Below are 144,179 nucleotides of genomic sequence, written 5' to 3'. Positions count from 1 at the left end.
GTTTTTGGATGTTTGAGAAGGGGCAAATCGAGACACGGTTTCATATTTACTTTCATAAACTCTATATAAAGAGAAAAAACTCATTAGTCACCTTATTTTTAAAAGTTTCAACATCATCTTCCAAATTCATGTTACTATAATAAATATCAATTAATAAAAAAGTGCCATCATATTTTTGCCTAGGATCTAAAATAGAAGCAAAAATATAAATCATAGGAATATTAGTGTAATATTTAAGCCATTTTTCCTCCATAGATGGAAGATATCCATGATATTCATATTGTAATCGATGTTTGGCAAAAAGTTGTGCAAGTAAACATGCATTGCTAAGAAAAGAATGGGAACAAGGATTATATACAGAAGAAAAACAATGTGTCATACTATATAGTAATTGTAAAAAATTCATATATTTTTCACAATTAGCCCAATCATCTTCTAGTAAAGCACATTGTGGAAATTTCATATTATAAAAAAGTGTTAAATCAACCTTGTACTCGATTGCCCGACTCGACATTTCATAGGTGGAGTTCCACCTAGTTGGACAATCCGGTGCTATTTTTATAGTCTTTCTCCTTTGTTTCTTGCAAAAAACTTTCCATTCTTGATATCTCAAGTTAGAGCTATTAATAGACATAATAACATTCCTTAATTTGTGATAAAATGGACCAATTGCTTGTGTTCCATCCTTCACACACAAGTTAAGAACATGACAAATGCATCTAATATGAAGTGCTTCTCCATCTAATACTAAATCGGTCAATTGGGGTTTAACCAAATTCGCACTATATGTCATAGAAGTTGCATTATCGAAAGTCATAGACATATTTTATCCCTAAGACTATATGCATCAATGGCTTCCATTAAATGATGAGAAATGTTAAGACCGGTATGAGGGTATTCAAGCATTTTAAAATGAATGATGCGTTTTTGTAACAACCAATCATTATCCAACCAATGACAAGTAACACATAAATAGTGAAGTCCGTATCCACTATCCCATGCATCGACAGTTAAAGAAACTCTACTAGGAAGATTAGCCAATTCATTTACTAATTTCAATTTATACTCTTGATAATTCTTCATGGCAGCAGATCGAACGGTTTTTCGGGAGATTTTTTTGTGTTTGGGTTGTAGTGCTCGGTTAATGTAGTTGTTAAAGGCATCATTTTCGGCGAAAAGAAAAGGTTGTTCGGCATGTACAATCATTCTCCCAAGTTCATCCCTATCTCTCTCATAACTATAAGTGAAGCCTTGTAGATGGAAATGAGAAATTTTGGGTTGGGTTGGATCATTAGATGGTCCACCACATCTTTTTGAATGTCTACTAAGGTGTCCCGTCCCTCCCTTGGTATCGGCCGAGAAAATTTTACTACAAGTCCTACACCGGGCTTTGGTTCCATTTTTACTCAATTGATAATGTGCCCAAACTTCACTCTTTCGGTTGGTTTGAGCAAATTCCTCTTCGGTACACCACTCTAATATGTTAGGATTTTGGGTGTTAGGCATTTAGGTGGATTGTACACTCGACCCGGAGGCTTGTGTTTGGCTACCTTGGTTACTAGGAATAGAAAATTCATGTTGTGATCCGTATAAATGAGGTGAGAAATGGGTTTGTTGAAATCCCGAAATAGTCCAAGGAGCCATATCATCCATTTGTTCTTGCCCTCCCGTGGTTTGGGGATGAAAGAAAGGGTGGAAGTGTTTGGAAAGGGCATGTTAGGGGAGTGAAAGGGCATGTTAGGGGAGGGAAAGGTGTTAGGGGAGGCATTGAAGTGTTTGGGTTTGGTGATTCCCTACGTTTTGACTTGGCTTTTCTAGAGGAGGAGGAAGTGTTCGGGTTTGATGCCATGATATTTAATAATAATAACAACAACAATAATAATACAAATAACAAATTAACAATAACAATAATAATAACAATTGACAACAATAATAATAACGATAGCTATAAGAATTAGTAAGTAGTTTTTATATAAATGAAGTTTTCAAATATAATTATAATAATAGTAGATTATTTAGGTCAATGAGATCCCAGGTAGGAGAGGTTAGGAATGACGTTGTCCAGAGCCCAAGTCCCGCCTTAGACAGATTTCACTAACAAATTAAATTATCCACAATAAAAATAGAAAGTAGTTTTTATATAATTAAGTTGTTCCAACTTCCAAGAAAACAATAACAACAATAATAACAACAACAACAACAACAATAACAACAATAACAAATTAAAATAAAGTTGAGTTAGATCTTACAATGACGCTTCAATTGCTTTCCCAAATTTATAATTTCCCGAGTGTAAATATAAGAATTTTATATATATATATATATATATATATATATATATATATATATATATATATATATATATATATATATATATAATTTTGGTAGTAGACTAATAAAAGTAAAAATGTAAAATTTATAAGAGAGTAGGAATTTTTTTTTCTTTGCACAAAAGAGAAAGAGAGTAAGATTGTAGGAATTAGAGAATAAGAAAATTAGAGAATAAGAGAGAAGAGATGAGTTGATGAATTGTGAAAATTTTGGAGGAAGAAATGAGGTATTTATAGGGATTTTGGGTGGGAAAAATAGCCGTTTTATAGCCGTTTTATAGCTGTTGGAAAACGGCTACTTCCAACGGCTAGGCACGGGCTGTGCCGTGCCGGCGTGCCGGCCCACGTGCCGAGTCTCGTGCCGCCCGCCGTGCCCGTGCCGTTTTCCAAATTTTGTGTTCACGGCACGGCCCACGGCCCACTGGTGGGCCGCCGTGCCGGTGGTCGTGCCGGGCCCGTGCCCACCTTTATTTATACATTATTAAGCTGCTAAAAAACTGACTTTTAGTTCCTACAAGAATATATGCATATTTAATACAAAACTAGTGTGCGGCTCAGATGATGCACCTGGTTTTACTGTGAATATCAATAAATATTATGTGAGCTATAAAATATAAACTATATAATTTCTTTCTTGAAAAAAATAAACTATATAATTTTAGAAAAGTGAACAATAATAACTATGAAACTAAATAAGTGCTCTCAAATCGATATTTTATACATAATATTCATTATATTTATAATTGAATATGAAACATAATCAAAAGATAGTATAGATAGGTCTTGTGTTTAAACCTTGTGATAAACATTTTTATTGCCATTAAAACATGTTTATAATACTAGATGAATGATGATGTGGCACATCAATAACATAATACTAAACAGACACCATAATACTCAAACAAACATCAGGAATGACACGTGTCAATTCTTGGTGCTGTTTTTTCCCTCCAACTTTAAAAAAAAAAAAATTCAATTTTTTTTTAAATATTCATTGATTGATTATATACAAGATTTTCCATATATTTCTTCAAAAAAAGAGTATTTACCATATATTTACCAAATTAGAAAATCATTGACTAACATTATACATTTATACATATATATTTAGGTCACTTGGATACTGCAATTTTTTATTATTTTTATAAATGCAATGTCTCCTATGTAATTAAGGATTTTTTTTTTTTTTGTGTGAAATAATTAAGGAAAATATAGTAAACAAAATATTTTAACAATTGCAATTGATTCACTTATACATACGAATTATATTACAATAAGACCTACAAAAGTGTATCAAATTAAAAATTTCAATTTAGAACCTATATCATTGTCTTCTCATTTTGGTAATCATATTCAATCTGTATACAATTAAATAGAATACTTGTACATATCTTCAATAATATACTAGGTAAATTTGTATATATACTATTAGATAAGGTGATTAAAATTTTCCTAAAAAAAGGTAATTAGAATAATATTATTATCATTCTTTTCTTAAACTTTATTTTTTGGCTATAGAATTCATTTCATTAAAAAAATTATTTTGATAACATATATGAAGTATAAAAACACGAAGGTTAATTACTTTGATGTCTTTGGTATTGAATATAGATTAAATTTAAGTTATTTGGTTAAAAATATTTTTTTTTGTTAATACATCATAATAAACAAATATAATTCGATATAAGATTTAAGATAACCGTGCATGGGACGGGACTTTAGCTAGTAATACATGGAAAAGGTGATGTGACATACATCTAATACATGTGAGGGATGCCACGTGATACATACTCTGTTTTAGAAATATTTTTTAATATATAAAGTATAGATATAAATTGTAAGCTGCACATTCAACCTCTTAATCCTTCTCAACTTTCTCAATTTAAGATCTTTTCACATAATAATATTGTTATTAAATTTAATGTATGAATTTTTCTCATTTGACCCTATATCTAGTGAGAAGTTTCTTAAAATAAAAAACTATACATATGCAACTCTTTTGAAATAAATATACATATATGTTGAGCTCATTGTTCATTTCTTTTTTAATGGAAAGATCGAAGTATTCTTTTGATAAAAACGGAATTAACATCGTGTTTTGTGTGTGGCCAGCAAAAACGAGTAACCCCTGACCAGGTAACCCCTGATCGACCGATTAACCCCTAATCAAGTAACCCATGAATGAGTAACCCCTGACTGACCGAGTAACCTTTGACCAAGTAACCCTTGACTGACCGAGTAACCCTTGACCAATCAAGTAACCCTTGGCCGGCCAAGTACCCCTGACCAAGTAACCCCGACCATTCTTTCAAAAAAAAAAATGTGGCTGGCCACACCGTGTGGCCAACCACATATGAAAGTTTGTGCGGAATTTAAAATTAAAAACATATTCATGTGATATTTTATTTGATTAGTCTCGGACTTTCAGTGTGTGATTTCACATATTCAACTTTTTAAAAAATACATATTTAAAGATATTATACAAAGTGCTTTGTAATCCCCCATATTTTCAACCTAATTAAAGTATATTTATTTATTTATTTTTATACAAATATTTTAATTTTAATTTTATAGTATGAATTATTTGATGTAAAAGTAATAAGATTTTTATTACTAGTAAGCTAAATTATTAAGTTTTAGTCTAAATTATAATCCCCTTTAAAGTTTATATTAGCCCAATATTTAAATCTTACTCAAGCCCAAACCAATCCTACTCCTACTTGGATTAGGAAAGTTAAGCCATGCCCTTACAAAAATATAAAACCCCAAAAACCCATATTTTCCCTCACTTTCTTCCTCCTCTTTTACGTGAAACAGAGAAAGAAAGAAGAAAAAAAAAACTCCTCCTCCTTGCTGCCGCTGCTTCTGCCGCTAACAGCCCCACTCGTCGCCGCCCAGCCACCCAACCACCCAGCACACCACCAGTCCGCCCTTCTTCCTCCTTTCTTCTCTTTTTCTTTTTTTTCTTTTGTTTTGATTAATTCAAGTTTCAATCTCTAATAGGCTTTGTTTCTAATTTATATTATTATGGTTTGATTATGTATATAATTTGCAAAAGATTATGAATTTTGATATGTTTAAATTATAGTATAAAAATTTCAGATTTATGTATGTATAAAATTTAGGGCTTAAATATAATTTTTTTTTTTTAATGTTTTAGGTCTTGAAAACGTACTAATCAAGTTACCAAATCATACTATGTTTAAATTACATTAAAGTATAATTATTTTGATCATTTATAAATTTTCATTGTTAAAGTTTCAATTTTTATGAACAAGTTGTGTTAATTTCATATTTTTATGCTTCTAATCTTATAAAATAATGATTGTGGGTATTTCATGATTAAAAAGCCTTGAACTTTAAATTCTAATCTCAAGAATACATTTTCAGATTTTATACTTTTTATTTTGAAGCCTTTAATTGCATTGAATTGGTACTTTTGGGTTTTTAACATACTAAATTACTATATAATGATTATTTCAAGTATACATGTTTATGGGGTTGTTTTATAATTTTAAACTAACATTTCAGATTATGTTCTTCATTTTAAAGTTGCTGAAATTTTATAATTAATGCTATATTTTTATGATTTTAGCACATAAACTTATAGTGAACTATTAAATTATTAACTTTGACTATTGGGAGTAATTTAAAAGCATTATTTTGATGGTTTAAGAGGTTTTAAAGTAGTTTGGTATTTGTAGACACCCAAATGTGTCTCCCCAAAACCAAACCCAGTGATGAATATCTTTCACGTCATTTGATTATCGAACGAAGTGAAAGTGTGAAAAGTCTAGTGATGCGGTTGTTTTTATTAAAATATCTCTCTTTCTGTTTTTAAAAATATTTCTTTTTATACTCTATTTATGAAAATAGCCCGTCCAATTTAGTTTGGTCCATGATATGGTCCAATAATAGTGTAGTTGGATCAGGCTCGAAAAGAGCTTTCCAACTATATATTATAAGCCCAATTCCGATGAATAATGAGAAAGTTGTGGTCAAAATACTAAATTGGGCTCGAAATGAATTTTATATGTGGCCCAATGATCTAGAGGAGGGCCTATTAATTATTATTCTTAAAGTTATTAGGATTGATTTTTAAACTTCTAGAATATCTAGAAGATTCTTTTAAATTCTAATGGAATTAGGATTGATAATTATTATTTTAAAGAGTTTTATTTGGAATAAAATAAATGTTTTATGATAAACCTGATTTTAATTTGATAAACGCAGAATTTGCTGCTTAATCATATTAAGAAGAGGCTTTCGCGTGCAAAGCGCGTCTTATTTCTGTCTCAGTTCAAGACGACAAGACTGTCGCTTGGCGTTAATAGCTGTCGCTTGGCGCTAGTGCCTGTCGTCTGGCGCTAACTCGTGTCATTCGCGACAGGAGGTATTTTATTCCGAATGGGATTTGATTTGTTTTTTATTTGTTTTCGGACTATTTTTCTATAAATAGGGGTCGTATCTCCCGTTTTTATTCATTGACAACCATCTAATTCTATTCTCTCTCTCTAAAAGCTAGAAGCTTTCTCTCTCTTTTTCTAAACTTCCCTCATACAAAATTCTGCATTCATAAGTTCTAGACACACCTAGCCAAGTTCGAAGTTGAATTCGCCCTAGACGTGAAAGGTTGATAATTTCTGAGGGTTTGGTCCCAAATCTCTATTTCAATTATTTGATTTATTTGATTGATTTATTATTTTCCTTGAAGTTACTAACGTGTATATTTTGTTATTAGAAAGAGATACGAGGCATCCAAGTAAGTAATTTAATTGTTATTATTTTGATATAGAAATCATGCTTTGATTGTTTTGATTCCTAGTATCATGTTAGGATGTCTTTATGATTCCTAGTATCATGTTTAGGGTAATAATTAATATTTCTAATATCATGCATGTTTCTATGATGCTTCTTATTCTTTCCTAATATCATGTTAGTATCATGTTAGAATTAAAGATTTGATCTTTATTGTTTAGTGACATGCTAGGGTTTGTTATTAATCTTGTTAGTATCATGCCTAGGACCTTGCTATTATTATGCTTTATTGAGATTATTAAGATGATGATTATTTTATGTTGCTTGATATTTTTATTGCTTGATCACGCCTTTTATGCATGATTAAAGTGAATTTGTACTTGTAATCACGCTTAATAAGATAATTAATAATCTTGTTTAGGTTAGTATGATTATAATTCAAGTAATCGCCAATAATAGATTTGCTTGTGCATTATATTCAACCAACATAGATTAAACAGGTTTAGGGTTAATCTATTGATTGTATGTTAGTCAACAAGCGTACATGAATATGAGAAGAATAAAGTAGAGGCCTAGTTAGGGTAGGTTCAATCTCTTTAGGTTGTATTTGTATTTTCATCCCCGAATATCCAGTCATGGTTCCAGACCACTATGGAGTTAGCAATCTCATGGATCGTGAAGGGGTGTAAACCGTTCACGAGTGTGAAGGTTACACCCCTTCACGATCACAGATATCGCTAACTCCATAGTGGTCTGGAACCATGAATGGATATTCGGGAATGAAGGTACGAATCCAACCTAAAAGAGATTGAACCCGCTCTAAATAGGCCTTTACTTTGTTCTTCTCATATTAATGTGTGCTTTCCGATCAACATACATACGTTAGGTTAGCCCTAAACCTGTTTAATCTATATTGGTTGATTATTAATGCACAAATAAATCTATTATTGGCGATCACTTGAATTAAAATCATATTATCCTAAGCCAAATTATTAATTATCTTATTAGGCGTGATTACAAGTACAAATTCCCTTTAAACCTGCAAGAAAGGGTGTGATCAAGCAATAACAATAATATCATAGCAAACAACATAATATTATTAATATTGACACAACAAATCATCATCATCATAATAATATCTTCAAAGTATAAGAAAATATTAGCAAGATCCTAGGCATGATACTAACATGATTAATAACAAATCCTAGCATGTCACTAAGCAATAAAAATCAAAGCTTCATCCCTAACATGATACTAGCAACAACATGATGATATTAGAAGTATTAATTAAGCATCCTAACATAATACTAGAAATCATAAATAAACATCCTAACATGATACTAGGAATTAATATAAAATTCTAAGCATGATTTCTATATCAAAGGAATAATTAAGATAATAGATCTACTCACTTTGGTGCCTCGTATCTCTTTCTATCAAAACAATACACACGTTAGTAACTTCAATAAAAGATATTAAATCAAACAATTAATAATTGAAATAGGGATTTGGGACCAAACCCTCATAATTATCAACCTTTTACGTCTAGGGCGAAGGCAACTTCGAGCTTGGTTATGTGTGTCTAAATCTCGTGATGGATGTATGACGTATTTTCAAAAGGCTAGGCTTATAAATCAAGAGAGAGAGAATAAATAAGCTTTAGCTTAAAGAGAGAAGAGAGATGATGATTGTTGGTGAATTCAAAACGGGGAAAATCGACCCTATTTATAGAGAAAAACGACCAAAAACGATCAGATTTGAGTCAGAATTTGACTCGGAGTAAAACCTGCTCTATCGCGACGTGACAGTGTCATCGCGATGCGATGGCTCAATTGCACATTGTAGACATCTACTTTTGGCCTTCTGTCCTGACAGGAAGTGCAATGACGATAAATAAAACCATTTTCGTGTTGGATCAAAGTGAAGAATACTTATGGAGAACTGGTTAAGCCACAAAACACAAAAGACTAGCCCAAATTAAAGATAAAAGCCAAAACAAAGGTCTAATTAACTAAAACCGATCATAATTAGGCTTAAGCCCATGCTTAAAACCCAATAATGACGGATTTAGGAGCGCCTAGGTTAAATTTTAGTGTTGCCGGAAAAAAAGCCGAGCGCATCTCAAACAGTCGGGCTGGGCTGCCGCGCGCAGCTAATTCAGTTGCGCGCGACACCCAGCGCAACCTCCAGAGTTGTGCTGTGGAAGATTCAGAATTACACGAAAAATATAAAATCGAATCTTACCATAAAGCCGCGCGCAAGACAATTAGTTGCGCTGCCCATAGTAGCGCAACCTAATCACTTGCGCTGGGATGCCGCGCGCAACTCATCCTGTTGCGCGCAACACCTGCTGCGGTAGAATGCTCGTAACCCTAAACCTAATCATTCCCTATAAATAAGAGCTTAAACCGAGGCTTAAACAGACAGAAAATAACCTAAAAAATTCTGGCGAAATACTTGTGAACTTGTGCAACCTAGCCCCTCTTGTCCTAAACACTCACCCCTTTTGATATTTTGTTACTACGGTGGAGGTTCCCCAACAAGAAGGAGTCCATAAGTATTCTAAACGGAGATCTAGCAAAGAGAAGTGGTAAATTTCCGAGCACTTAGTTAAATCACATTTATTTTCTTGTTTAAAAGAACCTTAATTAATTAATTAGTGTTGTTTGATCACCTTTAAAATAATTAATTAATCAATTCCACATAGTATCTTGCGTTAAATAAAGATTAGAATTGAATTAAATAATTGTTGGTTGATCACTTCAGCCAAGGCGAATATTGTTTATTTTCTTGTCCTTTTCACGAATTTGATTAGATAAAGAATAACGACATTACGATGTAATTCCTACGTGAATTGGTACGTGTAAATAAAATTAACTAATATAGTTTTAGGTATCGCGTTGCATATATTGCTTGGTGATGAAATTGTAAAAAAGGAAGAGCTAGTAGAGGCCGCACTAGGGCTAGGATAACGATTCCCCTCTAAAGGGAACGTTATTTTAGTACCCTCGCTCCCGAACTCATTTCTGGTTTATAGACCAATTTGGGCATGGGTAAACTTATGATTCGTGCTAATTATTCCATGAACTCCACATGGAAGAAAGGCATGAACGAGGTTTATGAGTTTTTCCTACAACTCATTGGCGACTCCTTACTTGTTTCTTACAAAAAAGCGTAATGATAGAATCAATTCTAATTCAAGGTCCCCCAAACAGTCAGTAATTCAAATCCTACTGCACCCTAACAAGTGTAAAGTCCTAGGCTATTAAAGGGCCATGGACATTTAAGGAGAGGACCCCTTACGATGGGAACCCCCTCCTTACAGTGGCGACTCCACTGGGGACTTAGAGGTTACATGATTAATTCGTAGTTATGGTCCAAGGTTTCCAACACTAGGTTGCCTACGGGTTGTAACGAGAATTAACTTGGATAATCTCTAGTTAGGGAGCGAGACTTGAACGCATAATATCTTCCTTTTGCACAAGAGTAAAAACCTAACAAGCAACATTGCATCATGCATAAGCATAGCACACTTAAACCATTGGGGATTGGCTCATTGACTAGGGGTCGCCAACACTAGGCTTCTATCCCGAAATCAATAACAATCATCCCACCCATATTGCCAACAAAATGTTGGGAGGGCGATGCCATGAGTCAACACGTTGAGTGATTGATTTGTGCGTCATTTCTTAAGATATTGTACCTTTGGACACCCAAGCCTTTTTTTGACCTTAGAGAGGCATTGCGTGAATCTTGACTTATGGCATGCTTATGTGATTATGTGACTATATGAAACGTGTTAGGATAGTCTTCTTTTTTTTCTTTTTAGTTTGGTCTAGGTTCCCAATTACGAAGTTGTCTCTTCGTGATTTAGAGTCATATTCAAAGGATAGCAAAAAAAAAAAAAAAAAAAAAAAAAAAAAAAAAAAAAAAAAAAAAAAAAAAAAAACAAAAAAAAATGCTCGAATTAAAAAAAAATCCTACGAGCAGGTGGCGCGCGCAACTCAGTGAGTTGCGCGACCCCCCAGCGCAAGAGATTTCGTTGCGCGCGACAGTCGCGCGCAATTGAGTCACTTGCGCGCGCCCACTGAACGAGTCAATTTTGATTTCTCAAAAAACAAATTGACTTGTCCGAACAATATCTTCATTGAAGAATTGTTAAGGGTGATGTTATCCGTTTGAATATATTTTGTGTCTTTTTTTTTTCTCCCTTTTTAAACAAGTGCATCGATTTACTTATCCTTTTGTACTCCTTTAGGGCCGGTTTCCAAGCTTGGGAAAGAGGACTCCTGGGCACTCGCATTCTATGTTTACCACCCAAAGATCAACCCCTTTCAAACCACTTTTCTTCAACAACTAATCCTAGTCCAACAACAATGCCAACCATCAAAGAACTTCAACAAGAGATTCTTCGTTTGAGAGAGGAAAAGGCTCAAGAGGCCGAGGAGAGAAGAATTAAGAAAATGGAAAAGGCTGAAAAGAAAAATGCTGAAACCTTAGCCTTGCAAGAAAAGATGGAACAATTATCCATCAAAGAAAAGTCATTGGAGAAGCTAGTTCTTCGTTCTACAATGGGGAACAAGTACTTTGACGCAGAGAAGTTTGCTCCTCCCCCAGGACTTGCTTTACGGGAAAAGTTCGTAGCTACGGACTTGCCAATATTTAAGGTGACCAATAATCCACAAAATCATTTAATGTGTTTTACTGGCACTATGACATTAAAGGGAGTTGATCCTAAGCTTTATGCTTTGACTTTCTCTTTATCCCTAGACCCAACCGCGAGAGAGTGGTACTATAGGCTAGATCCAAAATTCAAGGCAACATGGGAAGATGTAGTTTCGGCTTTCATTACCCAATATGAGAGTAACGTAGAGTTTAAGTCAACTTTACGTGAACTCGAGATGCTTAAGCAAGGCGACGATGAAGGTTTCCTTGCTTTTTATGGTAGATGGCGAGAAAAGGCGGCCCACCTTGCCCGAAGGTCGCCTGAACTCGAGTTAGTACAAAAATTCATTGACAACTGTCATGAAAAGTACAACAAACATCTACGTTACCTTGGTTTAGACACTTTTCAAAAGGTCTATTTTGTGGCTACTAGGATTGAAGATGATCTTGCTAAAGAAAAAGCAAACAAACCTCATCATCATCATCAACCTAAGAATAACTACAAGAAGGGAAATGATAATGCATCATCCTTTATTGACATATTTGCGACTTCCACGCAATACAATAACACAAATCGATATAATGATCCTAGAAAAAGATAGACAAAAGAAAGAAAATTTACTCCATTTCCTGTAAGCTATAAAGAATTGTTAGAAAAATTAAATGAAAAAGGCTTACTTGCGCCAACAGGGCCAACACCACCCACTCCACCAGAAAGAAGATTTCCTCAATGGGATGGTAATGCTTATTGTGCTTATCATAGAGGCGTTGGACATGATACTGAACGTTGCTATGTCTTAAAGCACAAAATACAAGATTTAGTAGACGATGGGAGAATTCCCACGCCTAAACCTAACAATAATGCATCCCCTTAGGGGTGTTTCATATCAATGAGGACCATATGGGAAGTGATATGTTCAATCCTTTGGACTATATCACAACTATAGGAGAACCTCTATCCACAATACTCATAGGGGCAACTAATGAAGTATGTGGACTATGGGACGACGACTTTCAAGACTTATATGTCTCTAAGTATGCCGCCGTCCCACCTCCATCTTGTTTACAAAATGAAACAAATGGAGCGCTTGATTGGGATCATTTCTTGGGGAAGTCGCAAGATTTATCGAATCTCTCCTTGGATGAACAATGACATCAAGCACAACTCATGGAACATCTTGAAACGGAGGCACATCCAAAGCCTCTAGAAGAAAGTTGGTTTGTGAGTCCTACAACTAACCCAAATGAGATAGATCATTTAACTCGTTCTGGGCGAGTCTACCAAGCACCACCACCAAATGGATCTTCGACCACACAAAATGAAACTCAAGGTCAAGTACAAAATCCAATACCACCTCCACTTGAGGTGGAAGATCCATTGGTCAAACAACTTCGCCAATCCAAGGCGAATGTTAGCATTTGGGAACTCCTAAGTACTTCTAAAGAACATAGGAATTCTCTCATGAACGCTCTAACGGCTTTGTCTGTAAGCACAGACACAACCCCTCAGGATCTCGTTAACTTGCTTAATAGCGAGAAATCCGATAAATCAATCATTTTCACTAATGATGATTTGCCTTCAAAAGACACTATCCACAACAATGCATTATACTTAACCGTGGGATGCAAGGGATACAATATCCCTCTAACTTTGGTAGACAATGGGTCAGCTGTAAACGTATGCCCATTACGAACGGCAAAATACTTAGGCCTAAATCCAGAAAAAGATTTTCAATCAACAACACAAAGCATTAGGGCCTATGACAATTCGAGAAGGTCGGTGTGTGGAACTGTTAAGCTACTAATTACCACAGGCCCAATTCAAAAGATGGTTGAATTCCATGTTATGGACATAAAACCTACATTCAACCTTTTACTTGGACGTCCTTGGATACATGAGCTTGGTACAATACCATCCTCACTGCATCAAATGATTAGGTTGAACTATCAAGGGCTTCCTATGACTATACAGCTTCTCCACTCAAAATAGAAATAAATGATCAATCACTCTTAGAAATAAACCATGATAATGATGAAGTGGACATGTGGGGATTCGCCGCGGAGCCAATCTACACAATTGAAATGGAAGAAGACTTTGAAGAACCATTCAAGCTTGATCCATATTCCACTCGGATAGTAAACAACATCTTACTCAAGAGTAGTTACTTTCCTGGGATGCCTTTGGGAATAGGAATGAAGAAATCTCTCTTACTTCCTATCCCAAAGAAAAGCTTCTCCTTTGGATTGGGATATAAACCAACCAAAGAAGAATTGGAGTCTCAAGATGCAAAAAACAAAGCACGTAGAGACAATAATAAGAAAGGGATAATCACTTTACTCCCGTCCTATCAACAAACCCTTAATGGGCAATTCATTAGGGAGGGAGAAGATTACCCATGCTACGAATTTCCAGAACCCTTAGTTCTGGAAGGAATCAAGAAGCCTGGATTTGAAATATTTCATGATTGCTACTTCTTGGATGACGATCTTAATATCGTTAAATCAAAACACCCAACTCTGGGGTGCTATGATGGGCAAGCATTTAACTTGCTATTTGGACTAAAGCAAAATCATGTCGCTACAATGACCAACCAAAACCCCATTCAAGATGAAGCTTTTGACCCAACCTCGTTGATCACCCTTTCAAATGAAACTTTTGAGCATGGATGGAGGAAATCTTTCAAATGGACCAATCACAAAGGCGATAAGCTGAAAATTGTCACAGGTTAAGGGAAGATGTTTGAAGAATCGGACGATGAATCTATTATAGACTCTAGGGAAGCTGAAAATCTAGGCCTTGTGGCCATTACTGAGTCTTTATTTTCTAGTTATAAGGACGAAGATCCCAAAAATGATTCTTCTCTTGATGTACCCTCTTTTGATTTTAATAATATGAGCTCTATTTCCGAGTATATGCCTTCTCTTGAATCTTTCGAATGCTATAACAATCAATCTAATGAAGATAATAACATTAATAAATTGGTTGAACTAATGAATGAACGAGAACAAAAGAACCCTATCGTTGAAGAAACTGAAATAGTTAATATAGGAACAAACGAAAATAAAAGAGAAGTCAAAATTGGCTTAACTTTAAGTCCGGAAGAGCGATCGACCCTCATATCGACGCTCAAAGAATTCGAAGACGTGTTTGCTTGGTCATACAAGGACATGCCTAGAATAGATAGGGAAATTGCGAAACATACCATTCCCTTGAACCCTACCTCTAAACCAGTAAAACAAAAACTTCGACGAATGAAACCTGATGTCGCATTAAAAATAAAGAAAGAAGTACAAAAACAGTTGGACGCAGGTTTTATTCGCGTATGTAATTACCCAGAATGGGTAGCGAACATCGTCCCAATCCCTAAAAAAGGATGGACGAGTTCGCATGTGTGTCGAATTTAGGGACCTTAATAAAGCTAGCCCTAAAGACGATTTTCCTCTACCACATATTGATATATTGGTAGATAACACGGCTGAACATGCGATGTTATCCTTTATGGATGGATACGCAGGTTATAACCAAATTTTAATGGCAAAAGAAGACAAAGAAAATACATGCATTATTACCCCTTGGGGTACGTATTGCTACACAGTCATGCCATTTGGTTTAAAAAATGCAGGAGCTACGTACCAAAGAACGGCTACGACTCTCTTGCATGATATGATGGATAAAGAAATAGAAGTGTATGTGGATGATATGATCGTAAGTCCAAAGATAGAATGGGACATATAAAATCTTTACGCAAAATTTTCACTCGCATAAAAGAATACAAAATGCGATTGAATCCACAAAAATGCGCCTCCGGAGTAACTTCTAGCAAGTTACTCGGATACGTAGTAAGCACATGTGGCATCGAGATCGATCCCTCTAAAATAAAGGCAATTGTTGACATGCCTCCCCCTCAAACAAAAAAAGAAATCAGGGGATTCCTTGGCAAACTACAATACATTAGTCGATTTATCAACAAATTGACTATGACTTGTGAGCCAATATTTAAAAAATTGAAAAAAGAGAAGAAACATGAATGGGACGATCAATGCCAAAAGGCCTTTGAGAAAATCAAAGATTATCTCAAAAGTCCACCAATTTTAGCACCACCAGTACCCAAACTACCTCTTAGGCTATACATTACAGTTACAGACACAGCCACAGGTGCCATGTTAGCACAAGAGGTAGAAAAAGTCGAGCGTGCAATATATTACATAAGTAAAAAATTCATCCAATATGAAACAAAATATAGCACCTTGGAAAAGACAAGCCTAGCATTAGTGTGGGCAACTAAAAAATTACGACATTATATGCTACCACACACTACTCATGTGATTTCTCAACAAAACCCGATAAAGTATTTGTTTGAACAACCACCTATACAAGGAAGGATATCTAAGTGGTTGGTGATGTTGGCAGAATTTGAGTTAAAATATATTCCTAAAAAATCAATGAAAAGAAAAGTAATTTCCGACTTTCTGGCACAACATCCAATTCAAACAAGTCGTGCAGAAACTACTCATCTTCCGGATGAAGAGATTCTCATGACACAAGATGACAAATGGGTAATGTACTTCGACGGTGCGTCCAATAAAAAAGGATGTGGCGTAGGAGTGTTACTCATAAGTCCAGAGGGAGCACATACTCCAATCTCTGTTAAACTAGACTTTGAGGTTACCAATAATGTCGCAGAATGTGAAGCGTGCATTATTGGATTAGAAGCAGCAGCTAGCATAGGTGTGCAAAAATTAGAGGTGTATGGAGATTCTAGTTTGATTATAAATCATATACTAAAAAAAATGGAAAATAAAGAACTCCACAATGATATTATACCAAGCACACCTAGAGCAACTCATCGAGTATTTTGAACATATTGATTTTAAATATCTCCCAAGGGATGACAATCAATTTGCCAATGCGCTAGCAAAATTAGCCTCAATGATCAACATTCCAGATCACTTAAATATGATGTCATTATGCGTTGATAGAAGAGAAGAACCAGCGTATTGCAACACAATAGAGGAAATAAATGACATCGAAGGAGACAGTCCCTGGTATGATCATATCCTCCAATATATTACCCATGGCACATATCCCAAAAATACTTCATCGAAGGACCAACGAGCCTTACGAACACTTGCGGCCCAATATGGTCTATTAAATGGTCAATTATGCAAAAAAGGACCTACTGGTCAAATTTTATAATGTATAGACCAACCGGAAGCCACACGCCTTATGGAAAATACTCACAAAGGTGTTTGTGGACCTCACATGAATGGTAAAATGCTTTCAAAAATAATTTCACGACAAGGGTACTATTGGTCCACTATGGAACATGATTGCATACAATATGTTAAAAAATGTCCAGAGTGCCAAATGTTCGCTAATTTACGACACCTTCCACCATTCGAACTATACAATCTCACTTCCCCTTGGCCTTTTTCAACTTGGGGAATTGACATAATTGGAAAAATCCCTCCAACAGGAGCAGGAGGGCACGAGTACGTATTAGTAGCCATCGATTACTTCACTAAGTGGATTGAGGCTGCTTCTTACATGAATATCACTTCTAAACATGTCGCAAAGTTTCTCAAACGAAACATATTTTGTAGATATGGAGTTCCACATGAACTAATTAGTGATCAGGGATCTCAATTCAAAGCTGAAGTCGAGACCCTCTAAACTCGTTATAAAGTAAAATATCATCACTCATCCCCATACAGACCTCAAATGAATGGAGCTGTAGAGCCAGCAAATAAAAATATAACAGTCATCATTAAGAAAATGGCAGAAAATTATAAAGACTGGCTGAATAAACTACACTTCGCATTATGGGGTTATAGAACGTCTATACGAACATCAATAGGAGTAACTCCATACTCCTTAGTTTTCGGCATGGACGCAGTTCAACCAGTCGAACTGGAAATACCGTCCCTACGCATCGTACTTGAAAGTAAGCTACCGGAAGCTGAATGGGTAAGAGCAAGGTATGAAGAACTTTTATTCCTCGATGAACGACGATTAAGAGCTTTGCATCATGTACAAGTCTACCAAAGGCGCATTGTGCCTCATTTCAATAAAAGAGTCAAACCTAGAAATATAAAAGAAGGTGACTTTGTACTAAAGGAGGTTAGGGGTCCACCAACCGATCCAAGAGGGAAATTCAAACCCAATTGGATAGGTCCTTACCGCATAATTGAAATCCTATCAGGAGGAGCCGTCAGATTAATGGATATCGGAGGAGATGAAATTCGCTAATTAATAAACATTGATCGACTTAAGAAATATTACATATGAAATTCGGATAAACTCGTTCACTCATACAACCAATTTTAATTAGCATTCAATGGAAAGATTCTAAGTGTTATGCATTTTACCGAATAACACGATAAAATACATAACACTTGGGGGGGTAATTTAGAAATAATAAACCGTTCTAACCGTTCTAAGTGTCCAAATAATAAACCATTCTAAGTGTTTAAATTTTTTTTCGAACATCACGAAAAAATCTTCACACTTGGGCGGTAATAATACAGAATTTTTTTAAAAAAAAATAAAAAATAAAAAAATTTCGAGACATTCGTAGCACAGGTGTCGCGCGCAACTGAATTAGTTGTGTGCGGATGTCACGCGCAACAGATTTCGTTGCGCACGACAGGCTCGCGCAACTACAGATGTTGCGTGCGCCACTTGATGATGAACTGCGAACCCGATTTTTTTTTACGTTTGAATGAAGTTGCGACTTCTACTTGCGGAAAAAAGAGGGTGTTTCTTAAATATAACATATACTCGGAAAATAAAATTAAACTTTGATTTAATTCTTTTTAAACAAGGTTTGATCAATTTTTCATTTAATTTCTACCTAAGAGATTAAAGAAAAATAAAAAAATACATAATAAAAAAAAACATTAGAACTACGCAAAGACCTGATTTCGTAATGTGAATACGTAGGCAATCTTTATGATTCGGTCATATCAAAATATAAAAATATAAAGCTCATTTTATTTCATTCAAATTTCAAAGAAAAGAGAGACATTGTTGAACTAGATTGTAAACGAAAAAAAAAAATATAGTAGTGATTACACTTTATTCAATTTAAAACTAATGGCGAAACTTTGTAACACTCTAAGGTTTTACTATGTCCTCAATTGTCACGCACGATGGAGGAGTAGTTTCCATCGCAGTATTTTCAGAAACCTTAGAGCTTTCTCCTACGCTCTTCTTCTTGACCTATACATTGTTCTTCAATTTGGGAATTGGGGTCTTTTCAACCTTTTTTCCCTTTTCCGAAGATTTCGTTAGAGTCCTTTTTCGAGTTTTTTGCGAAGGTTCCTTGATTATCACACCTCGTTGTGCAGGTTTGGAGGGAGCTTTCCTTTTTGTTTCCTTAGAACGCGCCTTAGGAGATGAGAAGTCTAATTTTCTTCTCACCCCTTTGTTTTGGCCACTAGGAGGAGTAGTGGTGGCCGAATGCATCAAGGGCTTAGGTTGATTTCGAGTCGTGATGGCTTGATATTGAGATCGAGCCTTGTTTAATTCGCCCTTATTCGCCGCATTCATCCAAGCTTTGTAAAAGGAAGATAATGCAATACTCGCAGTAGGATTTTGTACTACCCATCTAGGAAGACTTGACCAATACTCCATCCAACGAAAAATTCGCTCGGGTCTAAAAATCACATCTTTAGGGGCATCACAATCTTACGGGGGAATAATTTGTTTCATCCCGTATTGTCTCATTACCTTGCAAGGAAAAATATAAGTAGTACTAGATAGGCCTAAAAGCCTAATCTAAGGGCAATAGAGACTATCCCCAACCATACTATTTATGTTCCACCAAGGAATCACAAAATGTATGTTAGGAACCCCATGACAGAAAAACGACGTCAATTCCTCTTCGTTCTTATGCTTATAAAGGATTCAACGTCCAGGGAATGTCCTTACTCCATTAGCCTCAAGGTTTTATGGCTGATCAACAATTCGCAAATGCTCCATGAGCCAAATCTAAAAAAAAAAAAAAAAATCAGTTTGCGACTTTTACACAAGCAGGTGGCGCGCGCATCAAAACCAGTTGCGCGCGCCATCCGCGCACAGCATAGAAGATTGCGCTGGTCATGCCAGCGCAACTTCGTAACTTGCGCTGATAAACAACGAAAAAAAACGTACGTGTAATAGGAGTGGACTTCCCGTGAAACCGTTTTCGTTAGGGTCTCCTCTAAGGCAATTCAAACATAGAACGGTTTCCGCCAAAGCCAATGGAGCTGGTGAATGACATCCCTCTATTTGCTCTACTATGGACACCATGGAATAATCTCCGTATTCTTTGCCTGTCCTAAGTAAACAATTAACATCAAGACAATAACATAAAGCACGGATTTTAAAGCGTTGTTTAGTCATGTTGTCACGGGGGGGCGACAAAATGTTCAATAAATTGAATCAAGTTCACGCCTTCTTCAGTTCCAATGTTGGTCATATCATTGTCGGACAAGCGAAAAAATCTTTGGAATATAGGTTTGGGATCCGACAAGGTAGGCGAATAAGTCACAGGGAGAGTATTTGTAGGGAAACCTAGCAAGGCCTCAAACTCACCGGGTAGAGGGACAATTTCGTCCCCTTAAACAAGAAAAGATGGTGGTTAGAGTTCCAATGGTTGACTGCGGCATGAAGAAAATCAAAGTTAACCACTAGTTGCATATAATTCAATAGAGGGTCTAGGTGGAAAATTTTGAAAGCTAGTTGTCCTCGGTTGAAAGGGAAGTGACCCATTGCTTCAAACGTTATTCAAAGGTCTTCACCATTATTCAAAAAAAAAGAGAGAATGAGAATTTAGAGAGATTAATTCTTTTTAGTTTCTTATATTACTAAGCGAATGAACGCGAGATGATCAAAAGCCTAAATGAAACCACGTTTAAATAGACCCAAGAAGGGCAAATTTTCGACAAATTCGGCTTAAAAGAAAGTTCACCAACAGGTGGCGCGCGCAACTCACGCAGTTGCGCGCGTCTCCCCTATCACGGCATATGAGTTGGGTTTATTTCCGTATTTTGGCTAACATAATGACGGAATCTTCACGAAATCTTAAGACGAATCATACGCTTGCCTTTTAAACCTTTGTGTCCCTTTTCTTGCCTACTTTCTTATTTTCTTTTTTATTATTTTCCTACTTCCTTATTTTCTTTTTTATTTTTTTCTTATTTTCTTTTTTCTCTTTTTTTCTTCTTTTTTGTTTTCTTTTCGCCTTCCTTTTTTCAAGTTGTGGTTATTTTTTCGAGGGGGGTAAGTCGGGAACCCTTTCCCTCCCTCGAAATTTTTTTGCTTTTAATAATAAAAATAATAATAATGTACACATGGAAACAAAAAATATAATAATGATGACATATATACAAATGTGTCATATGTACAACAATGCAAAAAAAGATATATATATATATATATATATATATATATATATATATATATATATATACACATTTGTTTCCTAAAATAAATAACAAATATGTGTACAAAAAGAATCAGGGTGCTCGGCGACTACTAGACGGTTGAAAAGAAAAGAAATAAAACTTACCGCGATCATCCGATGATCACGGCATGATAAAGTCACGAGGGCTCTCCGATAAGCAGCTCGGAAAGCACGTAAAGTCCTCACCATGCCGTTCACGGTTTCCCGCGGAACCTGTTCCAAGAATACAAGAACAGTTAGTAAACAAATGTATATGAAACAAAAAATAAATAGAAATGTTTAAGTACATATACACAAAAGACATACCGACTCAACCGTCTCAGGTACAAACAATATCCTCTCATCATCCTCCGCTGCTGGAAGGGTCTCACGAATTACCGATTCAACAACATCGGTATACGTGATCTCCGCTGTAGGAGGCACCCAACTACCTAGCTCGACCCGCTAAAATATACATGACAAAAAACGATAAAAAGGTCAAAGTTCCGAAAAATAAATAGAAACAAGGAAAAGAGAGAGTTAGAGTGCTAACCGGAACAAAAGCCGGAAAAAGAGTCAGCCTGGATGCTATAAAAGCCGGATAAGAAACCTCCGGCAGCACCAGCTGCTGCACTGGATAACCAAGGATTGCCTGAGCTCGATCCTATGTAGACAGCAAGTCCAGAAGTAACATCCGGATCGGAGGATCCGTAGGAACCAAAGGCTCCTCGGATGAAAGCTGCCAGAGAACACGCTCGCCTAAAAACCAAGCGCCTGTCCTCTGGAGCACCGAGAGTCCCGGATGAAAAATCGTCAGAAAATAAATAAAATCAAAGAATGCACATGTAGTTGGAATACACACCAACGCACGAGTCGCTGAAAGGATCCTCTGGCGAAAATCGCCGGCATAAGTGGCTCGTCTCTTCTTAATCGCGACCAATCGATGGCCGATAGGAAAACGAGCAGCCCCAAGCACCCTGGGGGCTAAGAAAGGCAGGTATGAGTATCCCCAAGCCTGAAACCGAGAAAAGATAAGCCTAAAGGAAAAAAGCGAAAGTAATAACCGAAATAAGCTTAAAACATGTACCTCAAGGATATGACCATGCCACGTAAGGGAGATCCGAGGCACCTCAGTAGCTGCCGCAGAATCCATCAACCGGGTCGCCTTGCCCATAGCTGTAAGCATACGGGCATACGACACCTCCGCCCAACTCAGGTCACCTACTTGCCCCAAATCGCTGAGGCAAATAAGTAACCCAATAGCGAAACGCTCTCCTCGATCACTCAAGATGGTGACGGAAAGAACGTGAGCAATGTATATCCGAGCGAGCTGCTCAGGTGTACACTGTCGATCAAGCTCGTCAGCCGATAACTCGTTGGTAAGAACCGAGTACGGATAAGACTGCGCGTACACGTGAAGGGCCGACGCAAGACGGTCCCCCACAAGGTCGCGCAGTCTCTCGTCTGACCCCTTAACAAACTCTATAACTACGGGTTCGCCTCCGAAAGGAAAACCTGTAATCATAGAGAAATCGAAAGGGGTAACCGTCATCTCTCCCCATGGAAAATGAAAAGTGTTGGTGGAATCCCACCAAAACTCCAGCAATTCACGGAGGAAAGCTGACGATGCAGGCTCACTCGATAAATCCCGAAGAGCCGCCAGCTGGGAATCAATCCCGGAAAGTGCTACAATCTCCTTTGCCACCTCGGGCAAACTCTCAAAACGGGCTCGCAGGTCACCAAAGCCGTATAAACTGTAGACACCCATTTGTGTCTCCCCAAAACCAAACCCAGTGATGAATGCCTTTCACGTCGAACAATAATCGAATAAGGTGAAAGTGGTTGAAAGTCAAGTGTTGCGGTTAGTTTTATTAAAATTCTCTTCTCCCTGTTTTTGAAAATAACTCTATTTGAGAATAGCCAAATCAGTTTAGTTTGGTTAATAATTAAGGTCCAATAATAGTGTAGTTGGATGGGGCTCGAAAAGACCTTTCCAACGATATATTATAAGCCCAATTCCGATGAATATTGAGGAAGTTATGGCCAAAATACTAAACTGGGCCCGGTTAATTATTTACATACGGCCCAATGATCTAGAGGAGGGCCCAATGTTAATTATTATTCCTAAAATCATTAGGATTAATTATAATTTTCTAGAAGTTTCTAGAAGGTTCTTTTTAATTCTAATATTATTAGATTTAATAATTATTTGTTTTAAATAGACTTTTATTTGGAGTAAAACATTATTTTATTATCTTAAAAAGTACGTATTTTATCTTCTGTACGGATTCCGTAGATCAAGTTGATTAAAGATCGGATTCTGTGTGAAGAAAACGCGCTAATACAAGTTGTCGCCAAATGACAAGTCTGTCGCCACGCGACAGACCCTGTCGCCTCGCGACAGAGTCGATTCCTGGCGACAGCGTGTAGTTTTATTCCTTATCAAATTCTGTAATTTTCCGGACTATTTTCATTATAAATAGGGTCCCGAACTTCTGTTTTCAGATCATCAAGGATCAACTTTCATCAACAATCTATCAATTCTCTCTATTCTCTCTCTAAGCAATATAGCTTATTCTTTCTCTCTATTTCTAAACCACCTTTTTACAAACAATATTCCGCATTCACAAGATCTTGAAACACCTAGCCAAGTTCGAAGTTGCCTCCGCCCTAGACGTGAAAGGTTGATAATTTCTGAGGGTTTGGTCCAAAACTAGTCAAAACTTTATTTAATTTGATTTTAATTTAATTATTTAATTGTTCTTTGTTATTTTCATTGAAGTTTACTAACTCGTGTATTTTGTTATTAGAAAGAGGTACGAGGCTTCAAAGTAAGTAGATTAGCTTACTCCCTATTTTATTAACAATATAGAAAGCAAGCTTACTATTGTTTTAATTCCTAGTATCATGTTAGGATGTTATTTTATGCTTTCTAGTATCATGTTTAGGATGCCTTTACTCTTTCTAATATCATGTTAGTACCATGTTGAGTTTAAAGCTTTGATCTTTATTGTTTAGTGACATGCTAGGATTTGTTATTAATCTTGTTAGTATCATGCCTAGGATCTTGCTATTATTTTCAAGCTTTATTATGCCTTATCATGTTATTGTCATTATTATTGTTTTATTGATTTATTATGTTGCTTGATTTATTTTTTATTGTTATTGCTTGATCACACCTTTTATGATCGTTAAAGGGAATTTGTACTTGAAATCACGCTTAATAAGATAATTAATAATTGGGTTTAGGCTAATGTGATTTTAACTCAAGTGATCGCCAATAATAGTTTTATTTGTGCATTAATATTCAACCAACATAGATAAACAGGTTAGGTTCAATATAATGTTTGTATGTTATTCGAAAAGCGCGCATGAATACGAGCAGAACAAAGTAGAGGCCTATTTTATAGGGCGGGTCCTTTCTTTTGTAGATTGGATTCGTACCCTCATCCCCGGACCCTGTTTGGTTCAAGACCTTACGGAGTTGACGGTCCTTTGGATTGTCTTTTGGGTTTACAAGTTCCTAAAACTTGTTGGCGACTCTTTTGCTCTCTTTTCTTTCCCTTTGGAACGCCACCGTACTTTAGTGTATGATCACAGTGGGGTTCAAGTTTGGGGTTATCATAATGCTTGAAATATTCCCTACAGTTTTTGGCGACTCCACTGGGGAGGATTTCTATTTATATTCCTGAAATTTATTTTGGCAATTATTTAGAATGAGCGGATGAGACTCGAAAAATTCTAAGTATTTCATGTGCGTGATTTGATTAACATTATTGTCATATGCATTAAAAGGTTCTCATAGGAGAGCCCCATGAGTCAATACCTAGGAATTTTCCACGTAGGAAATTTGAGAAATATCTTTCATGACTAGAATCGAAAAGATGATGCGAAATCTGGAAAATTCTAAGAACACAGAAACTTGCCAAGGCATGTAGGAACTAGCGTCTAGAAAACAGGGCTTGTCGCCCATAAAAAGTTTCTGTCGCTTGGCGACAGAGGCTTTTTTGCGGCGACAGTCCCTGTAGTCTGGCGCCAAGTTCTTCCAATACCGAGCCAGGGGTCTGCCTTCTTGCTTTGACCATTTCTAGCATTGTTGGCTTGATTTTACATATTGATTGAGTCCTTTTCTCACTTTTCTGAACCCATATGTGTTCTACATATGGATATAACCCTCTGGGGGTTCCTGCTTCACCTGCCCAATGGAATAATCCACTATCATGTGCAAAGTTCAAATTTGGGTACGTGCAAAGTTTGTGAATCCACCAAACCATGGAGTCGAGTTCGATTTCATCACGAACTCGCGGGGTCCCGTCCATTCGCTCCAACCCTCACGGTAGGCTTGTGTGCAATGCATATGGATTCATAACCATGGACCTTTTTTACTTAACCCATATCCTTGAACTTTAGAGAACTAGAGCCATGGTTAGGTTGCAAACTCAATGCATCATATTGTGACTATGTGAACTACTTGTGCATCCTTGCTTGTGCATATTATATATGTGTTAACCGTTTGTTTGACTTGTTGTTAAGACTAAATAAACTAACCAATGACTAAAGGACTTTGTTTAATTAATTAATTAATTTGAACTAATAAATAAGCCTAAAATCGAGTCATAGTTCCTTTAAGTCAACCCGGATTTTTATTCCCGTATACTGCACATGCGTCAACTTGTTTTGGTCATATCTGGAGTTCTAGGAAGAACCACGAGTCTTACAACCTATGGATCTGTAGCCCCGAGTTTTATCTTTAATTTGGCGTTGGTTTCGTCCCAATCAGAGTCACAGATCAAAAGTTATGACTAAAATACTACAGCCTGTCCAGTTTAATGCATATACGCGAAGTCTTAACTTTAGTCTTTGCTTGAGTCTAGTCACATAGTCTAGCCACATGGTCATGACACAAGTCTTAACATGTCACCTACACTCATTAGTCTTAGCACACACTTTGTATATGTCATCATGACCATGTCTTAGGTTCATGTATGAGTCGATTTTTCCGTCATTTAAGTTAGGGTCCATTCTATTCCTATTTCTTCCATATGTCTTCATCTACATCTTCTTCCTACTCTCCACATACCTTCCTTCCATATTTTTCCATCTACATCATCTTCCCACCACATTCTTTCTCCACACATATCATTCCCTTCATTCTTTCATAATCTTTTCCCATCTATTGCATGTTGAATAAAGCTTGAGTCAAAATAATTGGTATAAAACTTATCCCTAATTTCCCTTTCTACAGTACTTGGTCAAGGAGAGAAGGGCGATTAATAAAGGACAACACTTTCATTCAAGTAGCACTTTTTGACAAACCCATCGGTAGGAAAAGGAAAGCTAAGAAGATAATGGCTAGTCAAGAAGAGCTTAATGAAGTCAAGGGACAGGTAGCCAACTTGGCTGAGACATTGCAAAACTTATCTCTGCAAATAAGTGACCCTGCGAGACAAAAACAAATGGACCTAATCCAGGAAAGCTTGGGCAAGCTGTCCAACGACTTTAGATTCCAAGGGATTAGCTCACAAGGGGTCTCGGTGGATAAGGACCTTCTCCCGCAGAAGTTCAATCCCAATGACATCCCTAAATTTAAGCCTATGGATAACCCTTACTTTCATTTAAGAGCATTTGAAACTATAATGAGTATTAAGGGGATAGACAAGAAAGCCTTTCATTCTCTATTTTCTTTGTCTTTAGAAGCTATATGTCAACAATGGTACTTTTCTCTTGATAAAGAGAAGACCTCCAATTGGGAAGAAATAAACAATGCTTTCATCAATAGATATAAATGTAACATTCAAGTTGAAACTGACCATAGACAGCTTGAGATGCTAAGACAAAAAGAAAATGAAAGTTTCACTTCCTTTTTCAACAAGTGGAGGGAAACTTCCGCTAATATGATTGAAGTCCCTACTGAGAAGGAGTCTGTGAGGTTGTTTATCAAGAATTTACAAGAGAAGTATTCGAAGCATTTGAGATATCAACACAACTTGAACACTTTCAAGGCAGTCTACGACATAGGCATTGAGATTGAAGATGACCTTGCAAAACAAAAAGCTACTAACAATAGTAACCACAGTGGCTGGAAAGGAAAGAAGAACGACAATCCTTCTTCTTCTGAAAACACCCACTCTAGTAACAATGTTAGTACCTTTGACCTCAATGAAGTCTTAGCCATGAATAACCAAGAATCTAAGAAAGAATTAAGGAAAGAATTCACTCCTATTGGGATGAGCTATGATGTTGCCTTCGATCGACTCCATACTAAGGGGCTCATTACTCCCATTGGACCTATTCAAGATCCCGCACCTGAAAAGAGATTGCCTAGTTGGAATCCAGATGCACATTGTAAGTACCATCAAGGTAAGGGTCATACTACTGAGAGCTGTTGGAAGCTAAAGGAGGCCATCCAATATTTGATCGACAATAACAATCTTCCTATACCTCCAGTCGGCAAGAAGACCGGGTGATGATAAAGCACAAGACAAGAGGCGAGCTTCAACGACAAGATTTCGTGACCTCTTTTTTCTATTTCTTTTTTTTCCCTTCCCCAATAAAGTCTAGCATAGGCACCTTTCATTTTTCCCTAGTTTTTACTTTGTAGGACTTTCACTTACTTTTTTCCTTTTAATAAAATGAGCATTTTATTTTCTTGCATATGATCATTGCATTGCATTATTCAAAAAAAAATAAAATAAAAAATAAAAAAATCCATGTCGAATTAAGCACAAGGTATACCCATGATTAGAGGCACCTCTTGTAGCCATATCATATCTCTTACCCTTCAAATATATAATCCCTTTCTTGATAAATCACTTTGAGCCTCGTCTAACGATAGACCTTTTTTTTCTTCAACCCACATCTACTTAACCTTGGGATGGGATGGTGTGTAACTTATGCAATTTACAAATATGAAAGCTTGAGTGATCTCAAAAGAATAAAATAAAAAAATATATAAAAATAATAAAAGTGTACAAAAGTGCAAGTGTTCCAATGTCTTTGATATAAAAATATCTTTGATAAGAACATGTCTCAGATTGCGTTTCTTATCGAGTGCTCGGTACCGTGCCTGAGAAACATGAATGCCAAGTGAGTGATAGACCGCATGATCGGGATTGCCCACACTTATAAAAAAAATGCGAATATGAAAAAATGCAAAAGCAAAAAAAGAAGAGCAAAAAAAAAAAAAAGAGAGAGCTCAAAAATGAGAAACCTCAAGCATAAAAATACAAAGATTCAAAAGCAAGGTTGCACACCTTGGGGGCTTATCTAGGGTCTTGAGCCTTTATCCCCTTCTTCTCTAACCTTTAGCCTAACCACGTTACAACCCTTAAAAAGACCTTTTTGAGGTATACATACTTGTGCGAGGTTCGGCTAGAGCTACGTTTGGCCTGATTCCTAACGGATACGTAGGCAACCTCACATTGAGGTGCGGCCATAATAAAAATGCATTCATTTTCACATTCACACACTTACACCATGATCATATCAAGGGATTTCCAATGCTCATCCCTATTTACTTAGAGCTAGACTTGGGGGCTTGATCCTTACATCATTAGCCTACCTAGCCTAAGAGTCATCGTTATTTGACTCTTATCAAATAATACTTTTCCATACACTTAGCCTTTGTAGCCTAACTTTAGTGTCACTTTCACACACTGCACAGATACATGACTAAATAGACTTCCAATTAGGAACCCTTTGTCATGAAGTCTTAACATAATGTTGAAGCATGCTTTGTCATATCAACATCACTCATCACTTATAATCATCATTGTATCAAAGTATGAAGTACTTAGCCTCCGCGCCTAAGTTACCTTAATACTTTCATAATCAAGTCAACTAAGATAGTTTAGGAGGAATTAATCCTTGCACCTTGAGGGATAGTATCAAATGCATATACTTGATCAAGCTCATTCAACATGCACCATCAAACACTTCGATTCTTTTTCGCGTCTTTCTTTTTCGGGAGAAAGTCGGTACCCTCCACAAAAATGACGGAAAATTTTTGCTTTTTTGCATTTTCAAGTCGCACTTTACACACGAGTCATGCACATTGAGTCATGTCGTGTCATATCACATCGAGTGGAGTCTAGCTAACACATGTGTCAAACGCTTTGAGTTGAGTCATGTCAAATCAATGAGTCAAGCAATACTAAACCTTAGGTCAACCTTAAGATAATAAATGATGATCAAAGTCCTATAGTCTGAAATATAGATGCAGGTACATTCCAGCGAGCAAGAATATTTCCGGATTTTTTCGAAAAAACCGCGAATATAGATGTATGAAACTTTTCCAAGGCAATGAACAGCAGCAGCAGCAGTAGAAATGGAAAAGGAATCTGTCGCCAAACGACAGGTTTGTCGCCTGGCGACAGAACGATATTGCGGCGACAGAAGGTTCTGGCATGCGCCAGTGCAGCGACAGAATGTGTGGCCCCATATTGGATTATGCGGACCTTTTACAGAAATTTCGGGTTCCTTGGTACGCCAGTTAGCCCCTCTAAGCAATTTGACATGATTTAGTAATCGGCTCGATTACAATCAACAATAAGTGATCGACCTGACAAAAGATCGTCTCACTTAGCTTAAAGCGCCTAAGCATTGGCTCATCGCAAGCACCGGAGTAACGGTTCACAACGATTTCCTAGGATGGAAGAAGATTTTAAGATTCGAGATGACGAAGCCTTCAACAGGGGGCTTTAAGATTAAAAAGAGTCTATTACTTGGATTTGAGAAGGACAGTTTGAGATGAAGCGACCTTCAATAGCTTTCACTATGATTGGGGAGGTTATTATTTGAGAAGAACGATTCAAGATGAAGCGGTCTTTGATAGCTTTCGCTAAGATTGTGAAGGTTATCACTTGATTTGAGAAGATAGCACGAGATGAGCAATCTTCGACAACACCCGCTAAGATTGTGGAAGTTGTCACCAAGATTTGAAAAGATAGCACGAGATGGGCGATCTTCGACAATGTCCGCTAAGATTGTGGAAGTTGTCACTTATATTTGAGAAGAGCGGTTCGTGATGAGGTGGTCTTCGACAACATTCGCTAAGATTGTGGAGGTTGTCACCTAGATTTGAGAAGAGCGGTTCATGATGAGGCGGTCTTCGACAATGCCCGCTAAGATTGTGGAAGTTGTCACCTATATTTAAGAAAAGCGGTTCGTGATGAGGCGGTCTTCGACGACATTCGCTAAGATTGGGAAGGTTGTCACCATGATTTAAGGAAAAGCTCGAGATGTAGCAGCAATGATAGACAGTGTTCCCTAGGATGTGGAGTGTTGTCTCAAAATTTGAAGATGGCGAAGCAAGGTCAACTTCGACGGTCCCTCAAGGTAAAGAAGAGATTGTCTATAGCGGCGACGTACTGCCGTGGCGACGTACGGCCACAACCCTGGAGATGACGACATACAGTTATTTTCGATGATGTTCCCGAAATACTGTGGAGGATTGTCACCAAGAATATTGAAGACGATGACATATGGTTATCTTTAACGATGGCGTTCACGAGGCACTGTGGAGGTTGTCACAAACAACAAATGAAGCAACAACAAAATGGTTACTTTCAGAGACGTGTGCTCGACGGTGCAAGATACGCGTTTCTTAACTCCCTTATCTGTTTAACTAATGATTAGTTTGCAGGTATCGGCGTTATAAGAATGATTTGGAATCGCAGAACATTCTGAATCATTCTCCGTCCCTATCGCTACTTTGACTTTTGTTTTCGAAACCTAAGTTTCTCCAAACTCAGTCAAAGTGGGGGCTTCTGTAGACACCCATTTGTGTCTCCCCAAAACCAAACCCAGTGATGAATGCCTTTCACGTCGAACAATAATCGAATAAGGTGAAAGTGGTTGAAAGTCAAGTGTTGCGGTTAGTTTTATTAAAATTCTCTTCTCTCTGTTTTTGAAAATAACTCTATTTGAGAATAGCCAAATCAGTTTAGTTTGGTTCATAATTAAGGTCCAATAATAGTGTAGTTGGATGGAGCTCGAAAAGACCTTTCCAACGATATATTATAAGCCCAATTGCGATGAATATTGAGGAAGTTATGGCCAAAATACTAAACTGGGCCCGGTTAATTATTTACATACGGCCCAATGATCTAGAGGAGGGCCAATGTTAATTATTATTCCTAAAATCATTAGGATTAATTATAATTTTCTAGAAGTTTCTAGAAGATTCTTTTTAATTCTAATATTATTAGATTTAATAATTATTTGTTTTAAATAGACTTTTATTTGGAGTAAAACATTATTTTATTATCTTAAAAAGTACGTATTTTATCTTCTATACGGATTCCGTGGATCAAGTTGATTAAAGATCGGATTCTGTGTGAAGAAAACGCGCTAATACAAGTTGTCGCCAAACGACAAGTCTGTCGCCACGCGACAGACCCTGTCGCGTCGCGACAGAGTCGATTCCTGGCGACAGCGTGTAGTTTTATTCCTTATCAAATTCTGTATTTTTCCGGACTATTTTCATTATAAATAGGGTCCCGAACTTCTGTTTTCAGATCATCAAGGATCAACTTTCATCAACAATCTATCAATTCTCTCTATTCTCTCTCTAAGCAATATAGCTTATTCTTTCTCTCTATTTCTAAACCACCTTTTTACAAACAATATTCCGCATTCACAAGATCTTGAAACACCTAGCCAAGTTCGAAGTTGCCTTCGCCCTAGACGTGAAAGGTTGATAATTTCTGAGGGTTTGGTCCAAAACTAGTCAAAACTTTATTTAATTTGATTTTAATTTAATTATTTAATTGTTCTTTGTTATTTTCATTGAAGTTTACTAACTCGTGTATTTTGTTATTAGAAAGAGGTATGAGGCTTCAAAGTAAGTAGATTAGCTTACTCCCTATTTTATTAACAATGTAGAAAGCATGCTTACTATTGTTTTAATTCCTAGTATCATGTTAGGATGTTATTTTATGCTTTCTAGTATCATGTTTAGGATGCCTTTACTCTTTCTAATATCATGTTAGTACCATGTTGGGTTTAAAGCTTTGATCTTTATTGTTTAGTGACATGCTAGGATTTGTTATTAATCTTGTTAGTATCATGCCTAGGATCTTGCTATTATTTTCAAGCTTTATTATGCCTTATCATGTTATTGTCATTATTATTGTTTTATTGATTTATTATGTTGCTTGATTTATTTTTTATTGTTATTGCTTGATCACACCTTTTATGATCGTTAAAGGGAATTTGTACTTGAAATCACGCTTAATAAGATAATTAATAATTGGGTTTAGGCTAATGTGATTTTAACTCAAGTGATCGCCAATAATAGTTTTATTTGTGCATTAATATTCAACCAACATAGATAAACAGGTTAGGTTCAATATAATGTTTGTATGTTATTCGAAAAGCGCGCATGAATACGAGCAGAACAAAGTAGAGGCCTATTTTATAGGGTGGGTCCTTTCTTTTGTAGATTGGATTCGTACCCTCATCCCCGGACCCTGTTTGGTTCAAGACCTTATGGAGTTGACGGTCCTTTGGATTGTCTTTTGGGTTTACAAGTTCCTAAAACTTGTTGGCGACTCTTTTGCTCTCTTTTCTTTCCCTTTGGAACGACACCGTACTTTAGTGTATGATCACAGTGGGGTTCAAGTTTGGGGTTATCATAATGCTTGAAATATTCCCTACATAAACGCATGCTAGGCTCACTCTAAATAAAAGAATAAAAAAAACGGTTACGGTTTAAAAAGGAGAAACAAAGGAAAAGAGAAAGAAACAAAGGCGCGAAAAACTCACGATGCCTCGCCACCCTCTAATCGAAACATGATGGTCTGGGTCCCAGTTGGGAGGAGCCTCTTAAACCACATCCTCCTGGCGACGTCGATCGGCTGCGACGCGTCGCTCTCGAACCTCCTCTCAAGGACGGGTCACCCTCTTCCGAGGGCGAACCGCCTCATCCGGACCACCTAGGATCTCCTTAGCATCGACAAATGGAGGCGAGTCCATGCTATGATGGATAAAGTTTCTTTAATTAGTTTACTTTATTTCCTAAACTAAACTAATATACGTATTCTAAACCCATTTCGGCAGCATAACGGCTGCCGATAGGGAAAAACACAAAAATCGAATGCCACCCATACTTGGGGGATACGATACCTGCAGTTACACTCAGTAAATGGGGGCTTCTAACACCCACAAAGGCCATCCTATACCAGTTTCAACTAAGTATTCAAGGGATTGTATTCCAAAAACTCAAATAATTAACTACTTCTAGACGAATAACAGTAATATAAACACAATTATCGTCTACCAAACAATCTTGAAGTTCGAATATGGCAAAAATAGGCTAAGTATACACTTCGCGCAAATTTTTCGGATTCAAAATTTTCAAAATATTAATTATGGAAGCAAAACTAGTTCCAATACTACAATTGCTGCATAATTGACAAGTATAACCAAAATGAGCAAACAAAATAACAGAAAATCAAACCAAATTCGAGTAGAATTGCAAAAAACGCACTCACACGAAGAAATGCTCATACAAGGTTCAATACTTAACCATTTTTCATGAAATTTGTTGCAAAACACTCCTCAAACATAGTATAACAACATGGAACAAACAATTTCAAGAATAATGGATCGAATCGAAAACCCCCAAATTCGAAATTTAGGGTTCAACGGTTCGAAAATCGTCCCAATTAAGCCTAAATTAAACGAAAAATAACAGAAAACTTACATTGGATTATGGCAAATATGGATTAAGGACGAAATTTGCTTCCTTTAGCTTCAAAAATCGCATGAAACCGAGCTCTTTAGAGAGAGAAAGAGGCGAAAATAGATAAAGGAAGGAGAGAGAAAGCGAAATGAAAAATCGCGTTTTGCGATTTTCTTTTTGCTGAACTGAGTGTCGCGCGCAACTGAATCAGTTGCGCGTGACAGACCAGTGCAACTCAGAAAGATGCGCGCGCCTGGCCAGCGCGACCCACTGAGTTGCGCGCGGATAATGATCACTAAAATGACCGGAATCTTGATTTTGATCCATTTGATCATTTTTTAACGGTTTTTGCTCGTTATTAGACGTAATGGCGCGCAAATTATCAAAATCTTTTTAAATTGCTTTGCATATTGTAGTTTGTTTTCTCCTTTGTTAGTTTTTTGTATCATTCTTGCATGCACACGTGCTTTGTGCCTTCCCCAAGCATACGTTTTGAACGTTTTTCGTAAGAGTGCCTTAAGACGTTCCGTGGTGGTGCTTTACGTAAAGGCATGAACGAGATTTATGAGTTTTTCCTAAAACTCATTGGCGACTCCCTACTTGTTTCTTACAAAAAAGCTTAATGATAGAATCAATTCTAATTCAAGGTCCCCCAAACAATCAGGAATTCAAATCCTACTGCACCCTAACAAGTATAAAGTCCTAGGCTTTTAAAGGGCCATGGGCATTTAAGGAGAGGACCCCTTAAGATGGGAACCCCCTCCTTACACACAGCGATAAGCCTATCGTGGTGCAATAGAAACTGTACGATAAAATTCGTACGGAGTCCTTCTTCCAATTGAATTGGGTTAAGTAGAGTCTGTACTTATCTTTTATTAAATCAGATTTAATCCTTTTAAAACACTTGTTTAATTCCAAATAGAATTCTTTATCTTTTCAAAATCAATAATAATTATAATTATCAATCCTAATCCCTTTAGAACTTAAAATAACCTTCTAGATAATTCTAGAAGATTAAGACAAATCCTAATAATTTTAGGAATGCAATTATAATTAATGTACCCTCCACATGATCATTGGGCTCGCATATAAATCCCGGTTTAGGCCCAGTTTAGTATTTTGGCCATAACTTCCTCGTTATAACTCGAAATTGGGCTTATGATATATTGTTGGAAAGCTCTTTTCAAGCCCCATCCAACTACACAATAATTATGGACCTAACTAAACTGGATTGGACGTTTCTTATAAATAGGATACAAAATGAATGATTTTCGAAATATGAAATGAACTATTTTTATTAAAACATTTTAGAAAACAGAAGAAATTCACGAGACTCTTCCACATTTCACCTCGTTCAATATTCAATGACGTGAAAATTACTCATCACTGGATTTGGTTTTTGGGGAGACACAATCAGGTGTCTACAGGATTACATGACCGTAATTAACATTCAAGCCAAAAAGTTTACACTAAAATTTTATCAACCATCCGGGCATCGCCCGGGCACAAAACTAGTAACTAATATATAAAGCTAAACTTTTAGTCAGGCCACGAGACAACGACACTTGACATTTTAACTTTTCGCCAAGTGTCACACCACGTAGACAACAATTAATTATTAGTATAACACGTAGGATAAAAACGTTGGACAGATTTCAATAGATTTTGTAAGATAAAAACGTTAATTTAGAGTTTTATTTTCAATAAAATTTGGATAGATTTTTAGGATAAAATTGCCGGTTCAGAGTTTAATTTTCGATAAAATACCAATATTTTAGGGTGAGAACCACCCTTTATGTGAGAACCAATACCAGCCATTAGATTATATGAAATTCAACAGCTGAGATTAAAATTAAAAAAATGCCTAATAACCACTGTCTGCTTCAACTTTCTCATTTATTCTCTCTACACAACGAAGCTCCACAATTATCAATGGCGATTGATTAATCAATTTGAAGGCTTGACAATTTCGATTTCATCTTCTTCTTCACAAGTGCGAATAACTTCGATTAAAGAATTTGACGGCTCGATAATTATCAAGGTTTGTTCATCTTTTAAATTTGATTTTACTACTCTGAAAATTTTGAATTGCATCAATTATTAAGGTTTCATCAATTATTGAAAATTTTCGATTTTCATGAATACAACGAAAAACTTGATAGTGATTCTAATGATCTCATATTAAACTTATCATCAAAAATTAAGAAATAATATTCGATTTTAGTAATCGAGAATTTTCGATTGTTCAGATAATTTTTGATTCTATTGCATTGATAATTTTGGATTCTACTGTTACGATGATCTTTGAATTGCATGTTAATTTTGAATTTTTGTTAAGATTTTCATATTCATGTCGTGAAATTTCCAATTTAATACTCTCTTATGCTATTATGTTATTTATGTCCTTATTTGCAATCAAATTTAAAATGAGCAAATAAATTTAAAATGAGCAAACCTAAATATGTGTTATAATATAAAAAAAAAATAATGAGCAAACATAATTAAAATGAGCAATTTGAACATTCAACGATCTCAATGGTGCTATGAATGGTGTGTTGATTGCCTCAGGCTTTGTCAAGTTGTGTGAGGAATATTGTAATACCTCGTATTTTCATACATATTTTATTTAAAATAAGTATTTTGTGAAGTATTTAAATAATTTGAAATGTTTTATTTATGGTATTTTAATTATTTTATTTTAAATAAGTTGGAAATATTTTATAAAAGGAAAGTTATTTAATTAATTATTTTATTTAATTTGGGGTTTAATTTAGGAAAGTTTTATTTTAGTAAGGTTTTATTAGGAAAGGGATTAGGAAAGAGTAAAAAGGGAAAGTTTAGGTAAGAAGGGTTTCTAGAGAAAGGGGTATAAATATTCAACACTTGGGGCAAATTAAAAATGAAATGTGAAAGACTTTATGGTATTTATGGTATCTTTTGTGCATTTACACAATGCTCTACCCGTTGAGCTAGTAGGCTAATGTATTCAAGACACCAACAACAACAAAAATTATTTAAAAATGAAATGTGAAAGACTTACATTATATTTTCTTCAAACCTAAATCCCACTTTTGCAAACCCATGCCTCATCATTGCAACTCCACGATGCAAATGATCATCATCTGAAGACTTCTAGGGAATATTAAGCACAACATACTCCATATACTTGATCTCTTTCGACAAAACGACACTTTGAATAGTTCCTTCACCAACCATAAAACATGAAAATGTGCTTAAAACATCAAATTAAAATAAGAATGAGCAAATAGTTAGTTACTCATTTGTCAAATGAGCCAATACTTAATTGCTAATTTAACAAATGAGCAAACACTTAGTTGCTCATTTGTTAAATGAGCAAACACTTAGTTTCTCATTTGTTAAATGAGCAAACGGTTAGTTGCTCATTTGTCAAATGAGCAAACATTTCTTTAATCAACAAGCATTTCTTTGCTCATTTGTGAAATGAGCAACCATTAGTTTGCTCATTTGTCAAATGAGCAAATAATTAGTTACTCATTTGTAAAATAAGCAAACAATTCTTTGATCATTTGGGAAATGAGCAATCAATTTTTTGCTCATTTAGCAAATGAGCAAATAGTTAGTTGCTCATTTGTCAAATGAGCAAATACTTAGTTGCTAATTCAACAAATGACTGCAACTCCAAACAAATTATACATTTCATCAAATATGCTATACAAAATGAAAAACATGATATTTCATAAATGAGAAACAAAACCTAAAATGAGCAAGTTTTATCCAAACAATAACTAATATACTGATCAAGAAACATAAAATGATCAAATAAGAAAACACATACACTTTCCTTTCCAAAGGTACAACCGTGGAATCTTTAGCATTGGTAGAATCAATAGCATTAGTAGAATCCATACCAACTGAAGAATCCATAGCACTGAACATTTCTACAATTTAAAAAAAAATGAAAAAATGTAAGCTAACTAAAACAAAGGAAAAATAAAACATTATATTTCTTCAAACCTTAATCCCACTTTGGCAAGAATATATGTTTCCATATGTCTCATCATTGCAACTGTGACATGTCGAGATGATCAAGGCTAAGACAAAAGTGTCATGCCGGCAGCAGCAGTCCAAAACAGCCTTGTGAAGCTGGGTGTGCAACAGTTGTTCTGGACTAACTCAATCTAGACTAAGGTAGTAACTCTAATAAGAAAACAATGATAAAAGAAGTCAAAGAAGGAAAACAAAGATAAAAAGAAGTCAAATGAGCATAATGAATTTGCTCATTTAGTTTCTGTTTATTCATTTTATAATCAAATTAGAAAAAAAAAATCAGTAAATTTGAATGAACAAACAATCAGACAATTTATTATTCAACACACTGTTAACATGTTAAAATAAATGGACATATAGAGTCAGAAAAGTTGATTAATCAGTTTACCTATTGTTGTGTACTTATATAGCAAGTGTAGTTGAACCAACTTTAGACACAAAAACATAACTATTTTACTTGTAGATGCACTAACTAATTTGAAATGAGCAAGCTGACATAAAATGAACAAACTAAATTCAAATAAGCAAAATGAAATAAAATGAGCTAAATTTGAGCTGAGACAGTGATGTTCATCTCTAGAAAAAAAGTGGACCACTATGAGTTCATGTATGTGTATAGGTATCATGTTACTAAGACATGTTTATATTAGCAATAATGTATGAAAGGATAATAAAAATCAAACATAGAAATATGGAAGTGAATAGAGGAAACGATAAATCGGATGGTGAGGTAGTAAAAGTGATAATAAAAGTCAAGTCCGAAAATCTTAGCTCTCAAGTTTGGTAACAAAGTCATAGTTATAACTCTAGCAAAAGTGCATACTCCCTAAAGTGCTCTCAGTAGTAGGACGAAACCTTGGAACTGGTGCACCAGCAGGTCTAGGAAAAGAGCCACTTCCAAGAAGATCATCATGTTCATGGGGGCTCTGCCATGACCTCCTTGCCTGACTTCTACAACACCTTCCAAATATTATAAAAGAAGAGAATCGGTATTTAGTCTAACTCATCAAAATTACTTCAACAAACTCTTAAGAAACGCCCAAATAATCCTACTTCTGTAACAGTACCATTTTATCTAAAACAAACCTTTTTTTAATAATCAGAATGTATTAAATTCCTTCGACGATATAAAATCCACATAACTTGAATTTCTCAACTCCTCAAAAACATCAAAGTAAAATTTTACACCAACTCAAGACACACCAATGGCATTTCATTTGAAATGTTTAGGAATCATCATAGGCCATTCATGTCAAATTAAAATGAGCAAATTAAAATAAAATGAGCTAATTAAAATGAGTAAATTAAAATAAAATGAACACCATTCATCAAAGTTCATACATCATTTGCAAAAATGAAATACATTGATTGTAATCACCGTAGTTTACTTCTAAAGTTTCATAATACAAATGAAATACAAAATACAATTCTTCAATTGCTCAATTACAGTGAAAAAAAAAATCGAAAAAATCAATAAATTGATTGTGTTGACAGATAAAAACGCTACAAAATAAAAATCAATAAATTGTTACTTACATTCTTCGTTCATAGGTAAGAATTGGAGATTTTGCTTCGTCGTTGGGAGCTCGTGTTGAATCCATTTAGCATTTCACGATTTCTAAGGTTTAAAATGAAATTAAAAAAAAATTTAAGCTAACAATATATAAAGATTGAAGCCAAAAATCGAATAATAAGTAATTATTACAGACCTAACAAAATAGTTGAAGATTCAAGCTGAAAATTGATGATATTGAGGCATTACAATCGAAGAACTATGGGAGAGAAGAGAGAGAAAGGGAAAAGCTAGATCAATTTCTAGAGAGAGGGAAAGAGAAATAGCAGCAACAATTTTAGAGAGAGAAAGTGCTAGAATAATTTTATAAAGTTTCTTATATACAACTTATAAAGTTCTTTTATTTACAAAAAGTGCCATTACTTTGACTAGGTAGAGTTTGGAGCGTTAAATCTAATTTGATCTAGTGGTTGTAAGTTGTTCTCACTTATGATGGGTTCTCATATAAGGGAAGGGTTCTCACATGATCCCATTTCTATATATATAAAGGGGAGGGTTTTCCCCAAAATTTTAGAGAGCCACCTAGGATTTTGATTTTTAAAAAATTATTAGAGTGCCATGTAGGATTAGTATTTTAGAGTGTTACGTATAGGATTATGCCACGTAGGATTGTTATTTTAAAGCGTTACGTATAGGATTATGCCACGTAGGATAGTTATTTTAATGCGCCACATAAGGTTAAATTTAAAATATTAAATTTATTATAAAAATAAAATACTATCTTTTTAAATTGAAAATTTTATCTAAGAGAAAAGAAACAGTTTATTTTATTTCGTATACATAAAAAAATACTATTAAACTTAAAAAAAATGAAATTCATATTCAATTGATATTTAAAAAAAAAAATTGATTAGAAAAAAAAATAATGAAAATATGACAAGTGATTATAAAAAATTATTTTATAAAAATATACTAATATAAAAAAAATGAAATCACGTTCAATTATATAAAGGGGAGTTTTTCCCCAAGATTTTAGAGAGCCGCCTAGGATTTTGATCTTAAAAAATTATTAGAGCGCCATGTAGGATTAGTATTTTTAGAGTGTTACATATAGGATTATGCCACGTAGGATTGTTATTTTAAAGCGCCATGTAAGATTAAAATTAAAAATTTAAATTTATTATAAAAATAAAATACTATCTTTTTAAATTGGAAATTTTATCTAAGTTAAAAGAAACAATTTATTTTATTTCGTATACATAAAAAAAATACTATTAAACTTAAAAAAATGAAAATCACGTTCAATTGATATTTAAAAAAAATGGATTAGATAAAAAAAATAATGAAAATATGACAAGAGATTATAATAAAATATTTTATAAAAATATACTAATAAAAAAATAAAATCACGTTCAATTAAAAAAAATATCAGTTTTCTCTAAAAAAAACAGTTTTGGATTAGATAAAAAAAAATAAGAAAAAAATCATTGAAATTAAAAGTATATCCTTTCTCTTTTTCTAGCAAAAAAAAAAATGTTCATCATTTATCATTTATTCAATGAATTGATTTCATCTTATGATTTGTTATTATTATAAATAGTCATTAATTCCAATTAAATAAGAGATTTGTAATTTCTTTTAAAATTAAATAATTCAAATGCCATAAGTAAAATTTGCGAATGAGATTTTATAGTTGAAATTAATTAAATATAAAATATTATCTTTTGATATTAGAAATTTCATCTAAATATATAATGAGTTAGAGAAATTCACAATTTATTTTAAATAAATAAAATTAAAATATTAAATGATAATATGATAGAGTACAACGAATAAATAAAGTAACAAATTTTATCACAAACTTACAAAAAAACTATTAGTTGTAAAAAAATACAAACAAACCGTGCATCGCACGGGTTTCATCTAGTTAATTTATATAACCCAATTAAAAAAATTAAATTATATCTTTCAAAGTTTTTCAATAATTATTATCTTAATAATTTATTATTTATATATCAGGATATTTGTGTTAAAGAGCACTCCAAAATAAATCAATTATGATATAATTTAAAAATTATAGCCCACGGCTTTTTGAGCGGTAGTAATATATTATTTATTTTACAAGTATGATTGTTATGTGATTATTAATATGAGTAGAAAATTCAAATAACTTAGTATTTTTCTCATATATAGTGTATATTTTTATAACATATATTGCACTCAATCTAGGAGTACTCAATTGTTATAACCATAAAATTAAATTACTCATCCGATTAAGAACATTTTAAACAACAAATTTTTCAAACGTGGATAGATTTACACATTAGTGATAATGCCTTCTATAAAATAATTACTTCTTTATAATTATTTTCTAAGTAGCCAATTAATGTAAGGAATTATAAAACATAAAGATATATTGTAATACCCCTCATGATTGCTTTAAAGGGATTTAATATACTACTCATACTAACACGATGCACCTTCCTTTTAGGGAGCTCATATGCTAAGATACTTCTCAATTAAGCGTGCTAATGCGCCGGAAAGACTTGTGTTGGTCTGTGAGGATAATTATTGGCCCTTGATGCGCATTTCATGACAATAGGCCCCTCCCTAATTTTTTTGGGTTCGGGGTGTTACATATATATATTGCAGAGGAACCCGGGGCATCGCCCGGGGTACGTATTAGTATACTATATATATGCAACGAAATTCATACCTTTTCTCAATATTTTCGCCTAGAAAAAGATATTCCAATGACTTTGAATGAGAATAATTCATCTTCGAGCCAACAGAATTTTAATTCAAAAAAATCCCAAAAAAAAGGCCTATCAAGAAAAGAAACAAACAGCTGAAAAGAAGGTGGTTAAACCACTTAAGGAAAGCACCAATATTCCCATATATCCGATTGCCAAAAGCCCAGCTACTATTGTGCAAGGAAAGGAAAATATTGGAGCAGCTGTCAAAGGCACACAAGAGGCAAGTTTAGAAGAAAACCTTGAGCCATCACAAGCCACACGAAGCTAGCACTGAAAGTTTCCCCAATGTCACACATGTCTCAAACTCCCTCACCTATCAAGGTGACAATCCCACCAGAGAAAATTTTGTGTGTTGGCCACCTCATGGATCAACCATACATAGCAGAGATGTGCCCCCTACTCCATATAATGGAGATGCAAATGGAGTCAATGCTACCACCAACTTCGAACCCCTCCGGAGTTGGTGATCACGGCATGGATCCCCAATGAATTTCAGCGTTTACTGAAGATGCTCAGGCTAGCATATGTATCCTCTTTCCCCTCTATACCAGTTGATATGGAAGGTAGTATACCAAATTTAAATCTGGATTCTCTACCTATTACTTGTATGGTGTGGAATGTGCAAGGTGCTGGAACTAGGAACTTCATCACAGTTCTCAAAGATTTGGTTCAAATTCATCAACCTAATGTGCTTACGTTAGTGGAAACGCACATGGGAGGTGAGGAAGCAGTAATGATAGCTTCGATTCTTGGTTATGATGGGCACTCAAGGGTTGATGCCTTGGGTTTTAGTGGCGGAATACGGGTTTACTGGAAGTTGAATCTAGTAAATGTGAGCCCGATCTTGAAACACAATTAACACATCACAATGGAGATTTCTCGTGTAGGAGCCATGCCATGGTACTTTTTTGCAATTTATGCTAGCCCGGATCCAATGAAGAGGAAAGAACTATGGGAGGAGCTCAAGAATTTTGCCATGAGTCATGATAAACCCTGGCTCATAGCTGGTGATTTTAATGACACTAGATTCCCTTCGGAAAGAAATAAGTCATGTCATAAAACTAATAGAAGAGCAGTGATATTCAACAATTGGGTTGAGGACATGGACCTATTGGAAGTTGAATTCTCTGGTGCTTCACACACTTGGGCTAGAGGCAAATCACTTGAAACTCAGCAAAGTGCAAGGTTAGACAAAGCCTTGTGTAATGAGCAATGGGCTTTAAGGTTTAATCTGGCATCGATGAGACACCTTACAGCAGTTCACTCGGACCATTGTCCCATTTTTATCTCCCCAAATGGCTTCGCACCTTTGCAAGCCATCCACCGACCATTTCGATTTCAAGCTACATGGCTAACACATGAGAATTTAAAAAATTCATTGAAGAAAAATGGGACGGTGAAGGAGAATTAATGTCGTCTCTAGCTAAACTCTTGACCGATCTCCAGAATTGGAATCGAGATATCTTTGGAAATATATTCAAGCAAAAGAGATCCTATCTTGCACGTATTGCTGGAGTGCAAAAAAAACTTGCAATCAAACCGATCGAGGCCTTATCAAATTAGAGGCTAAATTGAGAAAAAAAATCTTGATGAAATTCTTGAAAAGGAAGAGCTGCTATGGTACCAAAAGTCACACATAGAGTGGCTAAAAAATGGTGATCAAAATACATCTTTTTTCCACCTTAGCACTATAGTGAGAAGATGGAAAAATAAGGTGGTTGCGCTAAAAAGAGAAGATGACCAGTGGTTGCACGATAAAGTTGAAATTCGTAATCAGGTCGTGTCATATTTATCAAAGCTTTTCGAGGAGGAGGGTGAACCTGATTTCTTTGACCTACCCCTAGATATATTCCCCGAGCTGCCAATGTAAGTTCGAGGTAGAGGCGGTTGTGAAGGAGATGGGTGCAATGAAAGCACCAAGACCAGAAGGTTATCAAGCCCTCTTCTACTAGAAAAATTGGGACCTCATAGCAAACACTGTATACAAAACTATCATGCCTATCCTTGAGGGAAAGGGACTGCCGAGTAATATGAATGAAACTTTTATTACCCTCATTCCTAAGGTCGACAATCCTGAGTTTACTTCTCAATATCGGCCCATTGGGTTGTGTAATGTGGCATACAAAATTGTCACGAAAGTTATTGTGAATCAATTGAAACCCGTGCTTCCCCAGCTTATATCAAACGCCCAAGCTAGCTTTGTTCCGGGGTGTCAAATCACAGACAACATTGTGATAGTTCAAGAGGTCATTCATACAATGAAAAGAAAGCAAGGTGAAAAGGGTTTTATGGCCATCAAAATTGACTTTGAGAAGGCATACGATAGACTTCGTTGGTCTTTCATTCAAGAAACGATGGTGCAAATGAATCTCCCTATTTTTATGATTGAAAGTATCATGGAATGCATCACTTCGGCTTCTCTACAATTGCTTTGGAATGGAGAACCTTCACCAAGTTTCAAGCCTTCAAGAGGAATTAGACAAGGAGATCCACTTTCTCCACATTTGTTTATTATGTGCATGGAGCGCTTTTATCAAACAATTGAAGAGTCAATAATCCAGAAGAAATGGAAGCCAATTAGAGCAAGTCAAGATGATCCTATGCTTTCCAACCTCATCTTTGCGGATGACATTATACTTTTTGCGGAGGCAAGTGTAGATCAAGCGGAAATTATTCATGATTATCTAAGGAGATTTTGTGATGCCTCAGAAAGTTTCACTTGTGAAATCAAGGGTGTATTTTTCGAAAAATATTGACATTGCTTCGCAGGAAAGCATTAGTGCTGAACTTAGAATGGAGGTTACGGAGGATCTTGGTATGTACCTAGGAATGCCCACATTGACAAGCCGGGTGACAAAAGAGACTTTTCAACATTTGTGTGAAAAGATTAATCGAAAATTATCGGGATGGAAGTCCAAACATCTCTCGTTGGCATGTAGAATTACATTAACCACAGCCACCCTTTCGACAATGGCAATGTATTCGATGCAAACGACCAAAATTCCAAGGGCTACTTGTGAAGCTATTGATAAGAAAACTCGTCAATTCATTTGGGGGGGAAGTGATTAACAAAGGAAGGTGCACTTAATCTCTTGGGAAATGCTACAAAAATCGAAAGATCAAGGAGGTATTGGCATCCATTCGGCGAAGCAAGCAAATGCAGCTTTTCTCACGAAGCTTGGATGGAGAGTGCTTTCAGAACCTAATGCTCTTTGGGCTAGGGTGTTGCAAGCAAAATATTGCAAGGGTTGTTGCGATGTTGATATGTTTGAGCCTAAGGTGGGTATGTCGAATGTATGGAGTGGTATAACCGAGAATGCTAAGTGGTTGGGCAAAGGCTTACGGACTGTAGTTGGTAATGGTGCTAAGACCTTGTTTTGGGACCACAAATGGTGTACGGATCAGCCCCTTAGCGACTTGGTTACGCAGCCCATCCTAGACGAGCTAGCTGGTGCGACAGTACAAGAAGTGTGGGAGGATAAAGTTGGATGGAGATGGAATGTTTTCAGCCCCTTTCTTGATTCGATTACACTGAAAAAAATTCAAAATCATGAAGTAAGACTCAATTCAAGTTTAAGGGACTTAGTGTATTGGAAGGAGGGAAGCAAAGGGAAATTCACAATTCGCTCTCTAACAAGCATAATGCGGCATGAAACTGACACCATAGATGATGAGTGTTGGGATGTAGTTTGGCACGCTCTAGTTCAGCAAAGAATACGAGCCTTTCTTTGGCTCGCTTGCCACGATCGAATTCTTGGAAACTTAAATCGATTCAAAAGAAAATTAACGGATGACCCCAAATGTTTTATTTGTGGTGCTCATGAAGAAAGTACTTTGCACATCCTCCGCGATTGTCCTGCAGCAAGAGTCGTATGGAGAAAAACTCTCACTTCCTCGATAGCTCAACAATTTTATCAAGGGAACATCAAAGAGTGGATCACCATTAACATGAAGGATCCAGACATGTATGATGAGGAAAGCTGGGTTACATATTTTGGTGTAACTGTTTGGTGGATATGGAGATGGAGAAACTGTTTTGTGTTTAATAGGAGGGATGAAATGCCCCTTGACTTTTGTGCTTTTCTCCAGGTTCAATATGAGAAAGCCAGAAGAGCGTTGAGAAGCGTGATTGAAGAAGATTAGGGAGGTAAAAAACAGAGGAGTGAAACCTTTGTCACTTGGAGGGCTCCAGATTATGGCTGGTACTCTCTGAATTGCGATGGGGCTGTGAAAGGTTGTCCAGGACCAGCTGGTGGTAGTGCAATTATTAGAGATTATAAAGGTACTCTCATCTCGACCTTTCGCTCAAATTTTGGGTATTGCACAACATATAGGGTTGAAGTTATGGCACTTACAAGAGGCTTGGAAATAGCTCAAAACCTCCAGATTACAAAGTTGGAAGTGCAGCTTGATAACCTTGCGTGTGTGCAAGCATTACATAAGCAAGAAGTCCCAAGGAAGAAAATATTCATGACATTCTCTATTGTCAGAAGCTCTTAAATGATTCGAGATGGCAAGTAAAGGTGGCTCATGTGTATCGCGAAGGGAATAAAGCGGCGGATTGGTTGGCCAACCGCGGAGTTGTTCAAAACTCTCAATTAGATTTCATTAATAATGTTCCGGTAGAACTTGATCGTATTTTAGAGGAGTATAATAGGGGTGTGGCTTTACCACGCTTTGTCCCTCCGTAGGTAGTTTTTTGTTTGTTAGTTTTTCTATTTTTGCTTTGTTTTTATTTCCCTTTGGACTTGTTCCTCTCTCGAATAAAAAAAATTAAAATAAAATAAAAAAAATCATAGCTTATCCATTGGACACTTATTTTCTTTCCGTTGATGCCTAATGATCTTACAAAAATACTTTTAAACATTAATCTCATAACTTCCAATTTTGAACTAATTACGTTCACATTGTTTCAGACAAAGTCTTTAAACATTGTGAAACTGAATAGAATTTATCTTTAAGAACAATACTCTATATATTCTTTTTTAATTGTTACATTTGAAACAAATTTCTCTAAAAGAAACAAGTTTTACACCAGACAGAGCAAAACTATACCATCAATAATATAATATTTGATATTTTGAAAGTTATATCAATACAAATCTAAAATGCTCACAATTGATCAAATGTGTAAAGTATAAACATTGCAAGAGAACGAAAAAAGAAAAATAAAAATCAAATAACTCAAGACAACGATCCCTGTAATATTCACCTCAACGGGGGGGGGGGGGGGGGGGGGAGGAAATAAAAGGTGAAGACTATTAATCTTCGAAGCATGGTTTCCTGATCATGGGAGTCTAGGAAGTATCAGAATACCATGATGGAAAACGTAGACCCATACTCCAATAACTTGTCCTTCGGTTGTGTACTCGATTGCAGAAAACTTGATATTCACAATTTTCTCATTTTGTATTTTTGGATTCACTTCAAGGTGGCACAACTTTCGCATAGCTCAATCTGAATCAATAAAATACCCACTAAAAATAATCTCTCAAAATTAATACTGCTGAATATTATATTTCTGTGCTAAGCATGTGTTTCAACAGCTTTCAATCAAAAACAATAGTACTATGGATGGAGTTCATAATACTGCTTGCTCAGCTTTCATCTTGAGCTGGAGCTTCACTCAATCTGACAGATCGAGGGAGCATAAACTCAGCAAACATTGGATAGTGGGAGGATGGGTAACACCCATCGATATTATCATTCACTACTTCACATAGTACTGGTATCAAGGATCTTCCTCTGTACAGAATCCAATCCACATGAAGATCCTGAGTCTGTCGATCCCAACAGAGACAAAGAGCCCTAAAAATCAACTTTAGAAATTCCAAAGCTCCCTGTTTATCACCTAGCACACCATTAAAGCTTGTCAGAGGTTTGTAAACCAGATTCCACCAGTTTCACTTCTAAAAAAATTTAAAAAATTGCAGACTTTGAGCTTCAAAGATACCTCTGAATCCATGATAGGTGCGGATTAAGGATCCATTTTTTCTTACCCGTGCATTTGGCCATGTGTCTCTCATATCACCTACTACACCGTGCTCTCTGTAGACAAAACAACGAAACTCATGTACTTTGTCCATTATTCTATCATGAATATGTATTCTCTCTCAATAATCTGGAGTCCCTATCTTGAGATCCAGAAACAGTATTAAAAACAGCAAGTTTGCTGGCTAGCCACTAGCCAATACATGTCACAAATAAACAAAATATGCCATGGTAAGTTGGTAACTGTGTTTTTTGACACATCTAACTATGCAATGTCATTTTCGCTTTTGCATACCACCTTCTCCATTGCACATTTACTTCAGTTGTGTTCACTGTTCAGTTAAGAGGGAAATCTTTTCCAAAGTGAAAATTCTTAACAGTATAATCATAATTTGGACTTTTACCAAAGGCACATAATTTATTAAGTACCCCTATACTTTAATCTCCATTGGTACCACGTTCAAACTGTTAATAAAACAATAGTTTGGTCAATTACTAGCCTAAATCCCTTCTCCTAGTCGTCACTTCCCCATCCTCTGTTTTCACAACCAACCAAATCGTCTGCAACTGACTTTATTCATTAATTACCCGTCAAAACGTTTATCAATGAATCCCACAACAAAATAAAATTTTTTGTTTCAATGAATTTATTTTTCCTGTCTAGCATTGTGGCCATATGACCCCATATGCATCTGATTATTCACGAAGTATTTGATTTGTTTGATATAAAGATAACTGTCTCTTCCGTGACTTTGATTTAAGGGCTGCTGCTGTCATGGTGGATTTTGGATTAAGAAACATCAAGAAAATAAAATGATATAATTGAGAAATTTCAAGGGAAAGTAGAGATATTAAGACAAGGGTTTTGTACATTTGCAGCTGAATCAAAATGGGTCGGTCTTAATTTCAACAGAAAATTTATGGAAAAATGCAGATCCTATTAAAAGAGAGAAAGATAGAAAGATCAGAGGGAGAAAATGAAACTGATTTCTTAGGGTGCAGAAATATAGTACTTAGAATTTCAGACTGATTGCTCCCCTCTTAACAGCAGCAAACACCAATGCCGACCACTAGCCAGTAAATAATGTAGCAGCCAAATCGAAACCTGGCAACCAGCCCAAACTTTCAAACATACAACTTAAAAGGGGGCTTATAGTAGTGCAGGAGCAGAAAGAAGCCAATGGTTTAAAAGCCTGTAATAGCAGGCACAAAAGAAGGTGGGTGTAATGCTAATTGCTAAAGAAATGGAATCTCTAACAAGTAGCAAAGATGAAAACCATTTTTGATGATATGTGCATCCACCATTGATGAGAAGCGGCAAATAGGTAAAAAAGCATTGCACTATAAAAAGAAAGAAAAAAAACCCCTATATAAAAATGTTTTGTAATGTTTGCTCAAGTAATTAAAGTCAAAAGTTGAAGGACACCAATACCATGTAAAGGGGTTATTATTTTGAGTACCAATTAAAAGAAGTCAAAAGAACAAGAATATCATCAAATTTCTCTTTCTATAGAAAGAAAGAAAAAATTCTAAGGGGTGAAAAAGTGAAATAATATTCTTGAGTAGAAAACATTTTTGCAAAAAGGGGTGCAAGGCAATATCCTTTCCATTCCAAATGTTTTACTTCTGTCATCCCTCCACCCCCTTCATTCTAGAAAGGAAACTAGTAGTTTAAACTTTAAAAGTTGATTTCCAAAGAAATAAAATTTTCATAGAATATAATTTACAGTTTAAAAAGGTTTCCCTCCATAATGAACACGGGCAATTCAAAGTGGGTTGGAAAGTTTGTGTGGTTAGCGGTTGCACTTATTAGATACAAGCAGTGATGTTAAAGTATTAAATAGATTAAGTCGCAATAAAAAGTGAATTTAGGCCATTTTTTCAAAAATATTTGCCAAAAAGATTCTGTAAAGCAAAGGATAATTCAACAAATGGCTAACATATGACACACAATCACAAATAATAATCATAAAAAAGCTTCCTCACAAGCCTCTCATCTACATGGCAGTGACTGACAAGGGCTCAAATGCTTGTTTATGAAAAATATGAAGAATATATATATATATATATATATATATATATATATATATATATATATAGGGGAGGGATCCGGTAAGAACCACACTTTATATAAGAACCTTAGTTATATAAGAACCAATCTCAACCGTAGGATTAAGTTGATTTGGACGGTTAAGATTAATATACAAAACCCTCCCTCAAACCCCTAATCCACCAGCCAAAATTTTCTCTCTCCTCAGTTTTCAAGCCTATTTACTTTCCCTCTCCTCAAATCCCAAAACCAAACACAAATTGCTGTCAATTAAAGTATTTTCATTGAAATTTCGCCAAAACAGCCTAAATTACTCAAATCAGGTACATTTTTTTTCGATTTTGTTCTAATTTCATGAATTTTGCATGATTTTTGCGTTTTTTTTCCAATTTTTACGATTTTTCTGATTTGATTTTCTTGAATTTCGCAGGAGTTCAAGTCGAATTTTGATGTTTCTGATTTGATTTTCAATAATTTTCGGCGATTTAGGTTCAAATTTCGGCGATTTTAGGGCTGGAATTTTCAGCGGATTTAAGGTTCGAATTTCATAGATTTTAATGTTCGAATTTCAGCGGTTTTAGGTAATTTGATGTTACTGTGTTAATTGAGATTAATTAAATTGGAATTTTGGGTTGTGTTGAGGATTGAGAATAATTTGGCTACTTCTATAGTTCTTTGTGTATGATTCTAGAAGAATTGGTATGGTCACACACTCACACTAATTATATTAACCATTGTTTGTTTGTAATAAGGCCAAATTATTGATTCTTCCAAATAGTGTTGATTACAAATTTTGTGAGCAATATCTGATTTAGCAATCTGCCATTATTGAGATGTTCTTGTTTGAGATTCTCACTTCTTCATTACAACAATTGTAATCTAGGTAAACTTAAATGAAACATGCTTTTAATTGGATATGATTATTTATACGAATGATTCTTATTGTTTGAATGTGTACATGCATAGTGGGAAATTGGAATTGTGAGGGTGTCAGCTAGTAATGAAAACTGAAGACTGCAAATCTTTCTAGAACATACAGTGTTGTTTCAAGTGTCTTTCATGTTTTTACTCATAGTGGGAAGTATGCCTTTCTTGCCTTGTTCACGGGGGAGTGTTCACATGAATTTTCTAAATTACATAGTTATGTTCTAAATTGCACTCTGTTTTTTTTCAATTTGAACTTCGATAGTCGCTTCTTATCATTGTTTTTGGCTTATTTTTTGTTTTCATTATTTTACTTGAAATGCAATTTTTTGCTAATATAAATAAATTGAAAAAAAGTAGATTATATATTAGAGCATAAGAAAAAATTTAGAACATAAGCATAAAATTTTAGAACATAGGGAAAAAAAAGATTAGAACATAAGTAGAAAAAAAATCAAAAAAAATCTTGAACATAGGGAAAAAAATTTAGATCTTAAAAAAGGTGTAGAACATAGGAATCATAATTTAGAACATAAAAGTAAATTTAGAACATAAGTTTAGAACATAGAGTGAATAAATTTAGAACATATGAAAATTTAAACATATATTTAGAGCTTAGACAGAAAATTTAGAACATAGATGGAAAATTTTAGAACATAGGAAAAAATTTAGAGCATAGATAAAAAAAATGTCGAATATGAAAAAAAAAGTTTGGAACATAGTCAAAAAGTTTAGAACATAGGGTGAAAAAAGTTTAGAACATAGGAAAAAAGTTTAGAACATAGGGTGAAAAAATTTAGAACATAGGAAAAAAGTTTAGAACATATGGTGAAAAAATTTAGAAGTGAGAAATTTTAAGATTATAGATAGAAAAAATTTAGAACATAGAGTGAAAATTTTCAGAAATATACGAAAAATTCAGAGCATAGACGGAAAAATTTAAAGTATTGGATGAAAAAGTTTAAATGATAGGAAGATAATTTTGAACATATAAAACACATAGGTAAATGAAGAAAAAAAAATGCTAAAACCTATTAGCTCAATTGGTAGAGCACTATGCAAATGCATAGAGGATGTAGGTTCGATTCCTACATAGGTTATCTCTATAAAAATCAATAAAAAATAAATAAAAACTTTTAAAAGTAAACCACAAATAGTATAACATGAAAATAAATCAAATTATTTTTTCAACTTATGTTCTAAATTACTTTTCTTATGTTTTAAATTTTTGTTTGCTTATGTTCTAAATTTTTGCTTATGTCCTAAATCTTTTTTCTACGTTCTAAATTTTTTCTGCTTATGTTCTAAACTTTTTTAGCTTATGTTCTAAAAATTTTCCTATGTTCTAAATTTTTGTTTATATGTTCAAAATATAAATTCTTCAAAATTACAGAAATGCCATTACTAAAGGATCATTTTAGATGGTTAGATCAAAACTAATAAAGGGCTGAGATTGGTTCTTATATAAGATTGGGTTCTTATATAGAGGAGGGTTCTTACATGAGCCTTCCTTATATATATATATATATATATATATTGGGGCTGCAAAAAGCTCTCTCCAAAATGATCACTACAAATTTTAAATAAATTGATATAAGATGCCAATAAATGAAGAACGGAGAGAAGTTCTGCTGATTCATTCAAAACAACAAAGGGATTTAATTGATATTCTACCTTGATCTCCCAAGAAGGAAACGTCCTGTAGTTGATTCCTTTTGTGTATTAAACCCTCCACAGTACACTACAGGCAAGCTTGGAGGTAATGAAGCGATATGCTGCCATGTGAGTAAAGCACCTCTTCGGCGTGCACGAGGACTGAACTCATCCATATTTGTGTTTACAATCTGGAAGGAAAAACCAGGAGGCTCAACCCCCCTAAGCTGAAATGTGTGGGTATCACGTCAAAGAAAAACATTGCTAAACAATGATTGAGAGGACTAGAAAATAAAATAAGCAATATCAAGGATATCGCCCAAGTTGCAATACAGGGAGCTACTGCTCCCCATGAAATACTTCCAGGGACAGATGGTGACTCTGATAACCAAAAGGTTCCACCTTCTACCAGCTCTACCTTCAAAGATGAATAAATATAAACAAAGTAACCAAGACAAAACATGAAAATAATAAATATATAAAACAGAGTCAACAAGCAAAGCTCCACCCAGAGCAAGGTCTAGCAAGGGAATACGTAAGCTCTCACCCTGCAAAAACAGAGGCTTTTCCCCAGAAGATATAATGAACATAAAAATAATAATAATGAAAAGATAACCAAACCAAGACATTGCATACCTTTTCCTTGTCAAAAAAGATAGCACAATGCTCATCTGAAGCATCTTCAACACCCTTTCTAGATATGCCAAAATGCCCATAACCTGGGAATTTCAAAAAAAAATACATATAAGGAAAACTTTCAACTTTAAGGTTAACAGAATAAATAATAATCAATCAAACAAAGCCTTAATCCCATAAGTGGGGTCGGCTACATAAACCAAATTTGATTATTCCGTGTAGTCATCGACATAAATCTTCCTCCTCCATCCCTTACGATCCAATGCTTCATCCTCATGCAAATCCATATACTTCATATTCTTCCTAACTCCTTTCAACCAAATCATTTTCGGTCTCCCTTTCCTCGTTTAACCCCTCCATGTTCCCACTCTTTGAACCGGTGCACCCTCGGGTCTCTGTCTTACATGCCCAAACTAACGCTAGCGATTTTCCCTTAGTTTGTTTGCAATGCCTGCAACACCTATTTTCTTGCGAATAACCTCATTTTTGATTCTATCTCTTATAGTGTTCATGCACAACCACCTTAACATGCGCATTTCCGTAACATCCATCTTTTTATTGTGCTCCTTCTTAGAAGCCCAACATTCTGTACCATAGAGCAACACTGGTCTTATGGCAGTCCTGTATGTAAGGGGATGCTTTGGTCACATAACACTCCCGATGCCGCTCTCCATTTAAGCCACCCCGACTGACGGACTATGTTGCTCATATAGACTACATATATACTCAAAGTCTACAAAGATCGTAAGAGAAAGGAACCATTGACCTTTACAGTTGTAAATCAAATATCTTACAAAGACTGGCGGACTATGTTGCTCATATAGACTACATATATACTGAAGAGGTAAGTGATCAGTAATCGTAAGTAGACAATAAAGCAATTCTATAATCTTGCTATCTGGTTCATTTGACAACTTCATTAATAATTTCAAGAAAACCTTTGGAGTTTTTATATGGCTTTCTCCAACAGCTTACGTTGAAATGTAAATGATTTTCTTGTACAACGTTGACTCAATGGACAAGCAAGTTCGGGTAACTGATATTACATAAAACCCCTTACCTCTCTGTTCTTTAATTTATCTGTTTACTTCTTGTAGAAACAAAAACCAAGCGAAATGAAAGACTAGATAGAAAATAGGTTTGTTATGAAATACTCCCTCCGTTTCAAAATAAACACATTCGCCAACGTTGAACTTTGACCAATCATATCTTTAGTCATCAATAAGTACAAATTATTATAATTTGATGTTCTGAAATTGTACATTGAGACAATTCTAACAAATATCCACATGATTTTATATAATCTTATGTGTAAAGCACCAATGGAGGTCAAAGTGGTGTATGTGAATAGTGAAAAGGTGTAGGTGTGTTGTATTTGATTTGTGCAAAACAATAGTCAACAATATAATATAGGATGAGCAAGCAATAAGGATGATAAACATGAAACGCAATGATTAACAAGAGGACTTCAAGGAGTCTTTTTAATGTCGATCAACTTATATGATCACCCGATTGTTACCTCGTAAAGAAACCATAATACCAGCCTAAACCATTCTTTAAGGAATAAGCTTTATAACCATCAGGAGCAAACCATGAAAACTGAACAGAAGCAGGATGAAAACCAGAAACCAAAATCAGGAAAATATTCCTGCTAGAGGTTTGAGTCAACATTTGGGCTGAAAACTACAGCTTCCTTTCTTCTCTAGATTTAGACATAGTTTAGACCTGGCAATCACCCGACTCGAATGACCAGGCCCGTGACCCAAAATCAACCCAAAAAAATCGATTCAAATTGACCCGAAACCCGAAATCTACCCGACCAGTGTCCAACCTGGAAATGGAGTTGACCCGATCCGAAGTTGGCCCGATACCCGAAATAACCCGACCTAAAGTTGACTCAAAGTGTTTGACCCGAACATACCCGATACCCAAAATGTCCCAAACTAAAATTACCTTATAATTGAACTAAAAATGTCTGGTGCCAAAAATGACTCAAATTTTTCATCTCCAACTGTAGCCAAGCTCATAAATCAAATTAATAGTTCTTATTATAATAACAAAATATAAAATTATCGTTTTGAGCTTAATCCACAAATAGAACAAATCAAACATGACCCGACCCAATTTTGACTCAACCTGTATATGACTTGAACATACTTGACCTGGAAATGGTTTGTCTCAAACTCGACCCGACCCAAGTCATATCCGAAACCCGAATTTGACCGACCCGACCCAAGATTGACTTGACCCCAATGACTCGTTTTCCAGGTCTAACCATCTAAGATAGACAATCATCCATAGCTAGACCGAATTCCTCTTCTTCATCTTTAGAATTATTATACAATTTCTTTAATGTTCATGGCACAACTCAACAATTCTCCACCTTTTAACTTCCATATAACCAAAAAAATTAAAAATATTTAAGTAATGTTCACCATATAACAAATTTTAACGCTCCACCTAAAACAAAAAACCATATGCCTTACTAGCTTTAGGCAATCAAAAAAGACATATTTTCTAACGTATGAACTAGTGCAATGCCGAACATAAAATTCCAAAACTTGAACCATCCACATGACCTTGATTGAGCGTATAATGCCAAAACTGTGAAACCACCGAGCATGCATTATCCAAATTGACCAAACTCTCTTCAAATACTTCTCCATCTTAATACCAAACTAAACATCAAGAATTATAAAAATTACATCACATTATCAAGTTACAATTGTACTAAACAAATCATAAAATTACCCAATCAGGATAAGAAATAGCATAACTACAAACACTCTAATGTGTAATTAAAATTGCTACAGCTACTTTATTACGAAATGAAAACATAAAACCTATCATAGACTCCCAAAATAAAAATTAACATGGTTTCTCACTTAACCGGTCATCATAAAGAGATCACATAAACCACAAGCCCCAGAGCGTGTAAACCCTAAAGTGCATCACCAATCACCATCATCAAAATCAGAGGATTTATCATCTAAATTATCACCAATTTTCTCTTTCTTCTTCAACTTCGAAGGCTCAGACTAAACATGCCCTTTTGCATAACAATAATTACAGGATTTACTTTTGTTAAAGTTCTTACCATAACGTACAACTAAAACATCATTTCTATGAGTACCATTAGATTCAACAATTAACTTATAATAATAAAATCTCTTTGAGTTAGGTACCTTAGGGTATCCCCAAAATCCTTCTAATCCAATCATCATCACCATATAACAAGGTTTCACGAAAATTCTTATAAGAGGGTTGTAAATAACATGACAGCTACTACAAATACATAGTAACAGAAAGAACTCATCTATATGAGACTCAAGCATTTAACTTTCTTCTAGACGAATATCCTGAAGTCTACATATGAGTAGCAGACGATTGGTGATAGTCTTAGTCATATAACGTGATCTAACTATAACCACAAACCTACTGTTGTAGTCTCCTTGGAACTTCTCATTAGAGAGACTAAGTTGAATCGCTGATTAGACTTTTTAATCCATTTCCTCCTACTAAACACATACCTAAAGGCTTACATCACCAAGAGCCTTGTGCAAACTGCCTTCACTTTAATTACCATGTACTAAATTTTACTGGCCTAACAAACTATCTATATCAAATTTTATTGCTGATATGGTAAATCAAATTTTTCTATAAGCATCTTACATAATAATACCATAAAAGCTGGCTCTAGAAACTAATTGTAGTGAAAAAGGCGGTGTAGTATTTGATTTGTGTGGAGCAAAAATCAACAATGAAATAGATTATGAGAAGCAATAAAGATAAACAAGAAACACAAGGATTTACGTGGTTCGTCCAATAGAACCTATTATGTGAGCAAAGGATTCAGAGCTTCTCTTAACCTTCATAAGTTGATTACTTCTTGAGTTTGAATTACATAGAGTTCCAAAGATCATTATTCGGGGTATAAAAGGGAGGCTGGTGCTTCAAAGAATGTTTCATCCATCTAAAATACTCCCTCCATTATTTTATGTTTATGTTCAAACTAGGAATATGCAATTTAAAAAATACTGAACATGTAAGGCAAAGTAGTATAAAGTTATACTTCCTCCGTTTCTTTATAGTTGCAGCACTTCCTTAAAATAGAATTGTCACAATAGTTGCAACACACTATAAAAGGAAAGTTTTTATGATGAAAAATGTACTATTGCATTTATTTAAAACTCATAGCCCACTTGATTATACTTCTAACAACCTCTTAACCCCATTTTAAGTGTATTATACATGGTATAAAAATGCGGCTGTTACGTCGTGAACCGGCCGGTTTGTAATGGATTTTGAACTTATCAATCCGATATTTCCCGTTTTAGCACGGCGTTTTTCAAAACGCTGAGATTTCAGCCGATACACTCGATACGAAATGAATCTCGTCCGCATCGACGTTGTTGACTCAAAATTTGGTTATTTTCCATAAGAATTACTCACTTTATAGACTAAAAGAAAGGGAAAAAAGAAAATAAATGGAGAAACTCCATTAAAACCGATGAGTTTCTTAAATTAGAACCAAGGGAGCAGTGAGAAAGTAAATAGTGACGTGGGACAGCTGTAAAGAGGTTGTCACATGTAATTTGAAGTAAATAGTAATGGGAATGGGTTTGGTTACTTTAGTAGGCTTTATTTATTTTATTGTATAGTAATAAGTTGGTGGGACAATACTGGGCCAATGGTCACTTGCTATGAGCCTATGACGGGTGGCCTTTTATGTTATTTGTTTTTAATAAATTGTCGTCAGTGGGTAAATAAAAAACAAAACAAGCTTTGGAGTAATACGGACATATGTTTTTTGGTTTAAAGGTCATAAAGTGTAATAATTCAATTTAAAACCCATATAAAAATTAATTAAAAATCCTAAATTACAATATTTAGATTAATAAATTTTAAATAAAATTCAACCGCAACCCGGTCCGCGATCAACGCATCAATACCGTTACCATGAAACCGCAACCGTTCCCGCGATCGCGACCAAAACCGCATTTTTATACTAAGGTATTATATCATGTGAAATCCACTTTTCTTAAATATCGTGATAAAGTGTGTGTTGCAACTATAAAGAAATGGAGTTAGTATTAAACGGTGGGATTAGGTAAGAAAAAGATGGATAATGTTAGATACAGTGTGTGTAAAGGTATACTTATTATAGGGTAAGAAGTAAGATGGTAATAAGGGTATGCCAAAGTAAGAATAAAGCAAAGCAAGGTAAAACAAAAAAGAATGAATTAAAAAGGGAAGGGAGTATAACAGAAAAGAACAGATGGAGTATCTGTTTATACAGATTTTTACTATTCTAACTGATTTTTATTTTGAACTAAAAATTTTCAAAAAAAAAAAAAAAGAGAACTTGAATCATCTAAAGTAGCTATAAATAGATTAAATAGTTACTGAAGAGAGAGAGGAACGTTTTTATTTATTTTAAAGAAAGGTGTGATCAAGCTATAAAGTTAATAAAGGTTAAACACTTAATCGTTGACTTCTTTCCGTACCGTCACCCCTTCCCTCCCTCCCTCTGCAACATGTCAAAGCATTGGCATCCAAGATATATATCAAGAACAAACATCACAAGTTGTATATCGAATAACTTTATATTAGATAATAAGCATAATCAAATAAGTGAATAACAATAATAACAATATCTCAAACCCAAAAGGATGGGGACGTCAGCTACATAAATAATGAAATTATCTGATGTATCAATCACAACAATTATTCTTTCATTCTCCATCTAGTGTAATAAACTTTGCAAACCCATTTTCTTCAACATATTTCTAATTCCTTTGGTACAATTCATCTTTGACAAGTGTTGATCTGTATAGAATGTTGAGCTTCTAAGAAGAAGCATATTAAAAAGATGGAGTTAACGGAAATACGTGTTAAGATGGATGTGCGGGAACACTCTAAGAGATAGAATCAGAAGAGAAGTCATTCGCAAGAAAGTGGGTGTCACAAGCATTCGAGACAAACTAAGAGAAAATCGCCTACATTGGTTCGGGCATGTAAAACGATGAGTGGGATCATGGAGAAATTAAACGAGGTAGAGGGAGACCGACAATGACTTGGTTGGAAGGAGTTAGGAAGGATATGAAACATATGGAATTGCATGAGAATGAGGTATTTGATCGTAAAGGATAAAGGAGGAACATTTTTGTGGATACTATACGGAATAATCACTTTTGGTTCTTGTAGCCGACGCACTTATGGGGTTAAGGTTTTGATTGATTGATTGGTACAAGTCATCTTTGACCTCTATCGGCTTCTTCTAAAACACTTCATAACTCCAACTCTCCACTTTCCTTGCCAACGCACCATTTAAACAATGTCACATTTGGCCAAACCACGGTGATTTCTTCTTCAACATTCCTCCATATATCTTCCAAATTATGTCTCTTAAGGTGCTACAACAGATAGACCCAAATACTCAATTCCCAATTACTAACTTAACCTTGCACGCTTGCCACAATGCCAGCTAAAATTAAAAAAAAAAAACTTCTTCAAAACGAATATTCTATGCCTACATATTTCTCCAAAGCCCGCATATCAAGAAAAAAATTTCAGACTCCTCTTATAAGGTAGCATAACAATCAACAAATCGTCTCCTAAAAGCAATTGATATACCTAGCGATACATTGTTCCGAAAATGTATTCTTAGGAAACACACCTTAGTAAAAGTAACCAAGAGCGCCGTAAGAAGCATGCCCATAAGACTTCTCCACATCAAAGTTATAAATCAGACGGCTTGGTTTGATTTTTCAACTAGACATGTGCATTAATTGACAGAAACCTGTCAATTAGCTCTAAACAATTTTTAAATTCGTGATCATTCACAAAAGGGTTTCTAGTATAGAAAGAAGAAACACGGAAAACAGCAAAATGCAATACCAGGTAATCCCTGCTGAAGATAATCCAACTGCAACTTCAAGCCTGAGTAAATTAAAGTGAAAAGGAATCAAAAAATTTATGTTGGGAAAGAAGAAGTGAAAAAAAATGGCGAAGAGAAAAGATATACCCTGTTGTGTACATAAGAAGGTGGGTGAATAACTGGTAATGACGCTGATGCACAAATCTTTCCTGTTTTCCCATGAATTCAAACTATCAATAGGCTGTTCGTCATGGAGGTTAAAGGTCATCACAGTGAGTGATAAACTCATCCTTCACAATCATCAGCCACTGAAGATGAAATTTCCAAATCGAGCTGAAGAACCCTAATAAATCCCCAATTAAGAGTTCTGCACTGATACTCACAAGTCACAACTTCAGACCCCGGCAATTCAAATGCAGAGCATTGATTGAACTATATGCTTGGATCCAAACAAGTCAATTATGCAAGAAAATGATTGAAATATACTTATGTTGTTGAAGATGGGAGGAAAGAGAAATAACTTTAGCTTTGGAGGTGGATTATCTTGTGTACACTCTAATCAGACGAGGCCAGAGGGTGAATTATTACAAGGGCACTTTGGTCAATTCATATTATATGTAACGATGTCATATTATATTATATTAAACATTTTTCCTCTCTACTTTATGTCAAATCGTTGCAAATAATATGTAACGATGGTAGTATATGTTTTTTTATACCATATATAGTACCTCCGTTAAATGTTACATTGGAGGGGGAACGGACTCCAATGCAAAATTTTTTAATAGTGCTTAACAAAAAGTAAGAGTATGCCGGTAATAAATAATTAATTACAAATTCTTATTAAAAAAAATAGAATCTAAAAACCCAGAACTACCAAGCCATCTAGACCCACCAACGGAACCCCTACCCTCATGTACACCGACCCACCAAAACTCAGACCCATGAACACCCACCCACCCACTAGAACCTAGACCCACGAAAACCCCCCACCCCCACGAACACCCACCCACCATACCCACCCTAACTCAAACCCATAACCACCAAACCCACCCTAACTCGAACCCAGAACCACCCCAAGTTGAACTTAAAACCACGAAACCCACCCCAAGTCGAACTTAAAACCACGAAACCCACCCCAACTCATACCCAGAGCCACCCAACACAGAATCACCCACGAAATCGCCCACCCCCAATGAAAACCCATTCAACCCACCGACAACAGCCTTAATTGTTCTTCGTCGTACCAGATTTGGAATGAGGTTGAAGGAGGAGAGAGAAAGATAATGGGTAAGTGAAGAATTAGGATATGAGGCAATATAAGATGAACTAGTTTGGTTGATTTCAAAGAGTTATTGGGGGAGATGATATAAATATGGTAGGAATAGTTGGATTAATTAGGTTAGATTAGTTTCTAATTAATTCTGTTTTTAAGAATGTAATTGAGGTTATACATTTTTTAGTAAGGATGTTTTTGTAATTTTAATAAAAGAATTCTAAAAATGAAAAGATTTGGAAACGTTGCACATAATTTTTAACGACTATTTTTAGTAAAAGTTGCACATTAATATTTAACAGATGTAAAATATATATATAATATATATATATATTGTAACATTAAATACTAGTAAAAAAGATATTATGAGACCTTCTAACGAGGGCAATACTTCATGCATCATAAACAATGATTTATGGGCAACAATATTTTGAATGATCGACTTTAGCCATTCAATCTATTGCCCAGTATGCTTCTCCGTAAATGTGACACATACTCCAATCTAGGGCTGAGCAAAATTATCCGAAAATCCAAACCGTAACCGAACTGAAAATTAGGAAACCCGTTCCGATAACTATAACGGTTCTGGTACCGATCCGATAATTTGTTATCAAGTATGGTTATTGGGTATCATTTTTAAATTAATGGTTACCCGATCCGATCCGATGAGTAATTTTTTCTTTTCTTCCTACTTAAATCTATTTATCCAAAATCTAAACTCTTATTTTACTTCATAATCACTTCATAATTTAAATGACTAGTAATATTATTAGTAATTTGGTCATGATCATGTGGTACTATTGTTAATTAGTGTTGAATAATATCATAAAAATTAAATTTTAAAGTCTAAATTTTCATTATTGGACATCATATTGGGTACCCAATAACCGATCCGAAAATCCAGATACCCGAACTTATTGGTTCGGTTAATGGATATCATTTTTAGTGTTATTGGTTATCGGGTACCTGAACCGTTAGTGTTAACGGTACGGGTACCCGACCAATGCTCACCCCTAATCCAATCATCAAATTTTCCCCTTTAAAAATACGAAGTAATATTTTATGTGTCACTCTTCATTGCTAGTCGTTCAATTCATGAAAAATTGATGCTTTAACTATAAAAGCTTTTGTGTTACCATGGTTAAAGAACGTGTCTTGATGACATCGTCGTTGTTGTTTTAAAAGATGACTTACTATTGAATTGCCACAATTCAAACTGTCGAAGTTGAGTTTGAAGAAGTTAGGAGGAGGAGCTTCCTACACCACCAAGTTACAATTGGATGGAGGAGTATTGGAGTAGTTAAATGTCCTGGGTGGAGGAGGCATTTTAAAGGGAGAAAATTTATGCATTCATAAATGCATAACTAGGGGCAAGGAGGTCTTTTCGCACTCTTTAGGTGAATTCCAGCTGGGCACCCGTTTTGCTTTTGTCTGACACCGTTATGCTTTTTAACGTATTTCTTTTGTATTTCTTTTCGTATGTAAAATGTATCTCGTACGTTTTACATACGTTTTTATCTTCCTCCTCATTTCGAATTTCGTTCTTCCCTCTCTCTTTCTCTCTCCTCTGTGGTCGAATTTTCTTCTTCTTTCTGTGTTTGCTCACCGTCCTCCTTTTCCCCTCCCTTTGTTCTTCTTAAATTATACACTGTTGTCCGCATTCCGTCGTGGTGGTGGAGGAGCTGAAGGACACTACCATTAGGCCAGCTTAACCCGTAAGTTTTATGATGAAAACGTAATTGGTATAACCTAAATCGACGTGTTGTTAGGATTTTGATAGTGGTTGAAGTAGAATTTGTAGTTTTTGAAACGATTTTGGGTTTGACAGTGATTGCATTTGATATTGGGCAATTTTAATTTTAGGGTTTTTCAATTGGTTTGTATTTTGTGTTGTTTCTCAATTTACTCCTTTTCAATTGTTTGTAGTTTGTGTTGTTCCTCAATTTACTCCTTTTCAATTGATTGTAGTTTGTTTTGTTCCTCAATTTACTCCCTTTACAACGATTATAGGGTTTTTCAATTGTTTAAAGTTATCTATTTTTCTCAATTGTAAGAATGTAAATTAGGGTTTTACAGTTTTATGTAGTGTCGTTCTTTCTCCAATTGTCTATATTTACTCCCTCGCATCGATTTTATGGTTTACAATGTGAGCGAGAAATTTATCATTCCCAAATCGATTGTAAGGGTTTAGGATTTTCCCTCCACTGGAGCTGGCTGTTACCCACTAGAGTTAGCTATTAACAGTTTGCCTAAGTATGTATTGAATGCAACGGATGTAGTTCATAATCAAATTTTTAGGCTTTGTCAATTTGTGATGATTTATTTGGAAATATGCGTTTAGTGTTTTGGCTTTTGATGTTTGCTGGTTTTGATGGTTTCAGAATATTTATTGCCACTTTGTTGAAAATGCAGGTAGAAGAATATTATGAAGAAAAAGTATGTGGTTCGGAATTTTAGTTGGCAAAAGGTGGTAAGTTTTGTGTAAGGATTTTTTTTATGTTATTTTACCCTGCAAATGGTTGATATGAATATGAAATATTTGTTTTGGGTATTAGGTCACTTCGAAGTCTTGTAAAGGACCTGTAAAGGGGCAAGGGTCTTCTAAAAGACCTGTGAAGAGACAAGGGTTTTCTAAAGTAGCAGAGGAATATAATGAGGAGGAAGATGACCATGGTTCGAGTAATTCCCACTCTGAGGATTATGTTGAGGGGGAAGATGAACAATCAAGCTCTGAAGTATTTAAGGGACTGTTGATGCATTTCTTACAGAGAGACAGCAAGAAGAGGAAGTCAAAACATATTGATAAAGGTCCAATGAAAATTCCTAAGGTATTATTGTAGTTCATTCCCGTGTTTTGTTTTATGCTGATTTATATAACAAGTAAATGATATGATGCATATATTTGTCAAGCAATTGATATTAATGAGATGGTTTGGTTGATGTTTGCAGGCCGAAAAAAGTGAAGGACATAGAGTGTGTGCTAGGGGTGAGGTGATTAAGACACACCTTGAGAATGTTGGCAAGGTATAAACTTATAATCTGTGTGTTTCCTTTATTGACAAATTCCCATGTGTTTGGTTAGTTTTGGACGTGTGTGGTTTGGTATGGATATGTGATTTGGTGTGTATATTTGCGAGTGGATTTGATATGTAGTGCGTAATTGTGTTGTGTGTTGTGTTTTAATCTTATTGCGTAATAGCAACAACAATAATCATAAACACCACCAACAACAATAACAATATTAATAATATAAATAACAAAATAGTAATACCCTAACATAATAATAATAATAATAATAATAATAATAATAATAATAATAATAATAATAATAATAAGGTTTCAAAAAATAAAATTACTACTACTACTACTAATAATAATAATATTACTACTAATAACAACAACAATTACAAAACAATAACAACATTATTACTAATTACTCAAATTATCAAAAACTAAATCACAACAACAATTAAAAAAATAAATAATTAACTTAAACAAACAAAAAAAAAAAATAAATAAATAAAAACTGAATAATGGGACATCCGCCCAAAATTTCCGGATGTCCCATGGTGGATCCGCCTGAAATTTCCGGATCCACCATGGAACATCCGGAAATTTTGGGCAGATGTCCCATTATCAGAAAAAAAAAAAAACTTACAGAATGTTCCGACGCATTTTTCGGCGTACGAATGTTCCAGTCGTCCATCATCCAAGACCCGTCGGAAAAAACTTGATGATTAATTAGTTTTTAAAAAAAACGATTTAAGGTGGTCGTGGGGACCGATTTGGTTTGAAGGTCGTGGGGACCGATGTGGTGGACTCGGGATTCACGGTGTACTACTTTGAGGGGACCGTTAGTATGTAAAATGTGCATGAAGGGAACAAAGTCCTTTTTAAATATTACAACTTGCATAAAGGGCATATTTGTCCATTGAAGTCAAAATGGGAGCGTTACTATGTAAAATAGGAGCGACGAATAGCAATTCACTAAAAGTATGATGTGTGACTTTAAGATTGATTTGCTTTTAAAATAATAATACAAAAAAAAAAAAAAAAAAAAAAAAAAAAAAACTTCTTCCATCTCTCCCTTCCCTATATTCCTGCCCTCCATAGCCTCCATACTCTACAAAACTGCCTCCACCCCCACAAAACCGTTCATCTCCTTGAATTAACAGCAAAATACAACCCCTCAAAAACTTAAATTTTTTTTTAAAAAAGGCAAGTTGCGGAGTTGGGCATAGCAACGTCGCGGTGTAGTTGCCATTAAAGGTTAGCCGGAGAAAATGGGTTGGACCTTTTTTAGTCTTCTTTTAGGTCAAATTAGGCTAGGAAATGAACAAAAATCATATACTTTTGCTTTGATTATCACATTTCAGGAGTTGTTAAATCCTAATCTAATCCTTAAATTCAAATCAACATTGCAGAAATAATCGAAAATTTCGTCAATTGCACTATCACAACTTAATTGGTAGAATAAATCTACAATTTTCTAGTTTAAATTCAGCAGATTTTCAATTTTTGAGAAGCAGAAGAGAAACAGGGGATTAAATTGCATATGAAATCACATTACAGACTTCGTTGCTTTTGATCTTCAAGAAGTTAGATGGAATTTGGAATGGTATTGTTTTTGATAGTAATTGTGCAATACCGCAGATGTTTCCCTTTAACTTAGTAGTGAACATCCAAAGCAATTAACTATGAGTACGGAGTAGTATGCAAAAGAAGGGGTTGATTTGGCCACCGTTGGAGTGGAATGGCAGTGCTAAGGTTATGGAAATGGTGGAGGGAGAAAGAAAGGGTGAAATGTACAGAAAAGGAGGAGGATTAAAAATGTTAACCGATATCATAGGTAACCGGTAAGAGAGACTATTTTGAGAGGAGGTACTCAATAGTTGGGATTATTTTACATTAAATGATAGTTGAAATTATTAATAGTTTGGATTATTTTTGTTAATTTTTTCAAACTTTTTCGGCTTCTTTGAAAGTAAAAAATACCACAAAAATACCTTCAAAAATTGGACAAGTAAACAACTAGCCAAAAAATAAAGTACAACAACAACAACAACAATAATAATAATAATAATAATAATAATAATAATAATAATAAGACAAGATATGCTAGTTAAATTGAAATTTCTCCTTTAAAGTAGAATGATCCAATATCAATCTTGTAAATAAAAAGACAAAGTACGTTTTTTATAAGTTTGAAATTTCTCCCTAATTGGAAGGTTTTGACGTAGAAACTTTAACAAATTGCTTTGGCTTTCAACTTTATAAAAAGGGAATTCATATCCAAAAAAATAGTTTGGCCAGCTTGTTGAAGATTGGCCTACCAAGCTAGTCCTCATTAATGGATGGTGCATGGAAGAGTGGTTCCACCTTCCATGGCTATGATGAGCATAGCACAATTAGTGATAATCCCAGCATAATGTGTACTATAGATTAACAAAAGGTGTGGCCGGGGTTACTTATTCAGGGGTTACTTGATCGGTCAGGAGTTACTCGGTTAAGGGTTACTTATTCAGAGGTTACTCGATCGGCCAGAGTTACTCCTAAATAATTAACCCCGATCACACGGTGTAGCCAACCACGTAGGAAACTTTGTGGATTTAATTATATTTGACAACTTATAAAACCCGTGAATAGATAAAAATGGTGTCTAATTATTATTTTTTTTTAAAATTTTTTTTTTACATATATTGCCATATTATAAAATTATCATGTGTTTAATGGTTCACAAATTCACGTATGATTCTAATTTTTTTTATTTTATTTTTTCATTTATTTTTGTTGAATGAAGTCACACAAAAGACATTAAATTTCATTAAATAAAGCCATACGATATCTATAATTGACAATTAACGATAATGAAAACAAATTTAACAAAATCAAACAATAATTAATTGGGAAAGGGCTAAGAATCCAAATACATAAATATAACACTTTAGCACATTCTCGATTCATTGTCTCATATAACTTTTTGAGTTGATCCGTCGCCGCTTCATAGTTTTGTGAGAAAGAAAATTCTTGTGTTAATTTCGTAACCCGAATCCGAGCCATAATCAATCAAAGCCCTGCACAACTAGAGACTCTATTAAGCGCAAATAAAACAACCTTGTCTTTCAAAGGAGTTTGAAATTAAAGTTAAGTATGATATTAAAGTACAAGTATGAAATTATAAAGTACGAAGTATCATGTACATTATTGAAATTTACTCCCTTCATTTTTAGATACTTGCTCCACTTTTCATTTTCGGCCATTTTTAATTACTTGTTCCATTTTCTTATTTGGAAAGCTTTTACAATATTTAATTTATTTTTCTCAACTAGTGAACCCAACATAAATCATATTTTATTAATTTTATATTCTCCCTCCTCCAATTCTCTCAACTACTTTTGCTTTTTACAATTTTTTATTCTTCCACATACCCTACTACCTCCATATTTTATTACGTTCTCCAATTTCTCTTAAAACTCCGCACATGGAGAAATGGAGTAAGTATTTAAACCCGGAGGGAGTATTATTTTAAAACAGGAAGTTGGAAGGACACTTGTTCTCTTCCTATTTTCCTGTTATAAAATTATTTTTTTGTAATTACACAAAAAAAAAAAAAAAACCAATCATACATCTCTTCCATCCCAATCATGTCTATTCAACAAAATAATTTTTTTATCAAAAAAATTACAACAGAAATTCAATCAAACATCTCTTTTACATCTCTTCCATCCTAATCCTCATAATCATGCCTATTCAAGAAAATAATTTTTTCATAAAAAAATAAATAAATAAATTATTAAAACAGAAATTCAATAAAACATCTTTTCCATCCAAAATTTTAAAATTTATTAATCATGCCTTTTCGAAATACATGTGTAGGATTATTATTATATTTTAATCAATATCAATATCAATACTAATATTAAATAACATGAACTTTTGCAACAAATTAGAGTGCCACGTGGCATATTACATTCCTTTTTTTTTTCTTCATTTTTCACCATTGATTTTTATTTATTTATTTTTTTTTAATTTTTTTTTTTACAATTTACTTTTTAAAAAAATTTGTTCTCTCTATCATAGTACCATGTTGTTTCATGAGGGCAGTTTCTTAAATCTTCTTCCTCTCATCTAAACATATTTTGATTTTACAACTCATATCCCTCTTTCTCATCAAATCCCCCCTCTTTACAATCAGTGATTTTTTCCCAATGTAAATTTTAAATTGTATTTTTTGCTCATGGAAATTAAAGTTGAAATTTAGTCAAATTTGTCTTCAATTAAGTTTCTTTCTATCAGTTTTAAGTAAGTTCATTATGTTTCTCTTTCAATGTTGTATTCAAATCCTAATGGTTAGTTCATTTCATTTTAAATTTTAAAAGCAGGATGATTAGATTTGACCAACTTCTATATATGAAGTAATATTTAGGAGTCTGGCTATATACGAATTAGTATTTAGGAATTTTCCAAAAAAAAATAATGCACATGATTGATTTTGCAAAAATAATATTCACCGATTTTAAAGACCTAGCAAATATTCAATTTTTATAAAACTATAATATCATTTAGTCATAAATTTTGAATATCCATACATATGGTTTAATTTATCACAATATTTATAATTGAGATTAAAATTGTAAATAAAATTGCAAATTGAAAAAAAAAAAAAGGAGTTAAACTTAGAGAAAACAAACCTTTTTGTGACAAATTTAATGAAAGTATGAAACTAATCAATACAAAATTTGGCCAAATTGTCTTACAAAGTTATGAAATGGCCGGACTCAATTGCGGTGTAAGGTTGTATAAATCAAATTAGAGAAATACTTCGTATGATGTAATAAAATCAACTCAATTGCGATGTAACATTGTATAATTCAAAATAGAAAAATAGGGAGGAAAATAAATTTTAGACATGAAAATAAAATGGGGAAAAGGAAGAGAATTTCTAATTTATAGTGAGCATGATTTACAAATTGAAGTTTTTAGTAAATATTATTGGAGACCATCAAGATTCATAATAAGGAAATCAGAAACTATATGATGAAAAGGCAAGAATGAAAAGGTTTCTTTTAAAGTAATAAAAAAAAATATAAAAATATTTAACTACAAATGGATATTAGGAAAATGCCACGTGGCACTTTGTATGACTTGCAAAAGTTCATGATTTAAAATATTAGTATATATATTATTAACATGATTCACTTACACAATAAATTATTGTAATCGGTTTAATGCAATTACCTACTCCTCCCGTTTCGCAATAGTTGCAACAGTAGGCTTGGCTCATAATTTAAGAAAATTATAAACTAGACTTATATGCTTATAACATAAAGTATTGTTAGTAAGAGATTGAAATAATAATAAAAAAAAGTAGTGTGGGTGGGGTTGGTAGGAAAGAGAAATAATAAAATATTTGTAAAAGTGGGGTTAGTGGGAGGGAGAAATTATAAAATAATGGTGGATCTTTTTCAAATATTGCAACTAATATAAAACGGCCAAAAATAAAGTGTTGCAACTAATGCGAAACGAAGGGAGTATTACTTTGTGCATAAACAAGTTATACACTCATTAGAAACCAAAGACTTCTTTTTTCACATATTCAACTCAACAACTATTACATGTATATAACATTAATAAATTTGTTGTGAGTCAAAGATATATGGAAAATGTCCAAGTTCACCCGCAAAGACATTGGTGAATGGTGATAACACATTTTGAATGATTATACAATTTCTATACTATTTAACCTAAAAAATTCCGATTTCTTCAAATTCATCAACACTAACCTACTACTAACAAAAGCAAGTCAGAATATCAAATTAGCACTTATATACAATTAAATCAATAAACAATTAACATTTAGGACATGATATAAAATCTAAGTGTTGTTTTAGTTATGAACTGAGTAAACACTTAAGCATTTTAAGTAGAATTCATGAAATCTAAAAATTCATAGGATTGTACAATCCTATAATCTGATCCCAACATCCCTTTCAATTCGAAGAAGAATCTTGATCTAGATTTTTTTTTTTTTGATCTAGATAACATTGGTTGCAACAGAAAGAGTATCACATAGTCCAAATTCAACCTAACTTATCATTATAATATACTCGTAGTTTTTTTTTTTTCTTTTTTACGAAGTATATTTATTTATGAAAAAATTACTTTCAATAACCCAACCTTTGCCCCATTCTCACAAAATAAACCAACCTTTGTATTATTTTAGAATAATCCAACCTTTAAACCCCATCTTCCCATATCAACCCAGCAAGTCACCAAGTTGGTATAACCGGTTGCCTTACCTATGTGTCATTTCTTATTAGTTTATTTTTTGATTTACAATTTTTTTTTTTTTTTTAAAAAAAGCCCACCCCACTTCTTTCTCTCTCCTCTCTTTCTCCATGACCATCTCCTTCACTACCACCTTACCTCCCCTCCCACTTACCCACCAACATCACTACAACTCACAACAACCACCACGAAACCGGCCCCAAATCCCCACCCACCTCCAATTTTGTCACCCCCACCATAAACCCGGCAGATATCCCCACCCACCTTCATTTTCTTCACCCTCCAATGCTTTGACCACCACCAACACCAAAATCAGACACCGCGTACTCCCTTTAACCATTACCAACACCAATTCCTTTCTCTCTCCTCTCCTTCCATGGCTAACCTCCATTATTACCACCATCTTCCTCAATTACCATCTACCTCACCTCCCCTCCCACTTACCAACAAATAAGAACACCACGAACCCAAAACCTCACCACCCCCACTCCCTAAGAATCACCACCACCACGAACCTCGCCATCACCACGAATCTAACCACTCCCAAGCACCAAGAACCACCACAAATTAAAAACACCAAACCCCTAAAAACCCCCAATCCACTATTTTTGGGCGAGCTGATTTTATGGCATGGTGTTATTTTTCGGTAGGTGGGGCTGATTTTGTGTAAGTGAGGGGTTGTTTCGGGGGTGGGGTGGTGGGTATTGGGCAGGGGGATGATTTCGTGTGGCCGTGTGGGTGAGGGGTTGTTTTGGGGGTGGTGGTTGTTTATCGGGGTGAGGGGTTGTTTGAAGTGGAGGACAAATTTTCTAGTTGAGGTGTGGTTTTGGTGTTGGTGGGTGGTTGGGTGCGATTTAGATGTTGGTGTTGTTGGTACGGTTTTTGCATTAGTGGTGGTTGTTTTCGATGCTTGTGGTAGGTGGTGTTGTTGGTCATGGAGGAAGGATGAAGGAGGTGGTCATGGTGGTGGAGCTTTGGGTGGTGGTAATGGAGGAAGATGGTGGGATGGAGGAGAAAGAAAGGGATGACCGGTTGTTTAAGTAACCGGTCATTTGGATTCATTATGGGAAAAAGGGGTATAAAGGTTGAAGTATTCTGAAATAATCCAAAGGTTGGTATATTTTGAGAAAATGGAGCAAAGGTTGAATTATTTAAAGTAATTTTTCCTATATTTATAATAGGCCTTTTGGTGGCAGGCAAATCCTATTACTTCAACCAATCTGCATGCAGCACAGATCTCCTTACGTAGATTTTACAACTTAGTACTACCTCCGTTAAATGTTATGTGCAACTTTAGAATATTTTATATCTCACAAATAATACTCCAAAGTTGCACATAACAATTAACAGAGGTAGTATATGTTTCAAATGAACACAAGGTACAAAGGTTATTGACTCAATGATGCTCTGTCTCCATATGAAACTAATTATTCAACCACAAATCATTCACAAAACCAAATCTAACTCTAATAAAGAATAAAGACTGCTACCTAACCCAAGTACTTAACTACAGAAGCATACTACACTGTAACTAGCTTTTGTGATTTATAGCTAGGATAAAACATAGTCATGTGAGTTCTTGTTTGAATTGTCTCAATGTATATTAGAGATACAAATCGTTAAAATGGTGCGTTGACAAGCGTGATAATAGAAAGGTGTCAACTAACAAAAACTTGATGAAATATTAAACAAAACCCCGCTTTAAAACACTATATATTGATATAAAAAGGGCATGCTCTATTCACTAAGAGCTTATATGAACTAACACATTGTTTGGATTGAGAGAATTAGAGAAAAAGGAAGAGAAGAGAAGAAGGAATCATCCTCCCTTCTTTGGATACCTTATGATAGGAGGGAAGGGAAGGGAAATGAAAGGATTCATTTTCCTCCCTCTTTAATAAAGCAAATCCTTCCAATGTTGGAAAGATTTGAATTGAAAAATGTAACCTTACCTTCTCCCTCCCCTTCCATTCCTCTCCCTTCTTCTTCCCTACCTTCCCTTTCTCTTTCACTTTGCTATCCAAACAAACTGTAAATTTATTAAAGTTGATTGAACTGAATCAACCTTGATTTCATAGTGTTAATGTATCATGGTTCCAAAACACCAAGCTAAGCTTAGAGGTAAGATATGTACCTTCTAACCTTAAAGTTGTGGCCTCAAACCCTGCCGGGGAATTTAGTCCCTACTTCCAAAATATGAGTTTTCCAAATTTGAAGGTTCATTGACAGATTCTGTTTACTATCCCCTAAAAATCAGAAAAGCAATTTTCTGCACATTAACACCAAATACAAGTAGTTGGTCTCCCATTTGCATATCAGCCCAACCATGGGATGGAAATCAGATATCAGAATAATATACAACACAGCATACCAAGCTGGTGCAACGTACATGAAAAATACAAAATAATGGAATATTAGGAAAATTACAAGATCAAGATTCTTGATCCATTTCAATGCCCAGAAAACCTTCCATCCATTCTCTGAATCACTCTTGTGCTGGTTCTATAACAGGGGGTATACAATCTACCTTGTAAAACAGAGCCTATTCCAATGATGAAAAAAATAACGACGTAATCAATATTGAGATAGAAAACAACACAACCCAAATGCTAGAACAAGACCAACCTGTGCTATCCAACGCTTAGCAGGTAAAGCTTAAGTTGCGAATGAAATACAATACTACGCTTCTTTAAAACAACTAGAACCTTGGATAGCATTGAGGAAATCACATTCATAAGCCCCACCAAAACCAAAAACAATGCATAAGAGGGGGTCCAAAACGTGAAAATACTATTACATGTGCTAAAAACCTCATCTCAAGGCTATTCTAGGAACCTACATCTTCTCCGATATTAATTTCAACTATTCAGATCATAAACCAAGGCTTTCCACCTCTCTGACTGCAATGACTAGTTTAGCCCACCGAAAGTCCACAATATCTTTTTACCTTTCCATACAATGTAAAAGGTATATGCAATTAAAGATAAATGCATACATCACCAAACACTACTATCTAGTTGACAGAAACAAAATTCAATTTAAGCATTCCTACCTTTTTGAAAAAGGTTGAATATGAATTGTCCCATACTAGTTTGTAAGTTCCGGCCATACATGTGCAAAAATTTCCCTGAAATTTGTCAATTCATATAATTACATAGCCCCAACAAGAAAATTAGCAGAACAAAAAAGCAACAGAAGTACAGAACTACTCACCTGATCAGATTCACAACGGCGATAAGGCAAGATAAGCTGTAGCATGTAAGTCAGATAATGCTTCAGTCACAAATTCATGAATGTTGTCATGTTGATGCTCTATATCTAGATGCACCATAGATATGAGAGACCAAAAAAAATAAAAAATAAAAAATAAAAGATTTCTAAACTTATCACTCACACTTTTTTCACCAGAAGAGTTTGTATATTCCACGCTGAACCCAATATCCTGCATACAGCAAGATGAAGCTCAATATTACTCATGCAGATAAGTATTGCTTCGAGACATAATAATATATACACAACATAAGTGTAAGAACAGAAGCCTCATACAGCTATAAGAAGCCAAATAAAATCATGCCACTATATCACCCCAGTGTAAGAATCCATCCTCATCACATATATACTTTGTGTGTGTATGCGTGTGTGTGTGCGCGTGCGTGTGTGTGTGTATTTATTGTTAGTATCATAGGCCTTAGAGCCATAAATACTTGCATGTGGACCTTGGGTATGACAAGTATTAAGTTTTCTAGTAATAAAAAAAAAAAAAAAAAATAATGTGCTCCACACGCAGTTTTATAATAAAAAACAAATATACTACTCTAAATCTTTCTTTCTGAGAGTAGTGACAAACAAAGACCTTCATGAGGATTCAACCTTTTGATCAGCTTTGTCAAAAAAAAAAAAAATCCTTTTGATTGGACCATAGTGTTAATTCTTACAATCAGTTAGTATTCATGTCTTCATGACACAGTGTTTTACACTACTTTTTTTACCACCCACCGGCGAGCATAAACAATATGTCAGCTTAAATCGAGCATCCACAGGCAAGCATAAAGCATTGGTATACACAGGTGTACCCAACTTGAAGAGATTGTGATTAGTCAAGAGACATGAACTACAACCGAAATTCACCAATTGATGTTTTTTACACTTTGCAAACAAGTTGACAATGCAGTTGATTAATCCACGACCCTTCTGTATTAGGCAGAGACCATGGAGCTGATGGAGATAATGGTGCATCGAAAATTAAGCTGCCAAGACTTCGATATTACAGTAATACAGGGACGCTACAAAAGTTAAAAACTTCATCTTTAGCTTTTGCTTCTTCAAAGAAGATATTTTTGGTTCATCAGCATACAAAGACCCTTCAAAGTGAATAGTTTAAGAGGTATTTGATGAATCATATTTATACAGGATTCTTGGACACGTTTATGTTACTTTTATAGTTACTTTTTGGCTCTTTTAGCCACTTTTTGTGGTCACGTTTGCATAAATTGTCACACTATGCTCTATTACATTTTATCCGTGTTTTTCTTAAATCTTAATATTTCAGGTGATTTCACAAATCACAATCATTTGGATGCTTTCAAAGTATTCAAAGTTGATTTGGATAATATTTGGACAGAAAGTCAATGGAACAAGTTTGTTAATCAAAGTGTTTATGTTCGATTTGGATGATTCAGAATTGGAAACTAGACTTGAAGAGCTTTCCAATGATAGGTCGCATGCCCTTATCACAGGGCTAAAGCGGGAGTTATAAGGGAAACAAGGACTAGTTGCCTTTCGTTGCTAGTGACAACCTCAAGACACTAAAGGCCAACCATTGGGCGGTAACCGAGTAGTGCACCTCATACTCGCATTGATGCGAGACCCGTTGCCTTTGTGCGTGCAAGTGCCCTGCCGTCGAAAGCATTGTTCTTCGACTACTTGCTTGAGTATTGTGTTGACCAATAATACGACAACTTTTTGTATATATGATTTTGTTTTTATTATTTTCTTTTAGCTAGGATTAGAAAAACATATAAATGTTCCAACGAATTTTATTTTCCCTTATGCCTTTTGTTAATTACATAAGGAGTATACTTTAGTTTCTATCTAGTTTTAGTTTCTCATGGACAACTTTGTGAATTTTCCATTGATTGTTGTGAGTTTCTTAGTTTAATAAGCGTAGTAAATTGAGGTATTTTATTTATTTCTCTTTTATTTATACTTGTTTTCAATTATGTTTTTCTTTTCTTGGATCTAGACTTTATTACTTTTTCATGTTTGAGTAGTTTTATTTTCTAGAGTTTGGGAGTCTATGTTTATATTATGAATCTAATTGATCTTAATGATATTTTAATTGATCTTTCAATTTCTAATTGATAGTGTTTTTATATTAAGCTTGCAACTTGATCAAATGTTTGATTAATTCTAATAAATAAGAGTTTAAATTAAAAAAAAAATCAAATTTTTAAAGGCTTACCTACAATTAACGAAGTTAATTACGTTTGCGATTGTATATGTTAATTTGAAAGAATTAATACTAGATCGTAGGATTAACTTGTGCTCTGGATATTGAATAATTAAATTGTAAAAGTATATCGATTGATTATGAAGTATAAACATGGTGAACCACAACCCTAGGATTCTTTATTATATTTTATCTATTTTTGTTAGTATAGACTATCCATACTATTTATGTGATATAATTCTACTTGAAAGGGAGACTAAATAACCATCTCTGTGTATTCAACCATACTTACCTTACTATATTGTTAGGAGGTTTTACTAGGAAATTATTTTTGCCAAGTGTACGACAACCTATCAATATCATTGTGTAAAAAGAATTGAATAGGTAAATTCAACCATCTTACCCAAAAACTACTTGGAGCCTCCATCTATTGTTTCCTATTCCAACCCCTTCTTTCATCAAAATGAAAGAATATGATACACTAAAATTGTATTATTAAGTTCTTATAGCTTTCTAAAGTTTACAGAAAATTCTTACATAGTTTAGGTTGTATGGTGCTAGTTATGGAGATGGAGAGACAAATGAACATCAATGTTCCCATGGTCCATCAATTGTATCAATATATCCATTGAAGCCATCTCTAAGACAATGCACCAAAGAGGCAATAATTAGGCATAAATGATAGAGGTCAGCAGCACCATGCTTTCAAACAACATAGACAACACATATAATTCAACTCTGATGTCAAGACTAAGGATATTGAATTCACAAGAAATGCTCTCAAAATTTTCTGGAAGAAAATACCAACCAACTTGAACCACTATCTAAGCAAAAAATATCAGCTTCAAACTATCCCCATTTGCTTGATAAAGCAGCTAACTAATTTCTTCAACATCACGGCTAAAAATTAGATCCACAGGGTGGTGCTCAACCACAGTAATCTTTCCAAGTTCTCTAGTGCAGCATTTAATGAGTATTTTATAAATATTTTTATTTTCCCGTCCCACGGTCATTTTTGTGCTTATTTAAAATGTGCGGAGCTATTTTTATTACTAATATACGTTTTCTAGTGTTTTTGTAGAGTTAGATATTATTTTGTAGGAAATTACAGATTTACGATAATTCCAAAGCTTATTGAGCCAGTACAAAACATAGGAGTCAAATCGTAATTTTATGACCGAAATATTCGAAGCCCAAAACTGAGTTGAAGGAATTTTGTTCGGTGATTAAGGGCTCGATCAAGTGAGTAGACTACGAAGAAATAATAGCATGGACCAAGTAATGAATAGAGGAAATTGGGCCAATTCGTATAGAGCCCAAGTTACAATCCAAGAAGCAAACTTACTGCAGCTAGCTGTAGGGCTGAGTGTGATTTAGACCGGACCAAACCGCAAACCAAGTCTTGTTTGCGGTTTGAAATTTGCGGATTGGTTTTTTATTTTGCCAAACCGTATAATTGAGGTTTGGTTTGGGTTTCCAAAAAAAATAAAACCAAACCAAACCGCAAACCGCAATTATACAGTTTATGGTTTAAACCGCAAACCGCATTTATATAAAATACAATAATATACGAATTATATGGTAGACACGTAACTGACGTAAGTTATAAAAAAATATTTCTTTTTACTTTAATAAAAGTTAAAATAATAAACTTTATCAGTTTATCGATATCACTACTCCACTTTCTCTCTCTTCTACTTTTGTTGCCTCCAACCCTCCATGCGTTTTACACAGCCTCCAACCCTCCACTACTATTAAAGGTTTGAAGTTACAAATCAACAAGATAAAAAACATAGCAAGATCCACTTTCTCCTTCTTCTAATTGGTATGTTTTTTTTTTTTTTTTTTTTTTTTTTTGCTATTTTTTAGTGGGTATGCCGTATGCTTATTGCTTGATTTTTCTTGTTTTATTTTGGGGAAAAGTAAAATTTTACAACGAAGTATAGGATTTGGGGGTTTTTAGGGAATAATTTAGTGGGTATGCTTAATTGTATGTTTGATTGTTTGTATTTTAATTTGTTGTACAAATTTTCAATTATGTTAGATTCTCAACTAATTAGATTAATTATATGTCAGATTATCAATTAATTAGTTCAATTGTATATTTTTACCCTTTTCGATTAGATTGTGTATAAGATGGTTATTTTCAAGAGTATGAGAATAATGATATAATGTCTTAGACTGACAATTTGTTTTACTTTCAAATGCTTTAGAAATTAGTTGTATACTTGTGGTAATATATTCTCAACTTTTGATTGTTTGATCGTACAAGTGTATGTTATATTGTATGACTTAATTTAATTTTATTTTTTATTTTTTATTTTTCCAAGCAACTCAAGTCACACATCTGTGATTGTTGCTTTGCATTTGTGGCTTTTTATCAACCACGGATTCTAGTGCTGGATCTTGTAATGTAAGTCTTATGGTTTGACTACTTTCTTAATGTTATTAAGATTATTTGCATTTATTATTGTAATTACTCCAGTCATCTAAAGGATTGAACGTCATACTTAGATTTCTACTACTGAGGATAGTATTGGAGCTTCTCCTATCGAGGATAAAAACGAGAAAGATGAAGAAGGATTTGTTGAGGAGGAAGATATGCCCAAACAAAAGAGGAAGGCCACAAAACCACGGTCAGGCATATGGGATCACTTCACCAAGTATCCTGACAAAGGTGTTGGGAGGTGTAAGTGCAACTATTGTGGTACGTCTTACAAATGTAATCCTCCGGTTAATGGCACTAGCACTTATAGGACACACTTGAAAAAATGCGCAAACAATCCTAGCAACAAATTTAAAAGTTCAAATCCTAAGCAAACCCAACTAAGCTTCCAATCTTCTATAAATGAAAATGGGGAACTAGAGGGAAAACTGAAAACTTGGAATTTCAATTATGACTTGTGTAGGAAAGCTCTATCATACATGATCATAGTTGATGAGCTTCCATTTAGTTTTGTTGAAGAACAAGGGTTTAAATAATTTTGCTCATAATTGTCCAATAAATTTCATGTTCCTTCTCGAGTTATAGTAGCTAGGGATTGTTATGAAATGTTTGTTGATGAAAGATTGAAATTGAAGACTTTTATAAAGACTAATTGTAAGAGAGTATGTATTACAACCGACACATGGACCTCATTGCAAAAAATTAATTACATGTGTGTTACTGCCCATTTTATTGATAATGATTGAAAATTGAACAAAAGAATATTAAACTTTCGTCCAATTTCTAGTCATAAGGGGGAAGCCATTGGTAAGGCCATTTAAAAGTGCTTGCTTGCATGGGGTATTGAAAAGGTTATGACTATTACTGCTGGTAATGCAAGTTTGAATGACACTGCTCTTATTTATTTGAAAAGAGATTAATAATTGGGGAACTAGTATTTTAAAAGGGGAATTTTTGCATGTTAGATGTATTGCTCATATCATGAATCCAGTTGTCCAAGATGGTTAGAAATTGGTTAATGATTCAGTTCATCGTGTTCGAAATGCAGTGAGATTTGTTAAGCCATCTTGTAATAGAGTTGAAAAGTTTTAAAAATGTGCCATAGAAGAGAAAATTTCAACTCAAAGCATGTTGCGTCTTGATGTTCCAACTAGATGGAACTCAGCTTATTTGATGCTTGAAATCGTTGTGAAATTTGAGAATGCTTTTGAAAGGTTTGATGGGAATATGCACATTACAGTGATGATTTGTGGGATGAAGATGGTTATGGGAAAGGGTTGGGAAAACCAATTTCAGATGATTGGAACCATGTAAGCTTTCTATAACTTGACTATGCGTGTGTCTGGTTCATTGTATGTTACTTCTAAAACTTATTTTCATGAGATTAGTGATGTGGATTGCCTCTTAAAGGATTGGTGTGAAAGTTCGAATGAGGATTTTAAGAACATGGCTCTTAAAATGAAAGAAAAATGTGACAAGTATTGGGGTGATACTAAAAAATTAAATGTGATGATGTTTGTTTCTACAATGTGTAGAGTATGGGATCTCTCAAATGTACGAGAGTAATGTAGCTTTGGTCGTGTGCACCCGTGTTAAAAAAGCTATTAAGGATAGTTAGATGAGTATAAAGCTTCTGAAGTAGCTACTAATTCAGATTCAAGTTCAACTTGTGCTGCAACAACAAGTGCTGAAACAAGTTTACAAAATAAAGGTAATATAAGGGCTACATATAAGAAACATAAAGCTACTAAAGATGATGGAGAATCCAAATCAAAATTAAAAGAGTATTTAGATGAGGAACCAAAGGAAGATGTGGATGATTTTGATATTCTAAAGTGGTGGAAATTTAATAGTGGACAGTACCCTACTCTTTCTTTGATAGCTCGTGATGTGTTCGTTATCCCAGATTCTATAGTTGCATCCAGTGGAGATCAAGTACTTGATGCATTTAGGAGTTCGTAGTCTCCTAAAGTAGAGGAAGGGCTCATTTGTAGTCAAGATTGGCTTCAAGCATCACCAAATATTGTTGAAGAAAGCATCGAGGACATGGAAAATTTAGAAAAGGGTACGTACCTTAAACCGCCTTTTACATATAATTATTTTATCTTTAAAGTTATTATATGTTAACTTATATTTATTTAATCTTCAAAGTTAATATATGTTATTATTTTATTGTAGATATCACTAAGATGAGTCTAGCTCCTTCCGTTATTGACATTGCATAAGATTCATATGATTGAGGTAAGTTACATTAAATTTAATAAGCATTCTTTATTTTAACTTCAAAGTATTCCACCTTATATAGCATTACTCTAATTATATTTCCCATTGTATAGGTTACCATATGAGTACTTAATAGATGAGATGCATCACAATGTTTGCAAAGATCACTTGGAAGTTGGAAGATCATGGGATGTAATCGTCTAATGCGCTCATCATGCAATCCTTGTTGTCTATTATTGTACTTTTCTTTTAGTGAAGTAATCTGAACTATTGGATTTTATTAATTAGTTGTATAAAGATAAACTTTATGTATGGTTGTTAGGTTGTATGGTTTTAATTTATTAGACATTTAGATTAGATAAAAGCCATATTGTTGTATGTTATTGCCTAGCTGATTAGTTGCTGTTCAATTTAATAAATAAATTTGAGCAGGTGTTCTTGTCTTTCAAAAATTGCGGTTAAATTAAATTGCGGTTTGGTGTGGTTTGGGAGAAGTTTAAGCCGCATAATTGCGGTTTGGTGCGGTTTCACCCCCAAACCGCACCAAACCAAACCGTGTAGCTAGCTGGACGAAATTGAACGGGCCCGAGTGGGCAAGGCCTGGCCCAATCGGGCGGGCTTGTTCTCGCATGTTAATTTGCTTCATTAGTTGGGCTTCGTTGTCAAAGCCCATGTAACCTTTTGTTAAGTCGGTGGGCTTCAATATAAAAGGGTGTAGTAATACCATAGGAAAGGAGGTAAGATTATTTTACTTTTAGTTTTAGTTTTGTTAGATTTCTTTTCTTACGTGAGTTTTAGCTAAAGGTTTAGTTAGGATTTTTAAACTTTATTTTTGGTGAGTTGACTTTGTTTTTTAGGTTTTACATTGCTTTCGTTTTCGTTAGCTTTTGATTATACAGTATTATTCTACTTTTGCTTAATAATTATTGCTTTACTCTAATTTTGTTACTTTTGTTTTAATATTAGTTTTATTATTATTGTTTTATTATGCTTAGATTAATTGCTTTGATTAGTTTAGATTTAATTATGTATGAGTAGTTTAATTCTAGGGTTCTTGGGAATCCATAATTAATATGAAGGGATGAATTATTTTGGTTGATTATGGTAGAGAATTGTTTTAATTCTTTACAATTGGATTATGAATCGAGCAGATGTAATTTAATTGTAAAAGAATAGCAATATTGATTTGATGAATGAAGCAAATGTTATTTCAAATTAAAGGCTATTTTCAATAGGAACTTAGGTCTAATAAATTGCGAGAGCCGGTTAAATCTATGTTGATTAATAAATTGCGAGAGAAAATATTTATTTCTTGATAATTTAGATTATAATAATTAATTAGAAATAGAAGAACATTGTTTTCCATTGGATTCAGCCCTACTTCCCTATCTATTTAGTTAGTGGTTTTAGAAACTACTTTTGAATAGGTGATATGAGTCAGCCTGTCAACACTACTACAAAGTTGGACCTATTTTGAGTTTAAACAAACAGACATTTGGCAATTACAGTGCCTTATTTCATACACTAAAATAGATAAGCACATCTTCTATAATTGCAATTGCATTCAACAACAAAAAAAAAAATGCAAGAGCGTACCAATTTCATTTTACTTTGCTCCAAAGAGAAGTCCCAAGCAATATATGAGTTGATTGAATCCACTGACAACACCACCTAGAAAATAATTTTTATTAAAAAAAAAATTAATAGTGAGATCAAGCAATACCAATAAATGAAAAAAGAAAAAAAAAAAAAATTAAAAAAGATATTTAAAATAAAATTTAGGTCAGAGAATTAAAATTAAAAGCTCCTAGAACAAAGCAACAGGTAGGAACTTGTTTTGCTTTTTCCTTTATACATACGTTCACATTGGAAATGTACAGAAAAAGGTTAGCAATTAGATGACATAAGTTTATGTGTGCAATGTGGCTGCTTATTCCAGTGTTAATATTTTAAATTCCTGTCCACCCCACCAACCCTAGAAAAATGCCATCTTTGACATATTACTTTATTGGTGTTGCCAATTTCGAATCAAAGAAATCAAACATTTGAAGACAGACTCTAAGAAGAGACTGAAAGACCAGATTCTAAAACAAGTATTGTCTAAAATCAAGATGCAAAACAAGAGGGGATACCAATTCTACCTAAACCTTTCTGGTTTTGTACTCTATAATCAGTCTTCTCAAATCCAAGTTAAAGATATGCCCCTTTTACCAACCCTCTTAGCAAAAGTTCAATGACATGAATGATATCGTTAGCTCAAACCTTAGGTGAGCTATTTTATCAATGTTGTGGTCATAATAATTTTCAAAATGGGGTCTCCAATAGTATTTCTGGTCTTGTGCTAATTAGGCTTTTGCATGGATGTCTTCATTTTGATCTTCTGTCATCAAACTTAGCCCTAAGAAGTCAATCCACTTACCAAATACCAAACAAAAGAAATCCATTGACATACAAAATACCACCTTTACATTAAAGTTTGAAAAGGGCTATTGCAACAAACCTCATGGGTTTTCCCAGCAGGAACGCTTATCTCTTTGTAATCATCATTTCTGCAGATTCCAATTACAATTTAAAAACTTGTTTAAAGATTAACAACAGAAATTGAATTGACAACCAATAATGAGGGTAGCATATTAGCCTTGGCTGACCCTGACAATAAGAAAACTAAATAAGAGCTCACCTTGAATCTATGGAGCCTACTTCATCAGCTGATATAAAGAAGGGGGAATTTGCAAAGACCTCACTAACAACAGAAGGTATGTCCCCAAAACAATGCGTCAATAAAGTATAAAGATAATGGAATGTGCTTTGGAGAGCAATTGTACTTTCAAAAGAATAGTAAGAAGGTTTACCCCATAAACGTGATAAACCTCTCAAATTCAGTAGTATAAACGTTGACAGCTTGTTCCAAAATAGCTAATTCATTTTCTGTTCTGTTTATCAAGTAAAACAACAAGCAAAGTGTTAAAAGCTCACAGGGATGACAAAGAGTACATCTAGGAAAAGTAACAAAAAAAAATCTGAAAACAGCAAAATTTAGCAGCACTACAATCTAAAGGCTAAACACATCAGAAACCAGGAAAACAAGAGAAAAGATCAAAAAATATCTCACATCTTTCTGGCATCAAAACGTGTCCACATCAGTAAAATTAACAGCCTTATAGAGAGCACCATCTTTGTAAGGCTGTACAGTGGCGGTCCATACCGATGTCTCTGCTCTTCCATGGGCCTGTTCATAAAAAGCATTTAAAGCTAATATAATTAAACATGAACAGGACCATCGTGTTCTTATTTCTCTTAACCAGACAAGAAGTTAAATGAAAGAGACAAACTGAGCAACATCAAGCAAGCGATTACTTTAAGTCACGTTCAGCAGGATTCAGTAGCCGATATAATTGAGTACAAAGGGGTAACAGATTTTAGCTATATACCAATGGACTAGGTTAACCAAGTTTTGGCACAATCTAAAAAGAGCTCTTAGAGTTGCATTCTTTGGCCAATCATCATCATAGCCAATGAATTGGGTTTGAACTTTGAAGATAACATTACCCATCACCAAACCATTGGCACACATTCTCTTCATCACTCTGACACATTGTGTAGCTATTTATGTTTTCACCCTATTGTAAACAAGTCTCTTTAAGGCTCTCTTTCGTTGCAATGACTTAATTGTTTTATCATTGAAGAATCAGCATACTTTTGATTAATATAACTAATGTTGTTGGAAATAACTATTTCTTGGAAGTTCCAAATAGTCACCTAATTCACAAAGGAATGAAAGGTGATCTGGTGGAGCAAATCACGTGTAGGTGGACATGAGATCTCAATTCACATGGGGATTTAGTTTCCATAAAATTTCATCTCATTGGAAGTTTTTTTCCCTGTACACTACCTAGGAGATGCCCTTGATATGTTTGGATGATGCTAAGGAAGCACTCCCCATTGATTGATTTCTTTTGTTATGTTTGGCTGACTTCATCTATTTCCCATGCAATCTAACAGCTTCAACTACATGTCTATGTACTTCACTTAAATTGCCAACGTTTCCATTTTCAATTCTTGTTTATCTAATACTTCCTCCGTTTCTTTTTAGTAGACGTTTCTTTAGTCACGTTTGCCAATGCACAAATTCAACTATTACTATCTTTAATTACCGATAAGCAAAAGTTCATATTTTGAAAATATATATTATAACGAATCTAATAAGATCTAACATGACTATATTATTAATTATGTATAAATCACAAAACACGGTCAAAGGGAAGTGAGTGACAACTAAAAAAAGGAGGTAGTACTTGTTATGGATGACTGAGGTTCATCAGGCAATCTTATGCATTATTTTATGATAATCTTAATGCCTACCTATTTATACATATTGACAGGAAAAGGTTCATGACCAGTTAATGTTCATATAGATTTGATCATTTTTAAAATCCTATGACCTTATTCTTTTTGCAGCTTAGAAACTAAAAGAGATATAAATTTCCATCTCTATTAATAAATCATAGTTATTTTATGCCTTCTTCACCCAAGACAGAAAAAGGTTAAATAGAGAACCTAAATTTACATCTTGGAAACTAAAGAGAAGGCTGCAGAGAAAAAAAAGCTTGAGATTTAGTTGCTTGTTTCAATGGACGAATCAAATATATGAATCTGCATTTGATATATTTAAGTTTTAGAATTTGCAAACTATCCATTGATAACACAAGAGAGAGGAAAAAGTAGAGAGAGAGAGAGAGGGGGGGGGGGGGGGGGGGGGAGATGCAGTTGTATTATGAAAAAAGAAGATGATGGAGATCATTACAGAAATGCCATTACTTACACATGAATGGTAGCCATTAGATTTCAGTATATCCAATGGAATAATGGGTTTTTCATAGGTCTCTTATTAATAAGGTTCAGGTTATAGCTATAGCCACCACATTTTACAGCTCCCAAAATCAGATAAATTTCAAACCCCTGGCACATTAAATCAGATAAAAGTCATCACTGGTCCCGAGTGTCTAACTCGACCTGTTTGACGTGCTAACAAGTCCTTTTGACCCTACTTATGCCCTTGTTGCCAAATAGACGAGCGTGAAACAGTTGGACCGTGAGAATTGGTATATACTCCCTCTGTCCCATAGTATAGTACTCGTTTCTTATTTTACATGGGAATTAAGGGTAGTAAAGGAAATGTGTATTATTTTTATAAGTAGGTGTATGTTATAAAGAGTAGAAAACTAAATAATGGCATTTAATCAAGCTTTGGATGTAGTCATGTAGGGGTATATTATAAGGAAAAGGTAAAAAAAAAGTAGATTATGGCACGAAAAATTGTGAAAATGTAGTAAATCAAAAATTGTGAAAATGACGTAAATCAAAAATAGATATTTTAGAACAAACACGACATTTGGGACACCGAAAAAGGAAATAGGCTACCTATATTATGAAACGGAGGGAATATATATATATATATATATATATATATATATATATATATATATATATATATATATATATATATATGCGCACGCGCGCGCACACACACACTTGGTGGACCAATCGCAGCCCCAGCTAATAAATTATACTCTCCTTTGTAGGATTTTTTTTTACCGTGAAAAGATAAAGATGTGAACGAGAAAGAGAATTTAAAAATATCCACCTAGTCAAATACTTGAATTAGGGTGGGGTCTAAAGAAGTGGGGACTATACATTCTCACGAAATGGGGAATTTAATAGAGGGTATCTTTTTCAAAAACTAGACTTTCAGGAAAATTCTAAACTTGAAACATTATTCAGCCTAAATCACATTTGAGTACATCAAAAACAAAAGTACATACCCATCATCATCATTAATCTGCCGAATAAAATCCAGCAAGACCTACATTCAAAGACATCACATAAATGAGATCATTCCCCAAACACTCAATTGTTTTTAATCATGATCAGGAACAATATTAGCAAGAGCAACAAAGACCACGGACCACCTAGTACGTCATGGCTGCATGTATTTCTATAACAGCAACATCATCAATATCAGTTCTACAAAGCATATTGTTTATCACCAACTAAACTCATTCCAGTGATGCTATATATATATATATATATATATATATATATATATATATATATATATATATATATATATATATATATATATATAAACCCACTCTGTGAGTAAATTAAAAGGTAAATGATTTTAAGTTAACATATCAGAACTCCAAATGTACAACTCTGGAACCCTGTAAATACACTAATTAGATGTCCCCATTGAACTGGTACAAAGTCAGTGAAAACTTAATCTGAGAGGACTGAGGAGCATGTTTTGTATGTCGCTATAGATATTATACATTCTTTCATATCACTGCCTCATTTACAAGGATTGCCGTCGTTGATCTTTTACAAATAGTCAGGAGAGTAATAGAAGATCTAAAACCTAATACAGGAAGTGTTAAAGAGGAGAAATGCTTTACTTCTACACCCATACAGACATCTAATAAAATCTAATTAATACATATGGAAGTAGAATATAGCACACTCAAAGAGAGAAAAAAAATAGTTCTTTTTTTTTCTTTTTTTTTTTAATAATTGAAGTGTCATTATTTTAAACTCCCTCTATCTCAAGATAAATACTCCTCCCATTGCTAAATAAAAGTCCCATTTCACTTACAACCTATGACCCCAAAAAAGTCACATTTCACCTTAAATTTTTTTTTTTTTTTTCTTCACTTTAATCAACCAAACTCCATTATCTTTAAAATTAAACACTTTCAATCAACCAAACCCTACTAGGCTACTATGTTCTTTAATGTTAAATTTTAAATAATCAAACCCATCTTTTTTTTACCTCCCTCTAAACTTGTGCTAAAAACAAACAAGAAGGGTTCTCTCTATCTTTCTCGTAATTCAAAAATAATCCGGCTTGCTTTCATCTGTCCCTTTTTGGGGCCAGTGGGTCCCTTATTTGGGCAAGGGGAGAGGGTAAAAAGGAGTTTAGGGTGGAAGCATACTGTTTCTTTAGCAAAGAAATTGACAATCCACAGACATACAAAATCTAACAGTTTTCCAGCAATAAAAATGTCCATTTCCCAACACAAGCCGAGTGATAGTAACCATGCAAAATTTATTTGAGCAAGCCAGCATGATGTCAATGACTAGAAAAGGGGGGGGGGGGGATAGAATTAAAAAAACTATAAACTTTTTAGTATTATATGATAGTAATGGAGGATGTGTATTCTGTCATGCTCATCAGATTCAGGTACCAAGTTTAAGATGACTTCCAAAGTCATTTCTCATATTTCTTCAGCTTCTCTACCATATAAAGACAACAAAGTCACTGTGAGGGTCACCTCTCTCCGACAGACTAAAAAGCCTGGATATTTTTTACTCTCCTAATAAATTTTAAGATTTAAAGTTCTTGATTATCCTAAATCCATTCAAACTGATGCAATCTTCCAAAATAAACTTGTAACTTCTTCTCTATAGTTGGTTAACTGCATCCTCTTTTCATTTCAGGGTCAGACCCATATCTCATGTCTGTATCCAGCACGTATCAACTGTCAAGTCAGCAAGGGTACGGTAGGGCAAATGGGTGAGTGCAACATCAAACCAGAGTAGGTTTTTTTTAAACTAGTTTGAGGATATTAAACGTGCCCCCCCCCCCCCCCCCCCCCCCCCTCTCTTTCTCTTCTCCCATATGCTGCATTATTTTTTCAATTGTTAGGTGAATGGAGTTATAAATTGCAGATGGAACGTAAAGTATGAGGAAAACTTGAAAACCCTTGTATAGTTTTATTAGCTTAGATTTTAGAGTATTGTTTTATAGTCCCAATACTCCCAAACCCTGACTCAACAAGATTTAAAGAATTTTATTAAACAGGTTGGCAAATCTTAGAATAACCGTTTTTAAATATAAAAGAACAAAATTGAGTTACAATAAGATAATACTCCAAGTCTATGTTGCACAGACTCGAGTTTGGGTGTCGTATCCAAGTAGGGGTCGGAGGATCCGATCCTCCGATTCAAAAAATAGCCGATACGGGGATACGGTCAAAAGAATGTCTTGACTAATTTTTTAGACAAGGTTGACATATAAAGTGTCGGGAAATTTTTCAAATGCTTAATAAAAAATAAAAAATAAATCTATAATATTGTCATTTGTACCAAGAAAAAAAAAAGGGGGGGGGGGTAAGCAGTAAGAAAGCAAGTAGTAGTTAACAAATACGTAGTATGTACAAGTATATTTTAAACGGCTGTAATTACTCTCACCTAAGTCATGAAAAGGTAAAGTCAGTAAACAGTAAAAAGTACTCCAGTATTTCAGACTTTTTACTTTTTAGTCATGTGAAAAGAATTTTTAAAAAAATAAAATATTCAGCTGTACAGAAGAAAGTCAAACAGCTGTCCTCCATATACTTTTTATTCATCCCTCCTTTCTATTTAACCCTTAATTTTCTTATTCAGTAATGGCTTCCACAGCCCCACAAAACTCAAAATCAATGGATCCCGACACTCGCTCCGGGACACTTCTCTGGTACGGGACTCGACGCCTCAACCCAGGCGTGTCGAGTCGACACTCGATACTCTGGGTTGAGGGGAGTGTAGGGGTAACATAGCTCCAAGTAGTGCTTCGGGTATATATAGATTATACACCCCCAAATTTATTTTCCATGCATCTTCTAACATGATCAAGTGCTCATTGATTGCAACAAAAAGAATTAACCATAATTCTTTTCTTACATATTTAAATAAGCTAACACATTAAAATTGATATACAAAAACAACGTTGTAGGATAATGATTCTCCATTTCTTACATGTTGAAACCAAAATAGGGGGGTGGGGAGGGGGGGGGGGGGTAGTCATATAGTAATGCAGAATAGTACAAGTGAAATTTAAGTAACAAAAAAGCGTATCAGGTAAGAAAAATCATAGTCAAAGTGTTTCACTGTGATAACATTTCCTAAAATGTGGATGACAGCCACAAATTTGCATAGGCCTATACATTTCTAGACTCCATTGATTGAATAAGACACTAACTAAATCATAAAAGTGGTAAATGTTCTTTGTTCTGCTAACAGGAATCTCTAGCACATTATCGACAAACAAAAAGGTAATTGTATATCCTACCTTGCAAAACAAAAGGGCTCTAATTTACCCCACCCCAACCACTAAAAATCAGTAAAGGAACACCCAAACAAAAATAAACTAAAATAATACAAACCTGTGGTACTCCTACTAGGTACTTTACAAGTGTTTTATAAACACCCGTTGCAGATCCAAGCTGAGCCAATTGTCGCCTCCTGAAAATACAATAATAATGTGAAGCCAAAAAAAAAAAAAGAATTGCCCAACAAACAAACTTTAGACAAGCCACCTTTCCATCTGTTGCTTCCACAGCAAAGCATATCGATCACGTATACTAACTCCGGACTTGACCAAAGCATCAATTTCAGCTTGCTTACTCCTCTCCGAGCGTTCCCTTTGTTGTCGAATCAAGGTACCCCTGAAGTCTTGAGGCATATAGCTCATGACTGAAACATAACCACAGAAGAACAAAGAAGAAAAAAAAAAAAAATCAATGATATCCACCTATTGCAAGACAAAGACCGTGAAATGAATTGTATGTTGTGCACGGCTACGTAATACATCCTCCGTCTCTATTTACTTGACTAACATTCCTAATATGGAAATGTCATATTACTAGACCTATACTATATTTGGTAAACTTTTGGCAGAAAAATCCACTAAATACCATCATATTGTGCAAGTGGGAACAACTTTTGGGGTAATAAAGTAAACCAAGTGCACCCCGTAAACCACCCCTCCTTTTTTCCCCATCTCAAAATACCCCCCTTCCCCACCAAAATCCGCCCCCCTCCCCAGCCCCACCATCGAAATCAGTCCCCCACCACAAAACCGTCCTCCTCCCTTTTCCCCCCACCCCAAATTCCACCCCCTTTGTTTTCCCCCACCCCGAAATACCCCGTCCCCTGGTTGGTTGTGCACAGGGCCGTCTTAGCCATTTTAGGGGCCCTGTTCTAAATTTAGAAATTAGGCCCTAATTTTATAAGGTATTATTTCAATATAATCATATAACAACATTATTTTAAACAATCAAACACCATGCAAACTAAATTATTTAAACAGTAAATCTAAATCATATCCTTCCTTTAAAAAAAAAAAAAAAAACAAAACAGTAAATCCAAAATTCCCAATACAACTTCAAGTAAAAAAAATGCATTTCTAGCAATTTACGAAGCAAATTTGTCAACCAAATCATCATATATATTGCACCTTCTCAAAAACATCATTTCAGAGACATAATTAAAAATACTCTACAAAAATAATTAAACAAAAAATGCACCAAAAAAAAAAAACAAATTCAACAATAGTCTAATAATTGAAAGTTCAAAGAGGATTGAAACAGTTTGGTAATCGTTTTCCGCAACTCCAATTACCGCAACTCGAATCCATTACAACAATTTTCGTAATTGACCTTTAAAAATCACATAGTTGTGGAAAACATAATTAATTTCTCTATTGGAAGTAATTTTAAAAAATTTAGCCTTTGATATACGAAAATCAAGGGTTTTAATTGTGGAAAACACATAATTAAGTAATTTAGGAATTGAGAAAATCCTCTACATAACCATTGTAATTTAGGAAGGCAAAATGTGTTTATTTGGAAAAATGAATATTTAGGGTAAAACAAATAATTTAATGACTGATTTGGAAGATATTTTAGAATTTTTAAGCAAACTGAGAGCATTTTACGAGGTAATCTAGGCGCTTGATTTGTGGGAGTAATTGAAAAGGGAAAAAAATGGAAGATGGAAAGTTGCTGACTCTATTTACGCAATTACGCTTGATCTGAGCAATAAGAGTCGGGTTTTTTTTTTTTTTTTTTTTTTTTTTTTTTTTTTTTTTTTTTTACAATAGGGTTGGGCTCCATGTATAAATGGGCCCTTAAAAATCCGGGGCCCTGTACTAAGGGTCTGTTTGCACTGGTTGTGCAAGAAGGTTAGCGGCTGCTGGCTGCCACCGGTCAGGCCATAAGGGGGTAGGATTGAGGCTGCCAAGGAAGACAGTTTGGGCTAGGGCTGCCGTGGTGGACTGGTGGTTGCCATGGAGGGTCGTGGAGTTGAACGAAGAAAATGTAAAATGGTGGGCTTCACAAATGGGTTCATGGACAGAATCCGTTAAGCGGTAGCGAAATCCAATTTTTAGGTTTTTTTGTGGTAAAAGTCAAATTTTCCATATGAAAATGGAAATTTGATTCTAATAATCCAACCTTTGCGCGATCTTTTTTTATTAATCCAACCTTTTGATTATTCTACAATAATCCCAGCTTTATACCCCATTCTATTCTATTACGCCAAACCGGTTACCAACTTATAATAACAAGTCGCCTTGCCACGTGTCAAAATTTGATTCATCCAAATATAATTTTTCAATTAAAAAAAAAATCATTTCTGAAATTTTTTTTATTTTTTTTTTCCTCCTTCGTTACTTTCACTTTCCTCCCTCCCACCAACTTCCCTTTCCTGCAGTCACCCCACCACTGCCCACTACGGCACTACCTGCACCCCTCCACTCCATCACAAAAACCTCCCTTGAAATCGAGCACCACCCACCCCAAAACCCACCACAAAATCTGCCACCACTTACCTCAAAATAAACCACGAAAAATCCTCTCCTACCACCCACAAAACCCCCCGATCTACGAAAACCAATAGTTCACCACCAACCAAAACCCACCCATGAAACTGGCAACCCATGAAAAACCAACCCATTGAAGATATAAAGGTCTTTTAAGGCAGAATTTGAGGTGGGTTTTTGCAGAATTTCAGAATTGGGTGATGGGTTTTGGAGCTTGAGTTCCATAGAAATGGAGGTTGAGAGGAATTGGGGAAGAGAGACATTATTGTTAATGGCAGATTTTCAATTTTTGGGGAAATGAGGACGGCATTTAGGAGAGAGAAAGGGGCATTGAAATCGAAATCAGAGGTTGAATTGAGGGGTAATGGTGGTAATGGAGAGAGTGAGAATGAAGATGATGATGAAGAGGTAAATCGAGCTTTCATGGTGGTTGTTAGGATTGATTTTAATGGCGGAAGAAGGAGCAGGTGGATTTGCAGGGAGTAAGAGTGAGAGAGAGAGTGAGGTGGATTTGTGGGAGGTAGGGAGGTGGCTAAGGGGGTGGTCGGAATCAGGAAACGGATGGGAAGGGTCAGCAGGAAGGTGGGGGTGGTCGGGGAAGGGGAAAGTGGGTGGCTGGGGAAAATTTTTTTTTTTTTCATTTTTTTAAAATCCTTATTTTAAAAAAAAAAAAATTTACCTGAACAATAGGTAGCAGGTCAACTTGGCCTAATAGAATAGAATGGGGTATAAAGCTGGGATTATTGTAGAATAATCAAAAGGTCGGATTATTAAAAAAAAGATCGCACAAGGTTGGATTATTAGAATCAAATTTTCCTATGAAAATAATGAATTGTAAAACATGTTTTGTACATTTGTACATCAAAATTCAAGACTAATGTGCATCTCTAAAGCAGAGATGTATCATAAGATTATAACAATTCCCAGACAAATAAAATGCCCTCAACAAAATAAATTAATCAGCAGATTGCCCTCTAATGAGAGTACAACAGAGATTCCCTCAGTTACATTCGTACAACAATTCATGACTAACCAGTTTAGTAGACTCAATAAAGAATTTTTTGAATACATAACATGACATCTTAACTACCACAGTAGCAGCTTTAGACACAGCATGACTCAGACAAATCTTTTATTTGCCAAATTCCACTTGTCTCACTACAAAGTTGGTTGAGTTATCTCAAACAAACTAGCTAATCACCTTGAGAGATAGGAACCTCGGCCAATGATATAACTTCTAGAAGCTTGAAAGCAAGTATTAGAAAATTAGCTATTCTAGTTAGTCTCAAATCTTTCAGCAAAAGGGGAAACTTTTGAATTAAGAGGTACCATTACAAGAATTTCAATATAATTTTCTTTTACAAGGGTTTATTGCAAAAAAAAAAAAAAAAAAAAAAAAAAAAAAAAATCTACCATAACATGTTAAAAAAAAGTGTAGTACTCCCTCTGTTTTTTTTTTTATTATTATGATGCATCACTTGTTACTTTTGGGTGTTTTTTTTTAAATGCACTACTTCTATATTTGGTAACACTATATCATATTTTATTATTTTTCTCTTTTCTCTAATCGCTCTCTTTTATGGTCTCTACTCTTTCTCACATACTATCTCTTTCTTGGTCCACATTGTAGTTTTATTCAAATAGATTAATCATCCATTTGCTCACAAGCACAATATGCTATTAAAGTAAATTAACTCTCCTAAAACCTCACATAATTGCAAATAGTAAGCATTGAACTCCAGAAATGAGAATATTCCAATATTGCAGCAGAAAGATCACAGGAACCTACTTCAGACTATGAGTCTATGATACAATCCATACAGAAATCTTGAGAAATGTTACAAAGTTAAACTTGGTGTCTCAATACGCATTTACTCTTACAAGTGAGGGAGAGCAGAGCTAACCTGTATTAAATACATTGTCAGCATTTTTTGATTGAAAATATTCCAATAACTTCAATGTGTTTTCAAATTTAACTTTCATCTCCGCAAAAATGGGAGCAAGTTCCACATCTCCCAATTTGGATTGTTGTTGAAGCTGTATGCACATGAAAAGTCAGTTCGCACCCAGGCCCAGGTATCACTACACAAAAGATGGTCAATGATACTAACAGCAGAAATTATAAATAGCATTTGTTTCGTAGAATAAGTTTCAAATCTTTGCAACTATACTTTATACCCTACGTACTCTTCCAACTTCCTCCCAAATTTTTATTTGCTTTGTAATCTTTTGGTAGAGACTTACCATCTTATATTTTCTTCCATATTTTCTACTTAACAACAGATAAAATTACATGGTATTTATTTTCCTTTTATCATTCATTTCAGTTTTCATAGTAAAATGACTTTTTAATACTTCCTCTGATTTCTTTTAAATGCAACAATCTTTTTGGCACACTGTACTTGCTCTCATTTCTCTCTAAAAGCTCTCCCTACATATTTACTCTTGCAACTTGGTGGCTGACTTAGGCATCAAAGGGGAGTTTCCTCAGTTAGACCCCAAGGGTAGCAGACATTTGTTCTTCCTCGTAGAGCATGAGCATCCAGAGTCCTCAGATTACGAATGCAAAATAGCACTCATTGAGACAAATTAAACAATACTCAAATGACTATATTTTTCTAACATATTGGGAATATTTCAAAAGATTACGTCAAATTGTGAATAGTTGCAAGATTCTAAACAAAGGGAGCATGATTTATCATGTACATTAAAAATTAGTTACAAAAAATATAATCTTTTAAGGCTTTAGGATTGCATTTTATTAAAGCCCTAAGTAAATAGACGCATAAATAAAATTTTAAAATTTGGCAAAGATGTATAATGATACAACTCAAAGTTGGGATCAAAAGCCAGGAAATGAATGGATGAGTTAGTAGTGAATACCGTGGTTGGCCAATGAGGTCTGTCGAGCAAAAAGATGATCTCTTCTAAGTGTTCTCGATTCTTCCACATATTCTCATCGATTTTATGAGGCGGCTGGGCATCAACTTCATCCACCAAAACACTTTCATCTGCAAAAGTAGAAATTAAAAGCATAAAATAAAATGCAATTGCAGACAAACTTAAATTCCGAAAAAAGAAAATAGAAAACCTTGAGTAAGCGGGGTATTTGTCTGCAAATCGGTGATCAAAGAGCGAATCTCCGAAGTGAGGGTAGCAACATCGTCGGAGAGAGGGACGAAAGGATACTTGTCGTAATAAGAAGATAAATAAGCCCTGGTAATTGGAACCAAACCCTCAGTTGAAGCCATGAAAACCCAATTTCAGATCTCACCCAGGAACAAGATCCCATACACAACCACCAAACGACCGACTTATAATGAAAAATCCAACACAGTTTCAGTATATGCTCTCCCTTGCCAAAGAATCCAAGAGAATTTACCCCCTAGCAATTTCTCTCTGTTTAGGCACAAATTGTTTGTTGGTGTGAGAAAAATAAAAGGAAAATTGGATTAAAATAATACTAAGTGTAAAATATTACGAACTTTCAATCACCGCAAAAGTATCGTCTACATTTATTATTATTTTTTTGTTATTAATTTTCTGTTTTAAATAATACCCCATTCCTTTGTTAGGCATTTTTTTCTTTTACATTGTCAATATGTATTTAAATATTTTTTTTTTCAAAATACTTGTAGTAATATATATTTTTTTTTTTTTTTTTTTTTTTTTTTTTTTTTTTTTTGAAACAAAGCTCTAAAGGAACAACTAGCTTTCATTAATGATAAGATCAGCATTCAAAATCAATACAAGCTTAGATGGAAAATTCGTCACCCAAGTACGACAACCCACTGCCCATGGTAAGCAATGAGCTATCTCGTGAGCAGCTCTATTTCCTTCTCTACCTACAAAACTCCAACTCACCAGCTCAAAGAAACTACTAAAATGATAAACATCATCTAGGATCAAATGGATACTACTACTACTACCCTTCTCTTGTGATGAAATCGCATTAATAAGGCCAAGGCAATCACTCTCTACCACCACTCTTCGATATCCCGCCTCCACAGCAAGCTTGACCCCAAAAAATAAGGCTTTAGCTTTAGCGATATCCGACGTCCACCGATCCTCAGTCATCCACAAAGCAGCAAGTAAGGCGTCTCCCCTCTCATTGCGCACCACCACACCAGCACAGCTCCCCAGCCCCTCTTAAGTTCCACCATCAACATTAATTTTTACTTAACCTTCCTCCGAAGCTTTCCAACGCACCCTCTTGCTCCTTCCCACACTCACCTTACTCACTTCTTCCCCCTTTAGTTCACGCATAAGTTTATAAACATACTCCAAAGATCGGTTCGGGCCGCATTCTTCACCTTCAAAAATCCACTTATTCCTTGCATTCCAAATTGCCCAACAGATTGTGAGAAATAGGCCATGTTCAGCTCTAGACAACCTCTCCAAGCAGGTCGCAACCGTGTCCCCAAAATTGCAGAAAATCCCCTGAACATCGCCCCCTAATCCACTTACATCCCACATAATACGAGCAATGATGCAAACCCTCAAACAATGAAGTTCAATTTCCTGCAGAACCTGACACAATGAACATACCCTTCCAGGTAACCTTTTGCTTAGCCCAACTAAGGTAGGTATCGCCCCTCTACAGGCCCTCTAAACGAACAATTTAACACGCAGTAAAGTATGTGCGTGCTAGATTTTATTCCAGAAGTTTGAGGAGCTAGAGATAGAGGCCACATTACCCGCTTCGTACTCACCAAAAATTGCCCTGTAAGCTGAACGTACAGTATACTCCCCGTTCTTCTCTAAATCCCAACACAATAAGTCCTCTGGAAGGCGACAACTAGTCGGAATACCAAGAATACGCTCTCGTTTAAATGGTAGAAATAGCTCATTAATTTTATCTACATTCCAGGAAGCTGTAGATAAATGTATCAAATTGCAAACCCAAAGCTCATTTGACACATAGCTCTTAGGGGATACAATTCTTCTAGACTGTGTATTCGGAATCCATGGACTATCCCACACCGAGATATTTAGTCCATCCCCAACACGCCATCTCAAACCTCGCTGCACAACCCACTTGGTGCCCCAAATACCACGCCAAGTATAGCTTGGCAAATTCCCAAGCTCCGATCCCAAATAATCCCCTTGAGCAAAATATCGTGCCTTAAGAATTCAAGCCACCAAACTATTAGGATGTTGTAGAAGACTCCAAGCTTGCTTACCCAATAGAGCCAAATTAAAAGATTTAAAATCACGAAATCCCAACCCACCGGCTGCCTTTGGCTCACATAGCTTTTTCCACGCAATCCAGTGGATATTTCTTTCACCCTTCTTTTGACCCCACCAAAAATTAGCAACTAAACACCGCAACTCATCACAAAAGGAGGAGGGAAATTTGAACACACTCATCGCATAGGTCGGAATAGATTAGGCCACTGCCTTAATCAAAACTTCGCGACCCGCCTTAGATAAAAATCCCCCCTTCCACCCTTGAAGCCGCTTACACAACTTCTCTTTAACACCTCTAGTAAGTACTCTTTTTTATCTACCAATCATCGTCGGCAACCCCAAATATTTTTCATGAACCTCAACCACATTCACATTAAGGATACTTGCCAACTCCTCCCTTCTTTGGATCGACACTCTCTTGCTAAAAGAAACTGTCGTTTTCCCAAGACTCACCATTTGCCCGGAAGCCATCACATAAGCCTGCAAAACCTCTCTTATCGTATTAACCTCCTCTACATTGGCTTTAGAGAAGATGACACTATCATCCACAAAGAACAAATGTGAAACAACCGGAGCTGAAAGAGCCACTCTAATACCATGAAGCCGACCCGTCTCAATTGCATTATTAAGTAAACCCAACAAAGCCTAAGCACACAAAATAAACAAATATGGGGATAATGGATCACCTTGTCGTAAACCCCTAGTCGGAGTAAACTCCCGTAAAGGTGCACCATTTATCAAAACTGAAAAAGAGACCGTCGAAACACAATGTAACACACGGTTCACCCAGTCCTGCGCAAATCCCATTTTTTCTATCACTGCTCTCAAAAAACTCCACTCCACTTGTAGACACCTGATTGTGTCTCCCCAAAAACCAAACCCAGTGATGAGTACCTTTCACGTCTTTGATGATCGAGTTAGGTGAAGAGTCTCAGAGTCTCGTGAATTTCCCTTTAACCTTGGCCATTTCTAACCTTTCTTTAAATGTTTTAAGCTAAAATCATTTATTTCATGTCTTTAGACCTTAAATAGTTTATTTCGTGTCCACTTTATTAAAACGTCCAAACCAGTTTATTTTGGTCCATAATCTAGGTCTAATAATAATTATGTCGTTGGATGGGGTTTGAAAAGAGCTTTCCAACGATATTACACCGTTTTGGGTACACCCACATGTACCTTACACCCAAGTGTAGGGTGTACTGCCTACACCCCCATGAAGCTACACCGTTTTGTAGGTGGTGTAGGGTGTTCTACCTATACTCCCCCTTGAATCTAACCACCTGATTTGTTTTTTTTTTTTTTTTCTTTTTTCTTTTTTCTTATGCTATTAGTTTCCTTGTTTCAAAAAAAAAATGTTATTAGTTTTCTTATTACTCAAGCTATGTATATATGATTTTAAACCCATATTTTCTCTTTCCTTGATTGATCTTCATTTATTTTTTAATACCTATATTCTCTCTTTTGACATTGTTTTTCTCTTTTATTGATTTTATTTCAACTAATTTTTTAGCTTATTTTCTTTGATTTTGATACCGATTGTTGCGCATCAAAGGCTATTTTATTCCTACTGATTGTTACTCGATGTATTTTTTTGCAGTTTTAATTATGTATTATTTGATCTATTTTACTTGTTCGCTTAGGAACTATTAAAATTATGTTTTGGTAGATTCTAATTTTTATAATTATGGCTTACGATGATGATAAACATTTTTAGGTTGTTATATTTGTAATATAATTTATTTTATTAATTCGTATTTGAGAATTGCGTAGACTTTTGTTGATACTTTTAATTTCTTCCTTTTTTGTTGTCTTTTTTATCAAGTCTATAATGTTGAATAATCATTTATGTTTTATCATATGCAATTTTGTTAGTGGTATTAATTGATTTATGTTCATTTTTTAAGTGATAAATGATCATTTGTGTATACAGTTTTGTTTTTGATAATATTATATGTTAAAATTTAATCATGTGCAGTTTTGTTATTGAACATTTTATGTATTGATGATTGATCATTTTTAAACCTGTTTATGTTCATTTACAATTATACAATATAAATTTATGCAGTGGAAAAAAAGGATGATATTGTTTATGAAGAAGCAACTAAGTCTGAAATTTTAGGTAAAGAATTTAAATCTCAAGCAGAAGCGTATGAAATATATAACGATTAACGACATGCTTTTAGGAAAGGTTTTGGAATTCGAATTGGAAAGAGTAAGAGGCAAAGACATGAATCATTTTGTTGATCAAATGTATTTTTGTAATTGAACATTTTTGTTGCGGTTTTTGTTCATTTATAACATTGTTTCATATGTATTTAATGCAGTGGAAAAATTGATGATATTGCTTTTGAAGAAGCAAGTCAGTCCGAGTTAGTGGGAAATAATTTAAATTAAATGCAAAAGTGACAGGCTAATATCGTTACTCCCAGAACCTGCCAGGATCTGCCTATAAAGATTCTTCTGTCTATGAAACGAGCGCTCGATCTCAGGATCGAATGGAATGTAACCTGATCTGGAACACCTGGGCATAAACAAAGAACTAAAAAGACAGATATTAGAACTACCTCAAAGAACTAATGTCCTTTGAGGCAAAAGAAAAATAATCTAGACTACAAAAACAATTAGAAATAAAAATAAAACCGTTTCCCCGGCAACGGCGCCAAATTTTGACAGGCTAAAGTCGTATCACCTAATCAAAAGTATTACCTAAATCCTCTAACTAAAGTAGATAGGGAAGTAGGGTCGAATCCACAGGGAAACTGGTCTTTCTACTCCTAATTAATTAATATAATCTAAATTATTAAAGTAACCAAATTGTTGTTTTTAATATGAAATTATACTACGGAGATTGAGTTTAGAGAGAGAATCAATAATAAGAAGGCCTAGGGTCATAGGTTCACCAATAATTAATAATCCGGGATAAAACATAACAATTAATAATTAACATTGCACAAATAACATGATTAACAGGCTCTCGCAATTTATTAACCAACATAGATCTAACAGGCTCTCGCAATTTACTAGATCTAAGTTCCTATTGAAAATAGCCTTTAATATTAAATTAACATCTGCTCGATTCATCAATTCAATATTGCTAAACATTCACAATCAAATTACATCTGCTCGATTCATAATCTAATTGCAAAGAATCAAAACAATTCAATAAGAAATTATCATGCAATATCAATAATCAATAATAACAAATTCCTTCATATCAATTATGGATCCCCATAAACCCTAGAATTAAACTACTCACACATAGTTAAATCTAAAACATGCATAATAATAAAGTAAGCCATAAGGAATAAAAGGAAGAAATTACTGAAATTAATTGAAATAGAAATCGAACCAAGACGGCGAAATTACAAAGTAGTCAAGATCAAGAGTAAGGTAGGTAGAAAAGTCTAGAGAGAGAAATTATTAAGTAGAGAGAGAAAGTGAAAAGAAAAGAGTAATCAAAATAATTATCCTAAAAACGTACTTAAACAACTTCTAATCAAAACTCCTAAATAGAAACTAAGTGCTCGTCTAACAAGCTTCTCCAGAAACACGCGCCCGATCGGGCTAAGGGCCGCCCGATCGAACGCGCCTTTTGCTCGTAGCCCTTTGCTGCGCACTTTGCCCGATCGTGCTAAGCATCGCACGATCGGGCGCGCCTAGCACGTTGGCCCTATGATGCCTTGCCTTGCCCGATCGGGGCTATGCTTACCCGATCGGGCCCTTGTGGCTCCTCAAGGTTTTGGACTTCCAATTGGGCTCGACTCCTCGGCCCAATCCGGATCTCCTCTTCGGGTCTTGAATACTCGGTCCAAACCTCGGTATTCCAAATACCGAGCCCTTAATCACCGGCTCGATGGCTCTAGCCGGCCTTGGGCTTCATTGACGGTCATACTCCTCCAATGCTCGTAGTAGCTTCATAAAATCCCGGGAAAATACTCCAAAGGTGCAATTCCCTACAAAACTCAACCGAAACTACGAAAACACTAGAAAATGCATATTAGTAACAAAAGTGGCTCTAAGGAGCCAAAAACACTACTAATTATGACCAAGGGACGGGGGTAAAATACTATATAAAATGGTCATATCAAAAAGCTTATGAAATGCAAAAGCTTATAAATACGTATTTAATTAGAAAAGGATTTGAAATTAGAGTCGGAAGAGTAAGAGGTGAATAGATTATTCAATACATATGAAAAGATTTGTTTGTTCTAATGAGGGTTATAAAAATGGTTCATTAATGCTTGAACAATTTTTTTTTAGGAATCATTAGTCCTTGAACATATATGTTACTATTTATGAATAAAATGTTATCTTTACTAAGAATGAACATGTATCAAAAAAAAAAAAAAAACAAATTGCTTTTTATTAATGAACAAAATGTCACATTTAAAATTTATTTAAGGAAGATATGGGAGCTTATTAATTGTGGTTTTCTTTTCCAATCAGCTGAAGATTTATAATTGACAATTGTTTTAAAGTGGCAATGCTCAATCACAAATTTAAGTTATTATGAACATTTAGTTTTTTGTTAATGAACAAATTTCTTTTTTGGTATGACCATTGTATATATAATATATAGGCATTAGCTATATCACTAAATATTTATTTTTAAAGGATTTGGTTATAGTATGTAGTGTTTAAGGAAAAAGAAAAAAATTTTGTTTCCTTCTTAATAAAATCAAAGCTAAGTGAATTTGTATATCATCAAAAATTAAAATATTGAATATCAAAATATACAATATAACTCCACACATAATATCAAACACGATAAGTTTCTTGATCCAAATTCGAAAAATTCAAGCTCATATGTATTATTAGTTCATGTTGCTTGGCGACTCCATGCCTTCTTGATTTCCCTCTTATTGTCGTCTTCAGTTTTTTCTTGCTATAGTGTGGTCTAATTCAATAAATCCACGATTTATTTCTTATCTAATAGATAAAATATATAAGCTATTGGATTTAAACAAGAATTAGTGTTGAAATGAACTGATTTTCATGTGTAAAATGAACACGGATGAGTATGACAATCAACATGATGATTAAAGTAATTCAATATAGAAATGATCATTTATTTAAATATAAATGAACATATATTATATTGCAAATGACCATGAAAGATATTAATCGACGAACATGAAATATATAAGTGAATAAACTTTTTGAAGCTATCAATATGTATGTGATTGATCATATATCCATATGAGAAAAGACAAATAATATTGAAATTCAAAATTGAAATGAATATTTTTTTTTTAATGTGAAAGTGAAAAATCCAATAAGTGTAATACAATATATGAATGAATATTATTTAAAATCTGAATGAACATATATCCAAATTTGAATAATCATTTAGTAATATGTGTTTTTTTTCCGAAAGAATTTAGTAATATGTGATTGAATATTTGAATATATATTAATATTGTAATTATCATCTAACTAAATGAGAATGTACATTGGATGAACAACCAGAACATATATCAATATTAAAATGAACATTTCTTTTAATGAGAATGAAAATCTATTATTTACCATTTACATTTCAAAATCTAGAACATTTTAATAATATAAGAGCACACCACATACTCATATAACTCAATTGTAATTGTAAGAATCACTTCCATGACAACTACAAGAAATCACACACTCTTATTGAAATTCCGTATTAAATTTGTAGAAAATATGTTTATCATATCAAAAATCTAATAACTGTATCTTAATATGTGTGTGACCATATACTATTATGTGATTGAACATCTACCAGTATAACAATGAACATGTATCAAAAGAATTTTCCACTTCAAAATATAAAAAAGAACGAACATTAATATATAAATGATCATGTACTAATATATAAATGAACATTTATATTAATAATCTATTAACATGTGAATAGTATCGTACTAATATAAAAATGAACATTCACCAAATTAAAAATGAACATTCATAAAATAGAATTTTCCACAACGAACAAAATTTTAAAATCTATATTTATACGAAATAGATTAAATTATCCAGAATATTGCAACAATTAAGCTCCGTTTTTAATTTTTTTTGTCCAACAATTTATAAACTAATAGCACACCAGAAATTTACTTTTTTTTTTTTTGGTTACAAAAATTAGTAAAATTATATCATCATACTTACACTGATACATTTCCAAGCTTGATGTTTCTTTTAATTTCATGAAAACACTATTGCAAGAAAAACAAGTAAAAAACTAGGATAATACTTGTTTTTCATTTCAAAAATCAACAAAAACACTTACAATTTCGATTTTCGACTTTGTTTTGGTGATTTTTCCAGCGATTGTGCAAATTCTTATCATATATTAGACATTGTGCTTGATTATTGTACAAAATTTTAACTTTTTACTGGAGTTTATTTGCAAATATTGAAGATTTTGATGAGAGAGAAAATGGGGAAATAATATGAAAAGGATGAAGAGAGAGAATTTAGATGGTGGTTCATAATAATTATTATTATTATTATTTTTAATGTAGGATGTGGGGCATGGATTGTTACTGTAGCAAGTGGGTAGTATATGGGAAGTGAGAAGTTAGTGGAAAGGAGGCTACACGATACCGTTTTGCATGGGGTGTAGGTAGAAGACCCTACACTAGGGTGTAGGGCTTAACAATTAGTTATGGCCAAAATACTAAACCGAGCCCAAATCGAGCCTTACCTACGACCCAATGACCCTGTGGAGGGTCCATTAACCTTAAACACCATTCCTAAATCCCTTAGAATTTATTATTAGTTTCTAGAATCCTCTAGAATGTTCTAATTTATCCTATTTTTGAAAAGATAAAGATTTAAGAATTTTAAATCGGATAAAACACTTGTTTTTCAATGATTTTAATTCTGATAAAATTAGAATACGTACGAATATTCAATTTACCCAATTTGATTGGAAGTTGGATGTCGTACGGATTCTATCTTCTAAAAAGCATCGTCGAGCGATAGAAATACCGCGTCGCGATCGAAATATCGCGTCGCGTCAAAATGTTGCGTCACGTTAAAATATCGCGTCGCGTTAGAAATATAGCGTCGCGATAGTGCCTGTTTTACTCCGAGTTAGATTCTGACTCTTTTATGATATTTCAACCTTTTTTTTACTTACAAATAGAGGTTGTTTCACCCCATTTTCAATCATCAACAAGCTTGATCACCAACAATCATCATCTTAATCCCTCTCTAAGCTATAAGTTTCTCTCTCTCTTTCTTAGCCTTAGCCTAAACACATCACACACCATACGTCCTTTGCGAGACTTGAATACTCCAAGCCCTTCTCGAAGTTGCCTTCGACCTCGACGTGAAATGTTGATAGTTCTGAGGGTTTGGTCCCTAATCTATATTTTAATTCTCATTTGATTTATTGGTTTGATTTATTTCTTTCTTGAAGTTACTAACTCGTGTATTGTTTTGATAGAAAGAGATACGAGGCATCAAAGTGAGTAGATCTACTATCCTTATTCCTTTGATATAGAAATCATTCTTAGAATACTATTTTAATTCCTAGTATCATGTTTAGGGTGTTAATTAATATTTCTAATATCATGCTTTCTAGTATCATGTTTAGGCTAAAGCTTTGATTTTTATTTATTAGTAACATGCTAGGATTTGTTATTAATCCGTTTAGTATCATGCCTAGGATCTTGCTGTAATCATGTTTTGATGAGATTATGATTTATTATGATGATGATTATTGTGTTGCTTGATTATTCATTATTCATTGTTATTGCTTGATCACGCCCTTTTCTTGCCAGTTTAAAGGGAATTTGTACTTGAAATCACGCTTAATAAGATAATTAATAATTTGATTTAGGCTAATATGATTTTAATTCAAGTGATCGCCAATAATAGATTTATTTGTGCATTAATAACCCATCCAACGTAGATTAAACAGGTTTAGGTTAACTTGTTGTATGCATGTTGATCGGAAAATGCACATGAATATCATAAGAATAAAGTAAAGGCCGATTTAGGGCGGGTTCAATCTCTTTTAGGTTGGATTTGTACCATCATCTCCGAATATTCAGTCATGGTTTCGGACTACTATGGAGTTAGCGATCTCTGTGATCGTGAATGGGGTGTAACCTTCACACCCGTGAGCAGTTTACAAGTTTCTAAAACTTGTTGGCGACTCTTTTATCTCTAGCTTCTTCCCCTTTGGACGCCACCATGCTTAAATGCATAATCACCGTGGGGCTCAAAGTTGATGTTTGAAATATTCCCTACACCACTCGATCATATGCTTTTGCCATATCCAACTTCAGAGCCATCAAACCACTATCACTCCCTGAATTCTTGTAGTAATTTTTACTACCACACAATAGTAAATAGGGTATTTAAATGTATTATTATTTTGATATAATTAGTTTCAAAAATTGTTTGAAAATTCAAAAATTTCCCCACATTATTTTGGTTGGTGAATGTGGGGAAAAAGCCCAACAAAGGGGTGGGGCATTATTAATTTGGATTATAAAGAAAATTGTTAACAAAATATGTATTTTGAAAAGAAAACATAAAATTAATAAAATAATAATAATAATAAATATAGATAAAATATTCCTCGAAATACTTTTTCGGTGACCGGCGTATTATATTGCACATATAGTACAAAAAGTGGTATTGCTAATAGCAAATAGTTGAGTTCGTATTATTTTGCACACACCGTTAATAGTTGGTATTATTTTAAGCCAATTTTCCAAAATAAAATGCATGTGATAACACAGAGATAAAGAAATATGACATTTTAAAAAGAAAAATTATTATTTGTACTATATAATACGAGTATGTATGTTCTTACCAAAAAAATACGAAGTAATACGAGTATTTAATACAGAGTAATTGTTTTTAGTAATTGTTGCACACATAATATGAAATAGAGATAGTATTTAAACAATCATCAATTACATTATACTAAAGGCGAAACTTAGCGAGACACTTTGCAATATAATATAAAAACTTTTCCCTCCAAAATTGCTTACTAAAAAAAACTTATTTTTACATAAAAATAAAGTTTGTATCTAAATTATGACATTTACTTTATACAAAATCTAAAATAAATTTCCTTAAATATCAGGAGATAAATAAAATAAAAATAAAAAGTAAAAAAAACCCAAGCCTCCTCTCTCTCTTCTCTCTCCTAAACTCTAGCCTCCATTGATAATTTTGAAGGGGCTTCCATCGGATTTTACCAGTGGAAAGTCCTAATCTTTGTTTCCTTTACGTTTTTTTTTCTTAGGTTAAAATAATGTCTCCTTCGAAAGAAAGGGTTTATTTCCTTCGAAATACAAGGTTTTTTTGATCTCCTTCGAAAGACAAGGTTTTTCGATTTTCTTTGAAAGACAAGGTTTTATTTGCGCTTAATATGGTCCGTAGTTGTGCGGGGCTACGATTAATTTTTGCTCAGATTCGGGTTAAGAAATCAGCAAAAGAATTTTCTCTCTCACAATCAAATTATAAAGTGGTGGCGGATCCACTTAAAAAGTTGTATGAGACAACGAATCGAGAATGTGCCGAATTGTTATATCTATATATTTGGATTCTTAGTCATTCCCTGGTTAATTCTTGTTTGATTTTGTTAAATCTGTTTTTATTATCGTTAATTGTCAATTGTAGATGTCGTATGACTTTCATTAATGAAATATAATGTCCTTTAGGATTTTTGTAAAAAAAAAAAATGACCACTATAACTATTACATGTTTAATTATTTTCTTTCACATATATTTTATAGTTTTTAATACTGAGTCGATGATTCATAATATTTATATCAATTATTTTTTGTAAAATCTATTTTCATTATAATTATTTAGTAACCGTGCATTGCATGGGATTTAATTTAGTTCATAATATATTCCCGTTGTTATTTATCAATTCTTTCCTTTCCCTCGGTCCTCACCCAAATACTTTTTCAAAACTTTATAAAGTAAATTAAACCGAACTGAATTGAAATAGACTAAACTAAAGTAGAAAATGAGTTAAGCTAAACTAAAGATAGGTCCAAAAGAATATGGCCTAAATAGCCAACCACACACTTGCCCACTTGCATACTGTTTAGGTCAAAATCTGACTGCCAGATAAGACCAGGCTCTATATGACAATAGCTAATTAACAAGGATGCAAATGACATGCAAGTTCTAGGAATCAAGATAGAAGCTAATATATACAAAGAGCGAACAAAAAGGGAAAGGGAAGAAGAGACACAAAATGGTGACGCAGAAAACCCGAGGAAGAAGGGTGAAAATTGCGGGTGGTAATGAGTCCACCAGTCCACTAGGTTGTCAAGTTGAAACAAGTACAATTTAGGTTTACAAATAGATAATAATGATGCTAAGGATTGCTAAGGAATACTTAATTGATATGAATAATAAGGCTGGAATATTTGTGATCCCCTTATACAATGCTTACTTTCCTATTTATAGCACAAGAATTAACTTGAAAGTAAGGCTTCAACGGCTTCATTCTAGATTCCATGGAATCCAGGGCTAGTGGGCTGAGGTTGTTCCTACTTCCTCGCCATTCTCCTTGAGTGCTTATCTATTGTAGTTTGAATTAGTATTCATCAGTGGCAAGCTGAGGTTAATGGTTCCGATATTCTTGGCACCTTCTCTTGACTTTTTCAATTAAGATACCCTTGGAATATTCCTTGGAAAAGTCCTTATTCAACCTTGCTTAGTATATGGAACTGGGTAGCTGATCATATGACAACCTGCAACCTGTAACCTAACAACCTGCGAACAAGCGAACCTGTGATGAAAATTTAGGCATAAAAATTTTCCCCCAGCTTGACTCTTAGATGTTCTAGTGACTTCTACGAGGCAAGCTTAATTACTCAAAAAGATAATCTAAGATAAATAACGGAAAAAAGTATCAAATCAAAAGATAAGTGTGAATTTTTGAATTCGTTGCAAATGATAAACTCCCTTGAAAAGATAACTTTGTGTCGTTAGACCCATTCAATACGTGTTATAAATAGGTGGATAAATGTCTCCTAAAGTCAGAAACTTCAAGATAGTTTCAAATCAAAAAATCTTGGGCTTTTTTTTTTTTTTTTTTTTTTTTGCGAAAATTGGGGAAACCAAATCGACAGCGGTGAAGCGCAATTTAAGCTGGGATTTTGTTGTGGTGGAGACAAGCTTTGCAAATTCTCTTTACCCTGGTGCGTTATTACTCTCTTTGCACTTTTGATTTCATTATTTTCGTTGTTTTCTGTTGCAAAGTTAGCTTTTTTTATGGTAAAAATTAAGCACATTGCTAAGATTAATGCCATAGACACTTAAATAGGAACTTGAGAGTGAATTAAAGTAAGATGGGGAAGACCGATGAGGACAAAGCTAGCAAAATTACTGAGGCTGAGTTGAAGGAACTAAAGGTGATGGCTCTTGACAAAAATACTTCGAAGACCAAGGAACCAAAAAGAAAGTTCACCCCTATTAGGATGAGCTACAATATTGCCTTTAATCGACTCCATGCTAAGGGACTCATCACTCCAATTGGACCTATGCAAGATCCTCCACCTGAAAGGAGAACACCCGAATGGAACCCCGACTCCTATTGCAAATACCATCGAGGAAACGGTCATACTAAAAATCAATGTCACAAGTTTAAAAACCTCATTCAAGATCTCATCGATGCAAACAAGATTCTATTCTCTCCAGCTAGCAAGAAGGCCGAGTAGCACAAGACACGAGGCGCGCTTCAATGACGAAGATTTCATGATTCTTTTCTTATTCTCGTTTTTTCTCTTCCCCTTAATAAGTCTAGCGTAGGCACCCTTCATCTTTTACTTAGATTTATTTCTTAGAGTTTGATTTGGATATATGCCTCCACTCCTGAGACGTGTATTTCTATCTTGTGGACACCGAGTATTGCGTTTTGACAAGCGAATTGTCAAGAACTTTATTCACATGTTAGGCTGCGAAAGCCGGAACACTCTTTTTATCATCTTTACAACTTGTTAAAATTAGGCTAAAGTTTCAATGACATATCGAGGGACTTTAGACCAACGATGACATGATTGAGAGGACATCATCCCCTTTAATCCTTTTTAAACCGATTTCTTCTCATGATGTGACATCACCAAGAACACCTTTACTTGTAAAAGCGTTCTACAATTGCAAAGGATCAATCTAGATTCTTTAACGCATTAAGACTAGAAAATACTTTTTTCTAACCTTAATAGCTATTTGTCTCAAGCACTTAGCGAATCAAGGACCGTTTCGACATCCTTAAACATTTCTGAAAGATTCTCTCTTCTTTGAGAATTTTGCAGAATAAGTCTCGGATCTATTTCCTTGACTACCTTGATACTCGTCTATTCTAGACTCGATCAAAGTGGGGGCTAACTATAGACATCTACTTTTGGCCTCCTGTCCCGACAGGAAGTGCAATGACGATAAATAAAACCATATTCGTGTTGGATTAATGTGAAGAACACTTATGGATAACTGATTGAATTGCAAGAACATAAAAATAAGCTAGTGTAGACACCCAAATGTGTCTCCCCAAAACCAAACCTAGTGATGAAGTCAACTAGACTTTGAGGTTACTAATAATGCTGCGGAATATGAAGCGTGCATTATTAGACTAGAAGCAGCAGCTAGCATAGGTGTGCAAAAATTAGAGGTATATGGAGATTCTAGTTTGATAATAAATCATATACTTAAAAAATGGATAATAAAGAACTCCACAATGATATTATACCAAGCACACCTAGAGCAACTCATCGATCATTTTGAACATATTGACTTCAAATATCTCCCAAGGGATGATAATTAATTTGCCGATGCGCTAGAAAAATTAGCCTCAATGATCAACATTCCAGATCACTTAAATATGATGCCATTATGCGTTGACAAAAGAGAAGAACCGGCGTATTGCAACGCAATAGAGGAAATAAATGGCATCGAAGGAGACATCCTTGGTATGATCATATCCTCTAATATATTACTCATGGCACATATCCTGAAAATACTTCATCAAAAGACCAACAAGCCTTGAGAACACTCACACCCCAATATGGTCTATTAAATGGTCAATTATGCAAAAAGGGGCCTAATGGTCAAAGCTTATTGTGTATAGACCAACCAGAATCCACACACCTTATGGAAGACACTCACAAAGGTGTTTGTGGACCTCACATGAACGGAAAAATGCTTGCTAAAATAATCTCATGACAAGGGTACTATTGGTCCACTATGGAACATGATTGCATATAATATGTCAAGAAATGTCTAGAGTGCCAAATGTTCGCTAACTTACAACATCTCCCACCATCCGAACTATACAACCTCACTTCCCCTTGGCCTTTCTGGACTTGTGGAATTGACATAATTGGTAAAATTTCTCCAACAGGAACAGGAGGACACGAGTACGTACTAGTAGCCATCGATTAATTTACTAAGTGGATCGAGGCTGCTTTTTACGTAAATATCACTTCTAAACATGTCGCAAAGTTTCTCGAACGAAACATATTTTGTAGATATGGAGTTCCACATGAACTAATTAGTGATCAGGGTTCTCAATTCAAAGTAGAAGTTGAGACCCTCTTAGCTCGTTATAAAATAAAACATCATCACTCATCTCCATACATACCTCAAATGAATGGAGCTTTAGATTCGGCAAATAAAAACATAACAGTCATTATTAAGAAAATGGCAGAAAATTATAAAGACTGGCCGAATAAACTACACTTCGCTCTATGGGGTTATAGAACATCCATACGAACATCAATAGGAGTAACTCCATACTCCTTAGTTTTCAGAATGGACGCAGTTCAACCAGTTGAACTGGAAATACCATCCCTACGCATCGTACTCGAAAGTAACTTACCGGAAGCTGAATGGGTAAGAGCGAGGTATGAAGAGCTTTCATTTCTCGACGAACGATGATTAAGAGCTTTGCATCATGTATAAGTCTACCAACGACGAATTACGCGACATTTTAATAAAAGGGTACGCCCCCGAAATATTAAAGAAGGTGACTTTGTACTAAAAGAGGTTAGGGGTCCACCAACAGATCCAAGAGGGAAATTCAAACCTAATTGGATAGGACCTTACCGCGTAATTGAAATCCTATCAGGAGGAGCTATCAGATTAATGGATATTGGGGGTGATAAAATTCGCCAATTAATAAACATTGATCGACTTAAAAAACATTACATATGAAATCCGGATAAACTCGTTCATTCATTAAACAATCATTTTTTTTTTTTAGCATTCAAATAAAGATTCTAAGTGTTATGCAATTTACTGAATACCACGGTAAAGTTCATAACACTTGGGGGGTAATTAAAAAAAAACATATACCATTCAAAGTGTTCAGATTTTTTCGAACATCACGAAAAACTCTTCACACTTGAGGGGGTAATAATACGATTAAAAAAAATTAACACTTGTAGCATAGGTGTCGCGCGCAATTAAAACAGTTGCGCGCGGATGTCTCGCGCAACTAAATCAGTTGCGCACGGCAGGCACGTGCAACCTTGGATGTTGTGTGCGCCACCTGATGACGAACTACAAACCCAGGATTTTACGCTTGAATAAAATTCCGATTCTTACTAGCGATAAAAAATAGGGCATTTCTCAAAACGTCGTATACTCGGAAAACAAAAATTAAACTTTGATTTAAATTATTGAACAAAGTTTGATTAATTTTTCATTTAATTTCTACAAAGGGAATTAAAGTGAAATTTTTTATAAAAAAAAATATATAATAATTTTGCAAGAACTACGCAAAGACCTAATTTCGTGATACGAATACATAGGAAATCTTTATGATTCGGTCATAAAAAAAAAGTAAAGCTCATTTTTATTCCATTCAAAATTTAAAAACAAAAAGCATCATTGAACTAGATAATAATTAAAAAAAACATAGTAGTAATTACACTTTATTCGAATTTAAACTATTGATAATTGTGTAACACTCTAAGGTTTTACTATATCCTCAATTGTCATAGTAGACGGAGGAGTAGTTTCCATTGCAGTGCTTTCAACAACCTTAGAGCTTTCCCCTTCACTCTTCTTCTTAACCCAAACGTTCTTCTTCAACCTTGGAATAGGAGCTTTTTCAATTCTTTTCCTTTTTCCTTTGTCATTCGTTGGAGCCTTTTTGCGAGGATTTGGTGAGGGTTCCTTAATCTTCAAACCCTTTTGCGCGGGTTTAGGAGGAGCTTTTCTTTTTAGTTCCCTTGAACGAGCCTTAGGTGATGAGGAGAAGTCTAACTTTCTTCTCACTCCTTTGTTTCGGCCATTAGAAGGAGTAGTAGTGGCCGAATTCATCAAAGACTTGGGTTGATTGGGGGACAAAGCAGCTTGATTTTGTGATCGAGCCTTATTTAGCTCTCCCTTGTACGCCGCATTCATCCAAGCTTTGTAAAAAGAAGATAGTACAATGCTCGCTGTGGGATTTTTCACTACCCACCTAGGAAGACTTGACCAATATTCCATCCAACGGGGAATTCGTTCGGGTTTAAAGATCACATCCTTAGGGGCATCACAATCTTGTGGGGGAATAATCTGTTTCATCCCATATTGTCTCATCACCCTGCAAGGAAAGATGTAAGTAGTAATAGAAAGGCCTAAAAGCCTAATGTATGGACAATAGAAACTATTCCCAATCATACTACTTATGTTCCACCAAGGAATCACAAAGCGTATGTTAGGAACCCCATGACAGAAAAACGACGTCCATTCTTCTTCATTCTTATGCTTGTAGAGAATTCGACGTCCGGGGAATGTTCTCACTCCGTTAGCCTCAAGATTTTGTGGCTGATCAACGATTCACAAACACTCCATGAGCCAAATCTGGAAAAAAAAAGAAAAAAAAAATTATTGCGACGTTACATAAGCAGGTGGCGCGCGCATCACATCCAGTTGCGCGCGCCACTCGCGCACATCACAAAAGATTGCGCTGGTATGACCAGCGCAACATTATTACTTGCGCTGAAACACGACGAAAAAAAACGTACGTGTAATAGGAGTGGACTTCCCGTGAAACTGTTCTCGTTAGGGTCTTCTCTTAGGCGATTCAAGCAAAGAATAATTTTCGCTAGAGCTAAAGGGGCCGGTGAGTAACACCCCTCTATTTGCTCCACTATGGACACCATGGAATAATCTCCATACTCTTTACCTGTCCTAAGCAAACAATTGACAACAAGACAAAAACATAAAGCATGAATTTTAAAACGTTGTTTAGTCAAGTTGTCACGAGGGGCGACAAAGTGTTCAATAAATTGAACTAAATTCACGCCTTCTTCAGTTCCCATATTGGCCATATCATTGTCATTCAAACAAAAAAATCTTTGAAATATAGGTTTGGAATCCGACAAGTTAGGGGCATATGTCATGGGGAGAGTATTTGCAGGGAAACCTAGTAGAGCCTCAAACTCACCAGGTAATGGGACAATTTCATCCCCTTTAAAGAGGAAAAGATGGTGATTCGAATCCCAATGATTAACAACAGCATGAAGAAAATCAAATTTATAACTAATTGCATATAGTTCAATAGAGGGTCAAGGTGGTATATTTTGAAAGCTAACTTATCCTCAATTGAAAGGGAAGTGACCCATTGTTTCAAACGTTGCTCAAAGGTTTTCACCATTGTTCAAGAAAAAAAAGAAGAGAGAAAGTAGAGAGATTAATTCTTTTTCTTTATAGTACTACTAACGAATGAATGCAAGATGATCAAAAGCCTACACGAAACCACATTTAAATAGACCAAATAAGGGCAATTTTCGGCAATTTTCGCTCGAAGGAAAGTTTACCCGCAAGGCGGCATGAGATGCGTGCGCCAGCCGCGTGCATCTAATTCACATGTGCGCGACAGCCGCGCGCAACCCATCCAGTTGCGCGCGATTTGACTGGCACGACATGTTGTTAGGCTTATTTCCGTATTTTGAACTACAAAATATCGAAATATTAATGAAATCTTATGACTAATCATACGCTTGACTTTGTTAACATTTATTTCCTTTTCTTTTCCCTCTTTCTTGGTGTCTTTTTTTATTATTTTATTTTATATTTTCTTTCTAACTTCTTTTTTTATTATTTTTTTTATGTTTCTTTATTTCCTTTTCTCTTTTCACTTCTCTTTCATTTTCCTTTCCTTTTCCTTTTTTCCGTTCTCTTTTGGTTTTTTGTTATTTTTTTCGAGGGGGGGTAAGTCGGGAACCCTTTCTCTCCCTTGGAAATTTTTTCTTTTAATAAAAAAAAATAAAAAAATAAAAAAAGATAGTAAAAATACTAACCGGAACAAAAGCTGGAAAAAGAGTCAGCCTGGATGCAACAAATGTCAAGTAAGATGCATCCGGTAGCACCAGCTGCTCCGCTGGATAACCAAGGATCGCCTGAGTTTGATCCTCGGTAGGCAGTTGGTCCGGATGCAGCATCCGGATCGGAGGTTCCGTAGGAACCAAAGGCTCCTCGGACGAAGACTGCCAGAGAACACGTCGCCTAAAAACCAAGCGTCTGTCCTCTGGAGCACCGGAAGTCCCTGATAAAGGGCTCGGAAACGGCAACGAACCATGCCAGACCGGACAGCCTCAGGGACTCCGACGATCAAACTCCAAGGACGTTGATCGATCTACACAACCACATGAAAAATCATCAAAAAATATAATAATAATAACAAATATATACATGTGTTATTAAAATACTCACTGACGCACGAGTCGCGGAAAGAATCCTCTAGCGAAAGTCAACGGCTGAAGTCGCTTGCTTCTTCTTAATCGTGACCAGACGATGGCCAATAAGAAAGCGAGTCGCCCCAAGCATCCTGGGGGCTAAGAAAGGCAGATACGAGTACCCCCAAGCCTAAAAGAAAGAAAATGAGATCAAAAGGCGAAAATGGTGATTAAAAAAGATAACAAGGTTAAAAATGAACACGCACCTCGAGGATACGACCATGCCATGAAATGGAGATCCGAGGCACCTCAGTAGCCGCCGCGGAATCCATCACTCGGGTCTCCTTGCCCATAGCTGTAAGCATACGGGCATACGACACCTCCGCTCAACTCAGGTTACCTACTTTCCCTAAATCACTGAGGCAAATGAGTAGCCCGATAGTGAAACACTCTCCCCGATCACTCAAAATGGTGACGGAAAGAACGTGAGCAATGTATATCCGAGCCAGCTGCTCAGGTGTACACTTCCGATCAACCTCATCAGCCGAGAACTCGTCGGTAAGAACCGAGTACGGGTAAGACTGCGCATACAAGTGGAGGGCTACTGTAAGGCGGTCCCCCATAAGGTCACACATTCTCTCGTCTGACCCCTTAACGACTTCTTTGACTACAGGCTCATCTCCAAAAGGAAAACCCGTAATCATAGAGAAATCATAAGGGGTAACCGTCATCTCTCCCCATGGGAAATGGAAAGTGTTGGCGGAATCCCACCAAAACTCCAGCAACCCACGAAGGAAAGCTGACGACGCAGGCTGACTCGATAAATCCCGAAGAGCCGCCAGCTGGGGGATGATCCCCGAAAGCTCCACTACCTCTTTTACCACGTCGGGTAAACTCTTAAAACGACCCCTCAAGTCACCCGAGCCATACAAACGCATGCTAGGCTCACTCTAAAACAAACATATGAAAAATAATACAGTTACGACTTGTTTTAAGGAAAAAGGAGAGAGAAACAAAAAAAAAAGGAGACTAAAAAAAAAAACTCACTATGCCACGCCAACTCCTGATCGAAATGTGATGATCTGGGTCCCACTTAAGGACCCGAGGGTCCTAGTTGGGAGGAGCCTCCCAGACCACATCCTCTTGGCGACGTCGATCAACTCCGACGCGTCGCTCCCGAACCTCCTCACGAGGACGTGTCACCCTTTTTCGAGGGCAAACTACCTCGTCAAGTACGGGAACTCCCAGATTCTCCTTGACATCAACAAACGGAGGGGTTTCAATGCTATAAACAGACAAAGTTCCCTATTAGTTTATTTCCTAAAAGCTAGGACTAAGCTAAATGTACATGTTCTAGACCCATTTCGGCAGCATAATGACAGGGTAAAGTCGTATCCCCTAATCAAAAGTAAATACCTAAGTCCTCTAACTAAAGTAGATAGGGAAGTAGGGTCGAACTCCACAGGGAAACAAGTCTTTCTACTCTTAATTAATTATTATAATCTAAATTATCTAAGTAACCAATATTTTTGGGAATAAATTCTATACTACGAAGAGTAAGGTCGAAAGAAATAAAGTAGGGGAAAAATCAAATATTAAAAGACCTAGGGCATAGGTTCACTAATCAACAATATTCCAAGGCAAATCATAATAAGCAATCATCAAGCATTGATCAATCAGATTATAAAGGGCTTTCGCTACGTATTATAATCACAGAGTTAATTTACCGGTATTAAATCTCATCTGTCGAATCTCGACTTAACCATTTATAAATTAGTCCGCCTATTGAAACTAAGCCTAAACATCAATTCTCATCTGTCGAATCTCGAATTAATATTACTAAACTCATACAATTAAATCTGGCCAAACCTAATTGCATAGCATTAAATCAATCAATAGGAAATTAACCAAGCATTGATAATTAATAATCACAAAATTACCCCTTCATATCATTTATTAGATCCCCATAAACCCTAGAAATAAAACTACTCAAGCATCATCATAACCAAACTAATCCAATGAATAAAGCAAAGCATAATCAAAGAAGTAAATAAAATAGCTGAAATTAAAAGAGAAGAAATTGTTACCAAAAGAAATCTGGATTAATGAAAGTAATTAAGAACAAAAGTTGAGAGAGAATTTAAGAGAGAGAAATATCCTAAGTAGAGAGAGAAAATCTAAAGAAGAAAAGTCCCCAAAATTACGTACATAATTCGTACTAAAAAACATCCCTCAAAACAAAAATTAAAACTAATCTAATCAGCTCTGAGAAAAACATGCGCCCGATCGGGCGAAGGGCCGCCCGATCGGGCCCGCCTTTTTTGCCTTGCCCGCTACTGGTATGCTGCGCCCGATCGGGCGCGTCTCTCCCTTGAGGGTCTTTATGCGCGCAGCCACCCGATCGAGCGTATGCTTGCCCGATCGGGCCCGACTTTCTTCTTCGAGGCTTGGATTTCGATTGGGCTAAATTCCTCGGCCTAACCTAAGTTTCCTCATCGGGTCTTGATTAATCGATCCAATGGCCCCGGTGTCTCATACCGAGCCCTTAATCATCGGCTCCTACCGATCCTGGGCTTCAAGAGTGGCCGTGTCCTTCTAGCCTCCGTAGTTGATCCATAAAAATCCGGGAAAATGCTCCAAAAGTGCAATTTCCTGTAAAACACAACTAAAACTACGCAAACACTAGAAAACACAAATTAGTAATAAAAGTGGCTCTAAAGAGCCAAAAACACCACTAATTATGACCGTGGGACGGGGGTAAAACACTATATAAATTGGATATATCAAACTCCCCCAAGCCAAACCTTTGCTTGTCCCTAAGCAAAGAGCTCATCAATGAACATATAAAACATGCCTCATCCTAATAAACAAAATCAAGCACAAACGATTCAAGATAAATCTAATGAACATGCTCAATGTCAATCAATCTCATACATCTAATTATCATTCATCCCCAACAATTGTCAAATAGAGCAAACCACAAGAGCATATAGAATTCAAGACTAGCGCTCACACACTCAACTCTCATTTATGTGGCGAGTAAAAGATGTACTCGATCGCTCTCCATCCCAACCCCTTTAATGTGAACAATGCCCACCCATCTCACACTCTCGTGTGTTTAAAACAATGAACACTCAACCTATTAGTCGACTCGAAATATGTCAAATCATAACTTGCATTGATAAACAACACCTTCACATTCACACAACTCTATGCACAAATGTCGGAAGGTCTTTAAAGCTTGTAATGTAAGGCTAGGGTAAAGGGTAGGATAAATTTGGGAAAATGTGAGAGAAAAGCTATGCATTAAGGGAGCCAAATCCTAATCAACCCATGATCAAAATAAATGATGATCATACATCTCCAACAACATAACTAACTCCAACAAGAATCCACCAAATACAACTCCAAAAAATATAAACAATCCCAACACCTACAATTTCACTCATAAAAATATGATAATGTAGAACTTAAGTGAAATACAAACTTTGGACTCATTCTTTTTTTCTTTTTTTGAACAACCTTCAAATAGAACATTTGAACATAAATTTTTTTTCCTTTTGCTCTTTTTTTTTTCTTTTTAACTCATATTGGAAATTTCAACTTTGTAACACAACATATCAATATTTTTCCAATCATAAAATCAAAGAACAATCACTCTTCTTTTATTCCCACATTGTGCAAATAATGTGCACACCACAACTCCCTCACCTCTCCAACTAATAGCTCCCCCAAGCCAAGCTTGGGACTAGTAACCAATGGGGCTCATATAGGCTTGTAATGTGGCTAAATAAACAATAAAAGGGCACAAGCAACAACATGGGTAACAAGAAGGGAACAAATGTATCTAATATCGTCTGAAGGCTTCCTAAGAGAACAAATGCCTTCGTCTTCCTCAATGTGCATAATATTGAGCTATATAGACATTACTAATAGTTGCAAACCAATACTCAAATTCATTGACATACCAGGAACTATGGAACTATCACACATTCCTAACCAAATCAACTAGTCAAGCACTATATTCACAAATAGTTGGCAAAATTGACGCATGTTTAGGATCCAAACAATTAAACTTCAAATTATGATCAACAAATTCACAAAGCTCATTATCATATACCAAGAACCAAAACAATATTTTCTAAGTATGGGACATAGGGAAGCATGAATTACAATTCATTGGAACGTATTTTTGGATTTTTTTATTTTTTATTTTTTATTTTTTTTTTCATAAGGGAAAGCAATAAAAACTACACTAGGAAAGCAATAAATAGAGAAGAGAGAAAGAAAGTTACCATATATACAAGAAATCTCCCCCCAAGCCAAATCAAGTAATGCCCTCATTGACTTGGGAGGGTAGTTAGGAGAAGCTACTCCACATCGTCATCCATCCTCTCATATCCTCCTCCATAGCTTGAGCCGGCACCACCCTGGCTCAGTCCAGCACCACCATAACCCGAACCACCGGCAAAGTAGTTAGGGTTCACATTCCCCCCATACCCCCAAAAGGAGCGTCACCCCCATATCCATGGATTGAAGAGTAGTCCACATAAGTACCATACGCACCGGGGTGAGAATACCCTCCTTGGGGGTATTGGAACCAATCGGGAACTAATGCCTCGGGGGGGAATAGCCCCTCGGCGTGCATAATCATCGTACATGGGATATAGACCCCTCCCGAGGTTCCTCTCTATGTGTCCTACCCGACTATCCAAGGTGCTTAACCTAGAATCTAGGTTTTGCATCATACCCTCAACTCTCCCGTGCCCCATCTCGATACGGTCCAATTGGCTCCTAAAAGCTGAAAAGTCATAAGGGGCATTGGGGTCAACGTTATAGTCGACCGAGGAAGTGGGTACGCCATAGGTGAAGGGTGGAGGTGGTGAATGGTGATGGGGGGATTGGTGGGGTTGTGGTGAAGGGTGAGGTGGTTGAACCTCACCTTGACCGTTAAACTCAAAAGTATAAAAAGGCTTCCCCTTCTCAAATTTGTCAAGACGGGGTTGGGTAAGGTGAAGGCTTGATCCCTCCTACCCGATTGTCGGTGGACTATCCACCAAGTGTCACCCCCCACGGGTTGCACCCAGTTTAGGCTCCCTAAATAGGCTAGGTCCATGAGGTTTGAGCCTACAACTTTCCTATGCCCATCCGGGTTCCAACCTAGGTGTTTTTTGGCAATGTGGGTCACTAACCCCCCAAAATAAATAGGCGCCTTAGACCTACTTGCTTCGGCCGCATTGGCCGCCCTTTGGAAGTGATTGGCTATCCTATGGGGTATGTTCAATTTTTCAGCGTTAGGAATTACATAGGATGCCAATAGTTCCAATTCATCTCTCCTCACATTTGCCGGTTCATGCCTCCCAAAAATAGTGAGGCCAGCAAATCTTTGCCAAATTTTTGGGACAGGATGTTGAATCCACGTTCCTTTGGCATGTTGGAGGTTAACCAAATCTTCCCCGGTTAGCCTCTTGTAGACCACGGCAGTGTGGTCTTGAGAGGGTTCAATTGGTTTATACGATTTTAAATCAAACAACTTTCCAAATTCTTTAAGAGTTAGTCTCACATCGTTGTTTAATAATCGGAATTGTACATGAGTGATTAATGCATTCATTTTAATAACATTAAAACTTGAAATAAATTCTAATGTTAAATAGTCATACGTATCATGGCACATTTGAAAGAAACCACTCATGCCTATACCTTTGAACAATTTTTCTACATATTTATCTAGACCTAGTTTAGCTAGTGCGGGATGATGAACAAAACGGGTTGAGATTACCTGTCGATCAATGAGGTTTAGCATCCTAGCCCGTTGCTCCTCCGAGGTGATGACAACCTCCTCCCATCCCGGTATTTGAAGGTCCGGGTTAACCGTTGGCTGTGGTGCCCTCGAACTTTCACCCCTTTGTGTCCTTGAACGCTTTGAAGCCATTGTATGTGGAAAATTGGGTATTTGGATCTTTCTCTCTCTAAGGGTTTGAGGGAAGTATGAGATAAAGTGGGAGAAAATAGGTGGAAAGTGTAGAGGAAGGTGTGAGGATTAAGGATATGTAAGAAATTTGAGGTTTGGATGGGTGAATTTGAGGAGATATTGGGTTGAAGGTTTGAAAATGGAGGTTTTAGAGAGAGAAAGTGTGAAGGAGAAAGAAGAAGTAAGGAAGAAAAAGAAAAGAGAAAGGGAGAAAGGGGTTTAAAACCCCGAATTAAACAGGCGCGCCCAATCGGGCGACCTCCGCCCGATCAGGCGCAAACTCGAGCCTGGAAATCGCCCTTTTCTCGCCCGATCGAGCGAGTTTCGCCCGAAATTTCTTTTTGTGGCACTCGATTTCTCCAAAATTCTGCCCGATTGGGCGAAATTTTCCTCGATTTCTTCCCTGACTTGCGAGCCCGATCGGGACTCCTCGCCCGATCGGGCGAAATTAAGCTCCAATAAAATCGATATATCGGGCCCGATCGGGCGTCTTCGCCCAATCGGGCGAAGTTTTCTGCATTTCTAACCTTAGGTGCGCGCCCGATCGGGCGGAGCTCGCCCGTTCAGGCCCGTACCCAGGCCTGAAGCGTCTCTTTGAAACCTCCGTACTTTGTGATCTAAAACCTGTACAAAAACACTCATGAAAGGTAAAATTCACTCTCCTCACCTCTCTAAGAAAAAGTAAAAATAAAAAAATTAGTCTAGGAAGCAAGAAATACGGGTTGCCTCCCGCAAAGCGCTGGTTTATCTAGGTCCCGCTCGACCCTCTTGCCATAATGCGTTTCAGGGCGAACTGGAACTGATTAGGTGTAGTAATTCAACTGCACCAATTGTGGCCCCCTCATGGTATAGCTTGAGTCTTTGACCATTAACCTTAAACTCACTACCATGCTTATCAAGCAACTCTACAGAACCGAACTTGTTATCCCTTTTAACAGTGAAAGGACCCGACCACCTTGACTTTAGCTTTCCTGGGAAAAGTTTAAGTCTAAAGTTGAACAACAACACCTTGTCACCCTCTTTGAATTCTCTCGGAAGGATTATCTTGTCGTGTCATCTCTTAGTCTTCTCCTTGTAGACACGCGCACTATCATAGGCCATCAACCTAAAATCATCAAGTTGGTTAAGTTGTAATAGCTTAGCATCCAAATTGAGCTCCTTAATAGCCCAATATGCCTTGTACTCTAATTCCACCGGAAGATGACATGCTTTATTGTACACAAGTCTATATGGGGTAGTGCCTATTGGGGTCTTAAATGCGGTTCTATATGCCCAAAGGGTGTCATCTAACTTATTACTCCAATCTTTCCTCGATTTTGCTACCACCTTCTCTAGGATGGCCTTGATCTCACGATTAGAAACTTCAACTTGGCCACTAGTTTGGGGATGGTAGGCTAAACCTGTCCTATGGTAGACACCATACTTTTTGAGAAGGGTATCTAACTTCCGCTCATGAAAGTGGGATCCTCCATCACTAATTATGGCTTTAGGTACTCCAAATCTCGGAAAAATGGTCTTCTTGAAAAGCCTATGGACCACCTTGGCATCATTGGTAGGAGTGGCAATGGACTCAACCCATTTGGATACATAGTCAACGGCGACAAGTATATAACGATTCCCCCTTGATGAAGGGAAAGGTCCCATGTAGTCAACACCCCAAACGTCGAAAATTTCAACTTCCAAAATCCCAGTTTGAGGCATCTCATGCCGCCGCGAGATGTTGCCAGTCCTCTGGCAAGAGTCACAAGCCTGTACAAAAATGTTAGCATCCTTAAACATGGTGGGCCAGTAAAATCCTGACTCATTTATCTTGGCCACCGTTTTGGATGGACCATGATGTCCTCCATAGGATGAAGTGTGACAGCTAGTAAGTACACCATGAATCTCCCATTCGGGAACACACCTGCGAAATAATCCATCTGCACACTCACAAAACAAAAAAGGATCATCCCAAAAATAATGTTTAACATCAGAAAGGAATTTCTTTTTTTGTTGGTAGGACAAGTCAGGAGGTAGAGTACCACCAACTAAATAATTAGCAAAGTCAACATACTAGGGGTGTTGCTCTACAACTGCATACAGGTTGTCATCGGGGAATGAATCATGATCGGGCTAGGATAGGTCGTTAAGCTACTACCCCAAATCAAATTAATTATTTATAACCTAAACTACCCTAATACAAGTATAGGGGTAAGTAAAGGGTCGAACCACTAAGGAAGCTCACTCGTCCAACATCAATATCACTAATGCAAGAGTCAAATGGGGAAAAGTTTTGTTGGTTTTTGGATAAAAAGCACTAAGACTACAAACAAACAAATATAAAGAAGATTAAAATCAAGAGAGAACAACGCTAGGGATACGGGGGTGTCAAACATGATAAGAAAAAGGGGAATAATGATAGTTATCATGAAAAACATGCCAAAGAACACAAGATCCTACCTAAACAACTCATTCTCATGCAATAGTCTAGGCAAATCAATGAAAGATGTCTATGCTAACTAGGATCATTCTCATACATCCTATTAGACACAAGCAAATCAAGAGAATAAAGAAGCACAATCCATAAAACTCCATCTTAACAACTCATTCTCATGTAATCATTAAAATAGAGGTGATCTTAATCTAGTTCAAATCATTTTCATGCATTTAAACTAGAAGGCAATCAAATTTAGTGCAACAATAATCTCAAGCTATTAAAAATCATGTCTTTCATCAATTTAAGGCATGTATTCAATCCAACCATCATCATTCATCCAACATTCAACACATATTTTCCACCCCCTTCCCCTAGCTAAAAGATTAGCCTAGAGAAAGGAGATTAAACATAATAACAATACTAGAAACAAACTCAAGAAACTCAAAACAAAACATGATAAAAAACAATGAAAACAATAATAACTAGATGAACTAAAAAGATTAACAAAAATAAGCAACAATAAAGCAAATAAATAAAGCTAAAGGAAAGGATTAGAGATTACTAGAGAGAGGATTAATGAAAGATGAAAGCTTGAAGGAATTGCTTGATTGAAAATTAAACTTGACCAAAATTTATTACTTGGAAGAAAATTGAGCAATAATCTACTTTATCTCTCTAAAAATTATCTAATCTAATCTAACCCTAAGAGAGAGAAGCTCTCCTAAACTAACTAAGAAGATAGCATAATAGATCCCCCGTACAAAACAAGCCCCGCAATATATAAAGAATTGCGCATAAACGCAGAACAGGACCCGCTGTGCGCCCGCGCAAGGATCTGTGCGCCCGCGCATGGTAGTTGTGCGCCCGCGCGTGCGCCCTCGCAGCGGCCTGCGCGCCCTCGCAGCAGCCTGCGCACCCGCGCAATGTAGCTGCGCGCCCGCGCATTTGTGGGTTGCGCGGCTTGTGCTTGGGTGTGTGCGCCCGTGTTGCTGGCTGCGCGCCCGCGCACATGTCGCGCACAGGCCGCGCAAAACTTTCTACCTCGATTCTGCAAGTTCGCCAGTTTTGCGCGGGTTCTCACAGGGCTGCGCGCCCGCACATTATGCGCGCCCTTGCACCTTGCTTTCTTCGATTCTTCTCTCATGCTTCCTTGGCTTCTTCTTTGCAATCCAAGACTTCAAATACCTAAGCACAAACACCAACGGAAGCAATAAGGTATAGGGAACAGTGCAAACACGCAATGAAGGCAAGCATTCAAGAATATACACGATTTCATTTAAAACACATCGAGACATGTATGCATGCATTATTTGAACAAAACAACTACAAAACACCCTAAGACAAGCTAAAACAAGGCATAAACACTATCCTAGGAGTGACATAAATGTCACTCATCAAATTATTGGATAAACTAAAAACTAATAAAAAAAAGCAAAAATACTCAAAATAAAGATAAAAGACGAGAATAATAAAATAATAGAAATTAAGGATAAAAAGGGTGAAATTATTGGAAAATAAGTCGGAATACGACTCAATAAACACCCTAAAAGTGACATAAAAGTCACTTATCAAATCATCTATAGGGAGAGAATCCTTACCCTCGTCATACCTGATTCGTGACAAGTGATCTGCCACTATGTTCTCTGCACCCTTTTTGTCCATTATTTCAATGTTGAAATCCTGGAGCAAGAGAACCCATCGGAGTAGCCTAGGCTTTGATTCCGCCTTGGCTATTAAGTACTTCAAAGCTGCATGGTCAGTAAAAACAATAACTTTAGAACCAACTAGATATGATCTAAATTTTTCTAAAGCATAAATAACAGCAAGAAACTCCTTCTCCGTGGTGGCATAATTGACTTGAGCCTCATCCAGAGTTTTACTCGCATAGTAAATAGCATGTAAAACTTTGTTCTTCCTTTGTCCAAGCACGGCTCCTAAAGCAAAGTCACTTGCATCACACATGATTTCGAAAGGAAGATTCCAATCGGGTGCACATATGATGGGTGCCGATATCAAAGCCTGCTTAATCCTGTTGAAAGCCTCAAGACACTCGTCAGTAAAAACAAAAGGGGCATCCTTGAGCAAAAGTTGAGTTAGTGGTTTAGCAATTTTAGAAAAGTCTTTGATAAAACGGCGATAAAACCCCGCATGACCCAAGAAACTCCTAACTCCCTTAATATTAACTGGGAGAGGTAGTTGCTCAATCACTGAAATCTTAGCCTTATCTACCTGTATACCCTTATCAGATACAATGTGGCCAAGAACTACTCCCTCTGTCACCATAAAGTGACATTTCTCCTAATTTAAAACCAAATTGCAGTCTTCACATCTTATCAAAATTTTAGCGAGATTAACTAAACATGCATCAAATGAAGAGCCATACACGCTAAAATCATCCATAAAAACTTCCATAATAGATTCTATGAAATCAGAAAAGATACTCATCATGCAACGTTGAAATATAGCAGGTGCATTACATAAACCAAAAGGCATTCTACGATATGCAAAAGTACCATAGGGACATGTAAATGTAGTCTTTTCCTGATCTTCAGGGTGGATCGGAATTTGGAAAAATCCCGAATACCCATCCAGATAGCAAAAGAACTTATGATTAGCTAACCTCTCAAGCATTTGATCAATAAAGGGGAGAGGGAAATGGTCCTTTTTAGTGGCGATATTTAATCTACGATAATCAATGCACATACGCCACCCTGTAACCGTTCTAGTGGGAATCAATTCATTTTTATCATTTTTTATAATAGTCATCCCACCCTTCTTAGGAACCACCTGTACAGGACTTACCCATTTAGAGTCAGAAATAGGATATATAATACCTGCATCAAGTAATTTCATAACCTCTTTCTTGACTACTTCTTGCATATTTGGATTCAACCTCCTCTAGGGTTGAATACATGGCTTGTAATTGTCCTCTAAGTGTATCCTGTGCATACAAAAATCAGGGCTTATACCCTTGAGATCATCAATACTGTACCCTATTGCCCTTTTGTGGGTTCTAAGAACCTCTAGAAGTTGGGAAGTTTGTGGGTCATCAAGTGCAGTACTAATGATCACATGGTACATTTCCTGCTCATCAAGAAAAATATATTTTAAGTGAGAAGGGAGAGGTTTAAATTCAGGTTTCTTCACCTCTGCAGGTTTTGATTCCTGAACCAATTTTACTACCTTCTTATTCTCGTTAGGATCAAGTTCTTCTATGGCAAGAGCTTTTTCAATGATATCCACCTCTTTACTCCAGATACTCGCATCACCTGCAGAAAAATCTCCACAAAGTATTTCTTCCAAGGGATCCCTTGCAAGAACCTATGTTAAGCTATCTTCACAAATATCATCCAATATATCAATGACATCAATTAGACAACAATTTTCCTCTAGCATAGGACCTTTTAAAACTTTTCCTAAATTGAATGTAATATTATCATCACCAACAGATAGGGTTAGTTTACCATTTTTAACATCTATAATGGCTCCTGCAGTATGGAGAAAAGGTCTACCTAATATAATGGGGATTTGTGTATCCTCAGCCATGTCTAAAACAACAAAATCTACAGGGATGAAAAATTTACCAACTCTGACAGGGACGTCCTCTAAAATACCTAGGGGATATTTAACAGAACGATCTGCCATTTGCAAAGTAATATTAGTAATTTTTAAATCACCCATATTTAATTTAGAACAGATAGACGATGGCATAACGCTAACAGAAGCACCCAAATCACACAATGCTTTATCTATGAAGACATTACCAATATGACAAGGGATAGAAAAACTACCGGGATCCTTTAATTTAGGAGGGGATTTATTCTGTAATAGTGCACTACATTCCTCTGTAAAAGCTACAGTTTCTAATTCATTAAAGGCCCTTTTCCTAGTCAAAATATCTTTCATAAATTTAGCATATGCAGGAACCTGTGTAATAAGTTCTGTGAAAGGAACCGTTACCTGCAAATTTTTCACAACCTCCAAAAACTTACCAAACTGCTTATCCAACTTAGTCTTCAATTGGCGATTTGGGAATGGTAGTTTGATTGTAGGTTGTTGTGCTTTCCTACTCTTCTCCTAGGGTGCATCCTTCCCTGAGGTTGTACCCTGCAATGAATTATCAGAAATGTTAGTATTACCCTAGAGCCCTGCAGGAACATTAGGTGTAACGGAATCAGGATTAGCAATATTAATTAAATCAGGTTCATCCTCCTTGGGCATAGGAGGCCCATCGTAGTGTGAACCACTCCTTAGGGTGATTGCATTTGCATGATCCGTTGGTTGAATTCCCTGCGATGGTAAAGCTCCCTGCTGGCGAGCTTGTAGGGTAGAGGACAATTGGGCAATTTGTGTGTCCATGACTTTATTATGGGCTATAATTGAGTCAATCTGTTGGTCTCTATTCTCCATATGCTTTTGCATACTAGTTAGCATCGCTCTAATTTCTGACAAGGCAGGGTCAGAAGATGTAGTAGGGGTTTGTGCTGGGGCTTTCTGGTTAGAGTGAGGGTGGTAATATTTCTGCTGTGGAGGGGGTGCTTGTTGTGGTTGTTGTGGAGGTGGAGGATTTTGAACATTGGTGCTCCGATATGATAAGTATGGATGATTTCGGTAGCCAGGATTGTAGGTGTTGGAGTATGGGTTATTCTGCTTATAGGTTTGAAAAGCATTAACTTGCTCCATCGAGCTCCTGCAATCTTGCTCATAATGTCCTACACTTCCACAATTTTCACCAAAAGCATCATTAGAGTTATTAGCAACAGCAGAAACATTAGCAACAGAGTTAGGGATATTAGTACTAAGGTTATCTAATTTCTGGCAAATAGAAGTAAGCTGAGCCTGCAAAAGGGATACTGAATCAACGTGATGTTTGCCCTTATTTGCATAGCCTCTAGAATTCCCATATTGGGAATTATGTATCGCCATATCTTCAATAACCTGACCTGCATCATCAACATTAAGATTCATAAATCTACCACTAGCTGCGGAGTCTAGAATTGTTCTAGATGCATTCCCTAATCCGTTATAAAAAGCTTGAATTAACTGCCACTTTGCCAAGTTATGGTGGGGACACTCCCTCTGCAGATCCTTGAACCTCTCCCAAGCCTCATATAATGCTTCATCTGGCTCCTGGGCAAAGTTCTGAATGGCACTTCTTAGTAAAGCTGTTTTCTCTGCAGGGTAATATTTGTTATAAAAATTTAAAGCAAGAGTCTCCCAGTTAGTAATACCAAGTGCAGTTCTATTCAAACCATTAAACCACAATTTAGCTTTTCCACATAAAGAAAAGGGAAAGAGAATCTCCCTGATCTGGTCCTGCGTTACCCCATTCTGCCTGATCGGTTGCGAATAATCGCTGAGCTTCTTAGGTGCAGTCATCTCTGATTCTGAATATGAAGGAATTTCCGAATCACTAGAATCAGGTGGCGAATCTCTAGGAATGTCGTTACTCCCAGAACCCGCCAGGATTTGTCTATAAAGATTCTTCTGTCTATGGAAAGAGCGCTCGATCTCAGGATCGAATGGAATGTAACCTGATCTGGAACACCTAGGCATAAACAGAGAACTAAAAAGACAATGAGAACTTCCTCAAAGAACTAATGTCCTTTGAGGCAAAAGAAAAAAAATAATCTAGACTACAAAAACAATTAGAAATAAAAATAAAACCGTTTCCCCGGCAACGGCGCCAAATTTTGACAGGGTAAAGTCGTATCCCCTAATCAAAAGTAAATACCTAAGTCCTCTAACTAAAGTAGATAGGGAAGTAGGGTCGAACTCCACAGGGAAACAATTCTTTCTACTCCTAATTAATTATTATAATCTAAATTATCTAAGTAACCAATATTTTTGGGAATAAATTCTATACTACGAAGAGTAAGGTCAAAAGAAATAAAGTAGGGGAAAAATCAAATATTAAAAGACCTAGGGCATAGGTTCACTAATAAACAATATTCCAGGGCAAATCATAATAAGAAATCATCAAGCATTGATCAATCAGATTATAAAGGGCTTTCGCTACGTATTATAATCACAGAGTTAATTTACCGGTATTGAATCTCATCTGTCGAATCTCGACTTAACCATTTATAAATTAATCCGCCTATTGAAACTAAGTCTAAACATCAATTCTCATCTGTCGAATCTCGAATTAATATTACTAAACTCATACAATTAAATCTGGCCAAACCTAATTGCATAGCATTAAATCAATCAATAGGAAATTAACCAAGCATTGATAATTAACAATCACAAAATTACCCCTTCATATCATTTATTAGATCCCCATAAACCCTAGAAATAAAACTACTCAAGCATCATCATAACCAAACTAATCCAATGAATAAAGCAAAGGATAATCAAAGAAGTAAATAAAATAGCTGAAATTAAAAGAGAAGAAATTGTTACCAAAAGAAATCTGGATTAATGAAAGTAATTAAGAACAAAAGTTGAGAGAGAATTTAAGAAAGAGAAATATCCTAAGTAGAGAGAGATAAAGAAGAAAAGTCCCCAAAATTACGTACATAATTCGTACTAAAAAACATCCCTCAAAACATCCCTCAAAACTAATCTAATCAGCTCTGAGAAAAACACGTGCCCGATCGGGCCCGCCTTTTTTGCCTTACCCGATCGGGCGCGTCTCTCCCTTGAGGGTCTTTATGCGCGCAGCCGCCCGATCGGGCGTATGCTTGCCCGATCAGGCCCGACTTTCTTCTTCGAGGCTTGGATTTTGATTGGGCTAAATTCCTCAGCCCAACCTAAGTTTCCTCATCGGGTCTTGATTAATCGATCCAATAGCCCCGGTGTCTCATACGGAGCCCTTAATCATCGGCTCTTACCGATCCTGGGCTTCAAGAGTGGCCGTGTCCTTCTAGCCTCCGTAGTTGATCCATAAAAATCTGGGAAAATGCTTTAAAAGCGCAATTTCCTGTAAAACACAACTAAAACTACGCAAACACTAGAAAACACAAATTAGTAATAAAAGTGGCTCTAAAGAGCCAAAAACACCACTAATTATGACCGTGGGACGGGGGTAAAACACTATATAAATTGGATATATCACATAACGGCTACCGAAAGGACAGAACACAAAAATCGAATGCCATCCATGCTTGGGGGCTACGATACCTGTAGTTAAACTTGGTAAACGGGGGCTTTCAACACCCACAAAAGCCATCCTATACCAGTTTCAACTAAAGAATTCAAGAGATTATATTCCTAAATCTCAAATAATCAACTACTTTTAGGCGAATAATAGTAACACAAACATAATCATCGTCTACCAAACAATCTTAAAGTTCGAACATGGCAAAAACAAGCTAAGGATATACTTCGTGCCATTTTATTAGATTCAAAATTTTCAAGACTTGATTCATGAAAGTAATACTAGTTATAATACTATAATTTACTTCATAAGCAACAAGTATAACCAAAATGAGCAAGCAAAACAACAAATTCAAGCTAAATTTCGAAGGAAAATTGCAAAAACGCACTTAAACAAGGAAATGATCATACAAGGTTCAATACTTAACCATTTTTCATGAAATTTGTTGCAAAATACTCCTTAAACATAGCATAACAACATGGAACAAACAATTTCAAGAAAAATGGACCGAATTAAAAACCTCTAAATTCGAAATTTGGGGTTTTTGCGGTTCGAAAATCGTCCAAATTAAGCCAAAAACAAACAATTTTTAGCAAAGAAATTACATTGGATTATGGAAAATGTGAATAGAGGACGAGATCTACTTCCTTTAGCTTTGAAAAAAAGAAAATCCAAGCTTTTTAGAGAGATAAAGGGTCGAAAATGGCGAAGGAAGGAGAGAGAAAGAGTAAAATGAAAATCGCGCTCCGCGATTTCTTTTTACTGATTTAAATGTCACGCGCAACTGAATCGTGACAATCCAGCGCAACTCAGGACGATGCGCGCGCCTGGCTAACGTGACCCACTGAGTTGCGAGCGGATACTAGTTACTTAAAAGACCGATGTTTGAATTTCGATCCGTTTGATTAACTTTTAACGGTTTTTGCTCGTTGTTAGACGTAATGGCACGCAAATTATCGAGATTTCTTTTAATTGCTTTGCATTTTGTAGTTTGTTTTCTTCTTTGATAGTTTTTTGCATCATCTTGCATGCACACCGTGCTTTGTGCCTTCCCTAAGCATACGTTTTGGACGTTTTTCGTAAGCGTGTCTTAAGACGTTCCGTAGTAGTGCTTTACGTAAAAGCTCCCATAGACAGGTTTGTCATTTTACTGTACTAACTTCAGAAATTTCACGTTCTTTTCTTTCTTTTTGGCGTCCACAGCAAAAAGGACGACGTTCATGCGGCGTAAAAATGTATGGCGTAGGTGTTGCGTAAAATTTCACCTCTTCCCAGCTTAACGTGATCTACCTCTCGTAGTTAAAAGGTAGAATTTCTTTAGGCGTTAGCTCACGAGTCGACAGGCGCGCTGAACCATTTCAGAGCAGACACTTCTTGATTGGAAGCAAATACGGTAGTTAGTGAGCTTACTGGCTTACCAGACAGTTAGGGTGTCGTCTACCCCCTGTATAAAGAGCGATGTGCGATGTCGCATCTATGTAGGCACGTGCCCCCAGTCCTGAGACACTTGTTCTCATCTTATGGTCATCTTATGGACAAAACTGCTGAGAGAGTTGTCGATTTTCTTCTCTCTTACTGGATTTGGATATATGCCTCCAGTCTTGAGACATGTATTTCTATCTTGTGGACATCGAGTATTGCGTTTTGACAAGCGAATTGTCAAGAACTTTATTCACATGTTAGGCTGCAAAAGCCGGAACACTCTTTTTATCATCTTTACAACTTGTTAAAATCAGGCTAAAGTTTCAATTACATATCGAGGGACTTTAGACCAACGATGACATGATTAAGAGGACATCATCCCCTTTAATCCTTTTTAAATCGATTTCTTCTCATGATGTGACATCACCCAGAACACCTTTACTTATAAAAGCGTTCTACAATTGCAAAGGATCAATCTAGATACTTTAGCGCGTTAAGACTAGAAAATACTTTTTTCTAACCTTAATAGCTATTTGTCTCAAGCACTTAGCGAATCAAGGACCGTTTCGACATCCTTAAACATTTCTGAAAGATTCTCTCTTCTTTGAGAATTTTGCAGAATAAGTCTCGGATCTATTTCCTTGACTACCTTGATACTCGTCTATTCTAGACTCGATCAAAGTGGGGGCTAACTGTAGAAATCTACTTTTGGCCTCCTGTCCAGACAGGAAGTGCAATGACGATAAATAAAACCATATTCATGTTGGATTAATGTGAAGAACACTTATGGATAACTGATTGAATTGCAAGAACATAAAAATAAGCTAGTGTAGACACCCAAATGTGTCTCCCCAAAACCAAACCCAGTGATGAAAACCTTTCACATCATTTGATTATCGAACGAAGTGAAAGTGTGAAAAGTCTAGTGATGCGGTTGTTTTTATTAAAATATCTTTCTTTTTGTTTTTGAAATTTTTTTTTCTTACTTTATTTATGAGAATAGCTAGTCCAATTTAGTTTGGTCCATGATAAGGGTCCGATAATAGTGAAGTTGGATTAGGCTCGAAAAGAGCTTTCCAACGATGTATTATAAGCCCAATTCCGATGAATAATGAGGAAGTTATGGCGAAAATACTAAATTGGGCCCAAAATGAATTTTATATGTGGCCTAATGATCTAGAGGAGGGCCTGTTAATTATTATTCCTAAAGTTATCAGGACTGATTTTAATCTTCTAGAATAATCTAGAAGGTTCTTTTAAATTCTAATAGCATTAGGATTGATAATTATATTTTAAAATTTATTTAGAATAAAATAAGTGTTTTATGATAAATTTGATCTTAAAACTGTTTAACGCGGATTCTAATTACTTAATTATATTAGGAAAAGGATTTCGTACAAAGCGTGTTTTATCTTTTAGTTAGCGCCAAACGATAGACTTTGTCGCCAGACGACAGAGTCTGTCGCCTGGCGCTAATGTCTGTCGCCGGGCACTAATGTCTGTCGCCTGGCGCTAATCATGTCGCCTGGCGCTGATGTCTTTCTAGGATGAACTTATCCTTTGCACTATGAGATACAACATTAATACATGCATTCGACTAAGTTCATTCAACATGCACCTCAAAAAAATCATTTTTTCTTTTTTGCGTCTTTCTTTATTGGGAGAAAGTCGATACCCTCCACAAAAATGACGGAAAACTTTTGCTTTTCTGCATTTTGAGTCAAGCACATCACAATACAATGCACACATGAGTCATGCACATTGAGTCATTGACAGGCTAAAGTCGTAGTCGCCCAATCAAAAATAATACCTAAATCCACTAACTATGTAGATAGGGAAGAAGGGTCGAACCATAGGGAAACAAGTCAATTTATTCCTAATTAATCAATATAATCTAAATTATCAAGTAACCAATTTGTTATTATAAAGGAGAACTAAACTACTAGTAGTAAAAGTGGAAAGGAATAAAAGTAGGAGGAAAATCAAGGAATAAAAGACCTAGGGCATATGTTCACCAATAAATAATATTCCAGGGTAAAACATAATAATTAATCATCAATGCATTAATTAATCAGATCATAAAGGGCTTTCGCTACGTATTACAATCACAGAGTTAATTTACTGGTATTAAATCTCATATCTTGAATCTCGACCTAACCATTTATAAATTAGTCTTCCTATTGAAACTAAGCCTAAACATCAATTCTCATCTCTCGAATCTCGAATCAATATTGCTAAACTCATACGAATTAAATCTGGCCAAATCTAACCGTATAGCATTAAATCAATCAATAGGAACTTAATCAAGCATTGACAAGTAACAATAATTAAATTACCCCTTCATATTATTTATGGATCCCCACAACCCTAGAAAGAAAACTACTCACACATAATTAAATATAAACTAAACAAAGCAATTAAACAAGTCATGATGAAAGAGAGAGAATAAATAACTGAGATTAAAGGAGGAGAAATCGTTACCAAAGTTGAAGGAAACAAGAGATGGAATTAAAACAAAGAGTTGTAGAGAGAGAAAATAATACTAGAGTTTAAGAGGAGAGAGAGAGAAAAGTTAGAGAGAGAAAAGAGAGAGAGAGTAAGGGAAGGGAGAAAAGAATATTAAACTCGCTTAACAAAAGCGTATATAAACTAAGCTCGAAAAATCCTAAGTTAAAACAACTTCAACGACGCTTAAACTCCTCCTCAGAAACACGCGCCCGATCGGGCCCGCCTTTTTTTCTTCGTGAGCTTCTCTTCTCGCACCCGATCGAGCGCAGCACCGCCCGATCGGGCGCGCCTTCGGGCGGAGACCCTTGCACCGGGCGATGACACTTCGGGCTACTTGGACTCCTTGTTTAGGCTTGTAACTCGGCCCAAACCAAATATCCTCCTTGGGGCTTTAATCATTCGGTCCAATGCCTCATCTTCTCATAAGTCGAGCCCTTAATCACCGGTTCGATGACTCTAACCGATCTTGGGCTACGAAAGATGGTCGTGCTCCTCCAATGCTCGTAGTCGCTTCATAAAATCCCGGGAAAATGCTCCAAGAGTGCAATTCCCTATAAAACTCAACCAAAACTACGAAAACACTAGAAAACACATATTAGTAATAAATGTTGCTCTGAAGAGCCAAAAACACTACCAATTATGACCAAGGGACGGGGGTAAAATACTATATAAATTGGACACATTTGTCATGTCATGTCATGTCACATCAAGTTGAGTTTAACACACGTGTCAATCACCTTGAGTCATGCCAAGTCATATGTGGTCTTGCATATTAAGTTGAGTAACACCGAGCCTTAAGTCAACCCTAAGATAATTACAAACATGAGCAAAGTCCTATAGTCCAATAATATAAATGTAGGTATAATCACAGGCAATTAGATTGAGCACAAATGAATGAACAAAAAAGCTCGGACTTGGATTAAAGCACAATGCAGCAGGATGCACCCCGGCGCAGGACGATACACCTTGGCGCATCACAACACTCTTTGACGCGGCGCGACAAACCTGTCGCTGCACGACGGCTTTGATTTTTTTGCGCCGGCCTTCGATGGTCTCACGACTTTGATTTCGAGCCTTTTTTAAGAACATTTGAGCAATTGATAGATATTTGATTAGTAGTCAGCTCGATTACGATCTTGATTGATGATCGGCCTGATGACGATCAAATTATCGATTGCATATTGATTAAGAGAATTTGAAAACTGATTTGAGTAGTGATTGATTATAATCGCAAAGGATCCCTAGGATGGAGATTTCTGCAAAGATTGACTTGAAGATCAAAGAATCTTAAGATAAAATTCTTCCCATAGCTAGAAAGGTCGATTACTCCTGAAAGTAAGGACAAGAAGATTTGAAGATTCAAGATGAAGAAGCTTTCAACAGAAGGCTCTAAAAGAGTCTCTCGCTTAGATTTGAGAAGGACGATTCGAGATGAAACGACCTTTGATAGCTTTCACTATGATTGGGGAGGTTATTATTTGATTTGAGAAAAGAACGATTCGAGATGAAGCGGCTTTTGATAGCTTTCGCTAGAATGGTGGAAATTATCATTAGATTTGAGAAGATGGCACAAGATGGGCGGTCTTCGACGACGTTCACTAAGATTGTGGAGGTTGTCACCTAGATTTGAGAAGATGGCATGAGATGGGCGGTCTTCGACGATGTTCACTAAGATTGTGAAGGTTGTCACCTAGATTTGAGAAGATGGCACGAGATGGGCGGTCTTCGATGACGTTCGCTAAGATTGTGGAGGTTGTCACCCAGATTTGAGAAGATGGCACGAGATGGGTGGTCTTCGCTGACGTTCGCTAAGATTGTGGAGGTTGTCAACCAGATTTGAGAAGATGGCACGAGATGGGCGGTCTTCGCTGACGTTCGCTAAGATTGTGGAGGTTGTCACCCAGATTTGAGAAGATGGCACGAGATGGGCGGTCTTCGCTGACGTTCGCTAAGATTGTGGAGGTTGTCACCCAGATTTGAGAAGATGGCACGAGATGGGCGGTCTTTGCTGACGTTTGCTAAGATTGTGGAGCTTGTCACCCAGATTTGAGAATATGGCACGAGATGGGCGGTTTTCGACGACATTCGCTATGATTGGGAAGGTTGTCACCATGATTCAAGAAAATAGCTCGTGATGTAGCAGCAATGATAGACGGTGTTCCCTAGGATGTGGAGAAATGTCATAAACAATAGAAGATGGCTACAAGCAGAGTTATCTTCGATGGTGTTCCTTAAGATGTGGAAGACTAAAACAGCAGAAATTGAAGGCAGCTACAAACAGAGCAGTCTTCAGGCGATGTCCCCTAGCTTGAGGAAGATTGTCAAAACAAAATTGGTTACTCTAGAGACGTGTACTCGATGGTGCAAAATACGCGTTTCTTAATTCTTTTATCTGTTTAACTAACAGCTAGTTTGCAGGTATCGCTACTTTGACTTTCGTTTTCGAAACTTGCGTTTCTCCAAACTCGGTCAAAGTGGGCGCTTCTGTAGACACCCAAATGTGTCTCCCCAAAACCAAACCCAGTGATGAATACCTTTCACGTCATTTGATTATCGAACGAAGTGAAAGTGTGAAAAGTCTAGTGATGCGGTTGTTTTTATTAAAATATCTCTCTTTCTGTTTTTGAAAATATTTCTTTTTCTTACTCTATTTATGAAAATAGCCAGTCCAATTTATTTTGGTTCATGATAAGGGTCCGATAATAGTGAAGTTGGATTAGGCTCGAAAAGAGCTTTCCAACGATGTATTATAAGCCCAATTCCGATGAATAATGAGGAAGTTATGGCCAAAATATTAAATTGGGCCCGAAATGAATTATATATGTGGCCCAATGATCTAGAGGAGGACCTGTTAATTATTATTCCTAAAGTTATCAGGATTGATTTTAATCTTCTAGAATAATCTAGAAGGTTCTTTTAAATTCTAATAGCATTAGGATTGATAATTATATTTTAAAAGAGTTTTATTTAGAATAAAATAAGTGTTTTATGATAAACTTGATCTTAAAACTGTTTGACGCGGATTCTAATTACTTAATTATATTAGGAAAAGGATTCCGTACAAAGCGCGTTTTATCTTTAGCGCCAAACGACAGAGTTTATCGCCAGACGACAAAGTCTGTCGCCTGGCGCTAATGTCTGTTGCCGAGCGCTAATGTCTGTCGCCTGGCGCTAATCCTGTCGCCTGGCGACAGATGCCAGTTTTATTCCGAATAGGACTTGATTTGTTTCCGGACTATTTTTCTATAAATAGGGGTCGTATCTCCCCGTTTTCATTCATCAACAATTCACAATCATCATCTCTCTCTTTCTCTCTCTAAAAGCTAGAAGCTTCCTCTCTCTCTATTCTTTTTCTAAACTTCCCCTTTTACAAAATTCCACATTCATTAGTCTTAGACACACCTAGCCAAGTTCGAAGTTGCCTTCTCCCTAGACGTGAAAGAAAGAGATATGAGGCATCCAAGTAAGTAATTTAATTGTTATTATTTTGATATAGAATCATGCTTTGATTGTTTTAATTCCTAGTATCATGTTAGGATGTCTTTATGATTCCTAGTATCATGTTTAGGGTAATAATTAAGATTTCTGATATCATGCATGTTTTTATGATGCTTCTTATTTTTTCTTTATATTATGTCAGTATCATGTTAGGAATAAAGCTTTGATCTTTAATGTTAGTGACATGTTAGGATTTGTTATTAATCTTGTTAGTATCATGCCTAGGATTTTGCTAATAATATTATTATGATTTGATGAGATTGAGATTATTATGATTGATGATTTGTTGTTGTCGATATTATTGTTGCTTGATGTGTATATATATATATATATATATATATATATATATATATATATATATATATATATATATATATATATATATATATATATATATATATATATATATATATATATATGTATATATTATTGTTATTGCTCGATCACGCCCTCTCTTGCAGGTTTAAAGGGAATTTGTACTTGTAATCACGCTTAATAAGATAATTAATAATCTTGTTTAGATTAATGTTATTATAATTCAAGTGATCGCCAATAATTATTTTTCTTGTGCATTAAATTCAACTAACATAGATAAACAGGTTTAGGGTTAATCTATTGATTGTATGTTAGTCAGAAAGCGCACATGAATACAAGAAAAATAAAGTAGAGGCCTATTTAGGGCAGGTTCAATCTCTTTTAGGTTGGATTTGTACCTTCATCCCCGAACTTCCAGTCATGGTTCCTGTAGGGAATATTTCAAGCCATTAACCCCAAGCTTGAACCCCACTGTGATCATACACTTAAGCATGGTGGCGTCCAAAGGGAAGGAAGCTAGAGCAAAAGAGTCGCCAACAAGTTTTAGGAACTTGTAAACCGTTCACAGGATGAAGGTTACACCCCTTAACGATCCAGGAGATCGTCAACTCCAAAAGGTCATGAACCAAATAGGGTTCGGGGATGAAGGTACAAAATCCAACCTAAAAGAGATTGAATCTTCCCTAATAATAGGCCTCTACTTCATTCTTCTCGTATTCATGTGCGCTTTCTGACTAAAATGCAAACATTAGGTTAACCCTAAACCTGTTTATCTATGTTGGTTGAATTATTAATGCACAAATAAAACTATTATTGGCGATCACTTGAATTATAATCATATTAGCCCTAAACAAGATTATTAATTATCTTATCAAGCGTGATTACAAGTACCAATTCCCTTTAAACATGCATAAAAGGCGTGATCAAGCAATAACAATGTATAATAAATATCAAGCAACATAATAAAAATCATCATAATCATAATTATCATAATAATAATTATAATTGAAATAATCATGTTAACGCTAAAGCATAATAATAGCAAGATCCTAGGCATGATACTAACAAGATTAATAACAAACCCTAGCATGTCACTAAGCAATAAAAATCAAAGCTTTAGCCCTAACATGATACTAACATGCTATTAGGAAAGAGTAAAAGGCACCCTAAACATGATACTAGAAAGCAATAGAAACATCCTAACATGATACTAGGAATTAAACAAATTTAAACATGCTTTCTACAAGAATAGAGCAATAAGATTACATACTTTGATGCCTCGTGCCTCTTTCTAATAACAAAATACACGCGTTAGTAACTTCAAGAAAAATATAAAATCAAAACAATTAAATTAAATAATTGAAATAGAGATTAGGGACCAAACCCTCAGAAATTATAACTTTTCACGTCTAGGGCGAAGGCAACTTCGAACTTGGCTAGGTGTTTCTAGATCTCGTGTATGCGGAATTTTGTAAGAGGGAAAAGGTTTAGAAAAAAGAGAGAGAGAGAGAAAGCATCTAGCTTTAGAGAGAGATGATGATTGTGAATTGATGATTGTCGATCCTAGATGAATAAAAACGGAGGTTCAGGACCCTATTTATAAGAAAATAGTCCGGAAATAGGTAGAATTTGATAAGGAATAAAACTCCACACTGTCGCTGCAAAACCAACCTTGTCGCCAGGCGACAGGGTCTATCGCGTGGCGACAAGGCTTGTCGCGTGGCGACAGGCCTGTCGTTTGGCGACAACCTGGATTCCTACACGCTTTCCACATATGAATCAAAATTGATTTGTAAAGTCCGTATGAAGACTGAAATCGTGTATTTCATAAAATAATATTTTAAATAAAACTTATCAAAATCTAATTATTAATTCTAATCTTATTAGGATTTAAAAGAGAACCTTCTAGAGAATTCTAGAAGACTATAATCAATTCTAATAACTTTAGGAATAATAATTATCATTGGGCCCTCCCCTAGATCATTGGGCCGCATATAAAGAACAAAACGGGCCCAGTTTAGTATTTTGGCCATAACTTCCTCATCATTCATCGGAATTGGGTTTATAATATATCGTTGGAAAGCTCTTTGCAAGCCCCATCTAACCACACTATTATTGGACCCTTGTAGTTGACCAAACTAAGCTGGATTGGCTGTTTTCATAAAATAGAGTTGTTTTTCGAAAACAGAAAGAAAGAATTAAAACCAACCGCAACACTAGACCTTTCACACTTTCACCTCGTTCGATAATCATTCGACGTAAAAGGTATTCATCACTGGGTTTGGTTTTGGGGAGACACATTTGGGTGTCTACAGTTCCAGACCTATTGGAGTTAGCGATCTCCTGGATCGTTAAGGGGTGTAACCTTCACCCTGTGAACGGTTTACAAGTTCCTAAAACTTGTTGGCGACTCTTTTGCTCTAGATTCCTTCCCTTTGGACGCCACCATGCTTAAGTATATTATCACAGTGGGGCTCAAGTGTGGGATGCTTGAAATATTCCCTACAGCTAGCCTAACCCATAAACAAAAGCATTAAGGTCCAATCAACTAAGCCTGATCGTAATTAGGCTTAAGCTCGAGCTTAAACCCTAAAAATGACGGATTTAGAGGCGCCTAGGTTAAAATTAATGCTGCCGCAAATAAATCCACGCGCATCTCAATGAGTCGCGCTGGTCTGGCGTGCGCAACTCACAAGGTTGCGCGCAACACCTAGCGCAACTGCTAGTGATGCGCTTGCGGAAGATTCAGAATTTCATAAAAATATGAAATCGAATCTTACCATAATATCGTGCGCAAGATAATCAGTTGCGCTGCCTATAGCAGCACAACTAATTCACTTGTGCGGGGATGTCGTGCGCAACCCATTCAGATGTGCGTGACACCTGCTGCGGCAGAATGATCAAAACCCTAATCGTACCCATTCCCTATAAATAGGGGCTTAATACGAGGCTCAAACGGACAAAAATTAACCTAAAACTCTGGCAGAAACTTTGTGAACTTGTGTGCTACCAAACCCTCTTGTCCTAAACACTCACCCTCTTTAATATTTGTTACTACGGTGGAGGTTCCCGAACAAGAAGGAGTCCATAAGTGTTCTAAACGAAGATCTAGCAAAGAGAAGTGGTAAATTCCCGAGCACTTAGATCAATCACCTTTATTTTATTGTTTAAAACAACTTTAATTAATTAATTAGTGTTGTTTGATCACTTTAAACGGATTTCTAATTAATCAATTCCACATAGTATCTTGCGTTAAATAAGAAAAGAATTGAATAATTAATTGTTGATTGATCACTTAAGCCAAGGCGAATCTTGTTTATTTTGTTCTTTTCACGAATTTGAATTAAATAAAGAATAACGACTTTGCAATGTAATTCCTACGTGATCAATACGTGTAAATAAAATCAATTAACTTAGTTTTAGGTATCGCGTTTCATATATTGTTTGGTGATGAAATTGTGAAAAAGGAAGAGCTAGTAGAGGCTGTAACTAGGGCTAGAATAGCGATTCCTCCCTAAAAGGAACGTTATATTAGTACCCTCGCTTCTGAACTCATTTCTGGTACATGTAGACCAATTTGGGCATGGGTAAACTTACGATTCGTGCTAATTATCCCTTGAACTCTACTTGGGAGAAAGGCATGAACGAGGTTTATGAGTTTTCCTAAAACTCATTGGCGACTCCTACTTGTTTCTTACAAAAAAGCTTGATGAGAGGATCATTTCTAATTCAAGATCCCCCAAACAGTCGGGAATTCAAATCCTAATACACCCTAAAAAGTGTGAAGTCCTAGCCTTTTAAAGGGCCATGGGCATTTAAGGACGAAAGATTCCCTACGATGGGAACACCCTCCTTACAGATTGCGTCTCTTATCGAGTGCTCGGTACCGTGCCTGAGAAACATGAATGCCAAGTGAGTGATAGACCGCATGATCGGGATTGCCCACACTTATCAAAAGAGATTCGAATATGAAAAATGCAAAAGCGAAAAAAAAAAGTAATAAAAAGAAAAATGAGTTCAAAAGTGAGAAACCTCAAGCATATAAATACCAAAAGTCAAAATGCAAGGTTGTACACCTTGGGGGCTTATTTTGGGTCTTGAGCCTTATCCCTTCTTATTCAACCTTTAGCCTAACCCTATTACAACCCTTAAAAGACCTTTTTGAGGTATACACACACTTGTGCGAGGTTCGGCTAGAGCTACGTTCGGCCTGATTCCTAACGAATACGTAGGCAACCTCACATTGAGGTGCGACCGTAATAAAAATGCATTCATTCACATTCATATTTACATTCATGCATGATCATATCAAGGGACCTCCAATGCTCATCCCTTATTCATTAGAGCTAGACTTGGGGGCTTAATCCCTACTTCATTAGCCTACCCATCCTAAGAGTCACAATTATTTGGCTCTTCTCAAAATATATTTCTATACCCTTAGTCTTTGTGGCCTAACCGTAGTGTCACTTTCACACACATCACAGATACATAGCTGAAACAATCCTTCCCTTAAGAACCCTTTGTCATGAAATCTTAACACAACTATGAAGCATGCCTTGTCATATCAAGATCATTCACTATCATAATCATCATTGCATCAAAAAGTATAAAGTACTTAGCCTCCGCGCCTAAGCTACCCAAATACTTTCATTAACGAGTCATCAAACGAGATAGTCTAGGATGCTACAATCCTTGCACCATGAGAGACAACGTTAACGCATACACTTGATTAAGCTCATTCAACATGCACCATCAAAAAGTTCTTTTTTCACAAACACTTTACTTCTTTCTTTTCACGTCTTTCTTTTTTCGGGAGAAAGTTGGTACCCTCCACAAAAATGACGGAAATTTTTTGCTTTTCTGCATTTTCGAGTTGCACGAGCATAATCACAATACAATGCACACACAAGTCATGTACATTGAGTCATGTCATACCGTCACATCGAGTTGAGTCCACACACATGTGTCAAAACACATTAGGTCACACAATGAGTCAAATAACACCAAACCTTGAGTCAACCTCAAGTCAAACCAATCACAATGGGTCAAGTACACTAAGCCTTGGGTCAACCTTGAGAAAACCACCAGCAAAGTCTTTTGGCAATGTTTGATTTTACAGGATACAACCATCGAAGCTCCTGTTCATAGCTAACCGAGCGATCTCAACAAACATTCAAGCTTTTTTGTTCAGAGACACGTGAACATTTCATCAAAGCTCTTTTGTTCAGAGACGCGTGGACATTTCATCAAAGCTCTTTTGTTCAGAGACGCGTGGACATTTTATCAAAGCTCTCTTGTTCAGAGACGCGTGGACATTTTATCAAAGCTCTTTTATTCAGAGACGCGTGGACATTTCACCAAAGCTCTTTTGTTCAGAGACGAGTAGACATCAACAGCGGTGAAGCACGGCCATGACATCAACAGCGACGAGGCACCGTCACCTTCGACGATGTTTCCTAGGGTGTGGAGGATTCTCACAGCAAATGAAGATAGCGAGGCACTGTTACCT

General features: G+C 35.6%; 3 protein-coding genes and 1 non-coding gene across 6 annotated transcripts; 2 read left to right on the top strand and 2 right to left on the bottom strand.

Annotated features, from left to right (window-relative positions):
* Positions 1 to 43,032: 43,032 nt before the first annotated feature.
* Positions 43,033 to 43,575, top strand: LOC145571429 (uncharacterized). Its single transcript, XM_081630463.1, has one exon. It carries the CDS (start codon positions 43,033 to 43,035, stop codon positions 43,573 to 43,575), a length of 543 nt encoding a protein of 180 aa, XP_081486589.1.
* Positions 43,576 to 47,648: 4,073 nt separating this feature from the next.
* On the bottom strand, positions 47,649 to 60,860 carry LOC145572709 (putative RNA exonuclease C9B6.11c). 2 transcript variants are annotated; one of them, XM_081631684.1, is made up of 7 exons: positions 60,446 to 60,860; positions 60,319 to 60,360; positions 53,419 to 53,501; positions 53,099 to 53,200; positions 52,804 to 53,018; positions 48,118 to 48,212; positions 47,649 to 48,015 (listed from the first exon to the last, which is right to left on the bottom strand). In XM_081631684.1, the coding sequence occupies exons 1-7, from the start codon at positions 60,585 to 60,587 to the stop codon at positions 47,762 to 47,764; spliced, it is 933 nt and encodes a 310-aa protein (XP_081487810.1). In that variant the 5' UTR covers positions 60,588 to 60,860; the 3' UTR covers positions 47,649 to 47,761. The 2 variants fall into 2 exon arrangements, with proteins under 2 accessions (XP_081487810.1, XP_081487811.1); XM_081631685.1 differs by having other exon boundaries at positions 47,649 to 48,004; positions 48,164 to 48,212.
* A 12,278-nt stretch (positions 60,861 to 73,138) lies between these two features.
* On the bottom strand, positions 73,139 to 96,059 carry LOC145570684 (uncharacterized). Of its 2 annotated transcripts, XM_081629845.1 has the most exons (15): positions 95,713 to 96,056; positions 95,505 to 95,632; positions 94,526 to 94,658; positions 90,337 to 90,493; positions 90,184 to 90,262; positions 86,803 to 86,843; positions 84,093 to 84,209; positions 83,833 to 83,913; positions 83,661 to 83,723; positions 83,481 to 83,529; positions 82,577 to 82,651; positions 74,257 to 74,304; positions 74,076 to 74,111; positions 73,915 to 73,989; positions 73,139 to 73,404 (listed from the first exon to the last, which is right to left on the bottom strand). In XM_081629845.1, the coding sequence occupies exons 1-15, from the start codon at positions 95,870 to 95,872 to the stop codon at positions 73,348 to 73,350; spliced, it is 1,299 nt and encodes a 432-aa protein (XP_081485971.1). In that variant the 5' UTR covers positions 95,873 to 96,056; the 3' UTR covers positions 73,139 to 73,347. The 2 variants fall into 2 exon arrangements, with proteins under 2 accessions (XP_081485971.1, XP_081485972.1); XM_081629846.1 differs by lacking the exons at positions 73,139 to 73,404; positions 73,915 to 73,989 and having other exon boundaries at positions 74,076 to 74,180; positions 95,713 to 96,059.
* A 32,822-nt stretch (positions 96,060 to 128,881) lies between these two features.
* LOC145573495 (small nucleolar RNA R71) lies at positions 128,882 to 128,988 on the top strand. The gene has a single exon (XR_014097502.1). It is a non-coding gene; the product is annotated as a small nucleolar RNA R71 (small nucleolar RNA).
* Positions 128,989 to 144,179: the final 15,191 nt, after the last annotated feature.

This window comes from Chenopodium album, chromosome 12 (assembly GCF_948465745.1).
Source record: "Chenopodium album chromosome 12, dcCheAlbu1.1, whole genome shotgun sequence".
Classification (NCBI taxonomy): domain Eukaryota; kingdom Viridiplantae; phylum Streptophyta; class Magnoliopsida; order Caryophyllales; family Amaranthaceae; genus Chenopodium; species Chenopodium album.
The sequence above is the reverse complement of the archived record's forward strand: the minus strand, read 5'-3'. Positions and strand labels throughout refer to the sequence as shown.

Coding starts and splice junctions, on each gene's coding strand:
- LOC145572709 (XM_081631684.1), bottom strand. CDS start 60,587: ATGAGTTTATCACTCACTGTGATGACCTTTAACCTCCATGACGAACAG. Junction 53,502..60,318: donor TCTTCAGCAGGGATTACCTG/GTATTGCATTTT, acceptor TGAAATTCCCAG/GTTATGGGCATTTTGGCATA. Junction 48,213..52,803: donor TTCCTTCTTGGGAGATCAAG/GTAGAATATCAA, acceptor TTTTGTCTACAG/AGAGCACGGTGTAGTAGGTG.
- LOC145571429 (XM_081630463.1), top strand. CDS start 43,033: ATGGAGATTTCTCGTGTAGGAGCCATGCCATGGTACTTTTTTGCAATT.
- LOC145570684 (XM_081629845.1), bottom strand. CDS start 95,872: ATGGCTTCAACTGAGGGTTTGGTTCCAATTACCAGGGCTTATTTATCT. Junction 90,494..94,525: donor TGACAATGTATTTAATACAG/GTTAGCTCTGCT, acceptor GTTATGTTTCAG/TCATGAGCTATATGCCTCAA. Junction 73,990..74,075: donor GCCGTTGTGAATCTGATCAG/GTGAGTAGTTCT, acceptor GACAAATTTCAG/GGAAATTTTTGCACATGTAT.